General features: G+C 44.7%; 1 protein-coding gene across 3 annotated transcripts; it reads left to right on the plus strand.

Moving 5' to 3' along the window:
• The first annotated feature begins 5,150 nt into the window (after positions 1-5,150).
• pfas (phosphoribosylformylglycinamidine synthase) lies at positions 5,151-86,417 on the plus strand. Of its 3 annotated transcripts, none has more exons than XM_072549016.1 (29): positions 5,151-5,219; positions 7,218-7,353; positions 10,430-10,565; positions 10,823-10,928; positions 15,682-15,871; positions 25,729-25,834; positions 26,152-26,292; positions 26,575-26,699; positions 26,782-26,910; positions 27,079-27,210; positions 27,329-27,457; positions 31,315-31,388; positions 31,532-31,688; positions 39,824-39,885; positions 41,408-41,569; positions 42,358-42,468; positions 48,144-48,275; positions 51,541-51,771; positions 53,818-53,998; positions 54,217-54,300; positions 55,109-55,264; positions 55,375-55,494; positions 60,378-60,523; positions 78,281-78,491; positions 78,685-78,779; positions 80,698-80,809; positions 81,089-81,247; positions 81,848-82,000; positions 85,864-86,417. In XM_072549016.1, the coding sequence occupies exons 2-29, from the start codon at positions 7,218-7,220 to the stop codon at positions 86,172-86,174; spliced, it is 3,987 nt and encodes a 1,328-aa protein (XP_072405117.1). In that variant the 5' UTR covers positions 5,151-5,219; the 3' UTR covers positions 86,175-86,417. The 3 variants fall into 3 exon arrangements, with proteins under 3 accessions (XP_072405117.1, XP_072405118.1, XP_072405119.1); XM_072549017.1 differs by having other exon boundaries at positions 78,688-78,779; XM_072549018.1 differs by lacking the exons at positions 5,151-5,219; positions 7,218-7,353; positions 10,823-10,928 and having other exon boundaries at positions 10,500-10,565.
• The last annotated feature ends 57,762 nt before the right edge of the window (positions 86,418-144,179 follow it).

Genomic DNA, 144,179 nt, shown 5'->3' on the forward strand with positions numbered 1-144,179 from the left:
GGGGAGATGCTGGACAGTAAGAGGGTGGGTCCTCCGGGTGTGGGGGTAATTGGGGAGATGCTGGGCACTGAGGGGGTGGGTTCGTCCGGGTGTGGGGGTAATTGGGGAGATGCTGAGCAGTAAGTGGGCGGTTTCTCCTGGATGTTGGGGTAATTGGGGAGATGCTGGACAGTAAGAAGGCAGGTCCTCCGGGTGTGGGGGTAATTGGGGAGATGCCGGGCACTGAGGGGGTTGGTTCGTCCGGGTGTGGGGGTAATTGGGGAGATGCTGGGCAGTAAGTGAGCGGGTTCTCCCAGGTGTGGGGGTAATTGGGGAGATGCTGGGCAGTGAGGGGGCAGGTCCTCCCGGGTGTGGGGGTAATTGGGGAGATGCTGGGCAGTGAGGGGATGGGTCCTCCCGGGTGTGGGCGCAATTGGGGAGATGCTGGGCAGTGAGGGGGCAGGTCCTCCCGGGTGTGGGGGTAATTGGGTTGATGCTGGGCAGTGAGGGGGGTGGGTTCTCCTGGGTGTGGGGGTAATTGGGGAGATGCTGGGCAGTGAGAGGGCGGGTCCTCCCGGGTTTGGGGGTAATTGGGGAGATGCTGGGCACTGAGGGGGTGGGTTCTCCCGGGTGTGGGGGTAATTTGGGAGATGTTGGGCACTGAGTGGGCGGGTCGTCCCGGATGTGCGGGTAACTGGGGAGATGCTGGTCAGTGAGAGGGCGGGTCCTCCCGGGTGTGTGGGGGTAATTGGGGAGATGCTGGGCAGTAACACGGCGGGTCCTCCCGGCTGTGGGGTTAATTGGAGAGATGCTGGGCAGTAAGACGGCGGGACCTCCCGGATGTGCGGGTAACTGGGGAGATGCTGGGCAGTAAGACGGCGGGTCCTCCCGGCTGTGGGGCTAATTAGGGAGATGCTGGGCAGTGAGGGGTTGGGTCCTCCCGGGTGTGAGGGTAATTGGGGAGATGTTGGGTAGTGAGGGGGCGGGTCATCCTGGATGTTTTTGGGTAATTGGGGAGATACTGTGCAGTGAGAGGGTTGGTCCACCCGGGTGTTGGGTTAATTGGGGAGATGTGGGGCAGTGAGAGGGTGGGTCCGCCCGGGTGTTGGTGTAATTGGGGAGATGCTGGGCAGTGAGAGGGTGGGTTCTCCCGGTTGTGGGGGTAATTGGGGAGATGCTGGGCAGTGAGAGGGTTGGTCCACCCGGGTGTTGGGTTAATTGGGGAGATGTGGGGCAGTGAGAGGGTGGGTCCGCCCGGGTGTTGGTGTAATTGGGGAGATGCTGGGCAGTGAGAGGGTGGGTTCTCCCGGTTGTGGGGGTAATTGGGGAGATGCTGGGCAGTGAGAGGGTGGGTCCTCCCAGGTGTTGGGGTGTTGTGGGCGGCACGGTGGCACAGTGGTTAGCACTGCTGCCTCACAGCGCCAGAGACCCGGGTTCAATTCCCCCCCGGGTGTTGGTGTAATTGGGGAGATGCTGGGCAGTGAGAGGGTGGGTCCGCCCGGGTGTTGGGGTAATTCGGGAGATGCTGGGCAGTGAGGTGGCGGGTCCGCCCGGGTATGGGGGTAATTGGGGAGATGCTGGGCAGTGAGGGGGCGTGTCCTACAGGGTATGGGGGTAATTGGGGAGATGCTGGGCAGTGAGGGGACGGGTCCTCCCGGGTGTGGGCGCAATTGGGGAGATGCTGGGCAGTGAGGGGCGGGTCCTCCCGGGTGTGGGAGGAATTGGGGAGATGCTGGGCAGTGAGGGGGCTGGGTCCTCCCGGGCTTGGGGTAATTGGGGAGATGCTGGGCAGTGAGGGGGCTGGTCCTCCCGGGTGTTGGGGTAATTGGGGAGATGTTGGGTAGTGAGCGGGGGGGTCATCCTGGATGTTTTTGGGTAATTGGGGAGATACTGTGCAGTGAGAGGGTGGGTCCTCCCGGGTGTTGGGGTAATTGGGGAGGTGCTGGGCAGTGAGAGGGCGGGTCCTCCCGGTTGTGGGGGTAATTGGGGAGATGCTGGGCAGTGAGAGGGTGGGACTCCCGGGTGTTGGGGTATTTGGGGAGATGTGGGGCAGTGAGAGGGTGGGTCTGCCCAGGTGTTGGGGTAATTCAGGAGATGCTGGGCAGTGAGGGGGCGAGTCCTCCCGGGTGTGGGGCTGTTTGGGGAGATGAAGGGCAGTGAAGAGGCAATTCCTCCCGTGTGTGTGAGTAATTGAGGAGATGCTGGGCAGTGAGGGAGCAGGTCCTCCCGGGTATGGGAGTAATTGAGGAGATGCTGGGCAGTGAGAGGGTGGGTCCTCCCGGGTATGGGGGTAATTGGGGAGATGCTGGGCAATGAGGGGGCGGGTCCTCCTGGTTGTGGGGGTAATTGGGGAGATGCTGGTCAGTGAGGGGGCGTGTCCTCCAGGGTATGGGGGTAATTGGGGAGATGCTGGGCAGTGAGGGGACGGGTCCTCCCGGGTGTGGGTGCAATTGGGGAGATGCTGGGCAGTGAGGGGGCGAGTCCTCCTGGGTGTGGGAGTAATTGGGGAGATGCTGGGCACTGAGGGGGTGGGTTATCCCAGGTGTGGGGGTAATTAGGGAGGTGCTGGGCAGTGAGGGGGCGGGGTCTCCCGGATGTTGGTGTAATTGGGGAGATGCTGGGCAGTGAGAGGGTGGGTCCTCCCGGGTGTGGGGTAATTGGGGAGATGCTGGGCAGTGAGAGGGCGGGTCCTCCCGGGTTTGGGGGTAATTGGGGAGATGCTGGGCACTGAGGGGGTGGGTTCTCCCGGGTGTGGGGGTAATTTGGGAGATGCTGGGCACTGAGTGGGCGGGTCGTCCCGGATGTGCGGGTAACTGGGGAGATGCTGGTCAGTGAGAGGGCGGGTCCTCCCGGGTGTGTGGGGGTAATTGGGGAGATGCTGGGCAGTAACACGGTGGGTCCTCCCGGCTGTGGGGTTAATTGGAGAGATGCTGGGCAGTAAGACGGCGGGACCTCCCGGATGTGCGGGTAACTGGGGAGATGCTGGGCAGTAAGACGGCGGGTCCTCCCGGCTGTGGGGCTAATTAGGGAGATGCTGGGCAGTGAGGGGTCGGGTCCTCCCGGGTGTGAGGGTAATTGGGGAGATGTTGGGTAGTGAGGGGGCGGGTCATCCTGGATGTTTTTGGGTAATTGGGGAGATACTGTGCAGTGAGAGGGTTGGTCCACCCGGGTGTTGGGTTAATTGGGGAGATGTGGGGCAGTGAGAGGGTGGGTCCGCCCGGGTGTTGGTGTAATTGGGGAGATGCTGGGCAGTGAGAGGGTGGGTTCTCCCGGTTGTGGGGGTAATTGGGGAGATGCTGGGCAGTGAGAGGGTTGGTCCACCCGGGTGTTGGGTTAATTGGGGAGATGTGGGGCAGTGAGAGGGTGGGTCCGCCCGGGTGTTGGTGTAATTGGGGAGATGCTGGGCAGTGAGAGGGTGGGTTCTCCCGGTTGTGGGGGTAATTGGGGAGATGCTGGGCAGTGAGAGGGTGGGTCCTCCCAGGTGTTGGGGTGTTGTGGGCGGCACGGTGGCACAGAGGTTAGCACTGCTGCCTCACAGCGCCAGAGACCCGGGTTCAATTCCCGCCCGGGTGTTGGTGTAATTGGGGAGATGCTGGGCAGTGAGAGGGTGGGTCCGCCCGGGTGTTGGGGTAATTCGGGAGATGCTGGGCAGTGAGGGGGCGGGTCCGCCCGGGTATGGGGGTAATTGGGGAGATGCTGGGCAGTGAGGGGGCGTGTCCTACAGGGTATGGGGGTAATTGGGGAGATGCTGGGCAGTGAGGGGACGGGTCCTCCCGGGTGTGGGCGCAATTGGGGAGATGCTGGGCAGTGAGGGGCGGGTCCTCCCGGGTGTGGGAGGAATTGGGGAGATGCTGGGCAGTGAGGGGGCTGGGTCCTCCCGGGCTTGGGGTAATTGGGGAGATGCTGGGCAGTGAGGGGGCTGGTCCTCCCGGGTGTTGGGGTAATTGGGGAGATGTTGGGTAGTGAGCGGGGGGGTCATCCTGGATGTTTTTGGGTAATTGGGGAGATACTGTGCAGTGAGAGGGTGGGTCCTCCCGGGTGTTGGGGTAATTGGGGAGGTGCTGGGCAGTGAGAGGGCGGGTCCTCCCGGTTGTGGGGGTAATTGGGGAGATGCTGGGCAGTGAGAGGGTGGGACTCCCGGGTGTTGGGGTATTTGGGGAGATGTGGGGCAGTGAGAGGGTGGGTCTGCCCGGGTGTTGGGGTAATTCAGGAGATGCTGGGCAGTGAGGGGGCGAGTCCTCCCGGGTGTGGGGCTGATTGGGGAGATAAAGGGCAGTGAAGAGGCAATTCCTCCCGTGTGTGTGAGTAATTGAGGAGATGCTGGGCAGTGAGGGAGCAGGTCCTCCCGGGTATGGGAGTAATTGAGGAGATGCTGGGCAGTGAGAGGGTGGGTCCTCCCGGGTATGGGGGTAATTAGGGAGATGCTGGGCAGTGAGGGGGCGGGTCCTCCTGGTTGTGGGGGTAATTGGGGAGATGCTGGTCAGTGAGGGGGCGTGTCCTCCAGGGTATGGGGGTAATTGGGGAGATGCTGGGCAGTGAGGGGACGGGTCCTCCCGGGTGTGGGTGCAATTGGGGAGATGCTAGGCAGTGAGGGGGCGAGTCCTCCCGGGTGTGGGAGTAATTGGGGAGATGCTGGGCACTGAGGGGGTGGGTTATCCCAGGTGTGGGGGTAATTAGGGAGGTGCTGGGCAGTGAGGGGGCGGGGTCTCCCGGATGTTGGTGTAATTGGGGAGATGCTGGGCAGTGAGAGGGTGGGTCCTCCCGGGTGTGGGGGTAATTGGGGAGATGCTGGGCAGTGAGAGGGTGGGTCCTCCTGGTTGTGGGGGTAATTGGGGAGATGCTGGGGAGTGAGGGGGCGGGTCCTCCCTGGAGTGTGGGGGTAATTGGGGAGATGCTGGGCAGTGAGAGGGCGGGTCCTCCCGGGTGTGGGGGTAATTGGGGAGATGCTGGGGAGTGAGGGGGCGGGTCCTCCCTGGAGTGTGGGGGTAATTGGGGAGATGCTGGGCAGTGAGAGGGTGGGTCCTCCCTGGAGTGTGGGGGTAATTGGGGAGATGCTGGGCAGTGAGGGGGCGGGTCCTCCCGGGTGTGGGTGGAGGTTGTGGAGGTGAATGGGCGGGGCCTGTAATCTGGGCCAATCCGGGGATAGCGCGGAAAAGTGACTTCCGGCAGCGACCGGAAGTTCTCTCATCGGTGCGTGGATTCGAATGTGAGCGTGGGAGCGAGACAGAGGAGAGATAAAGGTAAGAGTGTTTTCACAGAGAGAGGGCAGGAAAGGTACGGGTATTGTTATTTAGAGAGAGAGAGAGAGAGAAAAAGAAAGAAAGAGTGAGAGTGAAAGGAAAGTGAGACTATGGGAGAGAGAGGCAATAAAGTAAAAATATTGAAATACCCAAAGGAGAGAATGATCCAGCAGGCTCAAAGAACTGAAAGATCCGCTTCTGCTGGTTTGTGTAACTTCCCTGGTATCCTCTGCTCTCATACCTGCCCTGCTTGGTGTTACTGCCATTCAGTAGAAGCTCAGCAGGCTTTAAGCAGCCCTGGACTGGAACAGTGCTGAAGGTCAGTAAATAATGAGTCTGCACTGCGAGAAAGGCAGGCAAAAGTTCAGGGCCACAGTTGACTCACATAGTCATGGTGGGGCTGAGCTACTGCTGTGTACAGTTTGGTCATGCAAACACCAGATTATCAACGGGTAACAAACAGACTGATAGTCGACTAGTTTGCAGATGATATAGAGTGATAAGGTGGGTGACAGTGAGGGGTAAGTTTTTGTGTTACAGGAGATGTATCAGGAGGAAGTGAGACTCTGCAGACTGATCTCCAGCATCTGAACCAGCGCCACACTTTTCAAACACTGATTTCCAGCCTCGGAAAACGTCTGTCTTCCCACCTATCTGCTCCATCCTCTCCTCTGGGAGAAAGCAAGGCGTGCAGATGCTGCCCTCTCCTCTGACCTATCCATATCATCTCCCACCTGCATATTGCCTTCCCACCTACCTTCCACCCCTGCCCCCATTTATCTCTCAGACCCCTTCCTGATGAAGGGCTTATGCCCAAAACATTAACTCTCAGCTCCTGAGATGCTGCCTGACCTGCTCTGCATTTCAATGAGGTAAATGCATCAGCTTGGGAAGAGCAGTGGCAATGGAATTTGACACAAAGTGTGAGGTGATACACTTTGGAAAAGCTACCAAGGTGAGAAAAGTACTGAATGAAATTGGGAAGCTCCAAGGAACAGGGGATCTTGGGGTTCTTGTCCACATATCCTTGAAAGCAGCGGAACAGGTTAAATGGTAATTATGAAAGCATATGGGACGTTTGTCTTTGTTGGTTATTGTAGACTACAAAGGCAGGAATATTATGTTGGAGCTGGATATGTGAGCAGCAGCTACATGAAGGCTGTGATTGCACTGAATGGGTGCAGAGAAGATTCACTGCAATGCCACCAGGGATAGAGTATTTTAGCTGTGAAGAGCGGCTGGACAGGCTTGAATAGTTTTCTTTCAAGTAGAGAAAGCTGAGGGGGACCCTTTTGAAATCTATAACAACATGAGGGCATAGTCAGTGTGAGTGGGTAGTAGCTGTTCCCCATAGTTGGAGAGTCAATAACAAGTGTGCACAATTTTATGGCAAAAACTTTAGAGGAAAATATTTTCTCCCAATATCTGGTTGGAACATGGAATCCCTCTGCCTGGGAAGGTAGTTAAAACAGGAAATCGCTCCCAAACTTTAAAAAAGTACTTAGATGAACACTTGAAATGTCATAATATTCAAGGCTATGGGCAAAGTGCTGGAACATGGGATTCATTTCTGTGTAGAATAGTCTTTAGTTTGAAGGGCCTCTTCTGAACTGTATGATTCTGTGTTTGATGTATGTCTCCAGGAATGTGATAGATGTTAGAGAGTTCATTCAATTCAGCCTTCAGATGATGTTTAATCTGAGCTGTAATTAATTCCCCCTGACCCTGGCCTCAGTCAGACTCGTGCTATCAATTGCCAGAGCTCTGCTTAATACAACGTTTGTTCACTCTTGGAGTTGCAGCTGCAGGACCTGGTGTCTCTGTACAGATTCTGTCTCAAACTTTGTCCCTCATCTGATTCTTGGTGAAGCCTTTATCTGTTCCCATAACCAATTTCTCTTTGGGGCTATCCATACCTGCCTTTTCCCCCTCTCCCCCGGTCTGGCCGATTTGGCTCACTCAGTGCCCCTGTTGATTTGTGTTGCTCTATTTTCTCAGATGGCTGTGCTTCGTTTCTATAAGAGTCCAACTGAGCTGCCACCTGTCGACCTGGAGGTCCTTCAATCTGGAAACCCTCATGTGGGGAGGATTGAGCACATCAGCTGGGAACTGTGCTTCAATGTAAACTGGACAGGTCAGAGTGGTATTATCGTTGTGCTGGGCAGGGATGTGTGTAAAGTTTGGTTTGGGTCTGTTGCTGAACCTGGACCTGGACATGTATTCAGAAGCAGGAGATGGCTCTCGGTCTATTGATTGCATTAAATGAAATTGTTGTTTATCCATTACCTATCTCCATAGATGTTGATTTGATCTGCATGACTAACACGTTTTGATAAAATAAATCAATAACTTGAAATGAATGATTCTATTCTCCCTGCGAGGAGATTCGGGCAGCACAACTTAGGAAAGATATGTTGGCCTTGGAAGGAGTACAACTTGGGTTTACAAGAATGATACCTGGACTTCATGGGTTAAATTATGAGATTACACAAATTAGATCTATTTCTTTCAAATTTAGAATGTTAAGTAATCTGAGTGAAGCCTTCAAAATATCAACAGGAAAACACAGGATAGATCACGACAAATTGTTTCCACTTGTTCGGGATTCTAGAACCTGAGGCACAGTCTGAAGACTAGAGCCAGATTTTTCAGAAGAGATGTTATGAACCATTTGTATACACAAAGGTGGTAGATGCTTGGAAATCTCTTCCACAAATGACACTTGACGGTAGTTCGGTTGTCAATTTTAAATCCTAGGGTCACAGTCATAGTGCCATACAGCATGGAAACAGACCCTTCAGTTCAGCCAGTTCATGCTGAAAATAATTCCAAACTAAACTCGTCCCACCTTCCTGCTCCTGGCCATATTTCTTCCAACCTTTCCAACTCATATACTCATCTAAGTGACTTTTGCATGTTGTAACCATGCCCACATTCACCACTTTGTCAGGAAGTTCACTCCATAAGTGAGCCACCCTTTTTTTCAAAGAAAAAAAAATCCTCTCATGTATCTTGTAAATGTATCTCCTTTTACTTTAAAAATGTGCACGCTCGTCTCCAAATCCCCCATGCTAGGGAAAAGACACTTATCATGCTCCTCGTGATTTTATAAATCTCCATAATCTTAACCTCCTATGCTCCAAAGAAAACATCCCAGCCTATTCAGCCTTTCTTTATAACTCAAACCTACCATACCTGGTAAATCTCTCCTGAGCCCTCTCCTACTTAATAATATCTTTCCGATAACTGGGCGACCAGAACTGGGCATGTTACTCCAGAAGAGGCCTCACCAATGTCATGTACAGCCTCAACATGACTTCCCTACACTCCAAAGGACAGAGCAATGAAGACATGCGTGCCAAACGCCTTTTTAGCCATGCTGTCTGCATAGGATGCAACCTTCAAAGAATTATGTACCTGCGCCTCTAGGTCTGTCTGTTCTACAACCTTACCCAGGTCCATATCATTAATTGCATACGTTCTGCCCTTGTTTGTTTTACCAAAATGCAATACCTCTCATTTATCCAAATTAAACTCCATCTGCCACTCCACAGACCCAATTGATCAAGATCTCTTTGTAATCTTATATAACTTGTTTTGCTGTCCACTATACCACCAATTTGGGTGTCATCCACAAATTTGCTAAACGTGCCTTCTATATTCTCATCTCAATCACTTATAAAAATGTCAAACAAGAGATGACCCAGAAACGATCCCTGTGGAACAATCATGGTGACCGGTCTCCTGTCCGAAAGGCAACCCTCCACTGCCAATGAGCCAATCATGTATCTAACAGGCAAGTTCACCTTGTATTCCACGTGACCTAACTTTACTAACCAATCTACCATGCAGAACCTGTCAAAGACTTTATTGAAGTCCAAATAAACAATGTGTACTGCTCTGCCCTCAATGTTTTTGATAACTTCCTTTAAAAAAACATGAATCAATTTTGAGACATGATTTTCCTCACACAAAACTGTGCTCACTACCCCTCATCAATCTTTGCCTCAATGACTGTATTCCAATCTTTTAAAATTACCTCCAGCAATTTATCAGCAACCAAAGTCACACTCACAGGCTTATAGTTCAGTGGTTTCTCCATTACGACCCTTCCTAAACAAAGGCACAACATTAGCTAAGCTCCACTCATCAGACATCTCATCTGTAGTTAAAGATGATGCAAATATTTCTGCAAGGGGCCTTGCAGTTTCCTCCCTTACTTCCCATGACGTTCTTGAATGCATCAGACCAGATCCCAGAGATTTATCTACCTTTATGTTCTGAAGACCTCCAGAAGTTGTTCTTCTGTAATAAGAACTGTTTTTAAAACATCTATATATTTGTGTTCTCTAGCATCCATTTCTTTCTCCACAGTAAAAACTGATTTAAAATATTCATTGAGTATATTTCCCATTTCCTGTGGTTCAACACAGACTACCTCGTTGAACTCCAAGGGGTTCTACCCGTTCTCTAGTTACCATCTTACTGTTAATATACTTGTAGAATCCCTTAGCATTGGCAGAAAAGGTTTTGGATAATTCAATCTCATTTCCCCTCTTTGCTTCCATGATTTTTTTTTCTTAAGAATGCCTCTACACTCTTTATATTAAGAAATTCAATTGAACCTCGATAGACAATGTTTTGTTCAGCAAAATTATCCAGGGAAATGTGCTGAAGGCAGGTGTATGGAGTTGGGCCACAGATTAACAGTAATCTCTTTGAATGGCAGAACAGGTTTGAGGGGTTGAATGGTGTACTCCTGTTCCTTTATTCCTTTGATCTCCTGGCCTGTATGAACATAGAATAATGCAGCACAGGAATGGGCCCTTCAGCCCATGATATTGTACTGAACATGATGCCATGAAACTCATCCCTTCTGTCTGCCCTTGGTCCATATCCCTATACATATTCATATGCTTATCTAAAAGTTCCTCAAATGCCCTTTAACATATCTGCCTCCTCCACCAACCCTGACAGTGTGTTCTAGACTACGACCACACTGTTCATAAGAGCAAAACTTGCCTTCACCTATCCTTTGGAGTTTATTTCCCCCCTGCCCCACACCCATCCCCCTATCTTAAATGTGTGAATCAATCTTCATCTGTGTTGGATGTTCTTTCCCCGTGAGACAAACCCCAAGCGATCCCCTAGAGATTTTCATTCAGTTCAAATCTGTGAGCTCTGATAATGTTTGCTGCCCTTTCTCACAGGTGCTACACCCCCCAGTCCACAGGACAGACAGAAGCTCACCTGGATTCTGCAATCCCCTTTCAGTTCTCAGACCATTTCCACTGAGCCCTTCCTGAGGAAGAGTGATGGGGACATGCTGGTGGAGATTGGGCCAAGGTGAGCCTGGAAACACAAGTCTGTTGTTGGGTGCATTTGGAAATTTGTGAAGGAGGAGGTGGGGCCAAGCAACACTGAACAGGAGAGGTCCCTGTTTTCCACTGGGGGATGATTTTCCCTAGACTTCAGATTAATGGACACTTGGGGTTGTGATGAGGTAGGGAATCTATAGTTTGTCTGTGGTTTCTCTGGGCCTGTTGTGGTTTTGGATTTCAGTCTTTGTACACGAGATAGTTTGTGAATTTTACACATTTCAGATTGAACTTCTCGACAGCCTGGTCGACCAATGCTGTGTCAATCTGCAAGTCCATTGGTTTGACAGCGGTGGACCGTATTGAGTGCTCCCGTCGATATCTCCTGAAGGTGAGAGGAATGAGACTTGAGGAGTGAGGTGGCAGTATCACTAAGCCAGTAATCCAAAGGTCCAAGCTAATAGGAGCACAAGTTGAAATGCTACCACAGTGGATGGTGGAACTTCAACGCAAATGTGGAATTGAAAGCTAGTCTCAGTAATTCATCAATTGAATTACACTTCACAGTGAATTCAAGCGCCATCATTTCCAGAGTCATCAGAAAAGTTGAGTTTAAAAAGTACATAGATTTCTGGAAAGTTTCATCTTGCACCCCTAGGTTGACAGGAAACATGGGCCAGGCTTTTATATCTAACAAGAAATGAGATTAATTACAAATAATTAGACGTAGCTGCAGAACAACAATTATGAACCATCAGCACGCAACTCTACCAGTAAAAACAGTAACCACCTCCTACAAACATCCTCGTTAGAAAGAGATGGGGGAAATTAATGGGTGTGCTGGACGCGAGGGAAAACTTGGAAAGCAGTTCACAGGATCTGCTAATGTTGTGTAGAAGCAGGCCTTTCGGCACATCGAGTCTGCACTGACCCTCTGAAGAGCATCCCATCCAGACCCATGCCCCTACCCTCTCTCTGTTATCTTGCATTTTCCATGACCTATCCTGTGAGAGAAAACCAGAGCACCCGGAGGGAATCCATACCGACACTCAGAGAATGTGCAAACTTTTGTGCTGCTCAGATGCTATTTCTCAGTCCCCCTTCACTGGATTCTTTCTCTGGTTGTCAGAAGGCATAGGCTGGCAGGTTCATATTTATGAAAGGTTTCTGACTTGTTAAAAATCACTGTTTACAGCAACCGGTAAAAGATAATACGCTGGTTTTCTTCCAGAATAATGTTTTATACTAAAGGGAATGAAAATAGCTCCTGCAGCTGGAGAGACATGATGACTTTTCACTGTCTTGTTCAAAGCACTACGCTGTTCAGCTACCTGGGAGCCAATCACACAGTTAATTGCAGCCAGAAGGCCTTAGTCATCAAATAACTGGTTCACTAATTGACAGATCTTTTATTTACTTGTTGGCTGTATCTCTGTAATTCCCATCCCTGAGCTCCAGGTCATCTGCTAGAACCAACATAAGTGTAAACAGTGTTTGAACTGAGTATCAGGTTACTTTTAAACAAGTGCAGTAACTCTTCAGCAATCTTTGGTTTGTAAAATTGTTCTTCTATTTTTAATCCACAATCAAAAACACCTAGGACATTTGTCATTGATATCACATCCTTTCGCGATGGTAATTTGCCATCCTTACCTGGTCTAGCTGGCATGTGACTCCAGACCCACCGCAACATGGTCAATTCTTTGCTTCAGCCTTGAAATAATCGAGCAAGCCACTCACCTCCAGTGCAATTAGGAATGGGCAGCAAACCTTGCCAGCAACACCCAAATCCCTTGAGAAACTGAAGAAAAACAAATTTGCTATCATGTACCCAGGCAGGTGTATTTATTAATGACTTGGATGAGGGAGTCGAAGGGTGGGTCAGTAAATTTGCAGATGATACGAAGATAGGTGGAGTTGTGGACAGTGAGGAGGGCATTTGTCGTTTGCAAAGGGACTTAGATATGATGCAGAGCTGGGCTGAGGAGTGGCAGATGGAGTTCAACCCTGCCAAGTGTGAGGTTGTCCATTTTGGAAGAACAAATAAGAATGCAGAATAAAGGGTTAATGGTAGGGTTCTTAGTCAGGTGGAGGAACAGAGGGATCTTGGGGTCTATGTACATAGATCTTTGAAAGTTGCCACTCAGGTGGATAGAGTTTGTAAGAAGGCCTATGGTGTATTATCGTTCATTAGCAGAGGGATTGAATTCAAGAGTCGTGAAGTGATGTTGCAGCTGTACAAGACTTTGGTTAGGCCACAGTTGGAGTACTGTGTGCAGTTCTGGTCGCCTCACTTTAGGAAAGATGTGGAAGCTTTGGAGAGGGTGCAGAGAAGATTTACCAGGATGTTGCCTGGAATGGAGAATAGGTCGTACGAGGATAGGTTGAGAGTTCTCGGCCTTTTCTCGTTGGAATGGCGAAGGACGAGGGGTGACTTGATAGAGGTTTAGAAGATGATCAGAGGAATAGATAGAGTAGACAGTCAGAAACTTTTTCCCCGGGTACAACAAAGTGTTACAAGGGGACATAAATTTAAGGTGAAGGGTGGAAGGTATAGGGGAGATGTCAGGGGTCGGTTCTTTACCCAGAGAGTGGTGGGGGCATGGAATGCCCTACCCGTGGGAGTGGTAGAGTCAGAATCATTGGCGACCTTTAAGCGGCATTTGGATAGGTACATGGATGGGTGCTTAATCTCGGATAGAAGTTCGGCACAACATCGTGGGCCGAAGGGCCTGTTCTGTGCTGTATTGTTCTATGTTCTATGTGTAGCCCTGCTGATCAGTCAGGCTGATGTCTCCTGAATGCATACTGGACAATTAGATTCATACTCCCTCCTTCTCCTCCTGTTATATTCACTGATGGTCCCTGGGATGGCAGGTTCCTCAGTTGAGGAGAGATTGAATCAACTAGACCTGTAGTCACAAGCATTGAGAATAACAAGGTTATCTGCCTGAAAAGAATAAAATTCTGCCAGGACAGACGATGCAGAGATGGTTTTCCTGGGTGGGATGTGTCCAGAACAAGGGGGTGAAGTTTCGGAATAGAGGTAAATCATTTTGGACTTGAAACTTCTTCACTTGGAATGCAATGAACCTGAGAGATTCTCGACCACAGAAGACAGTAGAAGTGAACATAGTTGCAGAAGTCCACTGCTTAGAACATAGAACAGGACAGCACAGGTCTTTAGTCCTCCTAATGCCAATGACATTTTCCATATATATTTTATCCATCTATCTAAACTAAGCCCAGCTCCCTACACATGGTCAGTATCCCTCCATTCCATTCCTGTTTGTGCTACTGTCTAAATGCCTCTTGAATGTTGCTATTGTATCTGCAATGCATTGCAGGAACGTGCCACTTGCCCCTCACATCTTTAAACTTTACTTCTCTCTTTAAATTTCTGCCCCTGATTATGTAACATTTCTACCCTGGGAAAAAGATTCCAACGATCCACCCTATCCATGCCTTTCAAATTTATATACTTCTATCAGGTTGTCCCCTCAGCCCCCCGACTCGAATGAAAATAACCCAAGTTTGTCTCTCCTTCTAGCTAAACCACTCCAATCCAGGCTACATCTTGGTAAACCATTGTACTCTCTCCCAAACCTCCACATCCTTCCTATCATGTGGCAACCAAAACTGCAGGTGTGCCTACCTAAAGTTTTGTACAACTGCGACTTGACTTGTCAATCTTTATACTCCATGCCCCAATCAACAAAGGCAAGCATGTCTTACACCTTCTTTACCAAGTTATCCACTTGTTTTGCCATTTTCAGGAGCTGCGGACTTCCATCCAAGATCCCATTGTATATCAATGTTTCTAAGATTCCTGCCATTTAGTGTATATGCTCCTGTTGCACTTTTTAAAAATTGCATCACCTCATACTTCTCCAGATGAGACTGCATTTGCCATTTCTCCTCCCAACCTTCCAACTAACCTATATCTTGCTATATTCTTTGACAACCTTCCTCACTGTCCACAATTCCATCAATTGTCTGCAAAATTACCAACTAAGCCTGTATTTTAATCCAAATCACAAATAATATAATATAAACAAGAGGGCCCAGCAGTGAACCTTGCAGGAAACCACTAATCACAGATCTCCAGTCAGCAAAATACTCGAACACTTTTATATTCAACTAACCGACTCACTTTGGATACCATGGCCCTTCAGCCCATTGTGTCTTTGCCAATCAAAAATGCCTGCCTGTTGATCCCATTTTTCAGCATTTGACCCATAGCCTTGTATGCTTTGGCATTGCAGCTGCACACCTAAATGTTTCTTAAATATTGTGGAGCCAGATACTTTCACGCCTTTACAGGCAGTGAGTTCAGATTCCCAACACCCTCTCTGTGAAAAATGTTTTCATTTCCTCTAAAGCTTTTCCCCCTCATCTAAAATCTGTGCATCCTTTCATTTGATCATTTCATCAAAGGGAAAAGTTTCTTCCTGTGTGCACTGTTTATATCCCTCATAATTTTAACACATCTGAATAGTGTCTCCTCTGCTCTAAGGGAAACAACCCAGTCTGTCCATTCTCTTTCATAACTGAAACACTCCCGTCTGGCAACATTCTGGCAAGTCTTCCTTTGCACCTGCTCCAGTGTTCTCACATCACTACAATAGTGTGGGTTTCAGAACTGCTCACAATACTCTAGCTGTGCCTAAGCATCACCTTTACAGTTCAAGAATCACCACCCTACTCTTAATCACTATCCTTCAACTAATAAAGGCAAGTATCCCATGTGTCATCTTAATCACTACCCTGATCCCTTAAGGGATTGGTTGACACGTGCACAAAGGTATTTCTGATCCTTTGTGCTTCCCAGGGTCCTACTATTCAACTTCACTGGTCAGCCTGTCCATCTTTATCCTCTTGTGGTCGATTGACTAAATGTATCCAAGAAAGTAGATAAACTAAAGATGGTGACGGTTATGGGGAGACTGGGAATTTGGCCTTGGGTTAGAGGACCACCAATGATTTGTATTGAATGATGAAGTGGGTTCAATGGTTTGCTTTGTTTTTGTCGTTTCTATGATGAATTTTCATTATTATTAGTCCCTTCCCCAACCATACCCTGTCCCCTTGTCCTTCTGTCTTTTCCTCAGTGTTAATTGCTAATATTGTGGGCACTGTTACAGATCCGTGAGCCTGAGAAGGGAGTTTCAGCCCAGTGTGAGCTGCTGACTGCTTTCTACGATCGGATGACAGAGTGCGTTTATGAGCACCCCATTGGGAGTTTCTGCGTGTCAGCACGGCCTGCCCCTGTGTTTGATGTGGATGTAGTGAATGGAGGAAAGAGTGCACTGGAGAAGGCAAACCAGGAACTGGGTGAGCACAGAGCTCTGGGCGTGAATTTGGGTCATGGGGGTAATGGGGAAAATGAGTGGAGGAGGGCTAAGGGAACACTGGGGCAGGAGTAGGACACATGGAGTTGACAAGGGATGGATAGGGAATGGTGTCCCAGGTTTCTGGGAGGAGAGGGATGGGGAAGTGGGGTCCCTGGGTTCAATGCAGTCAAATTGTGGGGAGAGCTGGAAGACAGGTGTGGGCAGAGTTGGGAATTGTCATATTACTACTAGACTAGAAATCTACAGGGGCAAAAACAAAAATTGCTGGAAAAGCTCAGCAGTCTGGGAGCATCTATAGAGAGAAATCAGTTAATGTTTTGGATCCAGTTACCCTTCCTCAGAACTGAGAAACCCACAGGCTCAAGCTAACATTTTGGGACAGGATTAAAACGTCGGAGATATTGTGTATGAAAGTAACCAAGAAATATAAAACAATAGCAAGATTTTTAAAAGCAAAAGAATAAAGTGAGTGTTGGTTCCCTCCAGTGATAATGGTGTGTAATAACAAAGATGAAGAAGTGGGGGATGAAGTGAGCATGTTTTCCTTCAGTTTCAAAGGAGAGTCCTAATAGACTCAAAAGATTAACTCTGATTCTGTTACCACAGATGCTACCAGACCTGCTGAATTTCTCCAGCATTTTCTGTTTTTATTTCACATCTCTGGCATCTGCACTACTTTCCTTTTGCTTTGAGTCTTTTTTCTTTGTCTTTACTGTAGAGAATACACAAAACATCCCAGTAATAGCTTTGAATCAGAGGTGATAGGGAGAGAGCAGCTTCATGAAATTGCAACCAAAGGGAAAGGGTAGTACGGAGCTGTGGGCTTACAGGTCTCCAGATTCTGATAGACTTCATCCTTTAGAAGTGACTGGCTTATGTTTCAAAATCCCTCCAATTCAGGAAAGGCTGCATTAGACAGGCAACTCGCAAATATAACACATCTATGCTTGAAGGGTTGAGGAGATGAAAAACAGCTATTTAACTTGGCATCTTGGGAACCAATTGACTATTGAAGGTATTGTATCAGTTCACTTCGATCACAGGGTAATTGGGAAAAGTCAACATGATTCTGTGAAAGGGCATCGTGCAATATCATTCTTTAGACTTCATTTGAAGGAGTAACATGTGCTATGGATAAATGGGAGACTTTAAATGTACTGTACCAGCATTTCCAAAAGACATTCAATAAGTGCTGTAAGCAAAGTTCTTGCTGAAAGTAAAAGCATTTGAGTCCCAGGCAAATGCCCTGGCAACACAGTTTCAAATATCAGTGAAGCAGAATGCCACAGTCATTCTCTGTTTAAGTAAAACTCCACTTTTTATTCTTCCTGCTAAGTGAACAACTTCACATTTCCCTATGTTTTGCACCATCAGCCAGATGATTTTTTTTTTTACCCATTTACTCAACTCTCCTTTTAAATGCTCCATCCGCTCACCACCAAAGTGCAAAGTGCACTTAGTTATGCATACTGAAAAAAGCTGGAAATCGCAGTGAGTCAGGCAGCATCCATGGAGAGAGAGAGAGAGCAAGCTAAACATTTGAAGACTAGATAACTCCTCATCAGAGCTGAAAAATGTTGCTGGAAAAGTGCAGCAGGTCAGGCAGCATCCAGGAGCAGGAGAATTGACGTTTCGGGCATAAGCCTTTCTTCAGGAATGAGGAAGGAGCGCCAAGCAGGCTAAGATAAAAGGTAGGGAGGAGGGACTTGGGGGAGGGGCGTTGGGAATGCAATAGGTGGAAGGAGGTTAAGGTGAGGGTGATAGGCTGGAGAGGGGGTGTGGGTGGAGAGGTCGGGAAGAAGATTGCAGGTCAAGAAGGCGGTGCTGAGTCCGAGGGTTGGGACTGAGGTAAGGTGGGCGGAGGGGAAATGAGGAAGCTGGAGAAATCTGCATTCATCCCTTATGGTTGGAGGGTTCCTAGGCGGAAGATGAGGCGCTCTTCATCAGAGCTGACTTGCTGCAATCTATTTGCTGCCAGTCACCAAGCTTTTACCTGTGAAAAGATGTCAAACTGCCCTCCTTCCTACCCCCCCAAAATCGCAGATTACTTGTCCAGTCACAATGCAATTATGCCACTGTCCCTTCCATCGCTCCTCCCAAGGATTCCTGTGGTGGTGGAGTTTTGCAGGATCTTCCGTCTGAAGATTGACCAACAAAATGGGCAGCATGGTGGCTCTGTGGTTATCACTGCTGCCTCACAGGACCAGGGACCCAGGTTCGAATCCAGCCTTGGGCAACTGTCTGTGTAGAGTTTGCGTGTTCTCCCTGTGTCTGCGTAGGTTTCCTCCAGGTGCTCTGGTTTCCTCCCACAGTCCAAAGATGTGCAGGCCAGGTGAATTGGCCATGCTAAATTGTCCCTCGCGTTAGGTAAGGGGTAAATGTAGGGGCATGGGTGGGTTGCGCTTCGGCGGGTCGGTGTGGACTTGTTGGGCTGAAGGGCCTGTTTCCACACTGTAATGTAATGTAATGTAATCTAATCTAATCTAAAAATCTAAATTGCCCAGTGTTATGACATGGGGTAAACCCTTCTGCTAATTTTAAAGCTCACCTCGCCTCCTAATCGGTTAATGTATGTGTGACAAAGAACTACCAAATCCCATAAAAAATTAACAATTTATTCTTTAACTCCAAGTAAAGAAAAAAATTAAACAACTATCTACACTGTTAGCCTCCTTTGTCTGATTAATTTATCTGTCTCCCACTCTACAACAATATACTGATCTGATTAAACCCCCCCCCCCCCCCCCCAAATTAAATTTAACAAAATTCAAAATCAGTCAGCTGTGTCAATTTTCCCCTCTAGATTTTTCTGGGTCCTCTTTTCTTCAGTCTTCTGTTGCACAGATTTCATAAGGAAAGGTGCCTTTCAGAAAGCAATTCTGCGGGCTCAGTCTGTTGGTTCTCTTGCTAACTGTTCAAATTGCCTGATTTTTACACCCCAAAACATCGGATAGTCTCATTGGTTTGATGTCGCCAAAACAGTAACATTCAAATTTGATTGTATTTTTGTATCTTGGGTCATAATATAAACTGGTCGAATTTGAATTTGTTGTGTAACATAGCAACTCGTCTCAAGCTATTTGTTTCACAGCCAAAAGTTACAATTTTCAATTTTTCAGTGCTTTTTTTTAAGATTACTTAGTGTGGAAACAGGCCCTTCGGCCCAACAAGTCCACACCGACCCACTGAAGCGCAACCCACCAAGCCCATTCCCCTACATTTACCCTTTCACCTAACACTACAGGTAATTTAGCGTGGCCAATCCACCTAACCTGCACATTTTTGGATTGTGGGAGGAAACCCACACAGTCACGGGGAGAATGTGCAAACTCCACACAGTCGCCTGAGGCGGGAATTGAACCCGGGTCTGTGGCGCTGTGAGGCAGCAATGCTAATCACTGTGCCGCCCAAAACCAATTACACACTTGCGAAGGATGGTGGATTTTGTGCTATGGTTAGACTCCCTACAGATTTCATACAGTGTGGAAACGGGTCCTTCGGCCCAACAAGCCAATACCGACTCTCCGGAGAGTAACCCACCCAGTCCCATTTCCCTCTGACTAATGCACCTATCCCCACAGGACAATTTAGCATGGCCAATCCACCCTAACCTGCACATCACTGGACTGTGGGAGGAAACCGGAGCACCCGGTGGAAACCCACGCAGACATGGGGAGAATGTGCAAACTCCACATAGACAGTTGCCCGAGGCTGGCATCGAACCTGGGACCCTGGTGCTAGAAGGCAGCAGTGCTAACCACTGAGTCACCGTGCTGCGATGATTGTTCAGTCCTTGTCAGCTTTCACTCTTTCACATGCCTACACCTTCATAATACCATAGTGTTCAGGAAAGTGTAGGCTATTTGCATTAGTTAGGGAAAATGTAGAATAATAGGGGAAGGGAATGGGTCTGGGTGGAATACTCTTCACAGGGTCGGTGTGGACTTGTTGGGCAGGTTCTGTCACAGATTGGAAGATATGGATCTTCTGCTCTTTCTTCACAAACCTGCTGAATTATTCCAGCTCCTGCAGTGTCCTGCTTTTCAGTTCAATTATTTACTCTTGGTTTATCTTTATCCCTCGTCATCTGCTTTAGATGGATTAAAGAATAGCATAGAAGAGGCCTTTCAGCCTATCAAATCTGTGCCAATCTAGCTATAGAAATCTCACTTGTCATAACATTCAAAACTAAGGTCTATTTCAAATGCACATTACGTGCTTTTTAACATTTTGTGAGGGTTTCCCATCTCTACTGCCCTCCCAGATATTGCTTTCCAGATTCCTACCACCTTCTGGATGAAAGGAATTTTCCTCATCCATTCTAAACCACCTCTGGTTAATGATTCAAAATGTGGTAACACTGGTGCCACTGTCCATTGCCCAGATTCATTCCTAAAAGTAAATCCATTCTTGTGAAGTTAAAATGTTCTCTATGTATTTTCCCAACTGGGCTCCCTCTGAATTATTTGGAATACCACATTCGATTCTGGTCTAAATTGACTACATTGTTATTTTTATGGTAGTTGAAATGACTTGCTTGTTCCTGTATTTGTCAGAGATTGCTGACATATTTGCTGATCTATCTCCCTCAGACTCTTTGAGGGTGAATTGTAAACTTAGTCATGTAATTCTGGCAAGAGTTTGTACCAGGTTTTCCATTTGACCTCATTTTAATAATCCTTTGATTCGTTCATGGAATCTGTGTTGAGATCTTTCCTCCTTTCTGTTTCATCTGCAATTTGTCTGAAGACCCTGAAAACGGGAATCTTGAGCTGCCATTTCTACTCCTTCCAGCTGTCGTAACTACAGCACTCTCTCCTCAGTCTTCACACTCAGCCCATCTAGCTTATTTTGGACAAGTTCATGTTAACATCATGTTGGCCAAGCTTCAAGAACGCAATAAGCATGTGGACTTTGCTGCCAGCCCAGTTGAGGTAATCACCACCTGACCCATGAAGTTCTGTTTCTCCTGGAACCAGTTGCAATGTTCCAGGAATATCTCTCTTCTGAAGCTTCTCCCCAGCAAGGCATTCATCTGCTCTGGCCTTTTAATCTGCACTAGCTGAGGTGTGGTGCTGAGTGTGGTAGAGGTTCAGAATTTTTGCATTTTGTTTCTAACACTCTCTCAAATCTGCCTGTGTGATTTCATGCATCTTTTAGCTTGTGGTGTTATTGACAACAATCTCACTACTTGCCTTCCTGTCTGTGTTTTGCAGCTGCTCAGTGATATCCATGGCAGCTTGGATTTCTAATCTTTGGTGTTTAATTTTCTGAAATTTTTTGAAAGCGTTGATGAAGGTAATGCTTTTGACATGGTATGGATGCACTTTCAGAACCCATTTGCTGCAGTGTCTCGCAATATACATCTGAAAAGTGTTGTAAGTCATGGTACGAAAGGAACAATGGTAACATAGATAACTTGGATAAAGTCCCATCTGGGAGACTGATAGCAAAGGAACTTTGGCAAATTGGATCCATGATTGAGCGGCAGGAAGCAGTATCTGATGGTTGGAGGTTGCTTTCTGACTGAACGTTCTGTGTCCATTTATGTCCCACAGGGGTCAGTAGTGGTGTCCTTTCTGTTTGTTGTTTATATAAATAATTTAGATTTACATTTAGAGGTGTTGATCAGTAAATTAGTTCAAATATGGTGGAGCGGTAAATAGTAATGACGTTGGCCTTAGATTGCTTGTGGATCAGTAGCAATAAAGTTCAGTGGATAAATTTAAGTTGATGCAGATAAGCAGAACAAACAAGACCAGGGGTAAAGTGGTTAAGAAGGTACTTGCCTTTAATAGTTGAGGCACAGAATTAAGTGTAGAGAGATTATGCTGGAACTATATAAAATGCTGAGTGAGCTACAACCTGAGTATTGTGCATAGTTCTGAAATCCATGCTGTAGGAGGGATAGCATTCAGGTTTGTGCAGAGGAGATTTTACAAGGGTGCTGCCTGGCCTGGAGAGTTCCAGTTATGAAGAGAGATTAGGCAAACTGGGGTTGCTTTCCTTAGAGCGGAGAAGGTTGAGAGGCACTTGATTGAGATGTATAAAATAATGAGGGGCATAGATAGGATAGACAGGAAGAAACTTTTCTCCTTGATGGCAGGATCAGTGACCAGGTGGTGTCGATTTAATGTAAGAGGTAGAGGTTTGGAGGAAATGTAAGGCAAAACTCTTTCATTTGGATTGTGATGGGAATCTGGAACTCGCTGCCTGTGAGGATAGTAGAGGCAGAAACACCCATGACTCTGAACTATTTAAATGTGCATTTGTGATGGCAAGATGTACAGGCGATGAGCCAGTGATGAAAAATTGAATTACAATATATAGGTGGTTTTTAATTGGTGCAGACTCGATTGGCCAAGTAATATAAAGTTTCTATCATTCTGCCAATTTTAGATCCGAGAGTAATGGTCAGTAGGTATTTTTCAGGCTGGGGGATGGTTGGTCGCAGAGTTCTGCAAGGATTGGTATTGAGACCCTTATGTAGGCCTTTTGTAGTCTATTGGGTTTACACTGGATATCAATAACCTAAGGCATACCTAATAACGGGATGCTCCCAGTGTGAGATTTATAGTCATACAGTGTGGCAACAGACCCTTGGGTGCAACCATTCCATGCTGAGCATAATCCCAAGCTAAACTAGTCCCACTTGCCTGCTCCTGGCCCATATCCCTCCAAAACTTTCCTATTCATAAACTTATCTAAATGTCTTTCAAACATTGTAACTGTATCCGCATTAACCATTTCTTCAGGAAGTTCATTCCACAGACGAACCACCCTCTGTTTAGACAAAAAAATTGGCCCTCATGTATTTTTCAAATCTCTCTCGTCTCACCTTAAAATCGTGCCCCTCATCTTGAAACCCCCTTCCATCAGAGGGAAAGGACTGCTACCATTAACTCGATGTCTCTCCCCCAATATTTCAACATTTCTATAAGGTTGCCTCTGAACCTTCTTAGCTCCAGTGAAAAAGCAGTCTATCCAGCTTTTCTTTAGAACTCAAGCCTTTCATGCCTGGCAACATTCTGGAAAATCTCCAGCTTAATACCATCCTTCCTGTAACTGGGCGACCAGAAATGGGATATAGTATTGCAGAATAGGCCTCACCAATGTCCTCTACAACTTCAATATAGTTGCCAACTCCAATACTCAAAGGACTCAGCAATCAAGGCAAGCGTGATAACCTACTTTCTAACCACATTGTCTTCATAGAATTATGTACCTGAAGCTTTAAGTCCTTCAATTATGCAATGAGATTTTGGAGAAGGTTTGTCGATCAGGTTGTGGATTAGGTTGAATATTTGCCCCCTGATTTGGTAGGTTCATTCTATGAAGCTTTGTCACCATGTGATGTAACATCATCAGTGAGCTTCCGGTGAAGTGGTGGTGTTCTGCCCTGCTTGCTTTTTATCTGTCTTGGTCTGTTATGGTAAACAAATATCATTTCTGGTTCTGTTTCTGAGAGGTTGGTAAATGGGGTCCAAATCTATATGTTTGTTAATGGAGTTTTGGTTTGAATGCCAAGCCTCGAGCAATTCCTGTGCATGTCTTTGTTTAGCTTGTCCCAGGATGAATGTATCATCCCAGTTGAACTGGGGTCCACCATGGTCGATGTGCACGGATATCAGTGATATTTGGTCATTTCCTTTGGTGGTGATTTGGTCCTCGTGTATCCTGGTAGCTGGCTTCCTGCCTGTTTGTCCAATGTAATGTTTGTTGCAGTTCTTGCAGGATATTTTGTATATGACATTCGTTCTGCTGTTTGTTGGTATGGGATCCATTAAGTTCATCAAGAGCTGTTTAGTTGTGGTGATTGGTTTGTGGGCTACCATGATGACCAGGGTCAAGAGTAGTCTGTTCGTTATCCCTGAGATGTCTTTGATGTATGGCAGGGTGGATAGAGGCGCTGGGTGTGTTGTGTATTCTTTTTTTAAGTTTGTTGTGTAGGAATCGGCAGTCTGCACTTTCGGGTACCCGTTGTTCCTGAATACATTGTATAGGTGTTTTTTCCTCGGCTTCTCGTAGTTTCTGGGTGTACAGGCGATGTGGCTATACTGTATTGTGGCTCATTTAAATAATGTTGTGATGCAGGTGTTAGGATGATTGGTCCTGTAGTTGAGTATCGTGTGTGTGTGTGTGTGTGTGTGTGTGTGTGTGTGTGGCTCTCCTGTAAACATTGGTCTGCAGCTCTACGTTGGCTTTTTGTTCTACTGTGATGTCCAGGAAGAGGAGTCTGTTGTTGTTCTCTTCCTCTTTGGTGAACTTTTACACCAGTAAGGATGTTGTTTATGTGTTTGTGGGTTTCTTCTAATTTTTTGCTTGCTTTTGATGAGCTTTGATATAAAAACTTTAGTTTCTGCTTGCTGTTCACCGCTTCCATATCATCCAATCAACTTATAATGCTTACACAGCATAAGTCTACGAAAGTCCCAAATATAGCTGATCAGTAGTATTTACTTTTACATCTGTTTCTCTGTGCATGTTCTAAACAGCACTTCATTGTTTCCAGAGTTACTGTGACAGTTCAGTTCATTTCGATTGATTTACAATGTAAGTTCCACCTGCAAAACAAATACTTTTAAAATTCAGTGACAGTTATAATCATGAGGTCATCAGCAGGCTTCATATGTTTTCTTATGTCATTTAGCTTCATTTTGGCGAGCCCTGCAAATTGTAAGTTAATATCTGCACTTGCTTTTTCTAATTATATGTTAATGGTGTGAATTTGGGTGTGCACGGGATAATTTCCAAGTTTACAGATGATGTTAAACTTGAAAGATGTATAAACTGAGGAGAAGGATAGTGGAACTCAAAAAGAATATTGATAATTTGCTAGGTTGCCTGGCAGTGTGATGGAGGCAGGCTCATTTGAGGCATTCAAGAGGATAAGTTTTTAGAGAGTAATAACAAATGGAGTTACGGGTTAAATGCAGGAGATTAGCACTAAGTGATGGAGCTGGAACAAGCCTGACAGGCCAATTGGCTTCCATCGTCATCATTCATCGATTCCGTAATCGGTATCATGGGAACTACACCAGCCCAGAGTCAAATCTGCACAGACCTGCCTGTTCCTCTAAATATTGTTTTCCTAACTTCCTTCCAAGCTCCCACACCTGATATAGCTGAGTGCGCCACAGAGCCAGAGATTCAGGTCTCATTGCATTCCACTGGAGAGCCACAACTTCCACTGGTTTCAGATCTGAATACTAGCTTTGGAGGGAGATGCCCAGAGGCTCTTGTGCTACGTGGCAGAGGCTCTGCTCACTCATCCTTTCATCAGCAGGCCTAACACATCAAGAAAAGTGGTGTCCACTGTTCTTTTGCCCTTTTTGGTAACTGTGATTCCAGCTACTGATCAGCCTCTATAACTTGGAGCTTGTCAGTCCAGCTGCTGATACCTCTGCCCGTGTGGATGTGCAAGATATAGCAAACTTTCTGTAGTTTTCCCATGGGATAGGATATGCACTACATAGGATCATGACAGACACGTCAGTCCTATCTGTTAGACAAACAATAAACTTGCAGGAAATAAAGCAATGTTTGTTGTGTGCTATTCTGCAAGCAACCTAATGAACTTACAAGAAAAAATTATTTGTTTGCATGAAATGCACTACCTGGAGCAGGCTACAGTAATACTGAATACCAAGCACTAGATTGTTGTGCTGTAACCCTTGACCTTTTGTTGTGAGGTAAATGTTATGGCAGCAGCTTCTTAAGCTGCTTCAATCTTTCTCCAGTTCTGTTTATTTCTGTTGCTTTTGTGCGCATTCTCAGTCTGAAACATTTGGCTGAAACATTAGCAAAGGGCTAATGCAGACTATCTTCCTTCCACAGGATTAGCCTTTGATGCCTGGGACCTGGAATATTACACGGGATTGTTCAGAAAAGTGGGCAGGAATCCCAGTAGCGTGGAGTGTTTTGACCTGGCACAATCTAACAGGTGAGGTTGACCACTGCTACACACTGGTCCACTTGACGTTCTTGTCAAACTCAAACTAATCTGACTGCCTCACTCTCTTGGATGTGAATTGGTTCCCCAAATTAATCCAAGTGCCGCACTCTCCAGTGTCTATCAATCCATTAATCCCACTGCCCCACACTCTTCACGCATCAACTCCACTGCCCCACTCACTCCCCCATTAGCATCTCTGCTACTCCCCCCACCCCAAACACGTGGTGCACCCATTCCACTCGTGCCCACCTCTGCCTCTCTTGTTTGTTGCTTTTGGTGATTACTACTGGTTTGTCTGCCCTCAGTGAACACAGCCGGCATTGGTTCTTTAAGGGGCGTTTGGTGATTGATGGTGAAACCAAACAGGAAAGTCTTTTCGACCTGATCATGAAGACACAGGATTCTAGCAACAAGAACAATGTTATCAAGTTCTCCGACAACAGCAGGTTAGCCTCATCAGTATTGCAGCTGAGGGGATGGCAGGCAGCATGATAAACGGGGAAAGGGAGAGGACAAAGCAGGGAGGGAGCAAGAAGCATTGATGTGGACGGGACTTCATTCATGTTGGGGACAGAGTCTCATTGCTGCGCAGTTTGAGCTGCGTGTGTCGATGAATTGGGGGTGATGAGGCTCTTGTTGGAGGACAACATGATCAATCACACAGAGGATGTTGATCCATTTTAACTTTCGGATCAATGAAACAGACTCTTTCTCTTTCCACCCTGCAGTGCAATCACCGGGAAAGTTGTGAAGGGTCTATATCCCAGCAATCAGTCACGGGCTAGCAAGGTGAACATAGGAGAAACGATGAGACACGTAATCTTCACTGCAGAAACACACAACTTCCCCACAGGTTTGTGTCCATGTCTGTGATTCTCTGTCTGGTTGTCTTGCTGAGGTGTGATTCACTGTTAACTGGCTTGTCACTGTCACAGGTGTTGCTCCTTTCAGTGGTGCTACCACGGGGACTGGAGGTCGGATCCGTGATATACAGTGCACAGGTCGAGGAGCGCATACCATTGCTGGAACTGCAGGCTACTGCTTTGGGAATCTTCTATACCCAGGTGAACTTTGAACTGAGGACCCATGTCCGTAGAAAACGGTTCATCGAGCAGCATCACTGCTAACATTTAATTATCCTGCTGCAGTGTGCTTTCGTGACATTTACCTGACACCAAGCTTGGAAACTGCGACTCATGGTGAATGCAAGATTAACGTGCTCTTTTTTGCAGGCTACGAGCTGCCCTGGGAAGACCGAACGTTTGCCTATCCTGGGAATTTCGCACGGCCCCTGGAGATAGCAATAGAGGCCAGTAACGGAGCATCGGATTACGGAAACAAATTCGGAGAGCCGGTCCTAGCAGGTGAGTCACAGTGGGCTGATAAGATCAAGACAGGTCCTTAACAGGCCAAGTACTCCTCGAGTTTACTTTGTCATGGACACTCAAGGTTTGACCAAAGCCTTTTGTTTAAATATTTCAGGATTTGCACGGTCATTTGGGATGCTGCTTCCTAATCAGGAGAGGAGGGAATGGTTGAAACCAATTATGTTCAGTGCTGGGATTGGGACTATGGAAGATCAGCACGTCCACAAAGAGCAACCAGAACCAGGTGGGTGCTGTTTGATCTCATGAGGGATGGAGAAGGTGGTTCAGCAATAGTTTTTTGCACCTTTCCTGGAGGTGTTTGGAACAGTTCAGAGGTTGGTTTACTCTGTACCTAACCATATGCTATCTGTTTTGGGAGTGTTTAATGGGGACCGTTTAGAGGGAGCTTTACTTTCAGTTTGAGAGAAGAGGGGACTTTTCTTGTGTCTAGCCCTGTAATATGCCTCTCCTGGGGGTATTTGGTGGCAGCAGTGTGGCGAAAGCTTTTATGTTCAGTTTAAAATTGTAGAGGCAGCTTTACTTTGTCCAACCCATGCTGGTAGTGTTTAATTGTTATTTTAGCTAGTTACTTTTTTTTTGCATCTAGGTTTACTTCTTCTCAATCATGGACTCATTGTTTTTAAAAAAGGCATTGGGGCCCATCAAGGCAGCTTTGGCTGTACACTAAATCTGCACGAGTCCCCTTGCCAGCACCAGGCCATAGTCTTGAATGCTATGACATTTCAAGTGTTTTTCAAGTACTTTTTTCAAAGTTGTGAATACCCTCCTCATCCACCCACACACCCACTGCATTCTAGACTTCCGTCAAACTCTGGTTGAAAGATGATAGTTTTATCAAACCCTCCTAACGCCCACCTTACCTATCCTTGGGCTACATAACGACATTCTAAGATTGAGAGTTGCTCCCATTATTCAACGTTACCATCATCAAGTGCCTCTATTATTAGGTACATTCCAACACTTCAGTCCTCCTCCCCAGCAGGATAGAGGTTTCTACTGCCCAAGATTGCCTGTCCAGAAGAATAGAGTTAAATCTCTTAGTTCAGCTGCATTTATAATTTCAATATATCAAATAGGTTATTTAAAACGTATTGATTATGGGATCAGACTGTTTTGTTGCACACTCTTTGAGCTAGTATGCTCTCTCAAGGCTTTTCCTGAGTGTTCTTATCAGAACCAGTCTCTGTGTCCAGGGCTGATTGTCTGTCTTCTACAAGACATTTCCTTAACTTGTCTCTTTGCCACTTGCATGAATGCTCTGATTCTGATTCTGAAAACTGCTGCCTCAACTAACAATGCCCTTCAACCATCTCATGATAACTACAAACCATAGGCAGCCATTTTGTTACCTTCAGCCACGGGCAGATCCAATAACCACCAGCCTCCGTCTCCTTCCGCAAAGCCAAATTTGGATCCAGCTGACTAAGTTACTCTGTGGTCTTGAATTTACCCCAATAAGTTGAGTGCAAGAACTGAGACCGTTCCCGAGAGCAGATCCTGTATCATATTCCCACTAAGTGGCACAGTGTATGCAGCTGTGCAATAAAACCCGTCTGATAAAATGCCTCTGGAAAGGGCTGCGAACAGAGATGGTGTCGTCAGACCTTTTGCAGCTATTTGTTTTTTTTTTGGCTCTTTTTAAACTCCTGACCAGTTGTTTTATGGTGTACTAGGTTAGTCTGTCTCATAGACATAAGAGAATCCCTGCACTCACCTCTGGTTTGAGTGGTCCTGATGCACTGGTCAACAATAATGCCCCCACCCCCCACTGCCACACCAGTTCTGTCCTCCGACTGGGTTATAAGTGGATGCAAGGAGGCTGCACAGTGATTTAGTCCATTTGAGTGAGTGGGCAAATATATGCAGATGCAGGACAACATAGCTAAATGTGAAATTCTACACTTAATAAAAAATAAAGTAAAACAAAAGTATTGTTTAAATGGCAACCTATAGGGAAGTGTGGATGCCCGAAGAAATCAAGATGTTCTTGATGATCAGGATATGCAGGAAGCAGTTTGGAAGGCAGGTGGCATTTGGCCTTCGTTGCAAGAGGATTTGAGTTTTGAAATAGAGATGTCTAACTGCAATTGAAGAAGACCTTGATGAAACCAGACCTGGAGTATCGTGTGCAATTTTGGTCTCTCTAACTAAGGGGCAATATATTTGCCATATACGGATTGCAGAGGAGATTCACTCGGCTGATACAGGGAAAGCAGGACCCTGTTATGAGGAGAGATTGGTTTGACTGAGCCTCCATTCACCAGAGTTTTAGAAGGGTGAGAGAGGATCTGATAGAATTTGATACATTTCAAACTAAGCTGGAAAGATGAGATTTAGGGAGAATGTTTTCCCTTGGAAGTAGACAACGAGGGGATGCCATCGTAGGATAGGGGTTAGATCAACTAGGGCTGTGATGAGGAAATTCTTTTCATTCAAAAGACAGTGAATTTGGGGAAACCGGGAAATACATTCGTAGAATCATAGAATCCTTATAGTGTGGAAACAGGTCATTCAGCCCAACAAGTCCACACTGACTCTCTGAAGAGTATCCCACTCAAACCCGTTCCACTGCCCATATTACTCTACATTTCCCCTGACTAATGCACTGAGTCTACACACCCCTGAACAATGTGGGCTAATTCCCTGGCCAATCCATCTAACCAGATTTGGATTGTTGGAGGAAACTGAAGCACCCAGGGGAAACCCACACAGACACTGGGACAATGTGCAAACTCCACAGAGGCAGTTGCCCAGGGTTGGAATCGAACCAGGTTCCTGGCGCTGTGAGGCAGTAGTGCTAACCACTGACCCACCTTGTCGCCCATCGATTGATGAAGATAAATAGATCATGAAGATAAATACCAACTTTTTTTAGATATAACTTCTGAAGAAGGATCACTTTTTCCCCTCCGTCAATGCTGCCCCAGAGTAGTTGAATTCCTCCAGCTATTTCTGTTTTGGCTTCAGATTTCCAGCATCCATAGTTGTTTCTTTTTATTTTTGTCAATATGTGGAATTCTCTACTTCTGTGAAGGCCAAGTTAAGAAAGTTTTTAAAGATTTTAAAGGCATCAAAGAGTTGGAGAAAGCCGGAATATGAGATCACAAAGACAGAGATGTACAGCACTGAAACAGACCCTTCAGGGTCATCCGTGCTGACTCACCCATGCTGACCAGATATCCTAGATTAATCTAGTCCCACTTGCCAGCATTTGGTCCCTATCACACTCAACTTTTCCTATTCATGTGCCCCTCTAGATGCCTCTTAAATGCTGTAAATGTACTAGCCGCCTCCCACTTCCTCTGGCATCTCATTCCATACACGCACCACCCTCTGTGAAAACATTGCCACTTAGGACCCTTAAGTCTTTCCCCTCTCACCTTAAACTTATGCCCTCTAACTTTAGCCTCCCTAACCCTGTTGAAAAGACCTTATCTGTTTACCCTGTCCGTGCCTCACGTGGTTTTATAAACCTTGATAAGGTCATCCCTCAGCCTCTGACGCTCCAGGGAAATAGCCCCAGCCTATTTAGCCTCTCCCTATAGTTCAAATCCTCTAACCCTGACAACATTCTTAAATCTTTTCAGAACCTTTTCAAGTTTCACAACATCATCTTTCCTATAGCAGGGAGATGAGAATTGAACATAATATTCCAAAAGTGACTTAACCATTGTTCTGTACAGTCGCAACATGACTCCTGTATGGGATTAGATTAATGCACTACAAGTGTACCACACACCTTCACTATCCTATCTACCTGTGACCCTATTTTCAAAGAACTATGAACCTCTCCTCCAGTGTCTCTGTTCAGCAACATTAAGTGTACAAGTCCTTGAGATAGAAAATCAGCTGTGATCATACTGAATGGCAGCACAAATTTGTAGGGCTGAATGGTCTGGCCCTGGTTTCTATCTTTCCTGGGGGCTGGCCCCTCAGTCTGTACCTTGGAACTACGCATGGGCTTATGTCTTGTCAATGCAAGCCATCAAAATAGCTCTGATCCGTCTATTATCACCACTTCCTGTTTTGCTTTTTGTGTGTTTTGACTATCTCTGCACTGACCTGTGTCTCTGGTTTCAGAAATGGAGGTGGTGAAGATTGGAGGCCCAGTCTATCGAATTGGAGTAGGGGGTGGGGCAGCCTCCTCAATCCAGGTAAGGGTCAGCTTGATGGGACAAACAGCTGCAAAGATGAGAGACATTGGGGTGGGGTGGTGAGTGAGTGGAAGCCTCAAGAATGGAGAGGTTACTCCTGTTTCTGTGATTGTTAGTCTCCTCCTCTTCGTCTCTTATCCCAGGTGCAGGGCGACAACACAGCAGAGCTGGATTTTGGAGCTGTGCAAAGAGGGGATGCTGAGATGGAGCAGAAGATGAACCGAGCTTTGCGAGCCTGCATAGAGAGCCAGGGCAACAATCCCATCTGTAGTATTCATGACCAGGGCGCAGGAGGCAATGGTATGTGGAGATACCTTCAGCTAAGAGGCTGGGGCTGCATGTTGTTGATGGAATATGATGGGCGGAGGGCTTCATGATAGGTACAAGAGCTTGTGACATTGGAATGCATTTGTAGCTGCTTGTGATTGTATACAGAGGGAATGAATGGGAAGGCGTTAAGGTCCATGGAGATAGTCAGTGAATGGGAAGGAGTTTGAATGTTCTGCACGGTTGGAGTGGGTGAAGAGAGGTTTTAGGGGAGGAACTGTTGGGTGAAGTTCACAGCACAGAAGCAGAGAAGTGTATTGTTGTTTTCTGTGTGACCTACAGAAAGTCTGCAGTATTAAGTAGAGTGGGTTCTTATGCTTTTGGAGATAGAACATAGAACATAGAACAATACAGCACAGAACAGGCCCTTCGGCCCACGATGTTGTGCCGAACTTCTATCCTAGATTAAGCACCCATCCATGTACCTATCCAAATGCCGCTTAAAGGTCGCCAATGAATCTGACTCTACCACTCCCTCGGGCAGCGCATTCCATGTCCCCACCACTCTCTGGGTAAAGAGCCCACCCCTGACATCTCCCCTATACCTTCCACCCTTCACCTTAAATTTATGTCCCCTTGTAACACTCTGTTGTACCCGGGGAAAAAGTTTCTGACTGTCTACTCTATCTATTCCTCTGATCATCTTATAAACCTCTATCAAGTCACCCCTCATCCTTCGCCGTTCCAACGAGAAAAGGCCGAGAACTCTCAACCTATCCTTGTACGACCTACTCTCCATTCCAGGCAACATCCTGGTAAATCTTCTCTGCACCCTTTCCAAAGCTTCCACATCTTTCCTAAAGTGAGGCGACCAGAACTGCACACAGTACTCCAAATGTGGCCTAACCAAAGTCCTGTACAGCTGCAACATCACCTCACGACTCTTGAATTCAATCCCTCTGCTAATGAACGATAATACTCCATAGGCCTTCTTACAAACTCTATCCACCTGAGTGGCAACCTTCAAAGATCTATGTACATAGACCCCAAGATCCCTCTGTTCCTCCACCTGACCAAGAACCCTACCATTAACCCTGTATTCCGCATTCTTATTTGTTCTTCCAAAATGGACAACCTCACACTTGGCAGGGTTGAACTCCATCTGCCACTCCTCAGCCCAGCTCTGCATCATATCTAAGTCCCTCTGCAGCCGACAACAGCCCTCCTCACTGTCCACAACTCCACCTATCTTTGTATCATCTGCAAATTTACTGACCCACCCTTCGACTCCCTCCTCTAAGTCATTAATAAAAATTACAAACAGCAGAGGACCCAGAACTGATCCCTGCGGAACTCCACTTGTAACTGGACTCCATGCTGAATATTTACCATCTACCACCACTCTCTGACTTCGACCGGTTAGCCAGTTTTCTATCCAATTGGCCAAATTTCCCTCTATCCCATGCCTCCTGACTTTCCACATAAGCCTACCATGGGGAACCTTATCAAATGCCTTACTAAAATCCATGTACACTACATCCACTGCTCTACCCTCATCCACATGCTTGGTCACCTCCTCGAAGAATTCAATAAGACTTGTAAGGCAAGACCTACCCTTCACAAATCCGTGCTGGCTGTCCCTAATCAAGCAGTGTCTTTCCAGATACTCGTAAATCCTATCCCTCAGTACCCTTTCCATTACTTTGCCTACCACAGAAGTAAGACTAACTGGCCTGTAATTCCCGGGGTTATCCCTATTCCCTTTTTTGAACAGGGGCACAGCATTCGCTACTCTCCAGTCCCCTGGTACCACCCCCGTTGCCAGTGAAGACGAGAAGATCATTGCCAACGGTACTGCAATTTCCTCTCTTGCTTCCCACATAATCCTAGGATATATCCCGTCAGGCCCGGGGGACTTGTCTATCCTCAAGTTGTTCAAAATGTCCAACACATCTTCCTTCCTAACAGGTATCTCTTCTAGCTTATCAGTCCGTTTCACACTCTCCTCTTCAACAATACGGTCCCTCTCGTTCGTAAATACTGAAGAGAAGTACTTGTTCAAGACCTCTCCTATCTCTTCCGACTCAATACACAGTCTCCCACCACTGTCCTTGATCGGACCTACCCTCGTTCTCGTCATTCTCAGGTTTCTCACATACGCATAGAATGCCTTGGGGTTATCCTTGATCCTATCCGCCAGGGATTTTTCATGGCCTCTCTTAGCTCTCCTAATCCCTTTCTTCAGGTCCCTTCTGGCTATCCTGTATCCCTCCACTGCTCTGTCTGAACCTTGTTTCCTCAACCTTATGTAAGCCTCCTTCTTCCTCTTTACTAGACATTCAACCTCCCTCGTCAACCAAGGCTCCCTCACACGACCATTTCTTTCCTGCCTGATCGGTACATACATATCAAGGACACGTCGTATCTGCTCCTTGAAAAAGTCCCACATTTCCACCACATCCTTCCCTGACAGCCTATGCTCCCAACGTATGCTCCTCAAATCCTGTCTTACAGCATCGTAATTTCCCTTCCCCCAATTGTAAAAACTTCCTTGTTGTGCGCACCTATCTCTCTCCATAACCAAGGTGAAAGTCACAGAATTGTGGTCGCCATCACCAAAATGTTCACCCACTAACAAGCCCACCACTTGTCCCGGTTCGTTACCGAGTACCAAATCCAATATGGCCTCCCCTCTGGTTGGACAATCTACATACTGCGTTAGAAAAGCTTCCTGGACACACTGCACAAACACCGCCCCATCCAATCTACTTGATCTAAAGAGCTTCCAATCAATATTTGGGAAGTTGAAGTCGCCCATGACTACGACCTTGTGGCTTCTGCACCTTTCCAAAATCTGTTTCCCAATCTGTTTCTCCACATCTCTGCTGCTATTGGGGGGCCTATAATAAACACCCAACAAGGTGACTGCACCTTTCCTATTTCTGACTTCAGCCCATACTACCTCCAGAGGCAGATCCCCCTCAAACTTCCTTTCTGCAGCCGTTATACCATTTCTAATTAGCAATGCCACCCCCCCTCCTTTTTTACCACCCTCCCTAATCTTACTGAAACATCTGTAACCAGGAACCTCCAACAGCCATTCCTGTCCCTCATCTATCCATGTTTCCGTGATGGCCACAACATCATAGTCCCAGGTACCGATCCACGCCTTAAGTTCACCCACCTTATTTCTGATACTTCTTGCATTGAAGTATACGCACTTGAGCCCATCTCTGTGTCCGCAAGTAGTCCCTGTCAGTGCTACCTTCTCCACAGCCTCCCTACAGTCTTGGACATCCTGACACACAGCTAGCTTACTTGCTGGACTACAAGTCCGGATCCCATCCCCCTGCCAAATTAGTTTAAACCCCCCCGAAGAGTGCTAGCAAACCTACCCCCCAGGTAGGTCTCTTAAAATATAAGCCATAACTATTAATTTAACCTGGGGCAGTGTTTGTAGAGGAATAAGACCAGTGCTATTTTCTGGGTCTGTATATTGTGAAGAAGCAAAAATGGAATTTAATAGAGCGATATGTGCATCTTGTCAGATGTGGGAGTTTAAAGGGAGTTTAAGAATTACAGTGGATTATATCTGCCATAAATCCTGTTGGTTGTGAATCTTACCAGATCAAGAGATTGTTAGAAGCAATGAGCAATTTGCACCAACAACAGTATGTGATGAAAGGTCAGTTATAGGAAGGGAGAAAAGTCGCAGATACAGCCACAAAGATGGGTTAACTCCAGGAAAGGGAAGAGAGGTAGGCAGCTAGTGCAGGAACCTTTTGTGGCTATACCCATTTCAAACAAGTATGCTGTTTTGGAAAATGTAGGGGGGGCATTGATTCCCGGGGGAACATAGCACGAGCAGCCACGTTTCTGGTATTGAGAGTGGCTGTAATGCAACAAGGGGTACGTTAAGGGATTCTCTAGTCCGAGGTATAGACAGACATTTCTGTGGCCAGCCGCGAAAAATCAGGCTGGTGTGTTGCTTCCCTGGTGCCAGGATCAAGGACATCTGAGAGGTTGCAGAATGTTCTCACGGGGGAGAGGGGCCAGCTGGAGGTCATTGTCCACGTTGGAACCAATGACATAGAAATGGAAATGGTTGAGAGTCTGAAGGGAGATTACTGAGAGTTAGGCAGCAATTTAAAAAGGAGGACCTAGAGAGTAGTAATATCTGGATTACTCCCGGTGCTACAAGCTAGTGAGGGCAGGAATAGGAGGATAGAGCAGATGAATGCATGGCTGAGGAGCTGGTGCATGGGAGAAGGATTCACATTTTTGGATCATTAGAATCTCTTTTGGGGTAGAAGTGACCTATACAAGAAGGATGGATTGTAGCTAAATTGGAAGGGGGCTAATATACTGGCAGGGAAATTTGCTGGAGCTGATTAGATTAGATTACTTACAGTGTGGAAACAGGCCCTTCGGCCCAACAAGTCCACACCGCCCCGCCGAAGCGCAACCCACCCATACCCCTACATTTACCCCTTACCTAACACTACGGGCAATTGAGCATGGCCAATTCACCTGACCTGCACATCTTTGGACTGTGGGAGGAAACCGGAGCAGCCGGAGGAAACCCACGCAGACACTGGGAGAATGTGAAAACTCCACACAGACAGTCGCCCAAGGCTGGAATCGAACCTGGGACCCTGGCGCTGTGAGGCAACAGTGCTAACCACTGAACCACCATGCCGCTCGGGAGGATTTAAACTAGCAAGGTTGGGGGGCCGGGGGGGAGGTGGGACCCAGGGAGATAGTGAGGAAAGAGGTCAGTCTGAGACTGGTACAGTTGAGAACAGAAGCAAGTCGAACAGAAGCGAGTCAAACAGTTACGGCTGACAGGGACATGGTAAGACTAATAAATTAAACAGCATTTATTTCCATGCAAGGGGCCTATCGGGGAAGGCAGATGAACTTAGGGCATGGTTTGGAACATGGGACTGGGATATCATAGCAATTATAGAAACATGGCTTAGGGATGGGCAGGACTGGAAACTCTGTTCCAGGATAGAAATGCTACAAGAAGGATAGAAAGGGAAGCAAGAGACAAGTGGGAATGGCATTTTTGATAAGGGATAGCATTACAGATGTGCTGAGGGAAGATATACCTGGAAATACATCCAGGGAAGTTATTTGGGTGGAACTGAGAAATAAGAAAGGGATGATCACCTTATTGGGATTGTATTATAGAACCTCTAATAGTGGGAAATTGAGAAACAAATTTGTATGGAGATCTCAGCTATCTGTAAGAATAATAGGGTGATTATGGTAGGGGGTTTTAACTTTCCAAACATAGACTGGGACTGCCATAGTGTTAAAGGTTTAGATGGAGAGGAATTTGTTAAGTATGTACAAGACAATTTTCTGATTCAGTATGTGGATGTACCTACTAGAGAAGGTGCAAAACTTGACCTACTCTTGGGAAATACAGCAGGGCAGGTGACTGAGGTGTCAGTGGGGGAGCATTTTGGGTCCAGCGAGCATAATTCTATTAGATTTAAAATAGTGATGGAAAGGGATAGACCAGATGTAAAAGTTGAAGTTCAAAATTGGAGAAAGGCCAATTTTGATGATATTAGGCAACTGTCGAAAGCTGATTGGTGGCAGATGTTCGCAGGTAAAGGGACGGCTGGAAAATGGGAGGCCTTTAGCAGTGAGATAACGAGAGTCCAGAGAAAGTATATTCCTATTAGGGTGAAAGGAAAGGCTGATACATATAGGGAATGCTGGATGACTAAACAAAATTGAGGGTTTGTTTAAGAAAAAGAAGGAAGCATATGTAAGGTATAGACAGGATAGATCGAGTGAATCCTTAGAGTACAAAGACAATAGGAATATACTTGAGGGAAATCAGGAGGGCAAAAAGGGGACATGAGATAGCTTTGGCAATTAGAATTAAGGAGAATCCAAAGGGTTTTTACAAATATGTTAAGGACAAAAGACTAACTAGAGAGAAATTAGGGCCCCTCAAAGATCAGGAGAATCGACGTTTCTGGCATAAGCCCTTCTTCCTGTAGAAGGGCTTATGCCTGAAATGTCGATTCTCCTGCTCCTTTGATGCTGCCTGACTTGTTGCGCTTTTCCAGGAACACATTTTTAAGCTCTGATCTCCAGCATCTGTAGTCCTCACTTTCTCCCTCAAAGGTCAGTAAAGCAGCCTCTGTGTGGAATCGCAGAAAATGGGGGAGATACTAAATGAGTATTTTGTATCAGTATTTACTGTGGAAAAAGGTGTGGAAGATATCGACTGTAGGGAAATAGATGGTGACATCTTGCAAAATGTCCATATTACAGTGGACGAAGTGCTGGTGTCTTGAAAGGTGGATAAATCCCCAGGACCTGGTCAGGTGTACCCTAGAACTCTGTGGGAAGCTAGAGAAGTGATTGGGCCTCTTGCTGTGATAATTGTATGATCGATAGTCACAAGTGAAGTGCCTGAAGACGGAGGTTGGCTAACGTGGTGCCACTTTTAAGAAGGGTGGTAATGACAAGCTAGGGAACTATAGACCAGTGAGCCTGACGTTGGTGGTGGGCAAGTTGTTAGAGGGAATCCTGAGGGACAGAATGTACATGTATTTGGAAAGGCAAGGACTGATTAGGGATAGTCCACATGGCTTTGCGTGTGAAACCATATTTCACAAACCAAGTTTTTTGAGGAAGTAACAAAGAGGATTGATGAGGGCAGAGCGGTTGATATTATCTATATGGACTTCAGTAAGGCATTCAACAAGGTTCCCCATGGGAGACTGATTAGCAAGGTAAGATCTCAGGGAGAACGAGCCATTTGGATACAGAACTGGATCAAAGGTAGAAGACAGAGGGTGGTGGTGGTGGAGGGTTTTTTTAGACTGGAGGCCTGTGACCAGTGGAGTGCCATAAGGATCGGTGCTGGGCCCTCTACTTTTTGTCATTTACATAAATGATTTAGATGCGAGCATAAGAGGTACAGTTAGTAAGTTTGCAGATGACACCAAAATTGGAGGTCTAGTGGACAGCGAAGAGGGTTACCTCAGATTACACAGGATCTTGACCAGATGAGCTAATTGGCTGAGAAGTGGCAGATGGAGTTTAATTCAGATAGATGCGAGGTGTTGCATTTTGGGAAAGCAAATCTTAGCAGGACTTGTATACCTTAATGGTAAGGTCTTAGGGAGTGTTGCAGAACAAAGAGACCTTGGAGTGCAGGCTCATAGCTCCTTGAAAATGAAGTCGCAGGTAGATAGGATAGTGAAGAAGGCGTTTGATATGCTTTCCTTTATTGGTCCGAGTATGGAGTACAGGATTTGGGAGGTCATGTTGTGGCTGTACAGGACATTTGTTAGGCCACTGTTGGAATATTGCGTGCAATTCTGGTCTCCTTCCTGTCGGAAAGATGTTGTAAATCTTTTCTGAACCCTTTCAAGTTTCACAAGGATGTTGCCAGGGTTGGAGGATTTGAGCTGTCGGGTGAGACTGAGGCTGGGAGCTGTTTTCCCTGGAGCATCGGAGGCAATGGGGTGACCTTATAGAGGTTTACAAAATTGAGGGGTATGGATAGGATAAATAGGGGGTCTGGGGTCAGGGAGTCCAGAACTAGAGGGCATAGGTTTAGGATGAGAGGGGAAAGATATAAAAGAGACCCAAGGGGCAACTTTTTCACACAGAGGATGGTGTGTGTATGGAATGAGCTGCCAGAGGGTGTGGTGGAGGCTGGTACAACTGCAACATGTAAGAGGCATTGGGATGGGTATATGAATAGGAAGGGTTTGGAGGGATATGGGCCAGGTGCTGGCAGGTGGGACTAGGTTGTGTTAGGATATCTGTTCGGCATGGACTGGTTGGACCGAAGGGTCTGTTTCCATGCTGTACTTCTCTGACTCTGACTCGAAGTACAGTGAGAGAATGAGAAGGGGTTTAGATCCTTTGGGATTCTGTCAGTGTGAATGAATGAGATGGGGTTTGGTTCATTGGGATTGGTTACAATGGGAGTGAATGAGAAGGAGTTTGAATTCTTTAGAATCTTGTCCAGTAAGAGTGAATGGGAAGGGATTTAGTTCATTGGGATTGTGTGAATGAATGGGAGTGGTTTAGGGATTCTTGTTTTCTGCAGTCTATTAGTGACTAGTTACTACCATCTGTATTTGGCTGGTTTCAAGAACTGATGGTTTTGTTCTACCGTGTAGGTAACGTGTTGAAGGAGCTGAGTGAGCCAGCTGGGGCTACGATTTACACCAGCAAATTCAAGGTGGGCACGTTGTTGATACAGTAGAAGTGTTCGCAGCAACAAATTAAATGGAGGCAGCTCAAGAACTGAATGTGAATGACTGTGGGTTCAGATTTAGGGGCAGCACGGTGACTGAGTGGTTAGCATTGCTGTCTCTCAGCACCAAGTTCCCAGGTTCAATTCCAGCCTCGGGTGGAACTGTGTGGAGTTTGCACATTCTCCCTGTGTCTGCGTGGGTTTCCACCGGGTGCTGCAGTTTCATCTCCCAGTCAAAAAGATGTGCACATCAGGTAAATTGGCCATGAGAAATTGCCCGTAGTGTTAGGTGCACCTTTCGGAGGGAAATGGGACAGGGTGGGTACTCTTCAGAGGTTCAGTGTGGACTTGTTGGGCCGAGGGACCTGTTTCCACACTGTAGGGAATCTGATCTAATCTAATCTAATCTCACTGCTGACCCATTCGCGAAAAGCAAGTCATGATGAGCACAGAAAAGGGATGACCATGGCTCTCTGTCCTGCAGTCCATTTCATTTTCCCTGATTGCCCCTGCATGTTTATTCCCTCAAGTAAAATTGCAGATCTCCCCTCATCAGCTCTGTACATAAAAATGTAATAGCCATTCACTGAATAAAACATTTCTTTTTTCATATTACCCCTGTATCTCTTACGCAAATGCTGAAATCTGAGTTTCATCATCTTTCGACATCACTATCAGCTAATGGTATTGCAGTCCCTGTTGCGACTGATAACTCAGATACTTGAAATCCTCGTAACCAACTACACAAGATTTCAATTTTTAAGATGTTACAGTAGCACACGAACTAAAACCAGCAGTGATTAACCATTTTCAGTGAAGCTTGTATTGCAAAATCATTTAAAGCAACCAATAATCTCTTTCTACTTGTAATTACTCTGTGCCTTTAACAGACATGCAGTTCTGTCATAACTAATTGAAAGTGAAGGCATTCTGTCATTGTACTTTTACAGTTGGGCAATTTCTGATCCCTGAACTGACTTCTGTTGTGAAATTATCATGGGGATTTTCTCCATAACCAAAATTAGGCCTGTGATCCACTCATTTAAACACTCTGTTGTGTCCTTTCTCTGCCTGTCTCACATGCCCACCTCTTCTCTCCCCATCTTGTGCACCTGCCTGCTACAGTTGCTGTTCTCCAATCATTTAACATCCCTGTGTTTTGAGGACAGTGATTATGGCAAGCTGTCTCACTATTTTCACCCCTGCTATTTTCATCAAGTTGAGATACAAGCCATCCAGTCGAAGTGACTGATTTACCCTTCAGAGCGACAGTCTTTGCATTAAATCTCACTCCTCGGTTTTTGCACAATCCAGTGCCTTCACTTCCTTCACGTCTCTGATATTTTGTCAGATTCCTGTTAGTGAGAAAACATATACAGCACATATTTAAGTATTCTTACCTTGCACTGAACCTCCAAACATGGGTTATCATTGTCCCTATCATTGAAGGTGGGAGATGCCTCTAGGATTTGAATATTGCCCTTGACTGCGTTTGCTGTCATTGAAGGTTGGTGATCCGACCCTGAGTGTGCTTGAGCTGTGGGGAGCTGAGTATCAAGAATCAAATGCTCTTCTAATGCGCTCCAAGGACTCAGCATTTCTCCAAGCCATCTGTGATCGCGAGAAATGTCCAGTCGATTTTGTGGGTAAAATAACAGGAGATGGAAAGGTGAGTGAAACCTCTTTATCAGGCAACTGTCTGTGTGGAGTTTGCACATTCTCCCTGTGTCTGCATGGGTTTCCTCTGGGGGCTCCAGTTTCTTCCCACAGTCCAAAAATGTGTAGGTTAGGTGAATTGGCCATGCTAAATTGCCCGTAGCTTTAGGTAAAGGGGTTAACGTAGAGGAATGGGTCTGGATGGGTTGCTGGTCAGAGGATTGGTGTGGACTTGTTGGGCCGAAGGGAGTGTTTCCTCACTGTAAGTAATCTAATCTAATCACTAAGGTGGGAGGCCGGTGCTGGGATTGGCAGATAGAGTCAGATTTTCCATTTGTTTTGGCGTGCTGTGAAATGGGGATCAGTCAGGGGTCTGAGCTCAATGTGGGGGGTTTGGGAATCTGTGAGAGTTTGGGTTAGTGTAGTGCGATGGAAGATGGTGGTGAGCAGGACTGTGTGTGGGGATTAAGATGTGGGCATTGGGATCAGTGCAGGCAGGGTTAGTGTGGAGGGCTGGGAGATGGGGATCGGAGCAGGACACCGGGATTGGGATGTGAGCATTGAGGTTCATTATGGGGGTGTCTGTAGGGGAAATAATTCACAGGGAAGGACACACAGCAATTGGCTGTCCTGGAGTAGTGTGGTTGGCATTGATTGGCTGCTCCTGGAAGGGATGGGCTGTGATTTGTTGTTGGGAATGGGAACTAGGCTGCAATTAGTTGCCCAAGTGGGGTTCTTCATATGGAGAAGCCAGGACTGTAGGCTGAGAGGTTTGATTGAACAGACTATGTTGTTTTACAGATTGTGCTGGTTGATGATCGGGACACTGCAGCGAAATCAGAGCTGAACCAACGAGCAGCTCATCCTGTGGATCTCAAGCTTGACTGGGTCCTAGGAAAAATGCCCCAGAAGGTGAGGAAAAGGGGATTGTGATATAGGGGAGGCAAAGGTGAGCTTTCATCAGTTTTCAAGGTCAGGATCCAGCCAGTGAAGAGGCTACAAATCATGCTAATTTTCATTGTTCATTCACAATTGGCAGCTGGGCTGTGTGTCCAGGGGTGCACAGAATGGGGATTGGGGAGAGTGGATCCAGATTATCCCCAATTTCTCATCATCTGTGTGGTAAGATAACCTGAAGGGCTAATGCCCGAAAAGTTGATTCTCCTGTTCCTTTGATGCTGCCTGACCTGCTGCGCTTTTCCAGCAACACATTTTTAAGCTCTGATCTCCAAGCATCTGCAGTCCTCACTTTCCCCACTTCACCACCCAGCCCCCACCACCCCCTTTATCTACAGTTCCACCTACACCCATCCCCAGTCCTGAAGAAGGGTTACACCCGAAATGTTGACTTCTGCACTTCCAGATGTTGCCTGGTTTGCTGTTTTCTTCCAACCTCCTGCTTGTCGACTTGTGATTCTCTTTAACTCTACTTGTCAAGAGCATTTCAAGGCACCTTCTTTCTGAGTTCCTTTCTTGTGTAATGTTCCTCATGGGCCCTGTCCGATTTTAGTTTCCTAGTGGTTAGCACTGCTGCCTCACAGCGCCAGAGACCCGGGTTCAATTCCCGCCTCAGGCGACTCTCTGTGTGGAGTTTGCACATTCTCCCCGTGTCTGCGTGGGTTTCCTCCGGGTGCTCCGGTTTCCTCCCACACTCCAAAGATGTGCAGTTCAGGTGAACTGGCTATGCTAAATTGCCCGTAGTGTTAGGTAAGGGGTAGATGTAGGGGTATGGGTGGGTTGCGCTTCGGCGGGGCGGTGTGGACTTGTTAGGCCGAAGGGCCTGTTTCCACACTGTAAGTAATCTAATCTAATCTAAACCTTACATGTGCTTTCTTTCCTTTTTTGACTTAATTCACAACCTCCCTCATTTCCAAGAGTCCCTTACCTTGCCATCCTTGTCCTTCCTTCTCAGTGGAACATTCCAGACTTGAACTCTACCAGCAGGTCTTTAATCAGTTTCCACATGTCAAAGATGGAATTGCCTGATAACATCTCCTCCCAATTCACACTTCCTAGCTCCTGCCTAATGCTGATGGAATTTGCCCTCCCCCAGTTGAGAACCTTCCCACAAGATCCTGACATCCTTTTTCATAGCTATCTTAGAACTTGAGTTGTGGTCACTGTTTCCAAAATGCTGATCCACTGAAAGGTCAGTCACTTGGCCAGGCTCACGAGCCAACACAATGTTCAGTATAACGCCTCCTCGAGCTGGACTATCTAATACTAATTTCAAAAAGCCCTCTTGAATGCACTATACAAAGTCTCTTGCTGTAAGCGAGTCGCAGTCAATCTTGGGGAAGTTGAAGTCACCCACTATGATATTTTACCTGCCTATACATTTGCTCCACAATCTGTTGGTGGCTGTTGGGGGGCTTATAGTATAAGCCTATCAGAATGTTTGCGACTGCTTTATTTTTGAGCTGTACCCATACTGCCTCAGTGGATGAGCCTTCCAGCATGTCCTCTGTGTGCAGATGTAACAGTCTCCCTGCTTAGTGATGCAACCCCTCCACCTCTTTTACCTTTCTCCCTGTCTCGTCTAAAACAATGAAACCTTGGAACATTCAGCAACCAGTCCTGTCCCTCCCTCAACCAAGTCTCTGTAACGGCCACACCATCATAGTCCCATGTACTGACCCAGGCTCTAAGCTCATCTACCTTACAGATAATACTCCTTGCACTTCAGCCCATTAGTACCATGGTGTTCATTTACCTGTCTCTGCCTATCCTTTCATTTTGATTTACTGATGTTGATATCTACCTTCTCCTCAATCTCTGCACTTGCTGACCTGCTGCTCTGATTCCCAGCCACCTGTCACTCTAGTTTGAAACCTCCCAAGTAGATCCGCAACATCTTGCGTTTATCTAAATTAAACTCAGTCTGCCTTTCCTTGGCCCAGTTGATCAAGATACTTATGACAACCTTCTTCATCGCCCACTATGAATTTTGGTGTCATCTGTAAACTTACTAATCATTCCTCTTAATTCAAATCGTTTTATATAAATGATGAGCAACTATGGACCCAGCTGCGATCCTTGTGGCACACCGCTGGTCACAGGCCTACAATCTGAAGGTCAACCCTGTCACCACCTTCTGTCTCCTATGGTCAAGCTATTTTTGTATCCAATTGGCTAGCGCTCTCTACTAACCTTATCAAAGGCCTGATAAAATTCATGTGGACAACATCTACCACTCTGCCTCCATCTATCTTCATAGTCACCTCACAAAAAAACTTAATAGCCTCTCACAAACCTGATTTCCTATGTGCACAGCCATGCTGACTATATTTGCTGCTCGTTGGATGCTGCCTGAACTGCTGTGCTCTTCCAGCACCACTAATCCAGTATATCCCTAATCAGTCCTTGTCTTTCAAAACGCATGTGGATTTCTCTCTCAGTATCTCCTACAACAACTTGCCCACCACTGACGTCAGGCTCATCCATCTGTAGTTCCTTGATTCTTCGTTGCAGCCTTTCTTGCATAAAGCCACATTAGCCACCCTCCGGTCTTCCAGCACCTTACCTGTGACTTCCAATGATTCAAAAATATCACTTGGGGATCTTGCAATTTCTTCTCTAGCTTCCCACAATGTCCTGGGCTACACTTGATCAAGTTTGAGAGATTTATTTACCTTTTACGCATTTTAAGAGCTCCCGTGCCTCCTTTTCTATAATGTGGACTCGTTGAGACATCGCTGTTTATTTCTCAGAGTTCCCTAGCTTCTATGTCTTTCTCCACAGTAGATTTTGATGCAAATTTTTTGTATATTGCCCAACTCCGATGATTCCCCAAAAAATGACCTTGTCGATCTTTAAAGGGTCCTATTCTCTCTCTCGTTCTTTTGCCCTTGATATACTTGTCAAATCTCCTTGGATTTCCCTTAACCTTATCTGCCAAGGCTATCTCGTTCCCCCTTTTTGACTTCCTGATTTTCCTCAAGTGTTCTCTTCTACCCCCTACGCTCACGGGGTTCATTTCATTCCAGCTGTCTATACCTGACATACGATTTCTTATTTTCTTGAACAGAACTCCTGCTGACCTTGCCCTTCACATTAACAAGAACAGTTTGGCAGACTTGCCTTCATTGCTCAGTCCTTTTGAGAATAAGATTGGGAAGTCATGTTGAGACATGTTTGAGACCAGTTCTGGTTGTCCACTTACATGAAGGATATTATTAAGCTGGAGAGGATTCAGAAGAAATTTACCAGGATGTTGCTGGGTATGGAAGGTTTGAGTTATAAGGAAAGGCTGGAGAGACGGGGGCTTCTTTCCACTGGAGTGTAAGAGGTTGAGAGGCGACCTAATGGAAGTATCTAAAATAATGAGAGTTAACGGTTGTTGAATTTTCCCCTTGTTGAAGGTCAGAGGAGAGAGTTGTTTAAAAAAAAAAGCATGAGGCAAAATTTTTATATAATGGGTGTTGTGCGTGTGAAATGAACTTCCTGAGGAAATGGAGGATGTGAGTACAATCACATCATTTTTAAAAGACATTTGGGTAAGTACATGAACAGGGAAGGTTTGGAGGGATATGGGACGAGTTTAGTTTGGGATTATGGTCACCATGGACTAGTTGGACCGAAGGGTCAGTTTCCATGCTATATGACTCTACGCTCTCTCTGAACTCATGTTATCTTACTTTTGAAATCCTCCCACTTGCCAGATGTCCCTTTACCTGCGAACAGCCTCCCCCAGTCAACCTTTCAAAGTTCCTCTCTGAGGTCATCAAAACTGGCCTTGCCCCAATTTAGAACTTTGGCTTGTGGGCCAGGCCTATCCTTGACCATAACCATTCCCTTAACACTATGGCAGTCCCAGTCTATGTTTGGAGAGTTAAAATCCCCTACAATTACAACCCTATTATTCTTTTAGCTGCCAGCAATCTTCCCATGTATTTACTGCTCAGTTTGCTGCTGACTATTTATGGGGCACTATTGTGTATAGTGAGCACCCCTTTCTTATTTCTCAATTCCACCCATATAGCTTCATTTAAGAATCCCTCAGACATATCCTCTTACGTACTGCTATGATGCTTTCCCTAACCAAAATTGCCATTCCCCCAGGTCGACTGCTTCCAATTCTATCCTTCCTATCACATCTGTATCCCTGGAACATGGAGCTGCCAGTCCTACACCTTCCTCAGCCATGTAATAATTATAATCTCCCCGTCCCATCCATGCCCTGAATTCAATCTGCTGGGACTTTTCCATTGAAATTAATGCAGTTTAATTCCTCAATCTTTTGGCTCTGCTGTAATGCAAAGTGGCAATTGTGGTGCGAAAAACCTGGCTGCTGCTGCTATTTTCCCTTGAGAGGCTGTTGTCCTCCTCCTTGTCCTCCTTCACCCCCTCCCTCCCTGCTGCAGAACAACTGTACCTGTCTGCATCTTCAATCGATCACCCATTTACTGACTGAACCTGTGCCGTCACTACCTCCCTGAAGCTATTATCTATCACACTGTCTGCTTCCTGTATGCTCCTCGGTGCTTCCAACTGCTGCTCCAACCGATCTATGTGGTCTGAGAGGAGCTGCAGGTAAAAATGATTCTCACAGACATTCATTTTAAAAATCTATTCCTGTCGAGAGTGTACCTTTGCTGATGGATGTGCCATATTTTCATCCAAGAATTGAAGGAAGAGATCATTCTACCATCACAACCTGGAATTTCCATATCTTGCCCTTAGAATTGCGATACTGAGCAATTTGCAAGGTATACCTGCAGCATTACTTGACATTTGGGAAGATTTAATCTGGACAAATGAGAGGTGATACATTTCAGAAGGTCAAATGCAGCAGAGGAATATACAGTGCATGTCAGACCCCTTTGAAGCATTAACATACAGAGGGATGTAGACATACAGGTCTGTAGTTTCCTGAAGGTGGCAGGCAATACAAGTGGATGACGTAGTGAAAAGGTAAATGGCATTCTTGCCATTATCAGTTGGGACATAAAGTATAAAAATTGGCAAGTCATGTTACATCTGTATAGTTTGGCCGTCCAAATCCCAGAGGGATGTGAAGGCTTCATATAGGAAAGGTTTAACAGGTGTCAGCCTGCTTTGGAAGTTATTAGCTCGAAGGAGAAATTGGACAAACTCTGTTTGTTTTCACTTGAACGTCAGAGACTGAGGGCGCCTGATAGAGGTTTACAAAATTGAGGGGAATGGATAGTCGGAGTCTATTTCGCAGGGCATAAACGGGGCAAAAGTTTAAGGTAAAAGGTGGTGGGGGGGGGGAAGTATAAAAGAGTTGATAGCCAAGTTTTGTGTAGAGAGTGGTAAATGTCTGGAATGCAACACAAAAGGTGGTAAAAACAGTATAACAATGTTAAAGAGGCATCTTGATAGATATTCTGTGCCTCTTCATTTAGAGGAATATGATATGGATTATGTTGAGGCGGAAGGGTTTTAGTTTAAAAAGTATCGTGTATTGGCATTGTCTTGGTGGGCAGAAGGACCTGTTCCTGTACTGTATTGTTTCTTTTGCTCCACTCCACAGCCCTCTATCTCATACTGATGAAGCATATGTCACATCAAATGTTGGTGTTTTCTTGCATCTCCCTTCATTCTGCATGTCTTTCTTTCTGCAGGAGTTCATACTGAATCGGGCAAAGCCTGACCTTAAACCTCTGATCCTTCCTGACAACCTTACGGTGAGGGATGCTCTGAGCCGTGTACTACGACTACCGTCTGTGGCAAGCAAGAGATATCTGACTAATAAGGTAAGGTGGAGTGACCAAAGAATCAGGAGGGTCTGAGATGGAATATGCAGGTGCCACTGGGGATAGGGCGGGTTTGTTCCAAGTTGGAGGTTTGCAGGGTCTACTGCATAATTTATTTGCTGTTTGACAAGGAGATTTATTGTGGCTCAGAAGGAGATGGATTCAGATTTAGCTGGACAGAGTTTGAGTCGGTTGCCATTTGTGATTTGGTTTCAGGTTTGGAGAGTGCTTTGTTTTATTCACTCCCAGAATGTGGGGGTTGCTACATAGGCCGGTATTTATTGTCCATCTGATATAGTGCTGGAGAAGGTGTTGAGCTGCTGTCTTGAACCTGTGCAGTTCTTGTACAACCAATGCATTTTGGGATAGAGTTCTAGAATTTTGACCCAGTGACGGTGATGGTTTGGCAACAGGGTTTCAAGTTGAGCAGGAACTTTCAGTTACTGGTATTTCCATGCATTAGCTGCTATTAAGGTTCTGGAGGTGTAGGTTGTGGAATTGGGATGTGCTGTCATAGGGGCATTGAGTTGGTGCTGTACTACTTGCAGATGGGATGCATTGCTGCCACAGTGTGTTGGCGATGGAATGTCGTGGATGAGGTGCCAGTTCAATGGCTGCTTTGTCCTAGCTTGTTGAAACTTATTGCGTAGTGTTTGAATCTCTTGATTTTTATGCAACCTTTAATATGGACTGAAATTGGGAAAAGGACTGTGAAAGGAATTCGGTACTTCTTTTTTGAAAAGCAAGCTTGCCATTGGGTGATGTTTAAACTGTTTGTTCAAACAGTGGGAGAAGTTTAGTTGCAGCCAAACGCACATGAGAGGTGCTTACAGAAAAAGATTTGGCTAGCTACAAGTGGCTGAGTGGTCAGTGGTATGGTGACTGGCCTTCTGTAAGTCAACATGATTGACTACCCATTGGCTGAACAGCTTGAGATGTGGCTGAGATAAATGCTGAGAAGGGAAGGTGGTGTCCTTTTTACTGTAGTGCCAAACACCAAATACCTGAAGAAAGCCAGTTTGTTTATCCTCACCGATTTCTGTGCGCTGTTATTTTTAACCAATAGGTCAGAGGCCTTAGAATTTGTGAACCAGTTGGTCTGTACCTCCTGCAAGGATGTGTCTGTAAGCGGAATATGTCTGGTGTTGGAGTTTTAACTGGTAGAGTCATATATCAACAGTTCATGTCAATAGCTAGAATCAATTTACTGTAAGTAGTAACTTTTTTTTTGTACTGAGTGATTCTAACTTCCCCAGTGTTTACTGGGACTCCCTCAGTGAAGTGGAATTGAAAAGGTGTCCAAGAGGGTTTCTTGAAACAATATGTAGATAGTTCAATGAGAGAACTGGGTATAAACAGACAATGATCCTGGCCAATTGATTGAAGTTTCTTTAGAGGACCATTTTGGGAACAGTGATTATAATTTTGCAGTTTTAAGATGGGTATGGATAAGGTTTTGTGTGAAACTTACATCCAGGTTTTTCGGTTAATTCGGACATGACATAAAAATCGGTCTGATAAAAAGCAAGGAGGAAAATTTTTGATGACAGGAATAAATAGACAGGTGGGTCGTTTGGCCAGAACAGTTGCAGAGAAAACTTTTCAATTTCTTGAAAATGTGAAGTAATGCATTTTGATAGGAGTTGTCATAGAAGGGAGTACATGATGAACGGTCCAAACCTCAGTAGTAGTGGATCACCAACACCTTGTATGGATGTGCATCGGTCCATGATCATGTGAATAGAGTAGTTAAAAAGGCACATAAGGTACTTTATTCGACGAGGCATTGAATACAAGACCTTATGCTGGAAAGTAATCGGGAAAGGCTGGATAGGTTGGGACTGTTTTCATTCGAGCATAGGAGGATGAGGAGCGCAGTGAACCTTGTAGAGGTTTGTAAAATTATGAAGGGTGCAGATACAGTGAATGGCAGGTGTCTTTTCCCTGTGTTGGGGGAAATTTAACAACTAGAGGCCATATTTTTTAAGTTAAGGAGAAAGATTTTAAAAAGGACATGATGGCGGGTCTTTGTAAACTGTGGGTCAAATGTGGAATGAACTTCCAGAGGAAGTGGTGGATGTGGGTACAGTTACAAAATTCAAGACATTTGGATAAGTAAATGAATAATAAAGGTTTGGAGGGATATGGGACTGGAATAGTTTGGGATCATGGTTGGTGTGGAGTGATTAGACCAAAGGGTCTGTTTCCGTGCTGTGTAACTATGTAGGCGGATGGCTAGAAAAATGATATATCCTCTTAACAAAAGAAGTGATTTATGTGAGCAGCCAGAGGAAATGGGTGAAGTCCTGAATGAGTGCTTCACATTGGCATTCACCAAAGAGAAAGAAATGGATGATGGTAAAATTGGGGTGGAGCATCTTGACATTCTAGGGTATATCAAACTTAAGATGGTAGTGTTGGGTATAATGAAAATCATTACGCTAGATAAATCCCAAGGGCCTGTTAGGATCTCTCCCAGGACACTGAAGGAGGCAAGGGAGAAAGCTACTAGAACCTTGACAGAAATGTTTGTATCTTCTTTCACCACAGGCAAGGTCCTGTACTACTGGAGAATAGCCAATGTTATTCCTTTGTTAAAGAAGCACAACAGGGATAATTGTGAAAGGAATATATAAAATTGAGATGTGGATGGAGTGGGCATGGATATTTTTTTCCCAGGGTGAAAATGTCAAATACTAAGGGCATAGATTTAAGGTGAGAAGGGAAATTTAAAGGAGGCATGAGTAGCAAGATTTCTTTTGCACAGCAGGTGGTAGGTACCTGGAATGTGATTCCAGAAGCGATGGTAGAAGCAGACATGTTAGAAATCCTTAAGAAGCATTCAGGCCGACACAGTCGGGTGATAGGGGTGATAAGGATCCCGTGCGGGCAGATTGGATTAGTTTAGGGTGGCATCATGGAAGGTGTGAGCATGGTGGGCCAAAGGACCTGTTCCTGTGGTCTACTGTCCTGTACTCTCTAACTCCAGAAACCTGGCCCATGCTTACTGAGAACATGGGTCTAAAAGGCAGGTCAGTTGGAAGAGTTTGTAATCTTTTATGAAATCTTTAACGACCGCTCCTGGAGTAGTGGGTCAGATTTCCAGCATGATACCGCAGTAAGTCATATCAGTTGAAGCATTGCTGCAAATGAGATTATTTCATCATACTCCTGGCTTGAGCTGAAGTGGTCTTTGTTTGGATGGAGTTTAAGGTGGCAGTGTTGATGCTAATGTTGATCACTGACTCGCGGTTTTGATCCTCAGGTTGACCGTTCTGTGACTGGCCTGGTTGCCCAGCAGCAGTGTGTGGGTCCTCTCCACACTCCTTTAGCTGATGTCGCTGTTGTCGCCCTGTCCTACTTTGACACCGTGGGAGCGGCGACCGCAATCGGAGAGCAGCCCATCAAAGGCCTGATTGATCCTGCTGCAGGAGCTCGGATGGCTATTGGAGAAGCTCTGACCAATCTGATGTTTGCACGTGTTACTGAACTCAGTGTGAGTGTTTAACCCCACTGGCTTATAACATGGGTGGAAAGGCAGATTACAAGAGGGATATGAACAGTTCAGAGATTTTGATATGAAAGTGAGCAAATTGAGTTTAATGTGATATGATGTTGTTCGTTTTGAAAGGAGAATAAAAGAATAAAATATTTTTTAATCTGACAGATACTGCAGAAAGCAGTAACGTACAGGGATTTGGTGGGGGGGCGGGGTTAGTTAATTTTGAGAAGATTTGCAGCTCAGGTTGAGGTTCTGGATGTAAGTTTGCTCGTTGAGTTGCAAATTTCGTTTTCAGACGTTTTGTCACCATACTAGGTAACATAGTCAGTGAGCCTCTGGTGAAGCACTGGTGTATGCCCCGCTTTCTATTTGTGTTTAGGTTTCCTTGGGTGGTTGATGTCATTTCCTGCTCTTTTTCTCAGAGGATTAGATTAGATTACTTACAGTGTGGAAACAGGCCCTTCGGCCCAACAAGTCCACACCGACCCGCCGAAGCGCAACCCACCCAGACCCATTCCCCTACATTTACCCCTTCACCTAACACTGCAGGCAATTTAACTTGGCCAATTCACCTAACCTGCACATTTTTGGACTGTGGGAGGAAACCGGAGCACCCAGAGGAAACCCACACAGACATGGGGAGAACATGCACACTCCACACAGTTAGTCGCCTGCAGTGGGAATTGAACCCGGGTCTCTGGCGCTGTGAGGCAGCAGTGCTAACCACTGTGCCACCATGCCGCCCAAATTGTAGATGGGGTTGAAATCTGTATTTGCCGATAGTTCTGGTTGGAATGCCATGCTTCAAGGAATTCTTTTGCATTTCTTTGTTTGGCTTGTCCCAGGATGGATGTATTGTCCCAGTCAAAGTGGTGTCCTTCCTCATCTGTATGTAAGGATACTAGTGATAGTATCCACTAACAAACTAGTCACAAAAAGACATAACTCATTATCACGAGAAACTCATTAGCACGAGAAACATGGCATTCCAACCATAACTCTATCAGCAAATACACTGATTTTGACCTCCTCTATTGCCCTCTGAGAAAAAGAATAGGAAATGACATCTCCAACACAGGGAAACCTAAACACACAAGTTGAAAGCAAGACATAACACCAGCGCTTCACCGGAGGCTCACTGATGATGTTACGAGTATGGTGACAAAATGTCTGACAATGAACCTTCCAGCTCAATGAGCAAACTTTTATATCCAGGACTTGGGCGGTACTTGTGCATGGAACACAAAGTTAACACAGAGGCAATATTCAGAAAGTTTTATGGAACGTTGGCCCTTAGACTCCAAGCCCTTTGAAATAAGAGTAGAGAAGTCTTCGCACAATTGTACAAAGTGCTCCTGAGGCCATATCTGGAGTACTGAGAGTAGTTTTAGCCCTCTTATTTGAAGAAATATATCATTTTATTGGAGGAAGTTAAGAGAAGGTGCATTTAGATATCCCTGATATGGGGGGATTGTCTTATGAGCAAAGGTTTAATAATTTGAGACTCATTATGATTTAGAAGGATGAGAGGTGCTCCCTTTGCGACATATAGGATCCTTAATGATGTTGAAAAGGTAAATGTTGAGAGGACGTTTCCTCTCACAAGAGAGTCTAGTACCAGACGGGCATAGTCTCAGATTAAAGGTGCGCCAATTTAAATTTGAGATAAAGAAGAATTTCTTCTCTGAGGGTTGAGTGTGTTTGGAACTCTTTGTCACAGAGAGCTGTAGGCAAAGCCATTGTGTATATATTTAAGGCTGAGATGCAGATTCTTAATCAGTCAGGGAATTGAGGTTTACACAAAAATACAAGGAGATGGAAATGAGGAATATTGGGTGAACCATGATCCTATTGAATGGCAGAAGAAGCTCAAAAAAACCTACCTCTGTTGCTATTTCTTGTGGTCTCATCATCTAGCCCCGGCCCCCGGCTAAGAGTATTCCCCATCTCTGCCACGATTATCCTACCAGCTGGTTCTGTCTGTGGTGCTCTTTATTTGCTTGGTGCTGGGTTTGATGTTTGTTGTCCTCTCTGTGCCAGGATGTAAAATGTAGCGCTAACTGGATGTGGCCTGCCAAGTTGCCAGGTGAGGGGGCTGCCCTGTATGATGCCTGCAAGGCAATGTGCCTCACCTTGTCTGAACTCGGCGTTGCAGTTGATGGTGGGAAGGACTCTCTGAGCATGGCTGCACGTGTTGGGGAAGAGACAGTGAAGGCCCCAGGTGAGGGAATAAAATGGGCCTTGGATCCATCATGTCAGTGCCAACCCTTTGGGCATTTGTAATTCCTTCAGACTTTCTCTTTGACTCTGTTTCCTTCTTCAGTTTTGATTCTGTATGTTTTCTCTTCAGCTGTCCTGACGTTCCTTATGAGTCCCACAATTTTTAAGAGTCCTTGCTGTACTGTTTCTCCAACTGATGCTCATTTCTGCTGGTTTCAGGGTCCCTTGTGATCTCGGTTTACGCTGTGTGTCCTGATATCACCTGCACTGTGACCCCCGACTTGAAAAATCCTCACGGACAGGGTATGGATGACGCTGTGAGGGGAAATTATGCACCTTGGATTGAGAGGGTGGTCAGGTTCTTGGGATGTGACTACAAGTGGCAAGGATCAAGGTCCCAAAGAAGTAGTAAATAGCGAGGTTAGAATTAGGGATCCAGACCTGCATGGGTTTGAGGGGGTGGGGGTTGGGTTGGGTTGTGGTCCTGGAACAGATTATGTTTGTGGTGAGGGATGAGAGTACTGGGAGATAGGGTTGGGCCCCAGTATGAGAATATGGGGGTGCTATTGGTACAGTCCTGAGCTGTGAGCACAGGGATGTGTTGTGAGACTTGGAAAGAGAGTTGGGCTCTATGCAGCTGGCAACTGTTAGGCTAGAAGATGAGCGCAGAGGCAATGGTTGGGGCCATGGAATTTGGGTATGGTAGTCAGACGATCAGAGTTCTGCTGGGAACTGAGTTTACAGTCCCGGGTTGGGAGTACAGGGTGTGGGTCGCGGGAATCATGGGGTAGGAGTGGGCACAAAGGTGAGATTTCTTAGGTGCAGGTACTGGGGCATGAGTGGGTGTTGTGGAATGAGGGCAAGAGTCGGCGTTTCAGGATGTAGGTACGAGGAGCAAGGGTGTAATCGTATGGCAAGGAGGTGGAGGATGAGGAGCGTAACGAGCCAGTGTGTCTGCTCTGGCATACCGGGTCTGACATGGGGATTTGTGCTCAGTATCTGGAGGCTGGGTGTGCAGGGAGGATACCTGAGCATGGTAAGAGTGAAAGCGGAAAGGAGTCTAGTCTGACCTTTGCTGTAAGCGTAGTCGCACACTTTGTCCTTGTTTCAGGGCAGCTCCTATATGTCCCAGTCACTCCCGGTCAGTACCGGATGGGAGGAGGTGCATTGGCTCAGTGTTACTCGCAGCTTGGAAATGTGTGTCCTGACATGGACAGCCCACAGCAGCTGATCTCCTGCTTCAGAGTCACCCAGCAGCTCCTGGAAGGTGAGTTTTGGAAACTACAATTTGCATTTAGCTTTTGATGTGCTTGCATTGCACAGTTTCTCATAGCGTCTCTTTCCCCCCCCCCCCCCCCCACCCCAAATCACTCCCAGAGCGAATGCTGAGTGCAGGTCATGACGTCAGTGATGGGGGACTGCTCACGTGTTTGCTCGAGATGGCCATTGCGGGAAACTGTGGTATGGAGCTTGACATTTCAGACAGCAATGCCAGCGGTGAGTGACATTCCCCTCATAATCCAAGTGGCGGCATAACCCTTTGTCCCCCATTTTCCACTCGCAACATTCTTGAATCCTCCATGTGTTCCATTACCTGCAGATCTGACTACTGCATTTCTGGTTGGTCCTCACGTTCTAACCTCCATCTGATGACATCCAAACCCCTGCTATCTAAATCGTGGCAAACTCCATTCTCCGGTCACTCCTTTCCTTACTGCCCCTATGTTGCTTCCTAACCAAGCAATATCTTGGTTTTAAAACTATCATCTGTGTTTTTAAATCCCTCTATAGCCCGACTCCTCCCCATCTCTGCAATTCTTCCAGCCTCCAACACGCACTCAAATATCTTGTTGTTTATCCCTGATTTTAATTGCTCCACCGTAAGTGGTCCTGCTTTCGATAAAGTAGACACCAATCCCAAGAATTCTCTCCCCACACCTCGTGGCATCTTGACTTCAGTTTCTTCTTTGAAGGTATTCATCAAAACCTACCTCTGACCGTGCTTTTGATCATTTGGCTGATAATCTGCTTATTGTCTTACTCCGTTTTGGTGTTTATGTGAAGCACCTTGGAACCCATTCATTATGTTAAAGGTGCCATATAATTGCTCAATTGTTAAAAATTCCTGGAGCATGGCACTCAATTGCTTTTCCAACCCATCCCCAGATTGTGAGGTGAGTCATTCTTATGCCATGTTAGCTTTTAGCTGGGTTACTGGGGCGTGCCATCAAGCTTGGTTACTGGGATATTGCTGCCCAAAGCCTCGACCTGGCGACCAGCTGGCTGTCCGTCAGAACCCGGGAGACCAGCTCAGTATAGTGCTCTACTTCTCGAAACAACTGATGGTGATATGGCTGCAGTCTCCTTGTGACAGCAGCAGAAGCTGGAACAACTCCTGTGGTTTCTCCAATGCAGCGGTCCCTCTGTCCCACCAGCTGCCGTTCCTCCAACCAGAGACTTCATCTCTTGATCTCATGAGCAACAACAGGAGAAAAGGAACGTGTGCTTGGAGGAACAATAGGCAATAGGTGCAGCAGTAGGCCATTCTGCCCTTCGAGCCTGCACCACCATTCATTATGATCATGGCTGATCATCCTCAATCAGTATCCTGTTCCTGCCTTATCCCCATAACCCTTGATTCCACTATCCTTAAGAGCTCTATCCAACTCTTTCTTGAAAGTATCCAGAGACTTGGCCTCCATAGCCGTCTAGGGCAGAGCATCCCATGCACCCACCACTCTCTGGGTGAAGAAGTTTCTTCTCAATTCTGTTCTAAATGGCCTACCCCTTATTTTTAAACTGTGTCCTCTGGTTCATCACTCTCCCATCAGCAGAAACGTGCTTCCTGCCTCAAGAGTGTCCAATCCTTTAATAATCTTATGCATCTCAATCAGATCCTCACTCATCCTTCTAAACTCAAGGGTATACAAGCCCAGTGACGCCAATCTTTCAGCGTAAGATAGTCCCGCCATTCCGGGAATTGACCTCGTGAACCTACGCTGCACTCCCTCAATGGCCAGAATGTCTGTCTTCAGATTTGGAGACCAAAACTGCGTACAGTATTCCAGAGGCACTCCACAAACTCCCTTTCTTGGGGTCTAGTACCATCCTGATTCTCCCAGTCTACCTGCATGTTGAAATTCCCCATAACAACTGTAGTAATATTTTTGCGACAGGCCAATTTCAGCTCCTTATTCAACTTACACACTACATCCAGACTACTGTTTGGGGGCCTGTAGATAACTCCCATGAGGGTCATTCTACCCTCAGAATTTCTCCGCTCTATCCATACTGACTCGACATCCCCTGATTCTAGGTTCCCCTGCGGAAGGGACTGAATATCATTCCTTACCAACAGGGCCACCCCATCCCCCTTGGTAGTCAGTGTTTCCTTTACCAGAAGGGAGAAGACAATGAGGAAGGCAGAGATGAGATAAGTGCAAGAGACCCGGGGGGAAGTACCTGTCAGGAACAGGTTGAATCTCTTGGAAACCGTAGAGATAGACGTCACTGCCAGTCAGAGAGGCGATCAGGTCTGCCAATCAGAAATTGGCGTGGAAGCAGAGCCGAGGAGTCAGACATCACACAGAACTGTGGTAATGTGGGACTGAAAGGGGTTTCTGCGGCAACAGGCGGGATTTGAGGATGGTGTGTTTCCCAGGTCCTGTCCCCTTGAAGCCACATCTGTTATCCCCACAACATCGTAGCTGCTAATTTCCAAATGAGCCTCAAGCTCATCCACCTTATTTCTAATGCTTCGTGCACTCATCTATAATATTTTTTAATTTGTTACTCCCTCACCCTTCCTATCAATCCCTATTTCACTTGACCTTACGGCATGATCCTTTTTTTTGAGGTTTCTGCTCCATTGATACTGTTGTCTGCCTTGACTTCTCTTGTTCTAACTTTCCCTTTAACTTCCTTCTTAAACTTCTAGTTTGTCCCCTTCCCCCCCCCCCAGCTATTTAGTTTAAACGCAGCTGTGTTGCAGTGGCAAACCTGTCTGCCAGAATGCTGGTCCCTCTTGTATAATTTATCCTTTCTGCTAAACATACCCCAGTGATCCAAGAATTTACATACTTGCTTCCTGCACCAGTTCCCCAGCCACACATTCAAGTCCATTATCTCCCTGTTCCTGTCCTCCCCAGCCCGAGGAACTGAAGCAAACACCCTGGATGTCCTGCTTTTCAGCCTTATTCTGAGTTCTCCGAAGCCCCGCTGTAGAATGTCCCTTCTCTTCTTCCCACCGTCATTTGTGCCGACATGCACCACCACGTCTGGCTCTTCACCTTTGCCCTGCACTTTGTCTGCGATGTCCTTAATCCTGGCACCAGGAAGGCAACACACCATACTCGAATCCCGCCTGTTGCAGCAGGAACCCCTTTCAGTCCCCCTCACTATGGAGTCCCCTATTACCACGGCTCTGTGTGATGTCTGACTCCTCGGCTCTGCTTCCACGCCAATTTGATTGGCAGACGTGACCGCCTCTCTGACTGGCAGTGACATCTGTCTCTACGGTTTTCAAGAGATTCAACCTGTTACTTCCCCCGGGGTCTCTTGCACTTGTCTCATGTCTGCCTTTCTCATCATCTTCTCCCTTCTACTCTCTTCTGGTATGCTCGGTGTAATAACCTCGCTAAAGGTCCTGTCCAGAGAGATCTCGTTCCCTTGTATGAGCCTGAGGTCATCTAGTTCTTTCTTCAGTGCTGCAATTTGCTCTGTCAGAAGCTGAGGTGAACAACAGAATCTCCAGTTGGAGGAACTGCTCCTCATGGTTTCTGTCTCTCACTTGGGTGCCAGCATCTTGACATCTGAATTGATCAGCCACAGAATTGAATTTCTGGGAGATTTGGGGTTTTTGAGCGCTTGGTCACTCACTGCCCTGTTTTCATCTGCCTTTGAGACATCTGTCCATTGCTTGTTTTCTGCCCCACAGAATCCAGTATTCAAGTCCCAAAGTTTCCATTCATCTCCCCTGACGTGGCAGTTCAATGGTGAACACTGTTGCCTCACTGTATCAGGGACCTGGATTCAACTCCAGCCTTGGTTGACTGTGTAGAGTTTGCACGCGCTTTGCCTTTTATGACACAGGGTAAAACCTTCTGCTAATTTAAACCAGACAGACACAAAAGCTCACCTTGCCTTGTAATCTTTGAAAGTATGAGTGACAGTTTCCAAATTCCACTATTTAAAGAAATATTAATTTATTCTTTAACTCCAAAGAGAACACTAAACAAGGAGTATCTACACTGGAAGCCTCCTTAGTCTTAACAATTTATCTACCTCCCACTCTATACTGATCTGGTAAAGCCCCCATTAAATTTTTGAAAATAAATAAATAATTTTCAAAATAACAGCAAATAAATTTTCGAAACCATTTGCCGTCTTCAGATGTCGAACTTCCTCTGTCTGTTGATTTCCTTTAGATCATCTTTGGTCTTCTGCGTAGATGTTTCATATGAAAAGATACCTTTCAGAGAGCGGGTCTGCAGACAGTTTGTATGGCAGTAGGTGCTCTTGGTCTCCCTCTGGCTATCTGTTCATAATGCCTGATTTTTATAACCCAAAATAATGGATCATCTCATTGATGTTGTCAAAACAGTAAAATTCAAATTCGATTGGGTTTTAGTATCTCGGGGCATAATTTAAACTGCAGAGTGTTGTGTTGGAAAAGTACAGCAGTTCAGGCAGCATCGATTCTGCCTGACCTGCTGTGCTTTCCCAGCACCACACTCTCGACTCTGATCTCCAGCATCTGCAGTCCTCACTTTCTCCGAGCATAATTTAAACTGGCTAAATCTGAAATGATGTGGAAACCTAGCAACCAAGCTCAGGTAGTTGTTTCGCAGTCAACTGTTACTTTCGATCTTCCAGTACTCTCTGTGCCTGCAAGGTACTTGCCAGCATTCGCTCTCTTAAAAGTACAGTACAAGGTTCTACACGTTAGGTGAGTTAGCTATGGTAAATGTTGAGTACTGGGACAGGTTAGGAGACATTTGGGACAGTTTTTGGAGGATCAGTGCAAACTTGATGAGCCAAATAGAACATAGAACATAGAAGAATACAGCGCAGTACAGGCCCTTCAGCCCTCGATGTTGCGCCGATCAAAGCCCACCTAACCTACACTAACCCACTATCCTCCATATACCTATCCAATGCCCGCTTAAATACCCATAAAGAGGGAGAGTCCACTACTGCTACTGGCAGGGCATTCCATGAACTTACGACTCGCTGAGTGAAGAACCTACCCCTAACATCAGTCCTATATCTACCCCCCCTTAATTTAAAGCTATGCCCCCTTGTATATGCACTGCAGGGATTCTAGGATCCTGTGACACTCACCATATCAGCACTGACTCTCTATTCTTCTCTTTCCACAGTGATTGAGGTGCTGTTTGCCGAGGAACTGGGTTTGGTGCTGGAGGTGTCGCAGACGGCTGTGGACCAAGTGAGTGCTCGGTATAGAACTGCTGGCCTTCAGTGCTGGAGAATTGGGTCAACCACTGAGCAAGGCCCTCAGAGCAAGGTGAGTAACCATTTTTCAGGGATCTCAATGTGCAGAGTGACCATTTCTCAGGGAATTTACAGCCATCCCAATGTACACTTCTGATTAAGACAGCTCTGACGATCCACATGTTTGCTGAACTCCAGATTTCCTCTCCATTCCAGCCCCCTGACTGAGAGTCAGGTGTGAAAGGAGAGCACATAAGTGTCCCATCTTCTATTTAGGAGAGGAGAGAAACAGAAAGTAGGGACCTACCTACCACGGAATTTAACGTGTGTCAAATGGAAATGCCGGAATCTCTTATTGAGAGAATTGTAGCAGAGCACTTAAAATCAGACATAGTCACCTTGGTTTTGTGAAAGGTAAATTCTGTTTAACAAATTTAAGTTCTTTGAGAAAGTAATACACCATATTAAGACCAGAAGACGTAAGAGTGGAAGTAAGGCCATTCGGCTCATCGAGTCCACGCCGCCATTTAATCATTGCTGATGAGCCTTTCAACTCTACTGACCTGCACTCTCCCTGTAGCCCTTAATTCCTTGCGAGATTAAGAATTTATCAATGTTTGCCTTGAAGATATTTAATTGGCCTCCACTGTGCTCCATGGCAATGAATTCCACAGGCCCACCACTCATGTCTCATTTCCATTCTAAATTGACCCCCTCTAACTCTAAGGCTGTGCCCTCCGCTCCGAGTCTTCCCACCTAATGGAAACAACTTCCCAGCGTCCACTCCTTCTAAGCCATACATTATCTTGTAAGTTTCTATTAGATCTCCCCTCAACTTTCTATACTGAAATGAATATAATCCCAGGATCCTGAGCCACTTATCGTATATTCGGCCTACCATTCCAGGGATCATCCATGTGAATCTCTGCTGGACACACTCCAGTGCCAGTATGTCCTTCCTGAGATGTTAGGTGTTGAAAATTGGACAATATTCCAAATGGGGCCTAACTAGCTTTATAAAGTTTCAGAAGCACATTGCTGCTTTTATATTCCAACTCTCTTGAGATAAATGGCAAGATATATTCGCTGTCAGAATCATGGACTCAACCTGGAAGTTAACCTTTAGAGAATCCTGGACTAACACTCCCAGATCTCTTTGTACTTCAGCTTGATGAATTTTCTCACTGTTTAGAAAATAGTTCATGCCTGTATTCTTTTTCCTAAAGTGCAAGACCTTTCATTTGCTCACATTGAATTTCATCAGCCATTACCTGGACCACACTCCTAAACTGTCTAACTCTTTCTGTTGCCTCCCCAACTCCTCAGTACTATCTGCCTGTTCACCTAACTTCATATCATCGGCAAACTTCATCAGTATGCCCCCAGTCTCATCATCCAGATCATTAATGTATGAAATGAACAGCTGCGGCCCCAACACTGAACCCTGCGGGACACCACTTGTCACTAACTCCTATTCCAAAAAAGAACTTTTTTATCCCAACTCTCTGCCTTCTGTCAGGCAGCCAATCCTCAATCCATGCCAATAGCTCACCTCAAACATCATAGGCCCTCACCTTATTCAGCAGCCTCCCGTGAGATACCTTTATCAAAGGCCTTTTGGAAGTCGAGGTAGATAACATCCACTGGGTTTCCCAGGTCCAACCTACTTGTTATCTCTTCAAAGAATTCTAACAGATTTGTCAGGCACGACCTCCCCTTACTAAATCCCTGCTGACTTGGTCTAATCCGACCCTTCACTTCCAAGAATTTAAAAATTGCATCCTTAACGATGGATTCTAAAGTTTTACCAACAACCAAAGTTAAGCAAATTGGCCGATTTTTAATTTTTAATATTTTGTCTTGATCCTTTCTTGAACAAGGGGGTTACAATCATCTGCGTTCTCCCTGACTCCAATGATTTTTGAAAGATCACAACCAACGCCTCTGCTATTTCGTCAGCCACCTCCCTCAGAACGCTAAGATGTAATCCATAGGGGCCAATGGATTTCAGTTTTTAGAAAGCTTTTGGCTTTTCTCGTACTTTCTCTTTTGTAATGGCTACCATAGTCAACTCTCCTTAATTGTTGGGATATTACTCATGTCTTCCACTGTGAAGACTGACGCAAAGTACTTATTGAGTTCAGCTATTTCCTTACCTCCCAGCACTAGCCTTCCAGCATCAATTTGGAGCGGCCCAATGACTACTTTTGCCTGTAATTTGTTTCTTACGTATGGAATGAAGCTTTTACTAACACTTCTAAGATTACTGGCTAGCCTCCCTTCATATTTGATCCTCTCCTCCTTTATTTCTCCTTGTTATCCTCTGTTTTGTTTTTGTAGCCTTCCCAGTCTTCTGATTTCCCAGTGCTCTTGGCCACTTTATAGGCTGTGTCCTTTCCTTTGATACGTTCCATGACTTCCTTTGTCAGCCATGGCTGTCTAATTCTCCCCTTCCTGGATAATCTATCTTGTCTTTAGGGTGAACCTCTGCACCATGTCCTCGATTACACCTAGAAACTCCTGCTATTGTTGCGTTACTGTCTTCCCTGCTAGGCTCTGCTTCCGTGTGATTTTCGTCAGTTCCCCTCTCATGCCCCTGTAATAACCTTTTTTAACTGTAACGCCATTACATCCGATTTTGCCTTTTCTGTCTCAAAATGCAGACTGAATTCTCCCATTTTACAATTGCTGCCTCTAAGTGTTCCCTTACTTTAAGATTTTTTTATGAAGTCTGGCTCATTACACAGCACTAAGTCCAGAATAGTCTGCTCCCTTGTGGGCTCCATGTTCCAGAAAGCCATCATGTAAGCATTCCATGAATCCCCTTTCTTTGGATCCACTGGCACATTCCTGATGAAGGGCTGTGGCCTGAAACGTGGATTCTCCTGCTCGGTTGCTGCCTGACCTGCTGTACTTTTCCAGCAACATATTCAAGACAGCAGCTCAACATCTTCTCCAAGGCCATAACAGATGGGCAATAAATGCCAGCCTATGTAGCAACCCCCACATTCTGGGAGTGAATTTTTTAAAAATGCCCTCTCTAAACCTGAAACTTCCGTCTCTTCTCCAGTACCAAACCACAAATGGCAACCAACACAAATGGCAACCAACTCAAATTCTGCCCAGCTAAATCTGAATTCTTCTCCTTCTGAGCCACAATAAATCTCCTTGCCAAACAACAAATAAATTTTACAGTAGACACTGCAAACTTCCAACCTGGAACAAACCCGCCCTATCCCCAGTGACGCCTGCATATTCCATCTCAGACCCTCCTGATTCTTTGGTCACTCCACCTTGCCTTATTAGTCAGATATCTCTTGCTCGCCACAGATGGCAGTCGTAGTACACGGCTCAGGGCATCCCTCACTGTAAGGTCAGGAAGGATCAGAGGTTTAAGGTCAGGCTTTGTCCAATTCAGTATGAAGTCCTGCACAAAAAGACATGCAGAGTGAAGAAAACACCGACATTTGATGTGACATATGCTTTATCAGTATGAGACAGAGGGCTGTGGAGTGGAGCAATAGAAACAATACAGTACAGGAACAGGTCCTTCTGCCCACCAAGACAGTGCCAATACACGATACTTTTTAAACTAAAACCCTTTCGCCACAGCATAATCCATATCATATTCCTCTAAATGAAGAGGCACAGAATATCTATCAAGATGCCTCTTAAACATTGTTATTCTGTTTTTGCCACCTTTTGCGTTGCATTCCAGACATTTACCACTCTCTACACAAAACGTGCCTCTCAACTCCTTTATGCTTCTTCCCCCCCCCCCCCCCACTTTTTACCTTAAACTTTTGCCCCATTTGTGCCCTGCAAAATAGACTCCTACTATCCATTCCCCTCAATTTTGTAAACCTCTATCAGGCGCCCTCAGTCTCTGACGTTCAAGTGAAAACAAACAGAGTTTGTCCAATTTCTCCTGAAAATGTGTTGCTGGAAAAGTGCAGCAGGTCAGGCAGCATCCAAGGAGCAGGAGAATCGACGTTTCGGGCATGAGCCCTTCTTCAGGAGCCCTACCCAATTTCTCCTCTGAGCTAATAACTTCCAAAGCAGGCTGATTCCTGTTAAACCTTTCCTATATGAAGCCTTCACATCCCTCTGGGATTGTGGATGGCTGAACTGTGCAGATGACTTGCCAATTTTTATACTTTATGTCCCAACTGATAATGGCAAGAATGCCACTTACCTCTTCACTACGTCATCCACTTGTATTGCCTGCCACCTTCAGGAAACTACAGACCTGTATGTCTACGTCCCTCTGTATGTTAATGCTTCAAAGGGGTCTGACATGCACTGTATATTCCTCTGCTGCATTTGACCTTCTGAAATGCATCACCTCTCATTTGTCCAGATTAAATCTTCCCAAATGTCAAGTAATGCTGCAGGTATACCTTGCAAATTGCTCAGTATCGCAATTCTAAGGGCAAGATATGGAAATTCCAGGTTGTGATGGTAGAATGATCTCTTCCTTCAAATCTTGGATGAAAATATAGAACATAGAACATAGAACATTACAGCGCAGTACAGGCCCTTCGGCCCTCGATGTTGCGCCGATCAAAGCACCCCTAACCTACACTAAGCCTCTATCCTGCATATACCTATCCAATGCCCGCTTAAATACCCATAAAGAGGGAGAGTCCACTACTGCTACTGGCAGGGCATTCCATGAACTTACGACTCGCTGAGTGAAGAACCTACCCCTAACATCTGTCCTATATCTACCCCCCCTTAATTTAAAGCTATGCCCCCTTGTAATAGCTGACTCCATACGTGGAAAAAGGTTCTCACTGTCAACCCTATCTAACCCCCTAATCATCTTGTACACCTCTATCAAGTTACCCCTAAACCTTCTTTTCTCCAATGAAAACAACCCCAAGTGCCTCAGCCTTTCCTCATAGGATCTTCCTACCATACCAGGCAACATCCTGGTAAACTTCCTCTGCACCCGTTCCAGTGCCTCCACATCCTTCCTATAGTATGGAGACCAAAACTGCACACAATATTCCAGATGCGGCCGCACCAGAGTCTTATACAACTGCAGCATGACCTCAGGACTCCGGAACTCAATTCCTCTACCAATGGCACATCCATCAGCAAAGCTACACTCTCGACAGGAATAGATTTTTAAAATGAATGTCTGCGAGAAGCACTTTCAGCTGCAGCTCCTCTCAGACCACATAGATCGGTTGGAGCAGCAGTTGGAAGCACCGAGGAGCATACAGGAAGCAGACAGTGTGATAGATAATAGCTTCAGGGAGGTAGTGACAGCACAGGTTTAGCCAGTAAATGGGCGATCGATTGGAGATGCAGACAGGTATGGTTGTTCTGCAGGAGGGAGGGAGGGGGTTGAGGAGGAGGACGAGGAGGAGGACAAGGAGAACAGTGCCTTAAGGGAAAATAGCAGCAGCAGCAGCCAGGTCTTTGGCACCACGACTGCAACTCTGCCTTACAGCAGAGCCAAACGACTGATGAATGAAGCTGCGTTTATTTCAATAGAAAGGTTCCAGCAGATTGAATTCAGGGCATGGATGGAACGGGGGGGATTATAATTATTACATGGCTGAGAAAGGGATAGGACTGAATGCTCCATGTTCCAGGGGTACAGATGTGATAGGAAGGATAGAATTGGAGGCAGTCGACCTGAGGGAATGGCAATTTTGGTTAGGGAAAACATCATGGCAGTACGTAAGAGGATATGTCTGAGGGATTCTTAAATGAAGCTGTATGGGTGGAATTGAGAAATCAGGAGGAGGTGCTCACTATATACAATAGTGTCCCACGAATAGGCAGCAGCAAACGGAGCAGTAAATACATAGGAAAATTGCTGACAGCTAAAAGTATAATAGGGTTGTAATAGTAGGGGATTTTAACTCTCCAAACATAGACTGGGACTGCCATAGTGTTAAGGGAATGGTTATGGACAAGGATAGGCCTGGCCCACAAGCCAAAGTTCTAAATTGGGGCAAGGCCAGTTTTGATGACCTCAGAAAGGAACTTTCAAAGGTTGACTGGGTGAGGCTGTTCACAGGTAAAGGGACATCTGGCAAGTGGGAGGATTTCAAAAGTAAGATAACATGAGTTCAGGGAGAGCGTAGAGTCATATAGCATGGAAACTGACCCTTCGGTCCAACCAGTCCATGGTGACCATAATCCCAAACTAAACTAGTCCCATCTGACTGCCCCGGCCCATATCCCTCCAAATCTTTCCGATTCATGTACATATCCAAATGTCTTTTAAATGATGTGATTGTATTTCCTCAGGAAGTTCATTTCACATGCACAACACCTGCTATATAAAAATTTTGCCTCATGCTTTTTTTAAGAAATCTCTCCTCTGACCTTCAAAATGTGCCTTGATCTGGGTAAAATTCAACAACCGTTAACACTCACTAGATATTTCCATTAGGTCACCTCTCAACACTCTAGTGGAATGAAGTCTGTCCAGCCTTTCCTTGTAACTCAAACCTTCCATACCCAGCACCATCCTGGTAAATCTCTTCTGAATCCTCCCCAGCTTAATAATATCCTTCATGTAAGTGGACAACCAGAACTGAACAGTATTTCAGAACAGGTCTCAATAATGTCCTGTGCAATCTTAACATGACTTCCCAACTCTTACACTCAAAAGAACTGAGCAATGGAGGTAGGTCTGCCAAACTGTTCTTGTTAGTGTGAAGGGCCAGGTTTGCAGGAATAGAGAATGACTGGAGAAATAGAGGCTCTGCTCAAGAAAAATAAGGAACCGTATGTCAGATATACACAGCTGGAATTAAATGAACCCCTTGAGCATATGAGGTGGAAAAGTACTCCTAAGTGGAAAATTGGGAAGTCAAAAAGGGGACATGAGAGAGCCCTGACAGATAAGGTTAAGGGAAATCCAAGGAGATTCTGCAAGCATATATTAAGGGTGAAAGAACAACAAGAGTGAATAGGACCCCTTAAAGATCAACAAAGCCATTTATTTGGGGAACCAAAATTTCGCATCAAAATCTACTGTGGAGAAAGACATAGAAGCTAGGGAACTCTGAGAAATAAACAGCGATGTCTCAACAAGTCCACATTACAGAAAAGGAGGTGATGGAGCTCATAAAATGCGTAAATAAATCTCTCAAACTTGATCAAGTGTAGTCCAGGACATCATGGGAAGCGAGAGAAGAAATTGCAAGACTCCTAAGAGAGATATTTGAATCATTGGTAGTCACAAGTAAGGTGCTGGAAGATGGAGGGTGGCTAATGTTGTGCCTTTATGCAAGAAAGGCTGTAATGAAGAGTCAAGGAACTACAGACCAATGAGTCCGATGTCAGTGGTAGGTAAGTTGTTGTAGAAGATACTGAGAGAAATCCACGTGCGTTTCGAAAGACAGGGACTGATTAGGGATAGTCAGCATGGCTGTGCACGTCGGAAATCATGTTCGTGAGAGGCGATCAAGTATTTTTCTGAAGAGATGACCGCGAAGATGGATGGAGGCAGAGCGGTAGATGTTGTCCACGTGAACTTTATCAAGCCTTTGATAAGATCCCGCATGGTAGACTGGTTAGTAGACAGCGCTAGCCAATTGGATACAAAAAAAGCTTGACAAGAGGAGACAGAAGGTGGTGACGGTTGTTCAGATTGGAGGCCTGTGACCAATGGTGTGCCACAAGGATCGCTGCTGGGTCTGTAGTTGCTCATCATTTATATAAAACGATTTGAATTAAGAGGAATGATTAATAAGTTTACAGATGACACCAAAATTGGTGGCATATCGGACGGTGAGGAAGGTTATCTTAAATATCTTGATCAATTGGACCAAGGAAAGATAAATTGAGTTTAATTTGGATAAATGCAAGATCATGCAGTTCTACTTGGGAAGTTTCAAACTAGTGACAGGGGGCTGGGAATCAGAGCAGCAGGTCAGCAAGTGCAGAGATTGAGGAGAAGGTAGATGCCAAGATCAGTAAATCAAAATGAAAGGATAGGCAGAGACAGGTAAATGAACACCATGGTACTCATGGGCTGAAGTGTGTTTATTTCCATGCAAGAAGTATTATCTGTAAGGCAGATGAGCTTAGAGCCTGGGTCAGTACATGGGACTATGATGGTGTGGCCATGACGCAGAATTAGTTGAGGAAGGGACAAAACTGGTTGCTGAACGTTCCAGGGTTTCGTTGTTTTAGACGAGACAGGGAGAAAGGTAAGAGGTGGAGGAGTTGCATTACTAATCGGGGAGAATGTTACATCTGCACACAGAGAACATGCTGGAAGGCTCATCCACTGAGGCAGTATGGGTACAGCTCAAAAATAAGGCAGGTGCAAACATTCTGATAGGCTTATACTATAAGCCCCCCAACAGCCACCAAGAGATTGAGGAGCAAATGTGTAGTCAGGTAAGATGCAATAAATGGAGTTGTCATAGTGGATGACTTCAACTTCCCCAAGATTGACTGGGAATCCCTTAGAGCAAGAGGGAGGGGCGGCACGGTGGCTCAGTGGTTAGCACTGCTGCCTCAGTGCCAGGGACCTAGGTTCGATTCCAGCCTTGGGTGACTGTGTGTGTGGAGTTTGCGCATTCTCCCCCTGTCTGCGTGGGTTTCCTCTGGTGCTCCGGTTTCCCCTCTCAGTCCAAAGATGTGCAGGTCTGGTGAACTGGCCGTGCAAAATTGCCCATAAAGTTAGGTGCATTAGTCAGAGGGAATGGGTCTGGGTGGGCTACTCTTTGGAGGGTCGATGTGGGCTTGATGGGCCGAAGGGCCTGTTTCCACACTAAGGAATCTAATCTAATCATGGATATCTAAGAGGGTTTCTTTAATTAGTATTGGATAGTCCAGCTTGAGAAGGCGTTATATTGGGCATTGTGTTGGCTCATGAGTCTGGTCAAGTGACTGACCTTTCAATGGGAGAGCATTTTGGAAACAGTGACCACAACTCCAGTTTCAAGATGGCTATGAAAAAGGATAAATCAGGATCTTGTGGGAAGGTTCTCAATCGGGGGAGGGCAAATTAAATCAGCATTAGGCAGGAGCTAGGAAGTGTGAATTGGGAGGAGGATTCCTGAAGAAGGGCTTATGCCTGAAACTTCGATTCTCCTGTTCTTTGGATGCTGCCTGACCTGCTGTGCTTTTCCAGCAACACATTTTCAGCAGGAGATGTTATCAGGCAATTCCATCTTTGACATGTGGAAACTGATTAAAGACCTGCTGGTAGAGTTCAAGTCTGGAATGTTCCACTGAGAAGGAAGGACAAGGATGTCAAGGTAAGGGACTCTTGGAAATGAGAGAGGTTGTGAATTAAGTCAAAAAGAAAGAAGCAGCACATGTAAGGTTTAGGAAACTAAAATCGGACAGGGCCTGTGAGGGACATTAGGCAAGCAGGGAACTAGGAGAGAAGGAAGGTGCCCAGAAATGCTCTTGACAAATAAAGAGAATTGCAAGTCGACAAGCAGGAGGCTGGAAGAACACAGCAAACCAGGCAACATTTGGAAGTGCAGAAGTCAACATTTTGGGTGTAACCCTTCAGGATTGGGAGTGGGTGTAGGTGGAGCTGCAGATAAAGGGGGCAGCAGGGACAGGATGGTGAAGTGGGGATAAGTGATGACAAGTAGAGGGTACAACCTGGTTGGTCAGTGGGAGGAATGAATCCGGTTGGTGTCAGGGTGGAATGTGGAAGGGAGAGGGAGGGGGTGGAAAGGGAGTAGAGGGATAGGAAGGGAGGTTATTTGAAATTTAAGAACTCAAGATTGCGTCCTCTGGTCTGTAGGCTGCCCAAGCAGACGATGAGGTGTTAGTCCTCCAATTTGCAGTGTGGTTCGTTGTGGCAATGGAGGCGGCCAAGGATAGTCATGATGGGAAGGGAGATTAAAATGGGAGGTGGCAGGGATGTTTGGTCAGCCCCTGCAGGCCTGACTGTGTTGTTCAGGAGGTGGGGGTAGGGGAGGGATGCATGCACTTAAGCTGAGAGGGAGACATGAGGGACAAGTTTTATTTTACATAGTGGTAGGAGGCTGTCAGGGATGATGGTGGATGATGGTGCAGGTACAATAGGGGCAAAGGAGCGATTAGGGACTTTAAGCTAAGCACAAAAATATGCATGGAATGGAGGGACATGGACCGAGGGCAGGCAGAAGGGTTTAGTTTGATTTGGCATAATGTTCGGCACAACATCATGGGCCAAAGAGTTCTTTTCTGCGCTGTGCTGTTCCATGTCCATGTCACACTTTGGAAAGACAAACCAGGCCAGAACATACAGTGAATGGTGGTACCCCAGGGAGTGCTGTTGAATAGAGAGACCTAGGGTGCAGGTCCCTTGAAAGTGGCGACACAGATAAACAGGGTGGTGAAGCTGGCATTTGGCACACTTTCCTTCAGTCAGAGCAGAGAGTACAGGAGTTTGGAAACCATGTTGTGACTGGACAAGACATTTCTCAGGCCAGTTCTGGAGTACTGTGTGCAATTCTGGGTTGCCTTGCTTTTAGGCAAGATGTTATTAAACTGGAAAGGGTGCAAAAAAGATTTACAAAGGCATAACCAAGACTGAAGGATTTGAGTGATAAGTATAGGCTGGATAAGCTGGGACATATTTCCCTGATGCAGGAGGCTGAGGGCCAGCTTCCTGCAGGTTTATAATATAAGGGGCATAAATAAGGTGAATAGCGAACATATTTTGGTGGATGAGTCCAAAACTGGAAGGCATAGGTTTAAGTGAGAGGGGAACGATTTAAAAGGGACCTGAGGGGCTAACTTTTCACACAGAGGTAAGGTACACTTATGCAATGAGCTGCCAGATGAAGTGGTAGAGGTGGGTGCAATTCCAACATTTGTGATGTTATGTGCCTCTAAGGGGAATCTGTCTGTCCTGGTTCTCTTCAAGAGAGATGCTGTAAACCTGGTGGTGGGGTGCCTGCTCCGTGGAAAGCAAAGTAAAGATTTGGGGTTTTTTTTAAACTTAAAACAAAATGGGCAAACGAAGCATGGGTGGGTGGAGTCAGGCTCACACAGAGCCAGTCTTGCTTTCAGTTGTTGAAGTTGGGGCTTTTGGTGATGCAGCTGTTAGATACAGCTTGCTTTCTGCTGGTGCATAAAGCCTGGGTTCCCTCTCCGCTGCTAAATTCATTCTTTCAGTTTTTCCTTTCTTCTGGTCTTGAGGGGATAGTAAATGAGGATAAATCTCTTTGCACGTTCAAATGGTTTGCCATCACTAAATCCCTGCTAACCAGAAGCTGACTAGACCTAGACAGAACAATACTGTGGTTACAAGCATTGTTTGGGATCCTGCAGAGGGGCTAGCTTACCACTTTGAGGATTTGAGAAATCGGGGATAATCTGGATCCACTCTCCCCAGTCCCCATACCATGCACCCCTGGACATACACAGCCCAGCTGTCAATTGTGAATGAACAATGAAAATCAGTGTGTCTTGCAGCCTCTTCTGTTGGCTGGATCTTAACCTTGGACATTGATGAAAGCTCACCCTTGCCTCCCATACATAAATCCCCTTTTCCTCACCTCCTGGGGCATTTTTCCTGGGACCCAGTCAAGCTTGAGATCTACAGGATGAGCTGCTCGTTGGTTCAGCTCTGACTTCGCTGCTGTGCCCCGATCATCAACCAGCACAATCTGTAAAACAACATAGTCTGTTCAATCCTGGTCCTGACCACTGTTAAGAGGATTGTACATAACTTCCATTATGGTTTTTTTGCCTTTGTGGTTCCTCAACTCCACCCACACAGACCCTATGTCCTTCAGTGCCATAGATTTAATTTTATTCTTAACTAACAAGGCAACTCTTCCCCCTCTGCCCAACTCTCTGTCTTTTTGATAAGTTATAAATCCTTAAATGTTTAACTGCCATTCCTAAACCCCCTGCAACCATGTCTCTGTGATATCTATCACATCATCATTCACGATGACTTGTGCCATTGATTTATCTACTTTGTTACAAATACTACGAGCATTCAGATGAACTGCCTTAATGCTAGCTTATTATTAGAGATATCAGAAATCATAAAATGTTCTAAGTTATCCTTCCTTTTTGCTGCATTCCTAGTCTGCCTCAAGCTTAAACCCAGCACATATACTATTCTGGTGCTGATCTTTCCATTAACTCCATACTTCCGGTCGCTTTCGCTGCCCTTCCACCGACTCAGAAGTTTAAAGTCTGATTGACCATCCAATTTATCCTTTTCTTCAGAATGCTGGATCCAGATCGGTTCAGGTGGAGATCGTCCCAACAGTACAGATTCCATTCCCCCCCCCCCCCCCCCAAACCTGGTTCCAAACTGATGCCAATGCCCTATGAAATAGTATCCCTCTTTTCCACACCAATCCCTTAGCCATGTGTTTACTTCCCTAACTTTCTTATCCCTATGCCAATTGGCACGTGGCTCGGGCAGTAATCTGAGGAGCTGTATTTCAATTTCCTTCCTAGTGCTTGATAATCTCCAAACAGGTCCTCCACCTTATCTTTGTCTCCGTTAGTCCCATCGTGGACGACAACAACTGGATCTGCTCCCTCCCACTCCAAAATCCTTTCAAGCCGGTCGGAGGTGTCCTGCACATTGGCACCGGGCAGGCAACACGCTGTGAGGGACTCCCAATCCGGCTTGCGTAGGATATCATCTGTTTTCCCCCTAATTTTTGCATCCACTATAACAACTACTTGTCTTTTTGCTCCCCCCTCTTGAATGGCCTTCTGCACCATGGTGCCATGGTCAGCTGGCTCATCCTGTCCACAGCCCAATTCCTCATCCATACAGTGAGCAAAAATCTCGTATTAGATTAGATTAGATATACCAACGGCCCAACAAGTCCACACCGCACCGCCGAAGCGCAACCCACCCATACCCCTACATTTACCCCTTCCTAACACTACGGGCAATTTAGCATGGCCAATTCACCTGACCTGCACATCTTTGGACTGTGGGAGGAAACCGGAGCACCCGGAGGAAACCCACGCAGACACTGGGAGAATGTGCAAACTCCACACAGTCAGTCGCCTGAGGCGGGAATTGAACCCAGGTCCCTGGCGCTGTGAGGCAGCAGCGCTAACCACTGTGCCACCGTGCTGCCCACCTCCGACCGGCTTGAAAGGATTTTGGAGTGGGAGGGAGCAGATCCAGTTGTTGTAGTCCACGTTGGGACTAACGGAGACAAAGATAAGGTGGAGGACCTGTTTGGAGATTATCAAGCACTAGGAAGGAAATTGAAATACAGGTCCTCAGATTACTGCCCGAGCCACATATCTGTTGGACAAGGTCAAGGGCTGAGGCTCCTGCACTCCTGAACTCAGAATCCCTGACCTGCCTCACTTAGTCACACCCGGTTGTCCTTGAATACTTACTGAATTTGAATTTGTTAATCTACTGGGTGTGACTGCCTCCTAAAACAAAGTATCCAGGTAACTCCCCGTCCCAGATGTGCTGCAGAGTTTGAAGCTCAGATTCCACATCAGTAATTCTGATCCGGAAGATGTGGTCACTGCCTTTCACAATGGGATCAGTCAGCTCCCACATCATACAACTACAACGCATCATCTGTCCAGCCATGACTACTTACTTAACTTGTGCAATTTATGTACTAAATAATTTCTAGTACGTGTATACTCTGGTCTTATTCAATTAACCAATTAAACCTTTAATTAATCACAAATATAAATCGAAAAGCCTTGCTTTAACAACAGAGTTATTTTTGGTTAGAGCTCCCGCTCTTCCTGCTGCTGGAACAGCAAATTTGTTGGGGAATGTGGTGTCCCTGGCTTTCCGGAAGCCATTTGATAGTATGTTTGCAGATGACGCCAAAATAGGTCGTACAGTGGGTAGTAAAGAAGTGATCTTAATCACCTGGGTTAGTGAGCCAAGGAGTGGCAGAATGAGTTTAATTTAAATATGAGGTGTTGCATTTTGGTAAGACAAACTTGAGCAGGACTCAGACTGTTAATAGTAAGACCCCAGAGAGTGTTGCCAAACAAAGAGGAAAGAACCACTTCGAGGTGCAGGTAAATAATTCCTTGAAAGTGGAGTTGCAGGTAGACAGGATGAAGGTGATGTATGTCACGTTTGCTTTATTGGTCTGAACATGGAGGAAAGCAGTTGAGATGTTATGTTGTAGCTGTACAGGACATTGGTGAGGTCAATTTTCGAATACTGTGTTCAATTCTAGTTGTCCTTCTATGAGATCGATGTGGTTAAACTTGAAAAGGGTTTGGGTTGTGAGGAGAGGCTGAATAGGCCGGGGCTTTCTTCCCTGGAGCATTTGGAGGGTGGGGGATTATAAAATCATGAGGGGCATGGATATGGTGAGGAGCCCCAGTCTTTTTCCTAGAGTGGTGGAATTCCAAAACTAGAGGTTATTGGTTTAAGGTTATGGGGGTAAGATTTTCATAAGACCATAGGACATAGGAGTAGAAGTAAGGCTATTCGGCCCATCGAGTCCACTCTGCTATTCAATCATGGCTGATGGGCACTTGAACTCCACTTATCCGCATTCTCCCCGTAACCCTTAATTCCCCGAGACAACAAGAATCTGCCTTGAAGACATTTAGCGTCCCGGCCTCCACTGCTCTCTGCGGCAATGAATTCCACAGGCCCACTACTCTCTGGCTGAAGAAATGTCTCCGCATTTCTGTTCTGAATTTACCCCCTCTAATTCTAAGGCTGTGTCCACGGGTCCTAGTCTCCTCACCTAACGGAAACAATTTCCTAGCATCCACCCTTTCCAAGCCATGTATTATCTTGTACGTCTCTATTAAGTCTCCCCTTAATCTTCTAAACTCCAATGAATACAATCCCAGGATCCTCAGGCATTCCTCATATGTTAGACCAACCATTCCAGGGATCATCCGTGTGAATCTCCGCTGGACACACTCCAGTGCCAGTATGTCCTTCCTGAGGTGTGGGGACCAAAACTGGACATAGTACTCCAAATGGGGCCTAACCAGAGCTTTATAAAGTCTCAGTAGCTTTTATATTCCAACCCTCTTGAGGTTTTTCCTCCCACAGTCCAAAGATGTGCAGGTCAGGTGGATTGGCCATGCTAAATTGCCCGTAGTGTTAGGTAAGGGGTAGATGTAGGGGTATGGGTGGGTTGCGCTTCGGCGGGGCGGTGTGGACTTGTTGGACCGAAGGGCCTGTTTCCACACTGTAAGTAATCTAATCTAATCTAATCTAAAGTGACAACATTGCATTCGCTTTCTTAATCACAGACTCAACCTGCATGTTGACCTTGAGAGAATCCTCGACTAGCACTCCCAGATCCCTTTGTACTTTGGCTTTACGAATTTTCTCACCGTTTAGAAAGTAGTCTGTGCTTTTATTCTTTTTGCCAAAGTGCAAACCTTGCATTTGTTCACGTTGAATTCCATCAACCATTTCCAGGACCACTCTCCCAAACTGCCTAGATCCTTCTGCAGCCTCCCCACTTCCTCAGTACTACCAACCTGTCCACCTAACTTCGTATCATCTGCAAACTTTGCTAGAATTTCCCCAGTCCCTTCATCCAGATCATTAATATATAATGCGAACAGCTGTGGCTCCAACACTGAACCCTGTGGGACACCGCTCGTCACCGGCTGCCATTCTGACAAAGAACCTTTTATCCCAACTCTCTGCCTTCTGTCAGGCAGCCAATCCTCAATCCATCCCAGTAGCTCACCTCGAACACCATGGGCCCTGACCTTGCTCAGCAGCCTCCCGTGTGGCACCTTATCAAAGGCCTTTTGGAAGTCTAGATAGACCACATCCACTGGGTTTCCCTGGTTTAACCTACTTGTCAGCTCTTCAAAGAATTCCAACAGGTTTGTCAGGCATGACCTCCCCTTACTAAATCCATGTTGACTTGTTCTAATCAGACTCTGCTCTTCCAATAATTTAGAAACCTCATCCTTAATGATGGATTCTAGAATTTTACCAACAACCGAGGTTAGGCTAATTGGCCTATAATTTTCCATCTTTTGTCTTGATCCTTTCTTGAACAATGGGGTTACGACCGCGATCTTCCAATCATCCGGGACTTTCCGTGACTCCAGTGACTCTTGAAAGATCTCAACCAATGCCTCCGCTATTTCCTCAGTCACCTCTCTCAGAACTCTAGGATGTATCCCATCGGGGCCAGGAGATTTATCAATTTTAAGACTTTTTAGCTTTTCTAGCACTATCTCTTTTGTAATGACAACCATACTCAACTCAGCCTCCTGACTCCCTTTAATTGTTGGGATATTACTCCTGTCTTCCACTATGAAAACTGACGCAAAGTACTTGTTAAGTTCTCCTGCTATTTCCTTATCTCCCATCACTAGGCTTTCAGCATCAGTTTGAAGTGGCCCAATGTCTACTTTTGTCTGTCGTTTGTTTCTTATGTATTGAAAGAAACTTTTCCTATCACTTCTAATATTACTGGCTAGCCTACCTTCATATTTGATCCTCTCCTTTCTTATTACTCTGTTTGTTATCCTCTGTTTGTTTTTGTAGCCTTCCCAATCTTCTGATTTCCCACTGCTCTTGGCCACTTTATACGATCTCTCTTTTTCTTTAATACATTTCCTGACTTCCTTTGTCAGCCATGGCTGTCTAATCCCTCCCTGGATAATCTTTCTTTTCTTGGGGATGAACCTCTGTACAGTGTCCTCAATTATACCCACAAACTCCTGCCATTTTTGCTCTACTGTCTTCCCCGCAAGCCTCTGCTTCCAATCTATTTTTGTCAGTTCCTCTCTCATGCCCTCATAATTACCTTTTGAATTACCTTCAAAATAATCTGAGTGGTAACTTGTTCACGCAGAGGGTAGTGCATGTATGGAATTAGCTGCCAGAGGGAGTGGTGGAAGCGGGTACAATTACCACACGTCAAAGGCATCTGCATGGGTGTATGACTAGGAAGGGTTTCGGGAGATATGGGCCAAATGCTGATAAATGGGTATCAGTCAGATTGGGATGAATTGAACCGAAGGGTTTGTTTCTCTGCTGTATGATTCCATGACAAGGTACCACATGACAGGTCTATGGTGCAGGCTACAACATACTTGTCTGGATAGAGGATTGGTTGGCTATCGGCAACAGCCTCGGAATCGGGTCATTTGCAGACTGACAAGACTCAGTGATATGCAACAGGGATTAGTGTTGGGGCCTCATGTTTTCACAAAGTATATTAAAGACTTGATAAAAGGACCCAATGGATTGTTGCTAAATTTGCTAATGACAGAAAGGTAGTTAGAGAAGGAAGTTTTAGGAGGATGAGAGTATGGAAAGGCATGTCAATTTTTTTTTAAATAGCTGGGCTAAATTCGGCAAATGGAGGATGTGTGGAAAAATGTAAATTTTATTTAAATGCGGAGAATGCAACATGCTATGGTACAGAGAGATCTGGGTGTGGGTGTCACAGTCCATGAACACAAAGTTAATATGTGGCTGCAGCAAATGACCAGGGATCTGTGGGTATGTGGATTAGCCATGGCAAATAGAGGGTTACAATGGGGTGAGCCTAGGTGAGATGCTGTTCATAGAGCAGAATGACCTGCTTCCACACAGTTGGGATTCTGGGTTTTCCACACAGCGCTTGAGGATCTTGCCCTCCATCTACAGTCTGTGCTGAATATGTGTGGAGTTGACACGGTCAGCAACAATCAGCTCTGGCCTTGAGAATTGTCCATTAAACCATGCTGCGCAAGAATAAGCTAAGGCTCTGATATCCACTTCAGCTCGGTATACCAATCAAGACCAGCGTATGGGCTGAGAATAATTCCTGCCTGACCCATATCCAGCACAGATGTTGATCAGGATTGCACACAGGCTATAATGGGATGATTTCATTTGGATTTGTTACCCTGCTTATTTTTTAAAAATGTTCTCTTCCAGATAACGGTGCGAGTGAATGGGGAAGAGGTTCTGTCAGAAAGAACAGCCACTGTCCGATCCTGGTGGGAGGAAACGAGTTTTCGGCTGGAGAGGCTACAGTCTAATAGGGTATGTGTGGAGGAGGAAGAAAGCAGTTTGGAGCATCGCACTGCTCCCCGGTACACACTCAGCTTCCAACCAGCTAACAGACTCAGCTTATCAACCAGTTTAGGTAAATATGAGAGCGTTGCTCTGTTGAACCACAGTTTGTGATCACCCCCCCAGTCCATCTCAGGTGCGCTCTGCCCATGCTCGGTGATATCTCTCTAGCATATGTCAGTACTCGTTGATGCATACTTTACAAACCTGCTGCTGATCTTTCGGTCGTCTTTAACATCTGACTGTTACACCTGATTTCATGTCAGCAGATTTGCCACAGCCGCAAGTAGCAGTAATCCGTGAAGAGGGAAGTAATGGTGACAGGGAGATGGTGGCATCGCTTGTCATGGCTGGATTCCAGGTGAGAGGAAATAGATCGGAAGTGAACAGTTTCCTCTGCCGGGCGGGTTTGCAACCCCTGGGCAGGCAGCTGGGGTGAGAGACTGGGGAATCCGTTGCCTGTCCAAGTGGGTTGTTGCACAGGACTCGCCCTCTTTCGGTTCTGGGTGTCACCTGGTGAGCAGTGGTGGTGGGGAGTTGCTGTGTTGAACTGCTGCTGTCTTCAGAATGCACAGTCATCCACTGTGCTTTTCGGGAGGATGTTTCAGGATTTTGACTCTGACACTGAAGAAATTCCCAATTGTATATCCCAAACCAGGACGGCAGGTGAGTTGTAGGGCAGCTTGCAGGCATGGTGGGTCGTCTTCTGTATCTGCTGCTCTTATTTTGCCCAATGGAAGTGGTCCTGAGATTGGAAGGTGCTGTGGAAGGAATCTTGATGAGATTCTGCAGTGTATCTTTTGGATGGTACATTGGGAGATGGCTTGTTTATAACGGATTTGATTTATTATTGTCGCATGTTTCGAGGAACACTGAAGAGTCTTGTTTTGCATGCAGTACAGGCAGATCATATCATACCAAGTGCGTAAGAGTAATGGAACAGAGTGAGGAATGGGATGTTACGGTTGCAGAGAGAGTGCACAAAGAGCAAGGTCAGTGTTAAATTTGAGAGGTCCACTTAGATGTTTAACAGTAGCAGGGAATAAACTGTTCTTGAATCTGTTGGTATGTGTTTTTAAACTTTCCTGACAAAAGATTAGAAGAGATTATATCCAGGCTGGGAGTGCCATTCCAAGGCAGTGATAAGTATGTTGATGGAGTTAATAGAGGGAAATTTGGCTTGGATAACAGACTGGGCTGTGTTCACAACTCTCTATAGTTTCTTACCGTCCTGGGCAGAGCAGTTACCACACCAAGCTGTGATGCACCTGCAAAAATCAGTAAAAGTCTTTATGGACATGCTGAATTTCCTTAGCCTCCGGACGAAAAAGAAGCATTTTTGTGCTTTCTTGCAGCAATGTGGGTGGAACAAGACAGATTGGTGATTGTCACTCACAGGAACCTGACTCTCTCTTCCATCTCTACGTGAGGTCCATTGATGTAGACAGGGGTGAGGCCTACCCTCGCCTTGTTCCCTGTAATCAATGGCCAGCTCTTTAGTTTTGCTGATGTCGAGGGAGGGATTGTTATCTTTTCGCCACACCACCAAGCCACTCTATCGCTTTCCTGTATTCTGTCTTGTCATTGTTTGAGATCTGCCCTACAACTGTGGTGTTATCAGCGAACTTGCAGATGGAGTTAGGATGAAATTTGGCCACAGTCATGAGTGTGCAGGGTGTATAGTACAGGGCTGTGTACACATCCTTTCTGGGCGCTGGTGTTGAGAATTATCTTGGAAGAGGTGCTGTTGCCTATTCTCGCTGATTGTGGCCTGTGGGTCAGGCAGTTCAGGATCTAGTTGTAGAGGACAGCACAGGTTGAGGTCCTGGAATTGGAAATTAGTTTGATTGGAATTCCTCGGGATGGGGCAGACTTCCTCAGAGTTGGGTCACCATGGGGCCAGGTACCGTTGGGGCTCGTTGGGCCTCTGTTCTGGTTTTCCCTGAGGTCCATTACATCGGACTTGCCGCAAACTGATCGGTTTCCTCCCGGATCCAGTGTCTGTATTGGGACTATCTGACCTGCAAACAGATTTAAGAGAACGTTGTTAGTAATTTTAACAGACTTCGAATTGAGGTTTAAAAGAGCAGAATGATTGGAAGATGTGTAAGAATAAGATCTGCTGTAGAGAGCTTGCAAAGTGTTGCTGTGCATCGACACCATCTTGAATACAAGAAACTAGTGTGAGTGACCAGGTGGGTGATATCAGAATTGCAGGGATGATGGTGTGTGTGTGTCGTGATAGATGCTTAGTAAAACCTGACTCCATTCTCCTGTAGGTTTGGGATGTGACAATGACAGACATTTGTGCAGGAATGAGTTTGGACTCTTTCCGTGGAGTGGTGTTTGTCGGAGGATTCAGTTATGCAGACGTCCTCGGCTCGGCCAAAGGTAGGAGGAATGTAGGAACTGGAATGTTTAATCACGTGGGCGTGGGACTATTTAAGGAAGAGGGCTACTTTAATCCTGGAATTTTATAGAAATAGATGTTTAATCATCCTGGAATACAAAGCAGGAATGTTTAATCACATGGAAATATGGAATAGGAGTATTTAATCACAGGAATGTAGGAACAGTTATCTTGTACCTGATTGACGATCTGATCTGCTTGTCAGTGCTGCAGTGCAAAGCTCTGATCCATTAATATCCCTCGCCTTTCCTCTTCCACAGGTTGGGCAGCAACCGTACGATTCAATCCTGCTGCACGTGCTGAGTTTTCCCGGTTCCGTTCTCGAGAGGATACCTTCAGCCTGGGAGTGTGTAACGGCTGTCAGCTGATGGCGCTGCTTGGTTGGGTGGTTTCTGACGTTGACTGCGATCCAATAGACGGTGAGCACATCTCGAACTGGAACACGGCATGGATCCCGAACCTTTTTCTTATATTTGTGTTAGCATTGATGTTCGACCTGTGACATTTCTGCCTTACATCATTTAACTTGCTTCTTCCTAAAATGTTAAATTATCTCCCTTAACTCAAACATTTCAAACACTGTCAAGGAAGGTCCTGGGTCTATCCCCACCAGAAGAGGAATTGTTCCCTGGTGTTGGAATTCTTCTTAGCCCCATACTCTAGCCATCTAACCAACTAAGTTCACCAGTCTTCTAATTTATAAATAAGTTTTAAAATTTTAAAAGATTGAGATCAAAGCTGCAAATGTATTTGCTCCCTGTCTGATGTTAAAAACATCTTGATTATAAATGGAAGACCAAAGGGTGTGGCGAAAGAGTTGCCCCTGACTTTTATACTTCTCATTTCTACCTTTCTGTAGGTAACCACGAAGATCCGTTTCGACTTTAAAGATGATATTGTTGACTTGGTAATTTTAGTGATTTTCCTGCTAGCTTTGTGTCATAGCAGTGACCCGGGCTTAAAGGAAGTCCTTTGCCCCAGGAGTTAGTTGCAGAATGCGTGACTAATATCTCTTCCAGGTGGTGAACTACGCCAGGGTGTGCTGCTGACCCACAACCGGTCCAGGCGCTTCGAGTCACGCTTTGTCACAGTGACCATTTTGGAGAGCTGCTCGATCCTGCTGCAGGGAATGGAAGGATCAACTCTCGGCATCTGGGTGGCCCATGGAGAAGGTGAGAGACTGACCGTTCTGTTACACTCCAGCCTGAGCTATAGGTGGCTGAGATGCACCGTGCGTCTGAAACATTAGCTTCCAGATTGTTGAGTGAAAGGCTGTAACATATCCTAACTTTGAATCCTTCTAAACTGCAGCCCTACTATTTATTCCCTAGTCTCCCTATCTCTTAACATTCCTGCGTTCAGCATTAGCCTCTGCATGTTCACTATTAATCCCGAATAATTCACCAGGCAGGTAGTGTGGAGTTCATAGAAGTCCTACTCTAGGGTTGTTAAGAAGGCATATACAGTGTTTTGGCCTTTATTAATAGAGGGATTGAGTTCCAGAACCAGGAGGTTATGCTGCAGCTGTACAAAGCTCTGGTATGGCCACACTTGGAGTATTGTGTACAGGTCTGGTCACCGCATTATAAGAAGGACGTGGAAGCTTTGGAAAGTGTGCAGAGAAGATTTACAAGGATGTTGCCTGGTATGGAAGGAATGTCTTACAAGGAAAGGCTGGGGGCCTTGAGGCTGTTCTCGTTAGAGAGAAGGTGGTTGAGAGGTGACTTAATAGAGACACATAAGATAATTAGAGGGTTAGATAGGGTGGACAGGGAGAGCCTTTTTCCAAGTATGGGGACAGCAAACACGAGGGGACACAACTTTAAAGTGAGGGAATATAGGTATAAGACAGATGTCAGAGGTAGTTTCTTTACTCAGAGACGAGTAAGGGTACAGAATGCTTTGCCTGCATCAGTAGTAGATTCACCAAGTTTAAGTACATTTAAGTCATCTTTGGACAGGCAAATGGGCGTACATGGAATAGTGTAGGTGGGATGGGCTTCAGATTAGTATGACGGGACGGCGCAACATCGAGGGCCGAAGGGCCTGTACTGTGCTGTAATGTTCTGTTTTCTAGGTTCTACTCACTAACTGATTGTCCACTGCAGATATCAGTGATGGTGATGGATCCTTGGAGTGCAGCAACAGTCAAGCCCATGGCACAATGGAAGGGCAGTACTGATGACCATTCTTTTGTTAGGGGGCATATTATGGAATATCTTTGGAAGGTGGCCTAGACCCGAACTTTTAAACGCAGATGTAAAATGGATATCCATGTGTGATGCCAAACCACTCAGTTTTAAGGAAAACAAGGTTTATTTCAACACTACAGTTGAAACGCTAACAAAAGAAAACGGAATTTTGGAAACTAACTATTTACAGTGGAAACTCGATTATCCAAACGTGATGGGCGGACACTGTTTCATTCGGATAAAAGTTTATTTGAAAAATCGATGAAATGCCTTTCCTCTGGGGCTCGGAGTTTTAAAGTCTGCTCCTCGTTCAGGAGACTAGCAGCAGCAGCACAGCATGCAAGATCCCACGGCCAACACTGCCGCCCCCCCCACCCCCCTGTTCTCTTTCTCCCCTCCCCCACCACCCACCATCCAACACCACCCCACAACCTGGTCCAACCCCGCTGCCCGCCCCCTAAATCCCTTCCAACCCTGCCCCTGGCTCCCAACCATACCCCACCCCCTAAAGGCCTTCCAACCCCAACTCCCCACCTGGTCCAACCCCGCTCCCCAGCACAATGCGTGTGAGCCCCCTTACCCCACCCCCCACTCTTTCTTTCCCCCCCCACTCCCCAGTCCACTCCGGTGCATCTGGATTGCACACCAACAATACTGCTGCTGCTGCCTTTGTGGGTTAAGTCTCCAAATAGCGCACAGACACAGGCCCAGCCCCCCACACAACTTTTTACAGCAAATGTTTGACACGTTCCATGTTTGCCCTGCACAGGACAATGTTGGAGAGATTATTCCTGGGAAGGCTGGGTATTAGGGTACACCCCTATGTAGAACTCCAGGGAAAGTGTGGGGAGAGAGAGCGATTTGGTCAGTCATTTGGAGACCATGCCTGTTTAATCACTGACAACATGATCACTGCTGGAAACACGTCTTTGATGTAATGTTTCTATCGAGACCTGGAGATCTCCTTCGGATAATCAGATTTTCGGATAATTGGTATTTAGATAATTGAGTTTTCTCTGTACTAGATAATTGTTTCAACCCAGCAATATCCCATAAACACACCTCTTGGCAAAACAATAAATTCAAAACCAAGTTCTTACAGGCAGGAGCGATTTCGGACGGAAGTGTCAGCCAGGGTTCATCTGCTGAAGTGTGGAAACTTTTTACACTGCACCAGCCTCCGCTACAGCTGCCATCAGCTTTTCTGCTACAACTATGCTCCCAATTAACTTGAAAGTTCTTGTGTAATGTTGTCAATATGCCTCCAGTTTCGAACTTTAACTTTTGGATCCAGTCTACCCCTTACCATCAGTATTTTAATACTAATACAATTATGATCACTCGCCGCAAAGTGCTCCCCCACTGATCTCTCTGCCCTGCCTTATTTCCCAAGACCAGGTTGAGTTTCACTTTCTCTAGTAGGTATCCATACTGAATTAGAAAACGTTCTTGTACGCACTTAACATATTCCTCGCTGTCCAAGACCTTGACACGATGGCAGTGCCGGTCTATGTTTGGAAAGTTAAAATCCCCTACCATAACCCACCGTCTTAGTCTTAAAGATAACTGAGATTGTACAATTTTGTTTCTCAATTTCCTGCTGACTGGACTATCTGTAGTACAATCCTGATAAGGTGTTCATCCTTTTTTCATTTCTCAGTCCACCGAAATAACTTACCTGAGCCCGGTGGCTCAGTGGTTAGCACTGCTGCCTCACTGCACCAGGGACCTGGGTTCCATTCCAGCTTCGGGCGACTGTGCAAACTTCACACAGACATTCTCCCCGTGTCTGTGTGGGTTTCCTCCAGGTGCTCCGGTTTCCTCCCGCAATCCAAAGGTGTGCAGGTTAGGTGAATTGGCCATACTAAATTGCCCATAGTGTTCAGGGATGTGTAGGTTAGGTACAGTAGTCATGAGTACATTAGGATGACAGGGTAGGATGCTGGGTCGGTTGCTTTTCGGAGGGTTGGTGTGGACTTGTTGGGCCGAAGGGCCTGTTTCCACACTAAGGATTCTAAGTGCAGCTGTAATGTTATCCCTTTTTTTAAAAAAACGCTGCTCCCCCTTCTATCTTGCATCCTGTTCTACCCTTGTAGCATATATACCTTGGAACATTAAGCTGCCAGTCCTGTCCAGATGTTGATTTGCAGGGAACAATTAGAAAGTTTGCAGGTGAAACAAAATTTGCAAGGGTAGACTGTGAGGAGGGCAGTGTCACAGTCATACAGCACAGAAACAGACTCTTTGTCGAAGCCAACCAGGTTTCCTAAATGGAATCAGTCTATTTTGCCTGCACTTTGCTCATATCCCTTTAAACCTTTCCTTTCCATGTCGCTGTCCAAATGTCTCTTAAATACCACTTCCTCTGCCAGCACACTACTTATACACACCACCCTCAGAGTGAAGAAGTTGCCCCTCAAGATCAGAAATTTATTAGGGCATTGATAAGTTGATAAAGTTGGCAGATGACGTCCACTGCAGAGGTTTGAGGTGATGCACTTTATGCAGCCCCTCCATGTTCTTTACACTAAGCACCGCTGTTCGAAAGACTGCGTTAGCAAAGAGGCTTGGATGTATCTGTACATAAATCATTAAAGTAGGATGGATAGGCCTAGGACTGCTGAACTCTGCCCCTGTTCTGTGTTCAGGATTACTCACTAGAACTAAGTGTTCACTACCATGTACCTGGGACTCTAACTGTGGTTGCCTAGCCTGGGCTGAATGCTGTGATTAAGTAGGGGCTGGAACTGATGACCCCAGAAAGTAGGCACTGAGCTCAACAAAGTTGGTAGAGTGCAACTCATTCTCTCTCTCTCTCTCTCTCTCTCTCGTCTCCTTTGCAGGTTACATGCAGTTTGAGTCGGACTCTATGCTGAAGCAGGTGACCGAGAGGAACCTAGCTCCAATCCGTTACTGTGATGATTCTGGTGTGCCTACAGAGAAATATCCCCAGAATCCTAATGGGTCACCACTGGGAATTGCTGCTTTGTGCTCTGCTGACGGCCGCCACTTGGCTATGATGCCTCACCCAGAACGCTGCACCTTGCTATGGCAGTGGCCCTGGATGCCTCAGGACTGGCGACAATCTCTCACCTTGTCGCCATGGTTACACATGTTTCAGAATGCTCATGAATGGTGTTTACAGCGTATCTGATCATCAATATCCCTCTGCAACACTAATCTGACCTTCCTCACAGTCAGTGTATTTGATACTCAGCACACTGAGCATTGGGCTGAAATCCTTCGAACCATCAGTCCGCAGCCCTCATTGGTCTCAGCTTGTGTGTACGTGTGCAAAGAATCTGTGTCAGGTATCTTATCAGTACCTGAATCTTTCATCTCACAATGCTCAAAACCATGTCTCTGAAAATAAAGACTGATCTCAGGTTGTACTGTCTATTCCATCTGCTTGGATTAACATTTGCAAGGTGAAGATCTCAACATTTTAAACACTTCCAAGACATGTATAGCTTGGCCAGTGCGGTAGCTCAGTGGTTAGTACTGTTGTATCACAGCTCCAGGGCTTCTGGTTTGATTCCACCCTTGGGTGAATGTCTGTGGAGTCTGCACACTCTTTTTGTGTCTGGATGGGTTTCCTTGGGTGCTCCAGTTTCCTCCCACGGCCTGAGTATGTGCAGGTTGGATGGAGTGGCCATGCTAAATTGCCATAGTGTTCAGGGCTGGGCAGGTGGGGTGAATTAGCCATGGGAAGTGTAGGGTTACAGCATGAGTTGGTCTTGGTGAGATCCTCTTTGGAGGGTGGGTGGGAACTAGATGGGCCAAATGGCCTGCTTCTGCACTTAGAGCAAAGGTTTCCACTCATTACTTTCAGTTTAATTGACATTAAAAAAAAGTGAAAGTGCCCCCCCTCCAGTCACTTGCTGCCTTGACCTGTTAATTGCCACCTTGTTCAGGAGCATACTCATGAGACGGCCCTCTGACCCTGTTTGACCTTGCCCCACAAGTCACTTCAGTTTACGCTTTGTTCAAACTCACTTTGAAGCAAACCAATTTACTCCACCTTATTCCAACAGGTTGTTGGAGGGAATCCTGAAGGGCAGATTTACGTCTGTTTGATTAGATTAGATTACTTAGTGTGGAAATGGACCCTTTGGCCCAACAAGTCCACACCGACCCACCAAAGTCCAACCCACCCAGACCCATTTCCGTACATTTACCCCTTCACCTAACACTGTGGCCAATTTAGCCTGGCTAATTCCCCTAACCTGCACATTTTTTGGATTGTGGGAGGAAGCAGGAGCAAACCCACACAGACACTGGGAGAATGTGAAAACTCTCACAGAGTCGCCTGAGGTGGGAATTGAACCCGGGTCTTTGGCGCTATGAGGCAGCAGTGCTAGCCACTGTGTCGCCAAGGCAAGGACTGATTAGTGATAGTCAACTTGGCTTTGTTCATGGGCAATCGTGTCTCCTGAACTTGATTGGGTTCTTTGAAGAGATAGCAAAGAGGACGTAATCTGTATGGACTTCAGTAAGGCATTCGACAGGATTCCTCATGGGAGACTGGTTGGCAAGATTCGATCATATGGAATGCAGGAAAAACTAGCAATTTGGATACAGAACTGGCTCAAAGAAGAAGGCAGGATGGTGATGGAGGGTTACTTTTCAGATTGGAGACCTGTGATCAGTGGTGTGCCACAAGGATTGGTGCTGGGTCCACTACTTTTTGTCATTTATGCAAATGATTTGAATGTGAACATGGGAGGTGCAGTTAGTAACTTTGCAGATGACACCAAAATTGGAGATGCAGTGAACAACCAAAAGGGATACCTCCGATTACAACGGGATCTTGATCTGATGGCCCAATGGGCTGAGGAGTGGCAGATGAATTTAGATAAATGTGACATGCTGCACTTTGGGAAAGCAAATCTTAGCAGGACATATACACTGAATGGATAGGTAAAAACAATGACTGCAGATGCTGGAAACCAGATTCTGGATTAGTGGTGCTGGAAGAGCGCAGCAGTTCAGGCAGCATCCAAGTAGCTTCGAAATTAATGTTTCGGGCAAAAGTCCTTCTTAATGTAAGGTCCTTGGGAGTGTTGCTGAACAAAGAGACCTTGGAGTACAGGTTTATAGTTTCTCGAAAGTAAAGTTGCTGATAGCCAGGATAGTGAAGAAAGCATTTGGTATGCTTTCTTTTATTGGTCAAAGTATTGAGTGTAAAAGTTGGGAGGTCATGTTTCGGCTGTACTGTTGGAATATTGCATGCAATTCTGGTCTTCCTGTGAGAAGGATGTTGTGAAACTTCATAGGGTTCAGAAAAAAATTGCAAGGATTTTTGCCAGGGTTGGAGGATTTGAGCTATAGGGAAAAGCTGAATACTTTGGGGCTGTTTGCCCTGAAGCATCAGAGGCTGAGGGGTGACTTTTAAGGTTTATAAAATCCTGAGGAGCATGGATAGGATAAATAGAGAAAGTCATTTCCCTGAGGTGGAGAGAGTCCAGAACTAAAGGACAGAGGTTTAGGGCGAGAGGGGAAAGGTATCAAAGGGACCTAAGGGGCAACTTTTTCATGCAGAGGGTTGTGCGTGTATGGAATGAGTTGCCAGAGGAAGTAGTGGAGGCTGGTACAATTGCAACATTTAAAAGTCATTTGGATGGGTGTATGATTGGGAAAGGTTTAGAGGGCTATGGGACAAGTGTTGGCAAATGGGACTAGATGAGGTTAGGATATCTGGTCAGCACGGATGAATTGGACTGAAGGAGCTGTTTCCATGCTGTACATCTCTGTGGGTAAATCAACACGCAACTTGTGGTCCCCCACACGATGCAGAAAGCTCAGGCCTCAGGACTATCTCTCCCTTTGCAGAAAGCTCTTGTAGAAAGGTCTCCTGATTCCAAAGTTTCTCTCTTTGAATCTTCAAGTGTCCCCTCCTTGGGAGGGAAGAGATATCATTAATTTAAAGGCAAAGCAGGAGAAATTGCACAGCAAGATCCCAGGTTTACCTCTGTGGCACAGACAATCTCCACAACATCCAAAGAAACATATTGGGCAATGAGTTGAGTTTTCATGCCAGAACCTTGGAAAAGCATTGAAATGATGGATTAGCTGATTAAAAGACTCATTGCCTGAAATGATAACACTGGGGCAGCTGGTGCATAGCACGATCCCACATAGTCTGATCATTTCCCCCCCCCCCCCCCGTGATGCATCTTCAGTTTAATTATTTACTGTCAACCCAGAATCGAGCATTACAGATATTCCATAATCTCAAAATGCCCCTCTCTCTACTGCTTCACCTGCTCACTCAATTTTTCACAACCTTTTCTCACTGTCGAATTTTCTGATCCTGTCCTCTCTATAACCCACATTACTTTGATATTATGTCAAGTTTTTAGAGACGTTCACATCATTTGGGTTTTAATGTCCCTGTTGGGGAATCTTGCCGCACAGCCTGGTTTTCATACAGAATATTGAATACTGTGGTGTAAGTAACAGACTGAATCAAATTGAGGGTTTTTGGGTGGTTTATGTAGAGAATAACAGACACCTGGGAGAGTGTTAACAGACTGGAATCCAATTGAAGGATTCATCGTGGTTAATGTACAGAGACACAGAAACATGCGAGAGATTTACAGATTGGAATCTTATTGAGGGGTGCAGGATAGTTTAGAGCAACAGATGCATGGAACTGAATCACATATTTGAATTTCATCAAGAGGTTCAGTGTGGTTTATATACAGGGCAACATACCCAGGAGTGAATTACAGACTGGAAGCTAATCAAGGGATTTGGAATGATTTATATATAGAATAACAGATACCTGGGCGTGAATTACTAACTGGAATCAAATTGAGGGGTTCAGGATGGGTTTAAATATAATTTAACAGATACCCAGGAGTGAGTTCCAGACTGGAATCTAGTTGGGGGGGTTGGAGTGGTTATATATGGAATAACAGATATCTGGGAGTGAGTTACAGACTAGAATTTAATCAAGGGGTTTGGGGTGGTTTATGTAGAGAACACCATAGATGCAAGAGTGAGTATCAGCCTGGAATCTCATGGAGAAAATTGGCGAAGTGATATATTGGTAGAATAGCAGATACTCAGGAGTGCATTACAACCTGGATTCTAATCACTTGATTGAGGGGTTTATTTATATAAAAAAAGAACCCAAGTGTGAGTTATAAAATCGAGGGGTTTGGATTGTTTTATATATCGAATAACAGATATTTGGGAACCTAATCACGTGATCAGGGAATTTATTTATTAAAATAAAACCCAACTGTGAATTACAGAATGGAATCCAATTGAGGGGTTTCAGATGAGTTATATATAGAATAACAGATACCTGAGAGTGAGTTACATACTGGAATCTAATCGAGGAGTTTGGGGTGGTTTGCATGCAGAATACCTGGGAGTCGGTTATAGATTGGAATCTAATCGAGGGTTTCAAGGTAGTTTATACATTGACTAATAAATAATGAGGAATGAGTTACAGACTGAAACCTAATCAAGGGTTTTGAGGTGGTTTGTATATGAAATAACAAATAGCAAGGAGTGAGTTACTGACTGGAATCTAATTGAGGAGTTTAGGGTGGCTTATATTTCGAATAGCAGGTACCTGGGAATAGGTTACAGGCTGGAATCAAATTGAGGGGTTTGGGGTGGTTTATATATGGAGAACGTGAGGACTACAGATGCTGGAGATCAGAGTCAAGAGTGTGGTGCTGGAAAAGCACAGCTGATCAAGCAGCATCCAAGGAGCAGGAGAATTAACTTTTGGGCAAAAGCCCTTCATCAGGAATGAAGCTTGTGGGCCAGGGAATGAGGCTGGAGGAGAGGTAGCTGTGAATGCTATAGGTAGATGAAGATGGGGGTTAAAGTGATAGGTCAGAGAAGAGGGTAGAGCAGATATGTGGGAAGGAAGATGGACAAGTCAAGAGGAAGGAGCTGTGTTGGAGGCTTGGGACTGCGATAAGGTGGTGGGAGAGGAAATGAGGAAACTGGTGAAATCCACATTGATGTTGTGTGGTTGCAGGGTCCCAAGGTAGAAGATAAAGCATTCTTCCTCCAGGCATTGGGTGGTCAGGGTTTGGCAATGGAGGAGGCCCAGGACCTGTATGTCTTTGGTGGAGTGGGAGGGAGAGTTGAAGTGTTCAGCCATAGGGTGTTGGGATTGGTTGATGCAGGTGTCCCAGAGATACCCTGTGCAGAGGAGACTACATCAGGTGCAACGGATACAGTAGATGACATTGGTGGAAGTACAGTTAAATTTCTGTGGATGTGAAAGGATCTTCTGGGGCCTTGGATGGAGGTGGGGTGGGAGGTATGGGCACAGGTTTTGCACTTCCTGTGGTGGCAAGGGAAGGCACTGGGAGTGGGAGGTGGGTTAGTGGGGCTATAGGTCTGACAAGGGAATCAGAGGGAATGGTCTCCCCAAAATGCTGATAGGAGTGGAGAGGGAAATATTTCCCTGGTAGTGGAGTCTGTTTGCAAGAAACAGAAGTGGCGGAGGATGATGCAATGTACACGGAGATTGGTGGTGTGTAAAGTGAGGTTCAGGAGGGTTCTGTCCATCTAGCAATTGGAGGGGTGGAGGAGATGCTCTGGAGGGCATTAGCAGTATGGGAGGGGAAATTCCAGTTTTTGAAGAAGGAGGCCATCTGGGAAGTTCTGTGGTGGAATTGGGCCTCCTGGGAGCAGTTTATGGTGGAATTGGTCCTCCTGTGTGCTGGTTTATATATGGAATAACAAATACCCAGAAATGAATTACAGACTGGGAAGCAGTCGAGGTGTTTGAGGTGGTGTATGTGAATAACCACAAATACATGGGAGTGAGTTCCATATTGAAATCCTATCGAGGGGTTCAGGGTGATTTTTATGTATAGAATAACACAAGTCAGTTACAGACTGGGATCTGCGGGTATTTTGAGGTGGTTTATATATAAAGTAATAGATACCAGAAGTGAGTATCTAATTGATTGTTTTGAGGTGGTTTGTCTGTGGAATAACAGATAACTTTCAATTTTATATATTCAAGTCTCTCAGTTATTTGGAGCTTCAAAAGTAGGGCAGATATTGCTGAAATATGACATTGTGTCAGGCATTCACTGTAAACAGGTTCTGGAATTAGCATTTTAATCCCCTTCAAAAAGCTGTCTCCATTTCCTACCTCTGCACTGGGAATTCACATTTTGATGATGCATTAATGTGGGACAGAAAACAGCTTCAGAGACAGCCCACAGTGACAGTATTTCTGCCCCAAACTGAAACTTGGAGGTATGTAACAGAACAGAAGTGAAACGAAGGTTTTCTATGTTCCTGCTCCCAATTTAACATTTGACCACTTAGTTTATCTTGTCTTCAGTCTCATATCCATTAAGATTCACTTCTCATCTCTCATTATTTCAGTCCTCCTGCCCTACATAAACCTGCCCCACCTAAAACTCTGAGGTGGGTAGCAAATGCAGATACAGAATAAATGTCTCTACACTGCAGCTTTTCCAACTGACACAATGTTCAGCATGGGTTTAAATATTAATTATCCACCCACATCCCCCATCCGGTCCCCATCAAACACACTCAGGGCAGCATCATCACTGGGTTAGATGATGCTGCCCTGAGTAGAGACTGGACAAATGAGGCCATTTTCCTCCAGAATTGAGAAAGGTAAGGGGTGATTTGATCAAAGCCTTCGAGGTATAAACAGGACGAGACAGGCTCGATCAAGATCAACAATTCCCACTGGTTAGTGACTCTAGAATGAGAGGGAGCAGAGTCTGAGAATGAGAATGTGGACTCTCTTCCACAAACGGCAGTAGATGCTGGGTCAGTTGTTCAGTTTAAATCGGAGAGAGGTATGTTTTTGTTAAGCAAAGATATTAAGGAATATGGGCTAAAGGAAGGAATGTGTACTTAGGCCACAGATCAGCCATGATCCCTTTGAATGATGGAACAGACTTGAAGGGCTGAATGGCCTACTCCTGTTCCTATGTTCCAAAATAAAGATCCCCTTACACTGTTCCTATTAAACACTCTCAGAGCAGGAACAGGATGGGGTTAGATACACAGTAAAGCTGCCTTTCCTGCATCCTCATCAACCCCTCCCAGGGCAGGGCCAGCACATGGTTAGATACAAAGTGTAGCTCCCTCTACACTGTCCCCATCAACCACTCCTGAGATTGTTTAACAGAGCTTTAAGATTTGAAAGTGCTCATATTATTTTGACATTCCTTGTCCCTCAGTAACTGTGTGTGTGTGTGTGTGTGTGTGTGTGTGTGTGAGTGAGAGAGAGAGACATCAGGGCCCTGCATTATTTGGTCAGATACTCCTTTACTCTGGTACTTACTTAGTATTAAACATTATTTTCCAAAGCACAGAAATCTAATGTGCTCGTGTCACCAAATATGAGGATGGTTTGCCAATTATTACCAGGGCATGGGACCAGGGAAGTGAGGAATCCTTGCCGTGTATGCAGACATAGTCTAAAGGAGGGTGGAGTGATCAGGAAGGCAAAGGGATTGCTTCTTTCATTCATTCATGGGATGTGAGCATCACTAGCTGGGCCTAGCATTTATCTCCATTCCCATCAGCCCTTGAGAAGGTGGGAGGGAACTGCCTTATTGAACCGCGGCACTCCATCAAATTAATGTTTCTGGAGAAACAGAATGTAGCAGAAATTAAACTCCACTTTCTCTGTTCCCGCTCCCAATTTAATATTCAACCGTTTATACTGAGTTAGAGACTGGAATTTCATCAGTGGTCCCAGTGAGGTTATGTATTTCAGTCTGAAATATAATTGAGGGATTTGGGGTAACAGGTATGAGTGAGTGAGTTACAGATAGGAGTATTTTCGAGGATTTGTGTTTCACATATTAATTACCCGATGCTGAGGAATGAATCTAATTGAGGAGTTTGGTCTGTTTAAATATAAAGTCACAGATACTAGAGAGTGAGGTACAGGCTTGAATCTAATTGAAGAGTTCGGGCTGGTTTATACATGGAATAACAGATAGCCAGGAGTGAGTTACTGACTGGAATCTAACGGCGATGGTCAGGATGGTTTATATTTAGAATAACTGATAAATGGAAGGTAGTTATAGATTGGAATTTTATCGAGGGAATCAGGGTGTTTATTTATAGAATAATAGGTACTCATGCCTGAGGTACAGACTGGAATGTAATCGAGAGGACTGGGGTGCTTTAATCATAAAATAACTGATAAACCGGGTACCCTCTCTCATGTACAATCTCACTATTTCACTCTCTCTCTTGTGTAAAATCTCATGATTTCTCTCTTCCTTGTACGTACAATCTCACTCTCTCCCTCTCGCTCATGTCGAATCTCATCATCTGTCTCTTTTACAATTTCACTCTCTCTTTCTGTCTCGCATGCACTGCCTCACTTTCACTCATGTGGAAGTGGGTGCTGCAGATGCAGGAGATTAGAGTCAAGATTAGAGTGATGCTGGAAAAGCACAGATTTTCCTGCTCCTGCTCCTCGGATGCTGCCTGACCTGCTGTGCTTTTCCAGCACCACTTTAACTTGACCCACTCTCCCTCATATTCATTCTTACCGACTCTCTCATGGACAATCTCACTCTCTCTCATACATCATATCACTATCGCTCTCTCCCATACACAATCTAACCGGCATGTTCCTGGCAGCCATTTCGTGTTCGCACAGCACTGACATTGACTTTATAAATAGGGAAAAGCAAAAGAGACTGGCAACATCAATACAGTTCTAAAATATTGAACATTGGTCCCACACTAACATGTAAGATTCTCTGACCCTAAACTCCCTGACACAGAGGACCGGGCAGATCATGGGGATCATTGGTGAGGTTCTGTCTCAGAATACTCCTGCTGTCAGTATGACTCCCATATATAACTCTCTCTGCCTGTCTTCTATTTGTATGTTTCCAACAAATGTGACTACATTTGTTTGTTTGTGTGTGTGTGTGTCTGATTGTGTTTCTGACTGTGAGCGAGCATGTCTGTGTGAGCGAGAGAGACCAGGCCTGTGTGTGTGTCCATCTACGTGAACAGTTTGAGTGTCAATGATCCCATGAAGGAACTTATAATTCTCTCACACACACAGACACACACACGAGCTGACACACACACTATGTGCTCATACATATGTGCTCATACAACCTCACATGTGCTCAACACACTCTTATACACACACATTTTCAAATACAAATACTGACTCTCGCTTACACAGCACACACATGCACACTTACACTCTCTTACTCATTCTCACTCACCTGCCACTCAGAGTGGGTTCAGGAGGTTTATATATCGAATAATAGATAGCTGGGAATGAGTGACAGCGCGCAATCTAATCAAGGGTTCAGTAGGGATTTACATACAGGGTAATAGGTACCAGGAATTGAATTACTGACAGGACTCTAATTGAGGAGTTCAGGGTGATTTATTTATGGAATAACAGAGAGTTCAGAAGAGAGTTACAGAACTGATTTCTGTAACTCTAATCAAGGGGTTTGGGGCGCAGACTTTCTTTACAAAGTAACAGCTACCAGAGAATGAGTTACAGACTTAAATCTAATCAAAATGTTGGGAGTGATTTGAATACACAGTATCTGATACCTGAGAGTGAGTTGCACTCAGGAATTTAATCGAAAAATCCGGCTGGTTTATACACAGAGTGACAAATACCCAGGAGTGCTTTACAGATTGGAATCAAATTGAGGGGCTCAAGGTGTTTCTTATACAGAGTAACAATCATTCAGAAGTGAATTAGCAAGATGATAGAAATTATAGACTCATACAGCACGGAAACAGACCCTTCAGTCCAACTGGCCCATGCCAACCAGGTTTCCTGAACTGAGTTAATCCCATTTGTACATTTCAGAATGTTTCAGAAACAGAATCATAGACACATGGGTGTAAGTAACACATTGGAATCTAATTGATGGGATTCAGAGTAGTTTTTTACAGAATAGCACATACTCAGGAGTGAATTACAGATCAAAATCTGATTAAGGGTTTGAGGTGGTTTATGTACAGAATCCTAGATAAATGGAAGTCAGTTACAGATTTGAATTTTATCGAGGGGCTTGGGGTGTTTACATATAGAATAACAGGTACTCAGGAGTGACTTACGGATTAGAGTCTAATCTAAGGTTTTGGGGTGGTTTCTCAGCATAACAGATAAATATGAGTGAGTTACAGATTGGATTCTAATTGATAGATCGGGGCTATATTTATAAAAAGAATAAATACCCAAGTGTAAATCATAAACTGGAATCAAATTAAAAGTTTTTAAGTGGGTTATATGCAGAAGAACTGACACCCGGAAGTGAGATACAGTCTGGAATCTCGTCAAGAGGTTTAGAACATAGAACATAGAACATAGAACAATACAGCACAGAACAGGCCCTTCGGCCCACGATGTTGTGCCGAACTTCTATCCTAGATTAAGCACCCATCCATGTACCTATCCAAATGCCGCTTAAAGGTCGCCAATGAATCTGACTCTACCACTCCCACGGGCAGCGCATTCCATGCCCCCACCACTTCTCTGGGTAAAGAACCCACCCCTGACATCTCCCCTATACCTTCCACCCTTCACCTTAAATTTATGTCCCCTTGTAACACTCTGTTGTACCCGGGGAAAAAGTTTCTGACTGTCTACTCTATCTATTCCTCTGATCATCTTATAAACCTCTATCAAGTCACCCCTCATCCTTCGCCGTTCCAACGAGAAAAGGCCGAGAACTCTCAACCTATCCTCGTACGACCTACTCTCCATTCCAGGCAACATCCTGGTAAATCTTCTCTGCACCCTCTCCAAAGCTTCCACATCTTTCCTAAAGACCAGAACTGCACACAGTACTCCAAATGTGGCCTAACCAAAGTCCTGTACAGCTGCAACATCACTTCACGACTCTTGAATTCAATCCCTCTGCTAATGAACGATAATACTCCATAGGCCTTCGTACAAACTCTATCCACCTGAGTGGCAACCTTCAAAGATCTATGTACATAGACCCCAAGATCCCTCTGTTCCTCCACCTGACCAAGAACCCTACCATTAACCCTGTATTCCGCATTCTTATTTGTTCTTCCAAAATGGACAACCTCACACTTGGCAGGGTTGAACTCCATCTGCCACTCCTCAGCCCAGCTCTGCATCATATCTAAGTCCCTCTGCAGCCGACAACAGCCCTCCTCACTGTCCACAACTCCACCTATCTTTGTATCATCTGCAAATTTACTGACCCACCCTTCGACTCCCTCATCTAAGTCATTAATAAAAATTACAAACAGCAGAGGACCCAGAACTGATCCCTGCGGAACTCCACTTGTAACTGGACTCCATGCTGAATATTTACCATCTACCACCACTCTCTGACTTCGACCGGTTAGCCAGTTTTCTATCCAATTGGCCAAATTTCCCTCTATCCCATGCCTCCTGACTTTCCGCATAAGCCTACCATGGGGAACCTTATCAAATGCCTTACTAAAATCCATGTACACTACATCCACTGCTCTACCCTCATCCACATGCTTGGTCACCTCCTCGAAGAATTCAATAAGACTTGTAAGGCAAGACCTACCCTTCACAAATCCGTGCTGGCTGACCCTAATCAAGCAGTGTCTTTCCAGATACTCGTAAATCCTATCCCTCAGTACCCTTTCCATTACTTTGCCTACCACAGAAGTAAGACTAACTGGCCTGTAATTCCCAGGGTTAACCCTATTCCCTTTTTTGAACAGGGGCACAACATTCGCTACTCTCCAGTCCCCTGGTACCACCCTCGTTGCCAGTGAAGAAGAGAAGATCATTGCCAACGGTACTGCAATTTCCTCTCTTGCTTCCCACATAATCCTAGGATATACCCCGTCAGGCCCGGGGGACTTGTCTATCCTCAAGTTGTTCAAAATGTCCAACACATCTTCCTTCCTAACAGGTATCTCTTCTAGCTTATCAGTCCGTTTCACACTCTCCTCTTCAACAATACGGTCCCTCTCGTTCGTAAATACTGAAGAGAAGTACTTGTTCAAGACCTATCCTATCTCTTCCGACTCAATACACAGTCTCCCACCACTGTCCTTGATCGGACCTACCCTCGTTCTCGTCATTCTCAGGTTTCTCACATACGCATAGAATGCCTTGGGGTTATCCTTGATCCTATCCGCCAGGGATTTTTCATGCCCTCTCTTAGCTCTCCTAATCCCTTTCTTCAGGTCCCTTCTGGCTATCCTGTATCCCTCCACTGCTCTGTCTGAACCTTGTTTCCTCAACCTTATGTAAGCCTCCTTCTTCCTCTTTACTAGACATTCAACCTCCCTCGTCAACCAAGGCTCCCTCACACGACCATTTCTTTCCTGCCTGATCGGTACATACATATCAAGGACACGTCGTATCTGCTCCTTGAAAAAGTTCCACATTTCCACCACATCCTTCCCTGACAGCCTATTTTCCCAAAGTATGCTCCTCAAATCCTGTCTTACAGCATCATAATTTCCCTTCCCCCAATTGTAAAAACTTCCTTGTTGTGCGCACCTATCTCTCTCCATAACCAAGGTGAAAGTCACAGAATTGTGGTCACCATCACCAAAATGTTCACCCACTAACAAGCCCACCACTTGTCCCGGTTCATTACCGAGTACCAAATCCAATATGGCCTCCCCTCTGGTTGGACAATCTACATACTGCGTTAGAAAAGCTTCCTGGACACACTGCACAAACACCGCCCCATCCAATCTACTTGATCTAAAGAGCTTCCAATCAATATTTGGGAAGTTGAAGTCGCCCATGACTACGACCCTGTGGCTTCTGCACCTTTCCAAAATCTGTTTCCCAATCTGTTTCTCCACATCTCTGCTGCTATTGGGGGGCCTATAATAAACACCCAACAAGGTGACTGCACCTTTCCTATTTCTGACTTCAGCCCATACTACCTCCAGAGGCAGATCCCCCTCAAACTTCCTTTCTGCAGCCGTTATACCATTTCTAATTAGCAAAGCCACCCCCCCTCCTTTTTTACCACCCTCCCTAATCTTACTGAAACATCTGTAACCAGGAACCTCCAACAGCCATTCCTGTCCCTCATCTATCTATGTTTCCGTGATGGCCACAACATCGTAGTCCCAGGTACCGATCCACGCCTTAAGTTCACCCACCTTATTTCTGATACTCCTTGCATTGAAGTATACGCACTTGAGCCCATCTCTGTGTTCGCAAGTAGTCCCTGTCAGTGCTACCTTCTCCACAGCCTCCCTACAGTCTTGGACATCCTGACACACAGCTAGCTTACTTGCTGGACTACAAGTCCGGATCCCATCCCCCTGCCAAATTAGTTTAAACCCCCCCGAAGAGTGCTAGCAAACCTACCCCCCAGGATATTGGTGCCCTTCTGGTTCAGGTGCAACCCGTCCTGTTTATACAGGTCCCACCTTCCCCAGAATGCAGTCCAATTGTCCAAATATCTGAAGCCCTCCCTCCTACACCATCCTTGCAGCCACGTGTTCAACTGCACTCTCTCCCTATTCTTTGCCTCTCTGTCACGTGGCACCGGCAACAACCCAGAGATGACGACTCTGTCTGTCCTAGCTTTTAGCTTCCAGCCTAACTCCCTGAGCTCTTGAATGACCTCCCCACCCCTCTTCCTACCTATGTCGTTGGTGCCAATGTGTACCACGACTTCTGGCTGCACACCCTCCCCCTTAAGGATTCTGAAGACACGGTCCGAGATGTCTCGGACCCTAGCACCCGGGAGGCAACAAACCATCCGAGAGTCTCGCCCATGTCCACAGAACTGCCTGTCCGTCCCTCTAACTAGAGAGTCCCCTATAACTAGCGCTCTCCTCTTCTCCCCCTTTCCCTTCTGAATCTCAGAGCCACAGACCCCTTCACTGCAGCTTACACCTGCAAGGCTGTCCCCCCCCAACAGTTTCCAAAGCTGTAAACTTATGTTTTAGCGGAACGACCACAGGGGAACCCTGCACTGCCTGCTTCTTCCCCTTCCCACCTCTAACTGTTACCCAGCTACCTCTGTTCTCCGGCGTAACTATGTCCCTGTAGCTTCTATCGATCACCCTCTCAGCCTCTCGAATAATCCTCAGCTCATCCAGTTCCAGTTCCAGTTCCCTAACTCGTTCGGTGAGGATCAGGATCTGACTGCATTTCCTGCACACGAAGTCGGCAGGAGTATCGGTGGTCACCCCTACCTCAAACATCCTGCAGGAGGAACATTCCACCGCCTGCGCTGCCATGACTGTACACTGTCTCCAAAAACAAGAACACTGAGTCAATAACCTGTGGACTTTAAAGTTAGGTTAGAGGAGGAGGGTGGGAGGGAGGCCCTACGAAAGTAGGACCTGGGGTCTAGAACACACCCACTCAAATACTAATCACTTGCCTTCCCGCCCAGCTATGCGCTCCAACCTCACTTCCGCTGCCCGCTACAGGTAAGTAATTTTGAAACAAACTGTGGTGATCTATGTAAATAGCCACGTATACCTGGGAGTGAAGTACCTATTAAAATCCCATCGAGGAGTCCAGAGTAGGTTTTTTTTTATGTGTAGAGTAATATATATCTAGGACTGAGTTACAGTTTGGAATCTAATTGAGGGTTTTCAAGTAATTTGTACATCGAATAACAGTTAGTTACAGACTGAAATTAATCCAGTCAAGGTGGTTTATACACAGAACAACAGAAACTTGAGTTATGGACTGAAAGCTAATTGAGGGGAGTGGGTAATTTATATACAGAGTAACTGGATATAAGAGGGGAGAAAACAGGGGAGAAAGTACCCACCATGGACCAACTCAACAATAAGCTGTGTCACGCAGGATTCAGCTGCTGTATATGGAGGTTTCCATGTGTTCTGAAAGATGAGAGAGTAAAACAGGCAGACACTCACACAGTGAGTAACAGGCAGGAAGGGACAGAAGGAGATCCAGATTTCCAAATGACATCAGATCAGGACAGTGTTACATTTAAACATTGATTAGGAAGAAGTAGCTTGGAAAGGAAATTGGAGAGATGACAAATCACAAATCAAAACTTACTTGCCTACTTTGAACGCCATCCCTCTCTGTTTTCCCCAATCACTGAAGATAGTAGTATCCTTTTACAATGGCACTACTATACTGGTTAAAATGCTGCCTATCTCGCACTGTCTCATTTATCTTCAATCCTGTGTAACCACAATGACACAAACAAACACACAACGTTGCATTATTTGTAGATGCATTACTTTCTTTTATTTGTAGACAACACACAGTTTGAATTCCCAGCAGGTCAGAGTGGTATTTGATAAACACTTGATTTTGGGATGGGGCCTAGCCACTGAGGATTCAAATTCTGACTGATTCTGATTCAGTGACTAAGCTATTTCAGGTTTTGTACACTGAGTCTTTCAAATATTTGGAGTTTGGAAAGTAAGGCAGACATTGCAGGAATGTGACATTGTCTCAGGCATTCTATGTGAAAGGATTCTGGAATTTGCATTTTAATCACCTTCAGAGAGCTGTCTCCATTTCCTATCTGTGCAAAGACAATTCACATTTTTGTGATGCATTAATGTGGAACATAAAACAGCTTTTGAGACATTGACCACAGTGACAATTTTTCAGCCCGAAACTGAAACTTGGAGATATCTAACAAAACATAAATGAACCAGCAGCTTTCTGTGTTCCTGCTCCCAATTGAACATTTGACCATTTTGTTTTTATCTTGTCTTCAGTCAAACATCCAACAAGCACATTTCACATTATTCCAGTTCTTCTGCCATTCCACCAGACTCCCCATATCAAAGCTGTCCCCGTCTAAAATTCTAGGATAGGTAGAGAATGGGGTTAGATACAGAGCAAATCTACCTGCAGCATTTCAATTTCCCTACACTGCAGCGTCTCAAATTTCCAGGCCATAGAACATAGAACATAGAACATTACAGCGCAGTACAGACCCTTCGGCCCTCGATGTTGCGCCGATCAAAGCCCACCTAACCTACACTAACCCACTATCCTCCATATACCTATCCAATGCCCGCTTAAATACCCATAAAGAGGGAGAGTCCACTACTGCTACTGGCAGGGCATTCCATGAACTTACGACTCGCTGAGTGAAGCACCTACCCCTAACATCAGTCCTATATCTACCCCCCCTTAATTTAAAGCTATGACCCCTTGTAATAGCTGACTCCATACGTGGAAAAAGGTTCTCACTGTCAACCCTATCTAACCCCCTAATCATCTTGTACACCTCTATCAAGTCACCCCTAAACCTTCTTTTCTCCAATGAAAACAACCCCAAGTGCCTCAGCCTTTCCTCATAGGATCTTCCTACCATACCAGGCAACATCCTGGTAAACTTCCTCTGCACCCGTTCCAGTGCCTCCACATCCTTCCTATAGTATGGCGACCAAAACTGCACACAATATTCCAGATGCGGCCGCACCAGAGTCTTATACAACTGCAGCATGACCTCAGGACTCCGGAACTCAATTCCTCTACCAATAAAAGCCAGCACGCCATATGCCTTCTTCACTGCACTATTTACCTGGGTGGCAACTTTCAGAGATCTGTGTACATGGACACCAAGATCCCTCTGCTCTTCCACACTACCAAGTATCCGACCATTAGCCCAGTACCCCATCTTTTTATTACTCTTACCAAAGTGAATCACCTCACACTTAGCTACATTGAACTCCATTTGCCACCTTTCTGCCCAGCTCTGCAGCTTCTCTATATCCCGCTGTAACCTGCCACATCCTTCCTCACTGTCTACAACTCCTCCGACTTTCGTATCATCCGCAAACTTGCTCACCCAACCTTCTAACCCTTCCTCCAGGTCATTTATAAAAATGACAAACAGCAATGGTCCCAAAACAGATCCTTGCGGAACACCGCTAGTAACGGCACTCCAAGATGAACCTTTGCCATCAACTACTACCCTCTGTCTTCTTCCAGCCAGCCAATTCCTAATCCAAACCTCCAACTCACCCTCAATGCCATATCTCTGTATTTTCTGCAGTAGCCTACCGTGGGAGACCTTATCAAACGCCTTACTAAAATCCATATATACCACATCTACCGCTTTCCCCTCATCTACCTTCTTAGTCACCTTCTCAAAGAATTCAATAAGGTTTGTGAGGCACGACCTGCCCTTCACAAAACCATGCTGACTATCCTTGATCACATTATTCTTATCCAGATGTGCATAAATCCTATCCCTTACAATTCTCTCTAAGACTTTGCCCACAACAGAAGTGAGACTCACTGGACTATAGTTACTAGGATTATCCCTACTCCCCTTCTTGAACAAGGGAACCACGTTTGCTAGCCTCCAGTCCTCCGGCACTACTCCTGTAGACAAAGAGGACACAAAAATCAAGGCCAATGGCTCTGCAATCTCCTCCCTTGCTTCCCAGAAAATCCTAGGATAAATGCCATCAGGCCCAGGGGACTTATCTATTTTCACCCTTGCCAGAATTTCCAACACCTCTTCTCTACATATCTCAAAGCCATCCATTCTACTTATTCGTGCCTCAGTATTCATATCGACAACAATGTCCTGTTCCTGAGTGAATACTGACGAAAAGTATTCATTCAGTGCCTCCCCATTACTATCCTTGATTGGACCTATTCCTTCCCTAGTCATTCTTTTATTCCCAACATACCTATAGAAAGCCTTAGGGTTTTCCCTAATCCTACCAACTAAGGACCTTTCATGTCCCCTCCTTGCTGCTCTTAGCTCTCTCTTCAGGTCCTTCCGGGCTACCTTATAACTCTCAATCGCCCCTATTGAACCTTCACGCCTCATCTTTACAAAGGCCGCCCTCTTCCATTTAACAAGGGATTCCAATTCCTTATTAAACCACGGCTCCCTCACACGACCCTTTCCTCCCTGCCTGATAGGTACGTACTTATCAAGGACACTCAATAGTTGCTCCTTGAACAAGTTCCACATATCAATTACGCTCTTGCCTTGGAATCTACTTTTCCAATCCACACATCCTAAGTCATGCCTCAACGCATGTTCAGTGTAGGGTAAGGTATTGATTAAATCACCTGCTTCCCCCATCCTGTTCCCATCAAAAACATTCAGGGCAGCTCCATCACTGGGTTAGATACAGAATATGTGTCCTTCTACACTTTCTCCATCTGAATCTCCCACCCAGAGTCTGGGCAGAATGGTGTTAGATAAGAGTAATGATACTCCGACACTGTCCTAACAAACAATCCCAGGATAGGGACAGTACAGGGTTAGGTACAAAGTTAGGCAGCATTGTTGACAGTGCAGATGGTAGCTTAAAATTACAGGGATCTTGAGAGACTGGGTGAATGGGCAAAGCTGTGTTTGATGGAGTTCAGTGCAAGCAAGTGTGTGGTTATCAGGTTGGAGTAAAAAGAGTGAGCATAAAGGATATTTACAAGAGTGATCCAGAACAGTGGCTCAGTGGTTAGCGCTGCTGCCTCACAGCGCCAGGGACCCAGGTTTAATTCCAGCCTCGGCGACTGTCTGTATGGTGTGTGCACATTCCCTCTGTATCTGAGTGGGTTTCCTATTGGTGCTGTGGTTTTCCCCCACAATCCAAAGATGTGCAGGTCAAGTGAATTGACCAGGCTAAATTGCCGTATTGTGCAGGGATGTGTAGGTTAGGAGCATTGGTCAGGGGTAAATGTAGAGTAATAGGTTAGGGAATGAGTCTGGGTGGGTTACTCTTTGGAGGGTCGGTGTGGACTTGTTGGGCCAAATGGTCTGTTTCCACACTGTTTGGATCTGATGATTTCAGGGGTTACTTTCTGGGGACAGATTGTGCAAATATTTCCTCTCGAATTGAGAAGGTTAAGAGGTGATCTGATCAAAGCCTTCAAAGTATAAGGATGAGACAGGCTAGATCAACAATTTCCACTGGTTGAAGATTCTAGAACAAGAGGGAGCAGAATCTGAGAATGAGGGCCCAGAGCGTTAAGCAGAGATGTTAGGAAGCACTTTGACACACAAAGGCGGGGAGAAGTTTGGGACTCTCTTCCACAAACAGCAGTGGATGCTGCATCAGTTGTTCAGTTTAAATCAGAGAGTGACACATTTTTGTTAAGTGAAGATATTGAGGATGATGGGCCAAAGAAGGAATGCATAGTTAGGCCACAGTTTACCCATGATCCCATTGAATGATGGAACAGGTCTGAGGGGCTGTTCGGCCTACTCCTGTTGCTATGTTACAAATAAAGATCCCTACACTGTTCCTATCAAACACTCTCAGAGCAGGGACAGATGAGGTTAGATACAGCATAAAGCTGCCTTTTCTATATTCCCATCAACCCCTCCCAGGGCAGGGCCAGCACAGGGTTAGGTAGTCCTAATCCCATGTGCCAAGTCCTTTTTCCAAATACATCGTCTGATTCCAATCTGGAGTGTGATACAGGAGCCCCTCAGTGTTGGAGGGAAGTGAGTCTTGAGCCTGACCCAGGTCTTTGAATGTCTAGTGTTCATCTGACATCAGGGATTCCTTAATAGAGCTTTAATGTTTGAAAATCCCAATATTATTTTGTCATTCTATGTCCCACGGTAACTGTGTGTGTGTGTGTGCATGCGTGTGTGTGTGTGTGTGTGAGAGAGAGAGAGAGACACTAGCGCCTTGCATATTGAATCAAGTCCTCCCTTACCTCAGTACTTATTAAGTATTAAACATTATTTTCCAGATCCATGTACACAAATCACAGAATGGTGTCACCAGATATTAGGATGGTTTGCCCATTATTACCAGCGCATGAGACTAGGGAAGTGAGGAAGCTTTGCTTTTTCTGCAGACTTGGTCTGCAGGGGCAGTCAGTGATTAGGAAGGCAAAGGGATTGTTTTTTTTTCCATTTGTTCATGGGATGTGATCATCACTGCCTGGGCCCAGCATTTATCCCCCATTCCTATAAGGGTCATCTCTCAGCCTCCGATGCTCCAGAGAGAACAGCCCCAGTCTATTCATCCTCTCCTTATAGCTCACACCCTCTGTACCTCGCTGAGTGATATGTCTCGATCCGTGACCTTGTGTGTGAGGGACATGTATTCATCCGTACATTTGTTTGTGTGAGTGTGTATGTTCCAGTCCTTCTGTGTTTTATAGCTGAGAGACAGAGTATGACAGAGAGAGAGAAAACATGTGTTCATGTGTGAGAGAGATATTGCACATCAGAGAGAGTGTGGGGTGTGGGTGTCTATGTGAGAGGGACAATATACATCAGAAAGAATGTGTGTGAGTGAGAGGAACTGTACGTCAGAGATATGGTGGATGTGAGTGAGAGGGTCAGTGTTTATCAGAGAGATTGTGTGTGTCTGTGAGTGAGAGGGACAGTGTACATCAGAGAGATTGTATGTGTGAGTGTGAGAGAGTGTAATTCCAAGGGGGTGTGAGTGTGTATCTGTGTGTGAGTAGGACAGTATGTCAGAGTGTGTGTGTATATGCATGCGTGTGTGTGCATGTGTGTGTGTGTGTGTGAGTCATCCTGGTCTTCAGAGATTACATTCTGAGGACAGATTATTAAAATGAGGCCTGTTTCCTCTAGAATTGAGAATGTTAAGGAGTGATCTGACTGAAGCCTCCAGGATACTAACAGAACAAGACAGGCTAGATCAAAATGAACAATTCCCACAGGTTGGAGATTCTAGAATGAGAGGGAGAAGAAGCTGAGAATGAGGGACCAGAGTGTTCAGGAGACATGTTAGGAAGCATGTAGGCACACAAAGAGTTGGAGAGTTTTTGGAACTCTCTTTCACACATGGCAGTGAATGCTGGTTCAGTAATTGAGTTTAAATCTGAGATTGAGAGGGATACATTTTAAGGTATTAAGGAATATGGGTCAAAGGAAGAATGTGGAGTTAGGCCACATATCAGCCATAATCCTATTGAATCATTGAATCAGCCATTGATCCCGTTGATGGAACAGGTTCAAGGGACTGAATGGCCTCCTCCTGTTCTTATGTTCCAAAATAAAGATCCCCCTACACTGTCCCCATTAAACACTCTTGGGGCAGGGACAAGATGAGGTTAGACACACAGTAAAGCTGCCTTTACTGTATCCCCATCAATCCCTCTCAGAGCAGGAACAGCGCAGGGTTTGATACACAGTAAAGCTGCCTCGATGATGTCCCAACCACAAGTTATAAAGGCAGGTTTAATCTGACGAGAGATGCTGATTTAATCTCACTCACTACTCTAAGAAAGTGAGTGCTGCAGATGCCGGAGATCTGAGTCGAAGTGTGTAGTGCTGGAAAATCACAACCAGTCAGGGAGCATCAGAGGAGCAGTAGAATCGACATTTCAGGCTTTAAGGCATTCCTGATGAATGGCTGATGCCTGAATCGTCGATTCTCCTGCTCCTCAGATGCTGCCTGACCGGCTGTGCTTTTCCAACACCAGACACTTCAACTCACTCTCTATTTTATACACAGATGTACGCAGACACACAGCCACACAGACACACACACAGACACACACTGAATCAGATAGATGTAACAGTGACGGAATTACTCCACAAATTGAACACCAAGTTCTGTGATTCTCTCTGCTCTGCTCTGATTCCCTTTTAGATTGCTGGCTCTGAACATCCACATGGAAGGTTGTCCCAGTCCCATGGTGCCATGTCCTGTTTCCAAACACAGTGTCTGATTCCAATTGAGAATGTGACACAGGAGCCTCTCAGTGTCAGGAAAGGTGAGTCTTGAGCCTAACCCAGGTGTGTGAATGTCCTGTGTTGATCTGACATCCAGGGATTCTTTAATAGAGCTTTAATGTTTGAAAATCCCAATATTATTTTGACGTTCTATCTCATCACAGAATTCCAGAAATCCGGGTGAGGTTTGTAGACTGGAATCTAATTGACAGGAGTGGACGATTTATATCCTGAGCAAGCGGGCATGGAACAGGGGAGAAAGTACCCATCATGGACAGCCACATAGGAATAGGAGGATAGAGCAGATGAATGCATGGCTCAGGAGCTGGTGTAAGGGAGAATAGTTCATATTTTTGTATCACTCTAATCTCTTCTGGGATAGAAGTGACCTGTACAAGAAGGATGGATTGCACCTGAATTGGAAAGGTATTAATATACTGGTAGGCACATTTCCCAGAGCAGCTTGGGAGGATTTAAACTCGTAAGGTAGGGGTTGGTACCCAGGAAAATAGTGAGAAAAGAAATCAATCTGAGACTGATACAGTTGGGAGGGGGAGCGAGTCAAACAGTCAGGGCAGGCAGGGAAAAAGAGAACAAGGTAGGACTGATAAATTAAACTGCATTTATTTCAATGCAAGAGGCCAAACAGAGAAGGCAGATGAACTCAGGGCATGATTAGCAACATGGGACTGGGATATCATAGCAAATGCAGCGACATGCCTCAGGGATGGACAGGACTTGCAGCTTAATATTCCAGGATATAAGTACTGTTCAGTATGCAGATATGCCTACTAGAGAAGGTGCAAAACTTGACCTACTATTTGGAAATAAGGCAGGGCAGGTGACTGAGGTGTCACTGGGGCGCACTTTGGGGCCAGCGATCATAATTCTATTCTAAGGATTGACTGGATCTAAAAATTGAAGTTCTAAATTGGAGGAAGTTCAATTTTGGCAGTATTAGGAAAGAACCAAAACGTCGATTATCCTGCTCCTCGGATGCTGCCTCGCCCGCTGTGGTTTTCCAGCACCACATTTTTCAACTCAAGAACTTTCAGAAGTTGACTGGGGACAGACGTTCACAGGTAAAGAGACAGATGAAAAATGGGAAGCCTTCAAAAATGAGATAATGAGTGTCCAGAGATACTGTATTCCTGTTTGGGTGAAAGGAAAGGATGGTAATTGTAGGGAATGCTGGATGACTAGAGAAATTGAGGTTTGGTTAAAAAAAGGAAGCATATGTCAGGTATTGACAGCAAATATTGAATGAATCCTCAGAAGAGTATAACTGCAGTAGGAGTGTGCTTAAGGGAGAAGTCAGGAGGACCAAAATGGTTCATGAGATATCTTTAGCAAATAGTGTTAAGAAGAATCCAAGGGATCTTTTAGATACGTTAAGGACAAATGGGTAACTAGAGAGAGAATATGACCTCTTAAAGATCAGCAAGGCAGCCTATGTGTACAACCACGGGGGATGGGGAGATACTAAATCAGTATTTTGCATCAGTGTTTACTGTGGAGAAGGATGTGTAAGACGTAGAATGTGGGGAAATAGATGGTGTCCATCTTGAAAAATGTCCATATTAAAGAGGGGGAGGCGTTGGACATCTTAAAACGCATCAAGATGGATACATCCCCAGTATGTGATCAGGTGTACCCTAGAACTCTGTGGAAAACCATGGAAGTGATTGCTGAGCCTCTTGCTGAGATATTTGTATCATCAATAGTCACAGTTGAGGTGCCGGAAGACTGGAGGTTGGCTAACATGGTGTCACTATTTAAGAAAGGTGGTAAGGAAAAGCCAGAGAATATAGACTGGTGAGCCTGATATCAGTGGTGGACAAGTTGTTGGAGGGAATCATGAGGGACAGGATTTAAATGCATTTGGAAAGGCAAGGACTGACCAGGGAGAGTCAACGTGGTTTCCTCCATGGGATATAAGTCTCGTGAACATGATTTAATTTTTGAAGAAGTTACAAAGAGGAATGATGAGAGCAGAGTGGTGGATGTGATCTATATGGATTTCAGTCAGGCGTTCAACAAGGTTCCTCATGGAAGACTGGTTAGCAAGCTTTGATCATATGGAATGCAGGGAGAACTAGCCATTTGGATACAGAACTGGCTTAAAGGTAGAAGACAGAGGGTGGAGGTGAGTGGTTTTTCAGATTGGAGGCCTGTGACCAGTGGAGAGCCACAAGGATCGGTGCTGGGTCCACTACTTTTTGTCATTTATATCAATGATTTGGATGTGAATAGGGAAAGTAGAGTTAGTAAGTTTGTAGATGATACTAAAATTGGAGGTGTAGTGTAAGGTTACTTCAGCGTACAATGGGATCTTGATCAAATGGGCTAATGGGATGAGGAGTGGCAGATGGAGTTTAATTTAGACAAATGTGAGGTGCTGCATTTTGGAAAGGGATATCACAGCAAGTTTTGTACACTTAATCGTAAAGTCCTGGGGCATGTGGCTGAATAAAGGGACCTTGGAGTGTAGGTTTGTAGCTTCTTGAAAGTGGAGTCGCGGGTAGATAGGATAGTAAAAACATTTGGTAGGCTTTTATTCATCAGAGCATTGAGTACAGGAGTTGGGAGGTCATGTTGTGGCTCTACAGGACATTGGTTAGGCCACGTTTGGAATATTGCATGCAGTTCTGGTCTCCCTCCTATCGAAAAGATGTTGTGGAACTTGAAAGAGTTCAGAAACAATGTACAGGATGTTGCCAGGGTTGGAGGATTTGAGCTATATGGAGAGGCTGAATAGGCTGGAGCTGTTTTCCCTGGAGCGTCAGAGGCTGAGAGGTGATCTTATAGAGGTTGATAAAAACATGAGGAGCATTGATTGGATAAATAGACAAGGTTTTTTTTCCCCTGAGGTGAGGGTATGCCGAACTAGAAGCCATAGGTTTAGAGTGAGAGTGGAAAGATACAAAAGGCACCTAGGGGACAATGTTTTCATGCAGAGGGTTGTGTGTGTATGGAATGAGCTGCCAGAGGAAGTGTTGGAGGCTGGTACAATTGCAGCATTTAAAAGGCATCTCGATGGGTATATGAATAAGAAGGATTTAGAGGGGTGTAGTCTAAGTGCTGGAAAATGGGACTAGATTAGGTTAGGATATCTGGTTGGCATGGATGTGTTGACTGAAAGGTCTGTTTCTGTGCCATACATCTCTACGACTCTATGACACTATGACAAAGGGTGGGAGAAGTTTGGAACTTTCTTCCACAAACAGCAGTGGATTTTGGATCTGCTATTTCATTTCCATCTTAGAGAATTTTATGTTCTGTAAAAATGTGAAGGGATATGGGCCAAAGGAAGGAATGTGGAGTTAGGTCACAGATCAGTCATGATCCCATTCAATGATGGAACAGGTTCGAGGGGCTGAATGGGCTACTCCTGTTCCTGTTCCTCAACAAACATGCAAAGAGGAATCTAATTGAGGGGTCCAGGGTGATTTATGTGTAGAGTCATAGATGCACTCAGTCACACAATCATGCACATGCACGTGTATACACACACGCGTGCGCACACACATGTTAACACATATATTCAGAATTGGACATGCTCACACACACACGCTCACATGCGTACACACACACTATCATACACACACATTTTCATGCTCACACACGCATTCTCACTTTCACAGCACAAGCACACACATGTGCTTTCCCTTATTCTTGTTCTCCCTCACTCTTCCACTCAGTCTGTGTTCAGTGGGGTTAAAGTGAGCTAGTGCCTTTTGCACCTTTCCTATCCTTGTACCTATCTTTTAAATGTTGTAATTGTACTCACCACAATCACTTCCTCTGGCAGTTCCTTACAAACACACACCAGGCTCTGTTTTAAAAACTTGCCCCTTGACCCCTTTTAAATCCTTCCACTCTCACAATAAAGGCATGCCCTTCATGGTTTTATAAACCTTGATAAGGTCACCTGTGCTCCAGGGAAAATGCTCCAGCCTATCCAGCCTCTCCTTATAATTCAGGCCTTCCAGTCTGAGTAACATGCCTATAAATCTGTTCTCCATCATTTGCAGTTTAATAATATCCTTCCCATAGCAGGGTGAACAGGATGGTAAACAGTGCTACAAATGTGGCCTCACCAATATCTTGTACAGCTGTAACATGGTGTCCCAACTCCAATGGAAGGCAAGTAGAACAAACACTGCCTTCACCAACCTGTCTAACTGTGACGCCACTTTCAAGGAACCATGTATCTGCCCCCTGAGGTCTCTCTAATCAACAACACTTCCTGGGGCCATACATCCTCCCCTACTGTGTCTAAGCAAAATATAACACCTTGCATTTATCTGCCTTAAATTCCATCTGCCAATCCTTGTTCCACTGGCCCAATTGATCAAGATTGTGTTTTACTCACAGTACAGACTGGAATCTAAACAAGGGGTTTATGATGTATTTTACACAGAGCTGTTGTCACCTGGGAGTGAGTTACAGACTGGAATCTAATTGAGGGGTTTGGGTTGTTTCTATCTGAATAACAGATACCTGGGTGGGAGTTACAGTGTCATTGAGTCCTGCAGCACGGAAACAGAGCCTTTGGTTCAATTCATTGATGCCGACTAGATATCCAAAATTAATCTTGTCCCAAATGGCAGCATTTGGCCTATATCCCTCTAAACCCTTCCAATTCATATACCCATCGAGATGCTTTTTAAATTTGACAATTAAACCACTGACAATATGACAGTGATATACAGTGGATATCACAATGTATATCACTGAGTGTGATGTTTCCATCAGTGTGCCTGTGTGTGAGGGACACAGGCCATCTTTGTGTTTGTGTGAGAATGTATGACACACTCCTAATGCCTGATAAAGGGCTCCTGCTCGAAACGTCAATTTTCCTGCTCCTCGGATGCTGCCTGACCTACTGTGCTTTTCAAGCACCATTCAAATCTTGACTCTAATCTCCAGTCCTCACTTTCACCTGTGTATGACACCGTCCTTCTGCGTATTTTAGCATGTGTGTGTGAGAGACAGTGTACTTGAGAGAGAGATTGAAAGAATGTGTATGTGTGGAAGACAGAGACAGTATACATCAGACAGACAGAGTTTGTGTGAGAGCGAGAGACAGTGTGTTCTACATCAGAGACAGTGTGTGTGTGAATGAGAGGCACAATGTATATCAGAGTGAGTGTGTGTATGTGTGTGTGTGTGAGTGAGAGCGACAGTGTGCATTAGAGTGTGTGAGTGAGAGGAACAGTGTACATCAGAGAGAGAGAGAGTGTGAGTCAAGATTTGTGCCCCGTTCTTGGTATGTTGTCCGAGCTGCTCATCAGAGCAAGTTGCTGCATCTGGACATAGAGTGCATTTCCTCTCTGTCAGGCTAAACCTCTTTTCTTCTCTGTTAGTCTCTTACCCCTTGATTTTTCATCCCATTTCTTACTGCCTCTCCATATCCTTTCATCTCCCTGTCACCTCCTCTCCATGTTTATCCTTCCCTCCCTCCCTCTCTCTCTCTCTGTCAATCTCGCACCCTCACATGTTGTCTCAGAATGACAATCCCTTTCAATCATTGTCCCATTTGCCATTTCTAGGAAGAACTCCAATTCACAGGTGTTAGACATGACGGTACAACCAGCAATCAGGAGGGAATTCTTGCGAGGCCACATCTTGCTGGTGTTAAGAGTTCGAAAGTGAGGAAGTCTTGCTGTGATTATATAGCGGGATTGGTGGAGAAAATGTCCAGCACAGACCAACTCCAAAACGACCAACAGCTGGATATGGAGGTTTCCATGTGTTCTGAAAGATGAAAGAGAAACAGGCTGACACTCACACAGTGGAGCAACAGGTAGGAAGGGACTGAGGTAGATGCAGATTTCCAAATGGCTTCAGACCAGGACAATCTGAGGTTGAAAAATTAACATGGCAAAGATCGATTGGAAAGTAAATTGTGAAGAGGAAATCAGGGGTTTTGAAGTGAAAAGACAAAACACAGCATTTGAACACATTGCTACAGTCTATAGGTTGGATGGATCATGGTATGGAAGCAGATCTTACCAGGGATTGTGGAGGAAGATAGTGAGGAACCAGCATCAGATTATTGCAGCTCGACACTGAAACATTACAACTGACGTGGGATCAATTGCCCTTTGCTTAATACAGCTTCAAACCTTTGCTACTGACCCTTCAGTCCCATACGCATCCATTTTTCTAACGATTCCAGTTGGAGATCTTCTCTCATCCACATGAAGGAATTGGACCCTGACAAATCAATTTACACTGTCTCCCATCAATCTTCACAGCATCTGTATCGCAGAGGTTAAACAGTGTTCCCAGAAAACACTTACAGGGCAGAGGTAGCACAGAGTTCCAAACGAAGTAAAGCTCCCATTAAACTGTCCCCATTTAAATCTCCAGAACAGGTAGGGAATGGAGTTAGATAAAAAGTAAACCTCCCCGTACACTGTAGCTGTTCAAATTCCCAGGCCATGTTCAGTGTGGGGTTAGGTACTTATTAAATCTCCCACATTCCCCACTTTCAAACACACTCAGAGCAGCTCCATCATTGGGTTAGATACACTACAGGTGTCTCTCTACACTTTCTCCAGCTGAATCTCCCAGAGTTTCAGAGAATGGGGTTAGACACAGAAAAAAGATCTCTCTACACTGTCCCATTGAAGACCCCCAGAACAGGCACAAATTTAGACAGAATTGATTATAGTGTAGATAGTACCATAAAATGGGGCAGCTCAGTGGTTAGCACTGCAGCCTCACAGCGCCAGGGACCCGGGTTCAATTTCAGCCTCAGGTGTCTGTCTGTGTGGAGTTTGCACATGCTCCCCGTGTCTGCTTGGGTTTCCTCCAGGTACTCCGGTTTCTCCCACAGCCCAAAGATGTGCAGTTTAGTTGAATTAGCCATGCTCAATTGCCCATAACGTGCAGTAGTCAGAGGGAAATGGGTCTGGGTGGGTTACTCTTCAGAGGGTCAGTGTGGACTTGTTGGGCTGAAGGGCCAGAATCTAATCTAATCTAAAATTACAAAGGAATGGACAAAGCTGTGTTAGATGGTGTTCAGTGCAAGCAAGTGCGTGGTTATCAGGTTGGAGGGAGTATATAGTATCTTTACAAGAATGCTTCTGGACGCCAGTGGTTACATTCTGAGGTGGGATTGTACAAATGAGGCTGGTTTCCACTAGAACTGAGAAGGTTAAGGGGTGATCTGACTGAAGTCTCCAGGATATGAACAGGACAAGACAGACTCAATCAAGATCAATGATTCCCACTGATTAGAGATTCCAGAACGAAGGTAACATGTCACAGCAAATAGATAGAGAGGAAAGCTGCTTCCTGCTTCTGGGGCTAGGATTAGGATCATCTTCGAACATCCTAACAATACTCTGAAACACTTAGAAAAACTAAAATGAATTGACAAAATCTCCTGTTTCTCACCAGGATGTTGTACAGGCTGTTTCTTATTCACTCACTGAACCTTCCCAGCCTTTCTCTGTCCTCTTGGCATTTTACTATTGCACATCCCTGTGTGTTATCAGCAAACGGAACAGAGGATCCCACCATCTCAGTCATTCAATCAGATTATGCCCAGTGTTCTGTAGGTAACAGAGAATGATTCACTCCCATCTGCTGCTGTACAGCTCGTGTCTGTCTCAGAATCAGCTCTGAAACATCTCCAGGACACTCTCATCCTGTCCGTTTGTCCCTGATTCCTTGTGACTAGCTGAGTTAGTCTTCGAGTTAACACCATTACACTTGTGAGTGAGATTTTCGATATCAGAAGCGAGTGCACTTACTGATATTCAAACATGTCAGATCAGAACGTACATTTCCCTCAATGACTGGAATGTGACATGTTGAAATGATGTCCCGATTCTTAGTCACTAGGAATTTCATTCATTGTAAAACAAAATGATGATTACCATTTTTGTCAATTTTCTTGTTTGCAGGTAGAAACATAGTAAATTGCAGAATGAGTCGGCCATTTGGCCCATTGAGTCTGGTCCACCATGGCTAATCATCCAACTCAGTAACCAATCCTCCATTCACCCATACTCTTTCATCCGTTTAGCATCAAGTACGATGTATGTGATAAGAAAGGATACACTTTTTTGCTATGCGCTCCATTTCCCTTCCCAGGGACAATGACAGCCCCAATGGGTCTATTGTTCAGGATGCTGTCTCTCCGACTCCAGACCCTGTAGCAATGTGACAACTTCAGTAGCTGCCTGGAAAGGACTTCCTCAGCACAAAAGGAGCAGAACCAAAACAAGAAGTGTGTTGTCACGGTGACTTAGCCCAGCTACATCTCTTGGTGTACCAAGTGAAATATGAAATAAAAGATAAGCAGAATCATTAGGGGTTGAGGAACTGTCCATTCAAATATTGCAGCACAAACTTAAAGAGGAATTAGTGGGATTATTATCTCAGAGACTCAGCTAATGTTCCAGGGACCTACATTCAAATCACCCGCATTCAAATCACATGTCCTGAATTATAAGTAACTCATGTTGGTATTTTAGGGGGTGGGTGCTGCCTTGTTACTGGATGATGAAAGGAAAATAAAGGGCCCAGTGGGACATTTCTCTTTAAAAAAAACTAGTTTCACTCATTCAGACAGCGACTGCAGATTCATCTTCCTGGCTGCCAGATGGAGCCACTCTGCCTCACCTCACGGCTCTAGTCTGTGTTATTTCTTGCCTCCTCCCACTTCCTCCTTGTCCGTTTATCTTCCCCCCATGGTGGCAGACATCTTGGGGTGACGTCCCTTGCGCCTTTGAGTCCATTAGGTCTTTGTGGAACTCTCAGAAATAATAGAATGAACAGCAACAGGAACACTAAAATACAGAAAACCTCAATGTCATGTAAGAATGGAAAACTCAGGAGCTGAGTGTTTGGAGACTCGGCTTCATTTTAATCTTGTATAGAACTCAGACCTTAATCCTCCCACCTCCTCTCCCCAGAAGCTGCCGGATTTGGATAGGCAAGGACTGATTAGGGTTTATCATCATGGCTTTATGAGGAGGAAATCATGCCTCACTAACTTCATTGAGTTATCTGCAGACATAACAAAGGTGATTGATGAGAGCAGAGCTGGGACATGATCTATATGGTCTTTAGTAAGACGTCCGACAAAGTTCCTCATGGGAGACTGATCAGCAAGTTTGATCATTTGGAATACAGGGAGAACTAGCCATTTAGATAGAGAATTGGCTTGAAGGTAGAAGACAGAGAGAGATGGTGTATTGCTGCTTTTCAGATTGGAGTTTGTGAACAGTGGTGTTCCATAAGGGTTGGGGTGCTGTGTCCACTGCTTTTTGTCATTTCTTTAAATGGTTTGGATGTGAACATAGCAGGTATAGTTAGTAAGTTTGCATATAACACCAAAATTAGAGTTGCAGCGAACAATGAAGAAGGACAACGGGATCTTGATGAGATGGATCAATTTAGATAAATGTGAGATGCTGCATTTTGGAAAGGCAGATCATGGCAGGACTTATGCACTTAATGGTACGGTCCTGGGGAATGTTGTTAACAATGAGTCCTTGGATTGCAGGTTCACAGTTCCTTGAAAGTGGAATTGCAAGTAGATAGGATGGTGAAGAAAGTTTTTGGTATACTTTCTTTCATTGGTCAGTGCATTGCGTGCCAGAGTTGGAAGATCATTTGTGGCTATACAGTACATTGTTTAAACCACTTTTGGAATATTGTGTGCAATTCTGGTCTCTCTCCTATAGGATGGATTTTGTGAAACTTGAGAGGTTTAGAAAAACATTTACAAGATGTTGCCAGGGTAGGATGGTTTGAGGTGCAGAGAGAGGCTGAATAGGCCATGGCTGCTCTCCCTGGTGCATTGGAGGCTGAGGGGTGATCTTATAAAGGTCTATAAAATCATGAGGGGCATGGTTAGGGTACGTCCCCTGGGGCAAGGGAAAGCAGAACTGAAGGTCACCGGTTTAGCGTGAGGAGCATAATTTCAAATGGACCTAAGGGACAGTTTTTTTCATGCAGAGAATGGTGCATGTTTTGAGTGAACTGCTAGTAGGAGTGATGGAGGATGGCCCAATACATCATTTAAAAGGCTGCTAGATGGATGGATGTCTAAATAGGAAGGGGTTAGAGGTTTTGGTGCCAAGTGCTGGAAAATGAGACTAGATGAATTCAAGATATCTTTTCGAGGTGAATGAGTTGGACTGAAGGGTTTGTTTCTGTGCTGTACATCTCTGTGACTCTATGACCAGCTGTGACCAACTTGTCCATGTGGACTAGATATCATAATTTCATCTAGTCCCATTTGACAGCACATGGCCCATATCCCTCTAAACCCTTCCTATTCATGTACCCATCCTGATGCTTTTTAAATATTATCTTCCCCCCATGGTGGCACTTCTTTTGGCAGCTCATTCCATATTTGCACCACCCTCTGTGTGAAAATCTCAGGTAATCTTCATAATGAAAAATAACGAACAACTGAATGATCTGTTTTCCATGGAATAAAACCCTTGAGTATTTTCAGACTGTCACAAAATCAAAAGTATTTACGTTCACTTTAAAATAAGAAGTGTTTTCTGAATTTTCAAGTAAGCTTAAAGTGCAGGCTCAGCTGTCCAAATGGAATGGCTGGGAGACAAGCTGCTCCATATTAAATTGTTATGACACGGCCGTGAATCCTTCTGCTAATTAAACCAAACACCCAGAAAAGCTCACCTCACCTCACAGTATGTCAAAACATGAGGGACAGAGAACTCCCAACTTCCACAATTTCAATAAAACAAATCAATTTATTCTTTAACTGTAAGAGTGAACACTAAACAACAACCATTTACTAGTCTAAGCCTCATTTGTCTTAGCAGTTTGATATATATTTCCAACTCCATAACAATATACTGATCCAATAAAAACCCCCATTAAAATTGCATCAACTTAATTTCAAAACCAGACAGCGGCATTCATCTCCAGTGTCCTCCTTCCTCCATCTGTAGATCTCCCTTGGCTGCCATTTGGACTGTTGCTGCAAAGGTGTTTCATATGAAAAAAAAACCTTTGACAGAGAATGTGTTACTTTAACAATGGCAGTTAGACACTTTCTGGGAAACTCTGAAAATGCCTGCTGCGTTATACCCCAAAATTGGATCATCTCATTGGTTCAATGTTGGCAAAGCAGTAATTTCAAAATCAATTGGATGTTAATATCCTGGGGCACAATTTAAACTGATTGGTTAGATTCAAACAGCTTTGAAAACATAGCATTGAAAACTCAGGTATTTGTTTCACAGCCATATATTACATATTTTCATTTTTCCTATACACTCTGAGATTGTTAATCAGTCACATGTCAGATGACTGCAAGCTCTCAGTGTGAAAGAGATACCACTCTCTCTTAAAGGTAGAGTGCATGCCTTCAACTTCATAACACCTCCCCCTTAAGAAAAGAAATAAATCATCATAATGAAATGAATTGTTTCTAATTCTTAACCCCTATACGATGAATCACGTAGGACATTAATCTAAGTTATATTAATTTTGGCACAGATATATATATATAATGACTCTATTAGTTCAGTCTTACCTATACTTTATGCATTAAATCCATGATAACCCATCTGCTGTCACATGCAACCTGCAACATGTACAGTTTGATTCTGGTCTCCTTCCTATCAGAAAGATTGTGAAACTTGAAAGGGTTCAGAAAAGATTTACAAGGATGTTGCCAGGGTTGAAGGATTTGAGCTATCGGGAGAGGCTGAACACGCTGGGGTTGTTTTCCCTGGAATGTCGGAGGCTGAGGGGTGACCTTATAGAGGGTTACAAAATTATGAGGGGCATGGATAGGGTAATCCTCGTTTCGGACATGAGCCCTTCTTCAGGAAATGCCCGAAATGCACATGCCCGAAACATCGATTCTCCTGTTCCTTGGATGCTGCCTGACCTGCTGCGCTTTTCCAGCAACACATTTTCAGCTCTGATCTCCAGCATCTGCAGTCCTCACTTTCTCCATGGATAGGGTAAATAGGCAAAGTCTTTTCCCTGGTGTCGGGGAGTCCAGGACTAGAGGGCATAGGTTTAGAGGGAAAAGATATAAAAGAACCTACGGGGCAACATTTTCACACAGAGGGTGTGAAAAGGGTCAAAGGGTCAGTTAAGCTCGAAACGTCAGCTCTTTTCTCTCCTTACAGATGCTGCCAGACCTGCTGAGATTTTTCAGCATTTTTTCTTTTGTTTCAGATTCCAGCATCTGCAGTAATTTGCTTTTATCCTATGTCGCTAGCATCGATTGCAACTTTGAAGAGTTTCTAAATGTTTGCTGTATCTAAAACTGGTGTGGTGGTTAAAACTGCTGGTAAATTGCCAATTGCCTCTTGACCTTACTCTGTCCACTGAAATTTTGTGTACTTCTTCAGTAAATCTGTTATCTGCCACAATGCTGTTGCAGTTTGGAACAAACTTCCAGTAGAGTCTGCTTAGTCAGTAAAAATCGAAGCACCTCTTTCTTCGAGGTCGGTCGTGGAAATTCCTCGATGGCCTTCCTCTTTGTGTTCCTTGGAGTCAAGTTTTCATGACAGATGTTATGTCCCAAGAGCTCTGCTTTCACGAATTTGTTAACTTTAAATTTATTACCAGTTTTACTAGAGATTGGTAAGTCAGAATTCAGAGACCACATACTTGAACAATGTGTCAAATCTGACTGAGCGATTAAATAGAGTGGGAGAGTTGGATAGACAGCATTTCAAAATATCACAACATTAACTTAACAGGAAGGGGTCAAAATTTGCAATTTTGCAAACGGACATAAAGTCTTAATGTTCCTTGCAAGGATAGGTGAACCTGTAAAAACAACGTGGGTATTATCGAATTGAAAGGAGACTGAGTGAAGCAAATTTTTTGTTAATGCCTCCAGATAGAAATAAATCTCACAGTGTATGTCATGTGAATATGCTCAAAAGGTACTTAGACAAGGAAGAAAAGCAAAATGTCTTACTGGGTATGACAGAAAGTGAAGAACCAAATTCAGAGGATTCTGAAATAATATTTGTACGTTGGACTAACTCAAAGGATACTGGCCGGTAAATTTACCTGAAAGAGCAAACACAACACTGAATGGACTGTATCAGTTTAAATTCAAGTAATTTGTTATTGCACCGGTCACATTTTAAAGACTAACCAATACAGTAATTTCTGGGTTACCCGATTGTGTGGTATGCTTGACGACATGGTGATTTTTCATCACACATGTGCAGTAGTCATCAGAATTATTCGATCAACTATGGGAGGCAGGTTTGGTGATATACGTGGCAAAGAGTGAATTCGCCAAGGGCCATGTGATTGGATATGGACAGATGGTCCAAAGGAATATGAAAATAAAGATTATTAGGAGTTTCCCATACCATCGATGAAGCCGATTGTTGGGATTGACTGGGTTTTAACAGAAAATATTGCCAAGCCTTAGCAGTGTGGCTGCTCCACTCACTGAGTTATTGAAGGGGTGCAAAATATTTTAGAAGACAGAGCAATGTCAGAGTTATTTGACAGCCTAACTCCCCCAGTATTAGGCACAGCTAATTGTGCAAAGCTATTCATGGTGGCTATTGATGTGCGTGATGTGGGTGTCAATGCTGTAATCTACAACGTTAAAAATCACACAACACCAGTTTATAGTCCAACAGGTTTAATTCAATGTATAATTTCAGTTACATCACACAGTAAATTTTTGCTATAAACTCTGTGTTACGATCGAGCCCTCCACTATCACCTGATGAAGGAGCGTCGCTCCGAAAGCTAGTGTGCTTCCTATGAAACCTGTTGGACTATATCCTGGTGTTGTGTGATTTTAAACTTTGTGTACCCCAGTCCAACACCTGCATCTCCAAATCATGACTGTAATCTACAAGAAGACTACGAAAAGTTAGAAAGACCTGTCGGTTATTTCACTAAGAAATTGAACATTCATGAACAGAAATATTCGACAATTGAGAAGGTGACCTTGAGCCTGTTTTTGGAGTTGGAGCATTTCCAGATTTATTTTGCCAGTATTGTGCCTGAGACAATTATATATACTGATCGTAACCTATTAAAGTTTTTTGGAGAAACTTAAGGACAAAAATTTCAGACTGTTTAGATGGAGCTTATTCTTGCAGCTAATCGATTTGTTAATTGTACACGAAGCAGGACGAGGAAATGTAATTGCCGACACGTTGTGGAGACTTGGCTGAAGAAAAATGGAGGCGTTTGTTGGTGGGAGCAAACAGACTGAAACAGACAGTCATAGTGAATGCTTGCATGCTCAGAATCAATATAATATATGTATTAAAGTATACTAATACATAAGACTAAGGGGTTAAAAATGAAGCCACCTCTGTATGTTGCTGGTTCATCTTTTTAAAGGGGGTAGGTGTGATGACGCTGTCACTTTCAAAATGTTATTTTGTTCTTGATTGATTTGAAGAAATGTCATTAAGTCAGAGGTAGAACAAGGCCTAGTTCAACAATGAAAAGAGAATTCTCCCAGTTCAGGTTTCACCTCGTTTGTTTTAACTGTAGCAATGACAAGATGTGTGAGCTCAGCGGAGTTGCTAGCTTCAGCGAAAAACTCCTCTGACCTTTCTCTGAAATCTCTTCATCCTGCCTGGCAGAATCTGTGATTGAATGTAATTTTTTTAACTTTTTGCCAAGTGGCCTGTTTAAGGAATGTTATTAAATTGGAACAGATAACTGGTAATAGTTATTGTATCAAGTCAGTAATGTTTTCCTATAGTTAAGTTATTCAAAATTTTGTTTTCTTTTCTTCGTGGTCCAACTGTAGTGTTTAAATAAATGCTGATTTGCTTAAAGCCGAGTGGTGTGACCAGCGGCATCACATCTGGAATATCCACTGACTATTTGCCTCTAAAATAAGAAAAAGTTGGGGTCTCGGCTACCTTCTTGAAATATTTTGAGGGGGGCTGGCCTGATTCATAACAACATAGCTACAAATTGAGGAGTGATGGATTCAAGACAGATGTCAGAGGCAGGTTCTTGACTCAAAGAATGGTAAGGGTGTGGAATGCCCTGCCTGCGAATGTAGTTAACTCAGCCAGATTAGTGAGATTTAAGCAATCCTTGGATAAGCACATGGATGATGATGGGATAGTGTAAGGGCTTACATTAGTTCACAGGTCTGCGCAGCATCGAGGGCCAAAGGGCCTGTTCTACTGGTGAGGCTTGAACACCGACAGTCCTTAAAAAGTACTTGAATGTGCTCTTGAAATTGCATTACATTTAAGACTATGACCAAGGTACTAAAATATGCGATTTCGAGTCGATTGGCTGGCATAGATTCAAATTGATGCAACGCAGATAAACCCCCTTCAGTGCACTCAGTGACTTTAACCACCTCCCCCATCCCCCATCACAGGCATCATGCATCAGTATTACTTCTTTTGTCAAGTAAATCTGTGGACACTTGTTCGAAATTATTCAATCATGGGGCAGTGTTATGCTATTTCTCACATTTAGAGCGATATATGTTTGCTTGGGAAGGGAATTTAGGAACTTGGGACAGTTTCAGATCATGAAGACAATGAAATGATATAAGTCAAGATTAGAGTGGCATTGGAAAAGCATAGCAGGCCAGGCAGTATCCGAGAGCAGGAGAAGCGACGTTTCGGGTAAAAACCCTTCATCAAATCGATGTTTCAGGTAAAAGTCCTTCATCAGGAATCTGACGAAGGGCTTTTGCCCGAAACGTTGATGTTCCTGCTCCTCGGCTCCTCCTGTGTTTTTCCAGCACCACTCTCATCTTGACTGTAATCTCCAGCATCTGCAGTATCCACTTCTGCCGCAATGATGTAAGTCATGATCCAACTATGTTGCAAGATATGTTGCGTGGCTTTGTTGCCTCTTGTGGACATTTTCTTATGCTCTCCAAGAATGGCAAAGAGGGAAAATCACGAGGAGAAAGAGAGCAGAGGTGGACAGGGAGATACATGATGAACAGGAAATTGGAGATAGAGGTGGTGACTGAAAGAGGGAAAGGGGAAGAAATTGAGTGGACTGGAGGCGTCTGAAATAGAAGACAGATACAGAAAAGGAAGAGAAAGAGCAAAGTAATGAAACAATTGATAATGTCAGCATTGGGAGATGCATAGCGCTCGACACTACGGAAGTTAGATTTAGCAAAGAAACGGGGGGGGTGGTGTGGAGCTGATGGGAATACAATAATAACAAAGGAGGGAGCACGGTATAAAATGTAAAAGTCGGTGAGTCAAACTAATGTGAAGAGAAGCAATGTGACACACGCGCACATGCACTAACTTTTGAGGTGATGTTTGCACTGAGAGAGAGGATGGCACAGAGAGAGGGTTGGTAGAAAGAAGTATCTGCAGACAAAGCAGCCGTGATGAAGAAAGAAAGCGTGAGAGCATAGTGAGTTTTGAGAGATTTGTAGGTCAGGTTGTGGTTCTGGATAGGGGCTGACTGACGATGTTACCTAGCATGGTGACGAAACGTCTGAAAACGAACCTTCCAGCTGAGCGAGCAAACTCATATCCAGAATGAGAATATATATTGCTAGGGAGACAAACTAAGAAGTAGGTGGAAGGTATTCACAAAACACATGCAGAAAAACAGTATAGTACATTTCCGAGAGATAGAGAAAGACAGAAACGAAAGTGGGAGAAATATGCTCAACAGAGAGCGTAGAAATATGAAAACAATTGGAACAGCATGGATCGGTTCATTCTAAACAGAAAGTAATTTGTTTCCATGTTTACTTCAAAAATTCTTGCATTTATGGATTCTCTGAGCTTTCAAGAATCGTTTGGAGGAAATGTTTCAGATCAGCATGCGATCTCAGATCTTTAATTTCCGACTGTACTGAATCAATGAGCTATCAACAGTTAGATTGGTCTGTAAAAGTAGTTTGGAAAACCAAATACAGAGACATCTCCCTCCCGCACTTCATCGAAATCATAGCTTTACCAAACTAAAAATTGCACTCTCTGTAGCTTGCATTTCCTCCTGATTTCATACAAATTTTATTTTTGTATTGCTATCCTATTTTGGCTTATTAACCTCATTATTAGTTTTCTATTTTTTATGGTAACGATGATCTCAGCGCATTCATGGCGCTTTCTGTCGATATCTTCATGACATACCGTTTTAATTTGCAGGGGGCATAGCTTTAAATTAAGGGGGGGTAGATATAGGACTGATGTTAGGGGTAGGTTCTTCACTCAGCGAGTCGTAAGTTCATGGAATGCCCTGCCAGTAGCAGTAGTGGACTCTCCCTCTTTATGGGTATTTAAGCGGGCATTGGATAGGTATATGGAGGATAGTGGGTTAGTGTAGGTTAGGTGGGCTTTGATCGGCGCAACATCGAGGGCCGAAGGGCCTGTACTGCGCTGTATTCTTCTATGTTCTATGTTCTATTTACAGACAATCCCTTATGATGGACCTTTACCAGAGGTCACCAATTTCCTGCCAAACCATGTTAGTTTATACCAGTTCAATACGGCCAGCTGAAAGCAGTTGAATGCTGGTCACAGTGTGTGTGCTGTCTCAACTTCCAGCTAAATAGTATTGTTATCGCTGGACGAATAGTCTAGAGACCCAAGTAATATTCCGGGACCCAAGGTTTAATCCTACAATGGCAGATGGCGAGATAAATCGACAAAGTATTTTCCCTGGAGTGGGGGAGTCCAGAACTAGAGGGCATAGGTTTAAGGTGAGAGGGTAAAAATATAAAAGAGACCTAAGGGGCAACGTTTTCATGCAGAGGGTAATACGTGTACGGAATAAGCTGCCACAGGAAGTGGCGGAGTCTGATACAATTGCAACATTTTAAAAGGCTGGGTATAGGAGGGGTTTGGAGGAATGTGGGCCAGATGCTGGCAGGTGGGACTAGATTGGGTTGGGATATCTGGTCGGCATGGATGAGTTGGACCAAAGGGTCTGTTTCCATTACCTACATCTCTATGACTCGATGATGACTGTGGCTCCGTTAGTGATTGTTAGGAAAACCTATCGGGTTCACTGAAGTCCTTCATGAAAAGGAACTGCTGTCTGGATTACATGTGACTCTACACACACAGCAAAGTGGTTATCTCATAAGTCAGAAAACTAATTAGGAATTGGCAATAATTATCTGCCATTGTCAGCAAAGCCAAAACTCATGAATGAATTATAGCATAAACTGCAGCAGATCCCTTTTCTTTTGAAAGCAATGTCCCCTTTTAGTGAGTCTTCAACATTTGTACTCTCCTGTCATCAGATCCACTGCCATGCATAAGGGGATGGTCATTCCTTCTTTATTTTCCACATTCTTTTTTCCTCAGAGATCTTCATGAATTTCATCTTGACATAATCTGTCTGTTCAGTGACTGAGATTAATGTGAGCATAATTGTATCTCTCGAGGTTTTCCTGCTATTTTTAATAAGGATTTCATTTCAGTCGCCTATCTTAAATTCACAATACAAGTACTGCCTCTGGCACTAACAGGGATCAGCAGAGAGAGGGAGCCGAAACATCAGAGTTGTGAATAGTCTGCAAGTTTTCAACAATGGATCAGAATCTGAGAATAAGTGGCTGCAATTTTACAACAGAGTACAAGAGTTTATCATGGGATATTTACATACTTGTTATGCATGCTAATAGAACATCATTAGGTAATCGGATCAAATATCTGCTTTACATTATTCAATATTTCTACTACCCTCTCCTGGCTATCGTTGGTGTCCCTGGTAAGTCTTTACATCGAGCTATTAATTCTGTGGATTCTCTTTCATTTTAGTGTTGCTATTTACATTCATTCAACCTGACTATCTTTCTTTGTCTCTGGAGCTGCCTAGCTAATAATTGACTCGACACATCACTGGTAAATCTCTTACTGATCTTAATCATTAGCCGTGAGCCATTTTCTTCTGAATATGTAAGCCTTTAACTTCAGCGCTTCAATTTGTAAACCATGACTGATCGTATCGACGGCTTTGTGACTTATGTTGAAAAGGTTGAAACACCTTCATTTGTTATGCTGCTGTTGCATAAACCCCTGGTGAGACTCCACTTGTGAGCACATTTGAGCACCAAACCTCAGGAATAAATTTTCCAAGAATTTCTACATCGATGTTAGTTGTAAAATCGGGAGAAGATATGATCAAAATTTGCATTTTAAGGGTCTGATTGATGTCTTCAGCACACAAAGAGGAAAAGATAACTATTTCCCATTTGTTGGGGAATCGTGAACTGGGGACTAGGTCTAAAACTCAAGGCAAGACCATTTTGCGAAGTTGTTAGGAAGCGGGTCAACACACAGAAGATGGTCAGTGTTTGCAAAACCCTCTTCCTCAAACAGCAGTGGATACTGTTCAGTTGTTGATTTTAAATCAGAAATAGATAACATTTTGTGAAACAAATGTGTGAAGACATGTGAGCTCGAGATATTCATATGGAGTGAGGCCACAGTGAAAAAGAATCGAGGGACTGAATGGTCTATTCCTATTCCCCAGTTCCTGTTTCCGCTCCACCACTACTGGGTTACCTCCCCTTACTGTTAAGACGGTGAAGCAGATTGACCACGGCCTCTACTAGCTCTGTCACCCTGAGATTAGCCCAAACTCTTGTCTCAATCGCTAGTATCGCACACTATCACCTCCTGCTGTTTAGATATTCATCTGCATTTCTGTGAAATTCAGAAGTGAATATTCCACTTTTTTTTTTGCCAGTTCCAATTAAGTTACCAATTTACACAAAGAAAAGCCCTTTCAAAATAATGTTCCTTGTACCTTTGCTTACACAAAGGCCCATTCAATTATTGCCCCAAACTCATGGATTTACTCATGTAACACCAGCTGTATTTCAATATTCTCTTTCCTGTGGTAGAATCCCTGCAAATTAATGGCATTTTTCGCATATTTTCTATATTGCTGCAAATTAGATCACTATGATATCCGACAAAGGCCATTTTAGTCGGGTGACACTTCTGTCTGGAATTCTCTCTGACCACAGTTGTTGGGGTCCGTCGAGTCAATGCTACCAGAGTGACGGAGCTCAGAAACAATAAATAGGTGCATGTGTGAGCTGTAGTTTGCTGCCTTGCATGTGACTACGGATTTCATGCAGCTTTTAAGCATGTCTTTGAAATTTGATTTGTGTTTGTCGCCTGGATGTCTGTTAGCGACCAAGCAAATGGATGAATTCCCCATCCTACATCCTGTTGTGTTACATGAATTGACCAGGTATCTAAATTGCCTCGGGAGAACATGAAATTTGCCCTCGTGGCTCCGAAACTCAATCGCTCTGCCAATAGAAGCGAAGACGACATATGCGTTCTGAACAGCTCTAACAACCTGGGTGACAACTTTCAGGGGTCTATGTACATGGACAACGAGATCTTCGTGCTCTTTTACACTACAAGAACCTTACCATTTGCACCGTACTCTTTATTCCTGTTGCTCCTTCCAAGGTGAATCACCTCACTCTTTGCCGCATTCAACTCCATTTCCCACCTCTCAGCCCAGCTCTGCAGCTTACCTACATCCCTCTGTAACCTACAACATCCTTCACCACTACCCAAAATTCCATCGACCTTAGTGTAATCCGCAAATTTACAAAAACATCTACGGCCTCATCTCGGTCATTTATAAAAATGACAAACAGCAGTGCCCCAAAACAGATCCGTGTGGTACACCACTAGTAACTGAACTCCAGAATGAACATTTCCCATCAGCCACCACCCTCCGTCTTCTTTTAGCTCGACAATTTCTGGTCCAAACTGCTAAATCACCTTCAATCCCATCGTTATTTTCTGCAATAACCTACAGTGGGGAACCTTATCAAACGCTTTACTGAAATCCATATACACCATTCAATCGCTTTACCCTCATCCACTTGTTCGGTGACAATTTCAAAGAACTCAATAATGTTTGTCAGGCACGACCTACATTTCACAAAACAGTGTTGATTAGCCCTAATCAATGTATTCCTCTCTAGGTGATTATAAATCCTGTATGTTTTAAACTTTTCCAACACTTTACTCACAATAGAAGTAAGTCTCACTGGTCTATAATTACCAGGGTTGTCTCTACTCCCCGTCTTGAACAAGGGAACAACCTTTGCTATCCTCCAGTCTTGTGGCACTTTTCTTGGAGATAATGTTGACATAAAGTTCAAAGCCAAAGGTGTTGCAATCTCCTTCCTGGTTTCCCAGAGAATACTCGGATAAATCCAGGGGACTTATATATTTTTAAACGTTCCAGAATTGCTGACACCTCCTTGTGAACCTCAATCCCAGCTAGTCAAGTAACCTGTATCTCAGTGTTCTCCTGAAAAACATTGTCTTTTTCTTGTGTGAACGTTGATGAAAAACATTCATTTAACGCTTCCCCATCTCCTCGGACTCCACGCAAAACTTCCCACTTCAATCCTAGATTGGCCCTAAACTTTCTCCTGTCATTCTTTGTATTCCAGAAATACCTATAGAAGAAAAAAAGTCTATATTTTCTTTGATCCTCTCTACCAGCAAAATCTCATATCCCCTCCTGTCTCCTCTTAGCTCTCTCTTGAGTAAAGGCAGCAGCAGCCAGGTTCATCGCACTGTGCGCATTGTTGTCATGCACAGAGGGGCAAGAGAAAGAGTGGGAGAGCTATAGTAACAGGGGATTCAATTGTAGGAGGAATAGATCGTCCTTTCTGCAGCTGCAAACAAGAGTCGAGGACGTTACGTTGCCTCCGTGATGCAAGGGTCATGGATGTCTCAGAACAGCTACAGGACATTCTGGAGGGAGAGTCTGAACAGCCATCTGTTGTTGCTGCATATAAGAAGCAACAATTTAGATTATAAAACGGAATAAAGTGAATTTAGTGAGTTAGGAGTTAAACTAAGAAGTACAACCACAAAGGTAAGTAATCTTGATTTGCTGTGAGTTCCAGATGCTAAACAACGCAGAAATAGCAGGAAAGCTAAAATGAACATGTGGCTTGAAGCATGGAGCAAGAGGGAGGAATTCGAATTGTTGGGAGATTGGATGCGGACAGGGTGAATGTGAGACCAGTTCATCCCGGACGATTTGGACCTGGGCAGGACTGCAAGTAATGTTCAAAGTGAAGTGTTTGCTCGTGCTGTTGGGGAGAGTTTAAAATAATATGGCGGGGGATGAGAACCAATGCAGAAAGTCAGAGGAAAGTATAGTGGGTACAGAAACAAGACAGTAAGAGAAAAAAATGAAGGCAGAGAAAACAAAGACAAAAATCCAAAAGAGCCATATTGCACCATGATATTAAAAAGACAATAAATGACAAAAAATGAGCCAGTAGACTTGTATCTCAATGCGAGGAGTATTTGAAATAAGGTGAATGGATTAATTGTGCGGACCGTTATTAATCGTTATGATGTAATTGGGATCACGGCGAACTGGTTCCAGCGGGATCAAGGATGGGAAATCAACGTCCAGTTTTATTCAATTTTTAGGAAATATGGATGGAAAGGGAAGGGAGATGGAGTAGCGTTGCTGGCTCAAGTGAACTTAACATAAAAGTAACGGATGACATTAGCCTGGACAATGTGAAATCTGTATGGGTGGAGCTGCGGAACACCAAATGGAAGAAACCTTTAGTGGCAATAGTTTAAATCCCACAATACAGTAGTTTTGAGTTGGGGTTTGTATCAAACATAAAATTAGAGATGCTTGCAGTAAGGTTACACCAGTTATTATCGTGACTTCAAACTATCCCTGATTGGATTAAACAAACTGGCAGCAATGCGATGGAGGAGGATTTCCTGGAATGTATAAGGGATGGTATAAAATTAGGATGTATCATTGATAGCGAGGAAGGTTACCGAAAGATTACAAAGGCATCTTTGTCAGATAGGGAAGTGAGTTGAAGATCGGCATATGCAATTCAATGCAGAGAAGATTGTAAGGCCTTGAGGAGTGTTGTGGAACCAGAAAGATCGAGGAGTACAAGTACTTGTTCATTGAAAGTTGCATCACAGTTAGACAAGATGGTGAAGAAGGCATTGACCATTCTGGTCTTCATTGGTCGAGGCATTGATCATAAGAATTGGGACGTTATGTTGAAGTTGCGTAAGTCGTTGGTGAGGCTACACTTGTAGTACTGTGTACTGTTTGCTCACCCTGTTGTAGGAAATACATTTTTAACTGGAAAGAGTGCAGAAGCTATTTACGAGTATGTTGCCAGGACGTGTAGGCCTGAGTTATAGGGAGGGGTTGACCAGGATGAAACTTTATTGTTTGGAATGTAGGACAATGAGGGTGACCTTACTGATGTGTATAAAAGGTGAGGGGCATTGATAGGAATGAATACAGATAGTCACTCTTTGCAGAGATGGAGACATGAAAACTAGAGGACATAGGGTTAAGTTGAGGGAGGAAAGATTTAATAAGACTTGAGAGGCAACTTCTTCACGCAGATAATGGTGAATATATGACACAGGGCGAAAGTGAGGACGGCAGATGCTGGAGATCAGAGTCAAGATTAGAGTGGTGCTGGAAAAGCACAGCAGGTCAGGCAGCATCTGAGGAGCAGGAAAATCGAGGTATCAGGCAAAAGTCCTTCATCAAGAATGGCTTGACTGAAGAGCCTTTGCCCAAAACTTAAATTTTCCTGCTCCTCGGATGTCGCCTGACTCACATATTTGGATCAGATTGCCACAGAAAGTAATTGAGGTAGGAACAATAGCAACATTAAAACAAAATTTAATTAGGCACAGAGAAGGGAAGGATTTCGAATAATATGGACCAAATGCTGGCACTTAGAGCGTGCTGAGTGGGCAGCACGATAATCATGGACCAATTTGGTTCGAAAGGTCAATTTCCATGGTGCATTAGTCAATGACCCATGACGAAGAAGCTGAAGAACCAGAGAGCGGGCTATCCTAGACTGAGTACAATGCAATAGCAAGGATTGATTATTAAGATTATGGTGCGAGATCCTTAGGGGAAGAGTGACCATAATATGGTAGAATTTTTCAGTCAGGTGGAAAGTGACACGGTTAAATCTGAACCTAGGGTCCTGTACATATAGAAAACCAACTTTGATGGTCCTGATTCAAGCATTAGCTAGGACAAGCTGGCAAAGGATACAAGAGGGTTGATGGTGGATAGGTAATGATGGAAATTTAAAGAATACATAGATAACCTTCAACAATTCTACATCCCTGCATCCAAGGAGCAGGAGGATCGACGGTTCTGGCATAAGCCCTTCTTCAGGAAGGAGGAGGGTGTGCCAAGCAGGCTAAGGTAAGAGGTAGGGAGGAGGGACTTGGGGGAGGAGCGTTGGGAATGCGATTGTTGGAAAGAGGTTAAGGTGAGGGTGATAGGCCTGAGAGGGGGTATGGGCGGAGAGGTCAGGAAGAAGATTGCAGGTCAAGAAGGCAGTGCTGAGTCTGAGGGTTGGGACTGAGATAAGGTAGTGGGGACGGGAAATGAGAAAGCTGGAGAAATATGCATTCATCCCTTGTGGTTGGAGGGTTCCTAGGTGGAAGATGAGGCACTCTTCCTCCAGGCATCGTGTTGCCATGGTCTGGCGATGGAGAAGGCCAAGGACCTGCATGTCCTTGGCAGAGTGGGAGGGGAAGTTAAAGTGTTCAGCCACGGTGCATTTCGGTTGGTTTGTGCGGGTGTCCCAGAGGTGTTCTCTGAAACATTCCGCAAGTAGGTGGCCTGTCTCACCAATGTAGAGGAGACCACATTGGGTGCAGGGGATGCAGAAAATGGTGTGTGTGGCGGTGCAGGTGAATTTGTGACGGATATGGAAGGATCCCTTGGGGCCTTGGAGGGAAGTGAGTGGGGAGGTGTGGGCACAAGTTTTGCATTTCTTGCAGTTGCAGGGGAAGGTGCTGGGAGTGGAGGTTGGGTTGGTGGGGGGTGAGTACCTGACGAGGGAGTTATGGAGGGAGTGGTTTTTCCAGAATGCTGATAGGGGTGGGGAGGGAAATATATCCTTGGTGGTGGGGTCTGTTTGGAGGTGGTGTCATTTCTGCCACCTCCAACCAGATCTTTTGTCATTTCTGCCACCTCCAAACAGACCTCCTCTACAATGGGGAGACAGGACGCCTATTTGTGGAGCGTTTCAGAGAACACCTCTGGGTCACCCGCAACAACCAATCCAACCGCCCCTTGGCTGAACACTTTAACTCCCCCTCCCACTCTGCCAAAGACATACAGGTCCTTGGCGTTCTCCATCGCCAGACCATAGCAGCACGATGCCCGGAGGAAGAGCACCTCATCTTCTGCCTAGGAACCCTCCAACCACAAGGGATGAATGCAGATTTCTCCAGCTTTCTCATTTCCCCTCTCCCCACCTTATCTCAGTCCCAATCCAACGGACTCAGTACCACCTTCTTGAACTGTAATCTTCTTCCTGACCTCTCCGCCCACACCCCCTCTCCGGCCAATCACCCTCACCTTAACCTCCTTCCACCTATTGCATTCCCAACGCCCCTCCCCAAAGTCCTTCCTCCCTACCTTTTATCTTAGCCTGCTTGGCACACCCTCCTCTTTACTGAAGAAGGGCTTATGCCAGAAACGTCGATCCTCCTGCTCCTTGGATGCTGCCTGACCTGCTGTGCTTTTCCAGCAATAGATTTTTCAGCTCTGTTCTCCAGCAACTGAAATCCTCACTTTTTCCTAATTCTACATCCCTGTCTGGCTTAAAACCAGAATAGGGAAGGGAACTCATCCATGACTGATCAGGGAAATCAGGGATAGTGTTAAAGCCAAAGACGAGGCACGTAAATTGGCCAGAAAAAATAGGAATCCTGAGGAATGGGAGAAATTTGAAATTCAGCAGAGGATTTAATTTGGCTGGGGAAATTAGAATATGAAAGGAAGCTTGAGGAAAACATAAAAAAAGACTGCAGAATCTTAAGTGGTTATTTGAGGGGAAAAGGACTGGTCAAGACAATAGACAATAGATGCAGGAGTAGGCCATTCTGCCCTTCGAGCCTGCACCACCATTCAATATGATCATGGCTGATCATCCTTAATCAGTATCCCGTTCCTGCCTTACCTCCATAACCCTTGATCCCACTATCCTTGAGAGCTCTATCCAACTCTTTCATAAATGAATCCAGAGACCGAGCCTCCACTGCTCTCTGGGGTAGAGCATTCCACACAGCCACCACTTTCTGGGTGAAGAAGTTTCTCCTCATGTCTGTCCTAAATGGTCTACCCCATATTTTTAAGCTGTGTCCTCTGGTTCGGCACTCACCCATCAGCAGAAACATGTTTCCTGCCTCCAGAGTGTCCAACCCTTTCATAATCTTATATGTATCAATCAGATCCCCTCTCAGTCTTCCAAACTCAAGAGTATACAAGCCCAGTCGCTCCAGTCTTTCAGCGTAAGGTAGTCCCGCCATTCCAGGAATTGACCTCGTTAACATACGCTGCAGTCCCTCAATAGCCAGAATGTCTTTCCTCAAATTTGGAGACCAGAACTGCACAGAGTACTCCAGGTGTGGTCTCACCAGGGCCCTGTATAGCTGCAGAAGAACCTCTTTGCGTCTATACTCAATCCCTCTTGTTAAGAAGGCCAGCATGCTAATAGCCTTCTTCACTACCTGCTGCACCTGCATGCATACCTTCATTGACTGGTGTACAAGAACACCCAGATCTCTCTGTACTGCCCCTTTACCTAAATTGATTCCATTTAGGTAGTAATCTGCCTTCCTGTACTTGCCACCAAAGTGGATAACCATATATTTATCCACATTAAACTGCATTTGCCATGCATCTGACCACTCACCTAACCTGTCCAGGTTACCCTGAAATCTCCTAACATACTCATCACATTTCACCCTGCCACCCAGTTTAGTATCATCAGCAAATTTGCTATTGTTATTACTAATACCATCTTCTATATCATTAACATAATTGTAAAAAGCTGCAGTCCTAGCACTGATCCCTGCGGTACCCCGCTGGTCACTGCCTGCCAGTCTGAAATGGAGCCGTTTATCACTACATTTTGTTTCCTATCAGCCAACCAACTTTCAATCCAAGTTACTACCTTGCCCCCAATACCATGCGCCCTACTTTTGTTCACTAACGTCCTATGTGGGACTTTATCAAAAGCGTTCTGAAAGTCCAGGTACACTACATCTACTGGATCTTCCTCGTCCATCTTCAGGGTTACATCCTCAAAAACATATAGATAGATCACTTGCAGTTAGAATCAAGTGAAATCATAATGGACAGCAAAGATATGGCAGAGCAGTTGAAATAATAATTTGCATCTGTCATCACTAAGGATGTTGCAACAAAACTTCAGGAAATTTTAGTTGACAGAGGGTCAAATATGAAGGTGGAACTGAAGGAAATCCTTTTTAGTCAAGAAATGGTAATAGGGAAATTGATGAGATTAAAACCCAATAAATCCCCAGGTCCTGATGCTCGGCATCTCAGAGTACTTACCGAAATGGTACTAGATATAGTTTATGAGTGGGTGACAGGGTCTGCTGCAAGGAAGATGCTAAAAGGCGACAGGGTGAATGGACAGACTGACTGAGTAGGGAAATACTTGGCAAATATAATGTGGATAAATGTGAGGTTATCGACTTTGGTCACAAAAACAGGATTATTATCTGAATGGTGGCTGTTTAAGAAAAGGTGAGATTTAACAAAACCTAAATGTTATGCTGGAACTGTCACTGAAGGATGGTATGCAGGCGTAGTGGGGAATAGGAAAACTAATGGTATGCTGGACTTCATAGCAAGCAGATTTGAGTATTCGTGAAATGATATTTCTCTGCAAATATTTAGAAGGCATTAGTAAGGCTACACCTTGAGTATTGTGTGTAGTTTTGGTCTCCTAGTTTGAGAAAGAACATGCTTGATATTGAACGAGTCCAGTGAAGGGTCAGCAGACTGATTCCCATGATGTCAGGACTGACATGAAGAAAGAATAGATTCATTGGGCTCGTCTCTCTGGAATTTAGAATGATAAGGGGGAAATCTCATAGAAACGTATAACACCCATAAGGGTCTGGAAAGGCTTAATGCAGGAAGAATTTTTCCAGTGTTGTGGAAGTCCAGAACTAAGGGTCACAGTCTAAGAATAATGGGTAAGCCATTCAGGACAGAGATGAGGAAGAATTTCTTCACTCAGAGAGAGTGGTCAACTGTGAAATTCTCTCCCACTCCCAAAGCTGTTGTAGCCAGTTCAGTTGATCTATTCAAGAGGGAAGGGGACAGATCCCTCGTGGTTAAACAGATCAAGAAGTTATGGACAGAAAGTGGGAATTGGATAGTGAGATTGCATTATCAGCCCTGACGAAACTGAATGCTGGAGCAAGTTCGAAGGGCCAAATGGCCTACTCAAGCACCTACTTCATAAGTTTCTATGTTACAACAAAGTCATTGAGAAAATAGTCCTTCAGTCCGATTAGTCTGCACCAGTCAGAAACAGCTACCTAACTCTTTTCATCTTATTTTCTATCATTTGGTCCAAAACCGTGTTCCTTAGCATTGCAAATGCATATTAAATATTTATTCAATGTTATGAGGGTTTCTAAAACTGTCACCCTTTTAGTCAGTGAATTCTAGATTCTGACAGTCTTTGGGTAAAAAAAAACGTTTTCCTTCAACTTTCTGCCCCCGATCTTAACTCTATGCTGCCTGCACATTGATCAATAAGAAATGGTCATTCGCACCTGCCTGACCTATGGTCCTCATAGTTATATCTGTGTCAATTTCCCCTGCTCTAAGGTAAGCAACCACCGTCTATTCAATCTTTCTTGGGGCTAGACCTGAATCCTGTAGAGTTTCGAAGAGTCAGGGGTGAGCTAAAATTAAATCCTGAGGGCACTTGAACAGGTGGATGTTGAAAGGATGTGGGAAAATCTAAAACGAGGGTCATTGTTTGAAAATAACTGGTATAAATTTAAAACACAGATGAGGAACTGTTTTTGTTGTTCCTCTGAGAATTGTGAATCTTTTGAATTTCCTTCTTCAAAAAGGGATGGGTGCAGAACTGTTAAGTACTTTTAAGGCTGATGTAGTTGCAGAATGACTGGACGCCTGTAAGATTATCAGGGGTATACATTAATGTAGAGCTGTGCTGAAATTATATCAGCAATGACCTTATTGGATAGTGAAGCAGGTGCGAAGGGAAGAGTGACCCTTTGTTTTACTTGTTCATATGTGCATTTGCCTGCATATTTGTATTTACGTGGAGATTTACAGGTTGCTGAGAGAATGCTGGAGAACCTCAACAGAGCTGGCAGCATCTGTGGCTAGAGAAACAGAGTTAGCATTTTGAATTGGTACTCAATTATGAATGAGAGTCATTCAAGACTCTAACCATTAATTTCTCTCCACAAAATCTCCCATACCTGTTGAGTTACTCCAATGTTTTCGGTGTTTGTTTCAATTTTCCAGCATTTGCTGCATTTCAGCTGTCTTATATTACGTTACTGACTACTGTCCGGACTTGTGTGTCAAATAACTGATGGACTGACATTGGGAAAACAGGTGGGTAACTTGATGCAGACATCTGAACCTTTGACCCGCCATTATAGCTTCAGTGCTTCTTGGTTAGGTTATCTCTGACCAACGGTGTTGCACAGGATGTTTTACTGGAGAATTCAACGATGATACTGCCGTTGGACCTGTTGGGGAGATTGTTAGGTTTTATCTTGAATCAAAATGGCCTTAACTCAGCACATGCACAGCAGAAATCTTACATGCAGTTATCAACTTGGATATTCTAAATTTATTGCATGTGGACATAACACTTTGAGTATTTCACAAGTTGGAGCACTAATCAGGAAATCATGCAGCGATAACCTGATTTTGAAATACAGTTAACCAGAGAGACCTGTTAAAAAAGAGAGGATTTAAGGAATTGTTAGAAGGGCTGAGCATCTTATGCAGTCATTCGAATACACCACGAGATGCAGTAACATTTAGAAATCTCATTATTTTCTAAAAACTAAACTCGAATACCTTTGCATTCATTCTGATATATTATTTATTTATTTATCTTCCTCACAGTTAATATAGTGACGATCATCATCCTGTTTAACGAGAAATGTGGCTTATCAAAATGTATCACCCGTTACCTGATGGCAATGGCAATGGCAGATCTACTGGTCGTTATCTTGGATTTGATTCTGAGGCACATACCAATTGTTTATGAGGAACAGTTCTATTTTCTGAATTCTCTTCCTATCTGCAATATCCACGCTGTGCTACTTTATGCAGTGACTGACTGTTCTGTCTGGTTCACCGTTACTTTTACCTTTGATCGATTTGTTGCCATTTGTTGCCAGAAGATGAAAAGTAAATATTGCACAGACAAAACAGCGACTGTAGTTCTGGGGCTAGTGACTCTGTTGAGCAGTTTAAAGAACATCATCTGGTATTTCATGTTAACGGGTGGGTATCGGCTGAAGAACATACCTTGGTTTTGTAAATATACAAACTATGTTTATTATTCTCCAGTGTGGATGACAGTTGAATTCTTGCATAATATTCTTACTCCATGTGTCCCATTTGGTTTAATACTTTTATTCAATGTTTTCACTGTCAGAAACATTCTAGTGACCAGCAGAGCCCGCAGAAGACTTCGAGCTCGAAGCAGTAGGGAGAACACCCGAGACACAGAGATGGACAGTCGAAGAAAATCTGTAATTTTACTATTTTTTATCTCAGCCAATTTCATCCTCCTGTGGTCAATGTTAATGGTTTATTCGCTTTGGATCCGGATGTGGCATTTTGGATATAAAGACATAATTCTCAACATGTTTGTAATGGAATTGGGCTTTATGATGCAACTCCTAAGTTGCTGCACAAATACTGCAATTTACTCTGTGACTCAGACTAAGTTTAGAGAGCAGCTGAAAAATATGCTGAAATATCCATTTATTCAAATATACCAACTAATAAAACAACTTTATTAATCAATGATGTAGCATGTTCACAGGCAACACAACTACACATCCATAGGCAATATTAGGTGGAAGGGCACCGTCCCATTCTCCCAGTTTCACATTCATTATCTAATTTCTTCAGACAGCATTACCATTCACAATGGGGCCTAATAAATGATAGAGAGTGAAGGAGAGAGAGAGGGAGAGAGAGAGAGAGAGAGAGAGAACCAGAGAGAAGGAAGCCAATGGAGAGTGAGACGGAAAGAGAACGGGAGAGGGAAAAAAATGATAAGAAAGTGTAAGAGAGTTGGGTTGAAAACAGAAAAAGGCAGAAATACAAGGTAACAAACAGAAAAACAGAAGGAGATGCGAGAAAGATATAGATATAGGTTATTTATATGGTGTGAGAGCAAGAAATATAAAGAGGATTATCGAAGTGGTGAGGGAGAGATGGAGAGAGAGAGGAAGAAGTCATCCAGTTAGGACAAGACATGGTGGGATTGAGGAGGTTATACATGCCCATTCCACTTCGTTCAGCTCTCCTTCATCAGGTCAAATATCTGGTGGGCAACTCACGTGGGACTCAGTTATGCCTGTCACTTTGCACAGTTCATATAATATTGTCACACATAGTTCATCTTTCCTAATGCAGATAGGCATTCAGGAAAAGGGTTGCTTCAGCATGCCTGGTCCTCAGAGGGGATGAATGTGTACGATCAAAAGTGGGATTGAGATGCAAACACTGATCATACTCTTACACATATAAACATACAGACCGACAGAAACATGTGGATACTTCCAGGTGAAGCAATGATTTACTTTTGTTTCCTTTAATCCAGTCCACTGTATTCGTTGTTCACAAAGGTCTCCTTTCCATTATGGAGATGGAATATAGACTAGCTGGACACTTCGAAGAATACCTACTTTCTACCTTGAAAAATGATGCAGAACTTGAGGTCGCCTGCCACTGTCTTCCCACAAGAATATTTCTGATGACAGGCTGCTGCAGGGTTCGTATGACCTCTAACACAAGAACAGCACCATATTTTCTGTTTGGGTACCCTGCATCTTCCTTGATATGTTAACCTTGCTTTCCTCTCACAAATGATGCCAGATCTGCTGAGTTTCACCAGAAAGTACTGTTTCTGATACAGATGCTCACTTCCACTCATTCCACTTAGTGAAGGGGACAATGGCTGCCAGAAAACAAAGGCCTATCTTCACTGAACTGTTAATCCAGAAATCGATGGGATGTTCTGGGGGCCCAAGTTGGAATCTTGCTAAGGCCGATGTTGGAATTGGAATTCAATTTTTTTTTAAAATCTGGGATTGAGAATTTAATGATAGCAATGAATCAATTGTTGATTGTTGTAAAAAAGTCAATCTAATTAACACATGTTCTTTAGGGAAGAAAATTGAAATTCTTACCCATCCTTAGCCCCTGCCAGCCACCACTCCACTCCTCCATCTATTTCTTTGATATGTGCAACTGCCTGCAGTGTCAATGTGTCTGCAATTGCCAAAAGGCCTGAGTTTTTATTGTTCTGTTCTTTGATCTATTCTGTGGTCAAACTGAACTGTTAATAATGTGAAAAAAAAACCTGCCTCTCCACAAGGGAATTCAAGGCAAGCAATTGAAACAGGTTCTAATTCTGATCGAGTAATACCACTGCCAGGGAACATTGGGGGTCACTCTGATAAACGGAAAACCTTACAGTCAATCCATCTGTCTTTACTAATGTGAACTCTGATCTGCAAGCCATTAAATCTGAACCATGGAAATGAACTGAACCATGGTAGAATGGAAGTTTGAAAGCAATGAATCAGCCACAAATGATTTGATTTTGACTCCAAATATTGCAATTTCAATCTGCCACCTTAGTAAATCAAGATTCATAGAGTCGTGGAGTTAGAAAGTACAGAAACAAACTATTTGCTCAAGTTGTCTGCAGCAACAAGATAACCTGGATTAATCTAGCATCATTTGCCAGCATTGGCCTATATCTGTTGGAACCCTTCCCATTAAAATACCCATCGAGATGCTTTCTAAATATTTTAATTGCAGCCGACTCCATCACCTCCTCTGGCAACATGATTCATACATGCACCACCCTCTAATAGATACCAGTTGCCCCTCAGGTGCGTTTTAATTCTATTATGATGATGCCACTCCTTTAACAAGCATGGTTTGTGCTTGTTTTTTTTTCTTCAGGAGGTCGTAAAAACCCAGTCTCCTTGATACCTGCGTTGATCTAATTCGGGAAGCTTTAAGTTGAAAAGAGAAACACTTGTACAATGAAAGGGGATTGGCCAGTTCTCCCAGCTCAATCTTTCCCTGCTTCGGTTTGGTTTGGTTTGGATTTTTGCAGTCTGGCTGTTGGGAGCAAGCAGTCAGTCAGTTTTGCGGCTGCTGGTCAAAGAAACAGGTGGAAGAAGGTGTTCCATGCTGAATCTCTCTGCTATCTCTCGCTCTCTCCTGTTAGAACCTGTGTTTGATTTTTCCTTCTTTGCTAAGGGGTGCTTACAATGATTGCTGCAATTAGTTGGAACAGATCATTAATTTGGGGTAATCTGTTGGGATTTTGGATAGGTAAACTTATTCTACGTTCAGCTTTCATTTTGTTTGTGTTTCACTCACATTCTGTTTTCTTTACAAGGAAGTGCTTGGGTCAGCTGTATTACTCCTTCAATATCCACTGTACACCTGTTTAAAATAACTAGCAAAGTTAGGACCCGGACTACTTTCTTGAACTGCTTTTAGAGGATCTGGCTTGATCCATAAAAAAGATTTGCCTCGCTTTGTGGGATTTGTTCGCTTGTCCCAATTTAGGATTAGGGTTGCTGGATTTGAAGGCAGCGAGTTCATGTCTATTGTTCCGGTTGTTGAATTCAGTTGTCTTAAACAGTGTTTTGCACAACAATGGATCTTTCAGTCACCGAGACTTTTCTGGGCTTGAAAGAAGCGATGTTGAGCATTTTAGAAAAGGTGAAGAAAGCCAAGGTGCAGGAATTAGCACACAATCTGGAGTTGGAGCTGTCTCTTTCTGCGAGGAAAGGAGGTAATTGCAGTAATAGCGCAGCATTAAAATTTGTTGGAAACGCCATCAGAATCTTCAGAGATGGCTAAAATTGAATTGAAAATGAAGCAGCTTGAGTTACAGGCAAGGAAAGAGCAACAGAAATGAATTCAAATGAAAAGCAAAATAAAGAGAGAGGAGTGAGAAAGACAGAGAAAGAGAGAAAGAGAAAAGGCAGAGTGGAAAGGAAGAAAGAGCAGGAGCTGGAATTTCGGAATTTGGCATTTTGACAGGAAGGTTAGCTTAAAAGGATGAGATAAAGGCTAAAGGTAAACTTCGTCAGGAAGAGAATAAGCAAACTCATGGCAGCCAAAGGCCTGGTGAGGATCTGTTAAAATATATTCATACATTGTCTAATTTTGATGAGAAGGATGCAGAAGTCTTTTTGTCTCATTTGAAAAGGTCATGAATAAAATGGATTTGCCCGTTACCATGTGCAGTTTGTTGGTGCAAACAAACGTTGTAGGTAAATCTAGTAGGTATTTGCATCTCTATCAGAAGAGGTATCTGGGCGGTATGAGGGGTCGAAGAAATCCATCTTAAGTACGCATGAAATTGTTCCAGAAAAATACAGAAAACGTTTCAGGAATCTAAGGAGGGACCTGGTCAAACCTACATTGAGTTTCAAAGGATCAAACAAAGTTATTTTGAAAGGTGTATAAAGGCATTAAAAATAGAGCAAGCGTGTGACTCTCTTCCAGATAAATTTCTTTTGGAGGAGTTCAAAAAAATCACTTTGTGACGTCCTGAGAAGTCATGTGGAAGAGCAGAGTTTAACCAGCAAGATTAGCAGCTAAAATGGCTGATGATTAAGAGTTGGTCCATCAATTTTGGTAAGGCATTTGATAAGGTTTCCTATGGCAAGCTGTTGCACAAAATACAGTGGCATGGGATTGAGGGTGATTTAGCAAGTTGGATCAGAAATTGATTAGCTGAAAGGAGACAGAGGGTGGTGGTTGATGGGAACTATTCATCCTGGACTTCTCTTATTAGTGGTGTACCACAAGGATCTGTTTTGGGTCCAGTGCTGTTTGTCATTTTTATAAATGACCTGGATGAGGGCATAGAAGGATAGTTTCGTAAATTTGTGAATGACACCAAGGAAGATACAGTTGTGGTTAGTGCTGAAAGATGTTATAGGTTACAGAGCGACATAGATGAGCTGCAGAGCTGGGTTGAGTGGTGGAAAGTAGAATTTAATGCGGAAAACTGTGAGCTGATTCACTTTGGAAGGAATAATGGTAAGATTTGTGGTAGTGTAGATGTGCAGAGAGATCAAGTACATAGATCCTTGAAAGTTGCCACCCAGGTTGATAGGGTTGTAAAGACCACATATGGTGTGTTCGCTTTTACTTGTAGAAGGGTTGAGTTTCAAAACCATGAGGTCATGCTGCAGCTGTACAAAGCTCTGGTGCGACTTCACTTGGAGTATTGCAAACATTTCTAGTCACTGCATTATAGGAAGGATGTGGCAGGTTTGGAAAAGGTTCAGAGGAGATTTACTGGAATGTTGCTTGGTATAGAGGGAAGGTCTTTTGAAGAAAGGTTGAGGACCTGAGGCTGTTTTCATGAGAGAGAAGAAGGTTGAGAGGTGACTTGATTGAGACATATAAGATAATCAGAAGGCGAGATAGTTTGGACAGTGGGAGCCTTTTTTTCCTTGGATGGCTAGCACGAGGGACATAGCTTTAAATTGAGGGGTGATAGATATACGACTGATGTCAGATATAGTTTGTTTACTCAGAGAGTAGTAGAGGTATGGAACGCACTGCCTGCAATAGTAGTACACTCGCCAACTTTAAGAGCATTTAAATAGCCATTGGATAGTCATATGGACGAGAATGGAATAATATAAGTTAGATGGGCTTGAGATTGGTTTCACAGGTTGGCGCAACATCGAGGGCTACAGTGCCTATACTGCACTCTAAATGTTCTATTTTCTATGTTCTATAAATCAAAGTTTGGCTTCCAGAATCAATTTCTATCCATGACGAAATTTGGAAAATGATAAGTCCTCACGTGGAAAATGAAAGATAGATGTTGGTGAAGATCAGAAGGATAACTTACAACAAGTTAAAAAGGAAACCATTGCAGTGGAAAGAGAAGTTTAAAAAGTTCCAGTGTTGTCACAATAATAAAGTAGGCCACATGAAATCACAGTGTTGGTGGGTTAGGAAAATCAATCGGAAGGTAGGTGTGGAAAACACAATAAGCCCATGAGTTTTATTGGAATGGCAACTGAAAGCACAGTGGAGGTTAAAAAGCTACACCAGAATGTTCAATCTGGCCAGAGGTTGGTTGAGGAGGAAGTGCTAGATCTTCTTAAACCATATACCTGTGAAGATAAAGTTCACTCTGATAGGCCAACAGCAGCAGGTAAAGATGTTACAATATTGTGAGATGCACTATCCCCTCAATCTTTTATGTTTAAAGGTGAGGAAACATGTACATAGAAGGTGCCATTATCAGAAAAGATCCTATTATTGAGAATTCACGGTGTGACAAGGAGTGTTCAGTTGCATAGATTGAGGTTACAGTGTCTAGTGAAGAATGGAGAATTCGCAGTAGGTATATCGGTGAAACTCTCAGCTCCAGGAATACAATTTGTTCTTGTTAATGATATAGCTGG

Source organism: Chiloscyllium punctatum, chromosome 28, assembly GCF_047496795.1.
Source record: "Chiloscyllium punctatum isolate Juve2018m chromosome 28, sChiPun1.3, whole genome shotgun sequence".
Taxonomy (NCBI): Eukaryota; Metazoa; Chordata; class Chondrichthyes; order Orectolobiformes; family Hemiscylliidae; genus Chiloscyllium; species Chiloscyllium punctatum.

Bases quoted from the DNA above. Each gene is read 5' to 3' on its own strand.
- pfas (XM_072549016.1), top strand. From the start codon at position 7,218: ATGGCTGTGCTTCGTTTCTATAAGAGTCCAACTGAGCTGCCACCTGTC. The intron at 26,911-27,078 runs GTGAACTTTGAA...TCTTTTTTGCAG, and splicing joins TGGGAATCTTCTATACCCAG to GCTACGAGCTGCCCTGGGAA. The intron at 78,780-80,697 runs GTGAGAGGAAAT...ATTCTCCTGTAG, and splicing joins TTGTCATGGCTGGATTCCAG to GTTTGGGATGTGACAATGAC.